The sequence below is a fragment of the Suillus paluster genome (assembly GCF_016628075.1).
Source record: "Suillus paluster strain FC165 chromosome Unknown EDB91scaffold_111, whole genome shotgun sequence".
In the NCBI taxonomy this organism is placed as follows: domain Eukaryota; kingdom Fungi; phylum Basidiomycota; class Agaricomycetes; order Boletales; family Suillaceae; genus Suillus; species Suillus paluster.
This window is the reverse complement of record NW_024537671.1, coordinates 1-132,185: the sequence shown is the minus strand read 5'-3', so window position 1 is coordinate 132,185 and position 132,185 is coordinate 1. Positions and strand designations below refer to the sequence as shown.

Here is a 132,185-nt window from a genome sequence, read left to right as displayed (position 1 = left end):
AAGGGTCTCGCAATGAGTGCGAATTGAGTGATATGAGAGTGAATACGCACACAGGGAGCAGAAACTCGAGCACTGGCACAGCAAATATCTGTGAGAGAACTAATACGGTGAGTGCTGTACTTGGCCGCGTGCGGCAAAACCCGCTACGTCCTTCTCACACGAGCCCACACCCGTTGTGCCTTCGGCACAGGAAGCAACTTCACAAACTTAATAATTAACAATTGATAATCATAGCAGAATTTTGAAAATTTTGAAATAAATTACATTTTTGAGCAGTATTCAGGATTTTGACAAAAGTAAAGGTACAATCTACTACACAACATAAAAGTACATAATATGTAAATCAATCAGCAATAGAATCAGTCAGTCCTCTAAGTACTTCTGTATACACAACATTGGTTGTCTTTGTGCCTTCTTCATGCTCTGGGAAAATAGCAAACACTCTCTCTGGATGAGTGCAGCGAGACAAAGCCACATAAAGCTGTCCATGACTGAAGACAGGAGTACGCAAATCAAGGCCAACCCACTTGACACTCTGACCTTGAGCCTTGTTGATTGTCATGGAAAATGCAAGACGAACGGGGAATTGAAGCCGCTTGAGAGGAATGGGGTTTTCTTCAGAACTCGCCTCCAGAGTCATCCGAGGAATCAGCACGGTGTTCTGATCTTGATGCCGAGCTTCATCATTTCCATCCCTAAGAATGTGACACCTGAGGACGCGCGTGGTCCAAGACAGGAGGATCATGCGAGTTCCATTATAGAGTCCCTGTGAGGGGTCCAAGTTGCGCAAGAGCATCAGAGGAACACCTGCTTTGACCTCTAATCTGTGCAAAGGAAAGCCTGATGGGGTGAGGGTATGAAGGAACTCTGCGGGGATGTAGTCATAGTCTTTCTCAGTGACTGAGTCTGCACTGGTGAAGACTGCCTTTTCTCCAGGGAATAATTGAAGAATTGTGGTATTGATTTCATCCACATCGGTGTTCTTTGCGGAGAGGATGGTGCGATCGAGGAAGTAGGAATCATTCAAGGGAGGATGGTTAGGGAGCAGAATTTCAGAGTACAGGGCATTGATGAGAGACTGCACATTATTGTTGCCACAGCGTGCAATGGGGAGGGTCACTGTGCCATCTCCATCTGTGCCCTTACCAGCTCCGATCTCAAGGAGCACCTGTGCAAATCGATCGGAATCAGGATCTTGACCCAGACGCATATTTCTCTTGAGGTGGAAGATATGAACCTTGGGCCAGAGGCGAGATCTGCAAAAGGTAGCACCCACTATCTGCTCCCTGGATCCATGAGGCACCACCGGCAGTGTCTGTCTGAAGTCTCCTCCAAAGAGCACGGTTATTCCTCCAAAGTCAGCATCGACGTTCAGAAGATCGCGCAATGTGCGATCAAGGCATTCCAGGTTGTGACGGTGTAGCATAGGAATTTCGTCGCAGATGATTAGACAGGTGGCCTTGAGAAGCTCATGGACAACATCTCCTTTATTGATGTTACATGAGCTATCCTCATGAATGGGAATGGGGATCTTGAATCGCGAATGAGCTGTACGTCCGCCTGGCAGGAGGAGAGAAGCGATTCCAGAGGAAGCCACACATAGGACGATCTTGCCTTCAGCACGGATTTTTGAAGCGATGAGTTTGCAGAGATATGTCTTGCCACATCCACCTGCACTATGGACGAAGTATGTATGTCCAGGTCTTTGGTCATTACTGATGCATTGCATCATCAACCACTGCATCAAAGACCGCCCTCTGCTCTTCATTGAGAGAAGGAACTCCTCTATCCACTATTGCCTGAAGATCCTCCGGGTCATACTGGAGTTGCTCAGCAATCAGCTGGTTGCCCTCAATGGCCCCCCATCTTGCTGCCATTTGAGGTACTGGCATGTGAGGAATGGCTTCCAAAGACTTTCCATTTTTGCGAAGCACATTATCGATGAGATAGAGACCGTAGTCATGAATGTCATGTTCGGTAGGGTTGGGCATGTTATATGGATTGCGAGTGAGACGGGGGCGCAGATCATCACAGAGATTGTCCTTGAAGCGGTTCCAAAGCTCTTGAGGGCTTGTAGGGTTGCAGTGGAGGAGGATGATGGCGAAGAGATTACGCAGACCATATCCAGTGCGCATATGAGAGGCATCCTGCAAGCACTGGATCCATTCATTATCATCATCAAGCAGACCCCTTCGCTGACATGCATCCTTGAAAGTCTGGCAGACAACACCATCAACAGTACGGAGGTGTTCATAGGAGGTAGCTCCTTTGAAAAACAAAACATGGTAAGTTTGATTGATAGAAGTTGTTCCAGACATCATACCTTTTATCACAGTTAAAAGCAACCTCAGATAGAAGCGCTCTCCAGAGCCAGGTGCAGCAGCATACATTCTTCCAATTGCTGTTCCACACTGGCGTGTCTTCCAGGCATTCTTGGTCCACACGAATTTTGAGGGAAAGTCTTGGTAGAGGTGGTCATGGGCTCCAGCTGCCACCAAGTCGGCATTGGCATTGGCTTTGAACCATCCAGTGAGGCAAGTATCCTTGGCTGCTGCACGCTCAAGAACATCCTGAGCATCTTCTGCAGGGTCATAGACCACCATTTGTTCATTTGGGAGATGAACTGGCAAGCGGTAGACGGAGGGCCATTCATAATGCATGGAAAATTCAAAGATGCGCCATGCAGCCTCGTTCGAGCTGATATATCTGGAGTCAAGATAGGATTTGACCTCATCCACCGCTCCTCTCATCTCCAAAGTGGCGCGGTCGTTTCCTTTGTAGATGTACTTGTGGATATATTTGACAGACTTGATAGAAGCGCAGACTTCCAGGTTGATGTGGCAGTTGAATTCCACCAGCAGTTGTGGGGGGTGAGGAACAACATCTTTGTTGGTGAAGACATTGTCGTTCTTCTGGATGGTGCGGCCATTATCAGGTCTTGCATACTCTGGGTAGCCATCTTCCTTCATGGATGTCTGGGGACAGAATGACTTTGGAAAATGTTTTTTGCACCGCCCATTCTCCAAGCAACGCTGTGGAGTGCAAGGGCCATGAAGCATGTATTTTTCAACAGCCTCGTAGAGTTGGGGGTGAATGTTTCTATCAGGAATCTGGGCAGAGATGAATGAATCAATCTGTTCCACTGTGCGTATCTTGTCGTTTGGATCCAGGAAGATGAGGAGATGCATGTGAGGCAGACCACGTTTCTGATATTCAATGGTGTACACCAATCCTGCAACCTTTCCATAGTAGCCTTTGCGAACCTTCTTCAAGAGGGCCTGTTGCTTTTGATAGAACACTCGAGCCACCAAGTCTGGACGGTCCACAGCACTTTGGCCTGTATAAGTGATTGTCAGCAATGAAGTTATAAATAATGCGTTGAATATGAATTCTTACCTGGCAGGAGATTCTCGGTGATCTCAGGCCAACTCCCATTTGCAGTCATCGTTAGGAAGAGATCAGGCTTTTTGCAGGCACGGCAAATGGCCAAAGAGTCTTGAAGTAGCTGATGCATGTACCGAGGGCTCCCAGCATGAGAGGAGGGAAGAATGATGGAGTGACCTGTCTGAGCCAAATCATCCACACCATCATTGAGCACATTGTCTGTCAAGCCCCGGTAACAGTCTGCCCGGAGCCGCTTTTGGTTGTTCCGAATCCAGTTCAAGTTACCCTGCTCAATGGACGCCCATGCATCAACCACATACTGCTGGAAAAGTCTTCCACCACGAAAGATGTTGTTGTGGTCCATGCGAATGGGGCGAGGATGAAGGCGATAGGCATAATACAGCAGCTGGGTGACTTTTTTTGAGCGCGTGGCACGTTCACCCTCTCTAACATTGAGAGGGATATCAATATGCCAGCCCTCCTCGCCAGAAGGAAAGAGAAGGACATAGTGAAGAGTTGAATATGCATGGCTAAGCTGGTTCATGCGCTGAAGTTGACCTCCTTGAAGTCGCAAGACGATATCGCGTTTGTCAGACACCTCCTCAGATCCATCGCCAGGAATGATCACAGCAATTTCATCAGCAGTGGGAAGATTATATCTTCGACCATCTGAGCCCTCCTGGAAGTGAATGCGTACACGAACATCTGTGTGCTGCTCTGGAGGCTTCTCTCGCATGACTTGATAGGCCTGTTTATAAAGAGGAGCATAGGGATGGCTTCGATACAGCATGTCATGGAGTGCTCTGAGAATGCGACGATCAAGACCTTCATTTCCAGGTCGGTTGGCACGGATGTCGGTGGCTTCATCAGGATCATAGATATAAAGCTGTGCATATGATGGCTGACGACCTTCTGGAGGCATAAGACTGCCCATGAGGTGATGGAGGGATCCATGGATACGAAAAGCATTTGGGCCAGAGCCTTGAAGAGCATTGTCCTCGATATTGACGCCCACCGATGTAAATGCAAGAGAGCTGTTGTACTGACGAATCTTGGAGACAAATGTTCGGTCTGTATACGCCTGCTGCAGCTCGGGTGGCCATGCTGGAAAGGGTGGAAGGCTGACTTTGCCCTGCAAGCAGCACATGCCAAAGTGTGGATTTCGTAAAGAGGAGTCAGGAGAGTCTTTCACATGCAAAGTGCCTTGCATGGCAGTTGGGACACTCTACATCAAGGGGACCAAGAGTATGACGGGCAATAGGCTCTGCATATGGTCGACCTCCACCATGGATAGGAAGATTCTGAGCAGGTGCCTGGTTGGCATGCTCCTCATCTTCTGCCTCAGATCGTTGGCGATCTTCCTGCTGCCGATTTCTCCTTCTTTCCTCATCATCATCATGCTGTTCTTGAGATGCTGGATCATTATATTCATGTAGTGCTGCTTCTAGATGCTCTTCTGCCTGTTGACGTGCTCGCAGAAGATCCTGCTGACGATCTCTTCGGAGCTGCTGCTGGCGAAAAAATTCCAGATTGCCAAGATATACTTGCTGAGCTCTCTGCTGTTGCAAGTGAAAGGCCTCTTGATCTTCCTGGGCTTGTCTACGAATACGCTCAGCTTCTTGCTGCCGTAATAATTGCTCTTGAATCTGTTCCCGATGCAATGCCTCCTGTGCTTGTCTATGAAGCAATTCATTTCTAATCCTCTCGTTTTCTATTTCCTCTGCCTGTAAATGGTGTTGAAACTGAATATTGAATGGTTGATAATCTGGTTGAGGCAGTGCGGGTAATGGTGGTGCAGGGTTAGGAGCGAAGTAGTGGAGAGGATTTTCAAAGTTGTGAGGACCAACTGCACCCTCATAATGAATAGGGCCGTACATGGGAGGGGCAGGAGGAATTACAGGTTCATTAGGGATGTGAGGTTGCTGTGGCGGCTGCATCCCAGCTGCCATGAGCTCTGCCTGTGCCTGCTGTCTTATCTCATCTCTTTCCTGTTGCCGACGAAGATTACGTTGACGGCGTCTATCATTATGAGCTGCATTCATTTGCTCATTCAAGCGTGCATTATAATCAACCCGAGGAAGACGATGAGCATGAGCATGCTCCACATGTGCAATCGCATTTCGTGGCAAGCCGGGATACTGCCCAACTGGTAGAGGTTGATATGGAAAGTCAGGGGGAGGTTGCCATGCAAAAGGTTGTGGAACAGGCCCTGCTTGTGGCAAATTAGCTGGCATGAAATTTGGCTGTGGTACAGGAGGTAGAGGCCTGTCCTGAACAGCATGCCGACGATTGCGTCTACTGGGAGATGTCATTTGAAGTCGATTAAGTCTATCATGTTCGCGTTGGGAGTGTCGATCACGTTCTGGTGTTGTCTGTTGCAAATTTCTAAATGGTGCAAAGTGACATGCAGACATTAGCATCATGCACCTTATATGCATAGTCAGTGACTCACGGGACAGGTAGATTCTGATCCATGTTCACTATTTTTTATTTAAACAGTTGTTTGGCAAGTTCAAAATGAGTTGCCTGAACTCATTAATCAAGTCAGAATTGTTGCATGTTTCTATCATTGTTGTTGAATAAAAATGAAACCCACAAAAGGTGTATTACACTTTATTACACTTGGCTGCAGGGGAAGGCAATTTCACTCGAGAATGCAATTCAAAAGCAGCAGCCGAGTTGTGTAATCAATTGTGTAACCAAGGTTCTATTATTGCTTTTGCTAATCTCGATGCCAATTCCCCCATGGTAGGAAAGCTGTGTTGTTTGTCCGTGTTGTGCGCGGAGCGCAGTAGGCGTGGAGATTACTGTCCACTATATCGCGTTTGGAAGGAATTTTGAACTCTGTAGAATTTAGCCTCTCGAAATCTCAATCTCACTTTTTTGAAGTTTTTTTCTCAACTCAACCGTTATTAGCAAGCTCAAGCGAGAAAACCACGCAAAATTTCTAAATCGAGGTTAAGCGAGCTAAGCACAAACCATGTGGCCTTTAGCGAGCTACGCGTCTCCCACACACAGCCACAAAACAGGTCTCCCATTCTTTTATGATTACCCAATTGGGAAACCACGTGAGTTCTCTGTTTTCTTTTCGGATCGCCCCAAAGCAGTAGTGGCTGAGTACTACCGCCCAAAACATTACTCGATTAGGTAGTCTCATAATATCAATGTTTCCCAGCCTCCCCAAGCCTCCCCCTGCTCCCTCCTGTGTAGTAGGCTCATATAAATCATGTATATTAGCCATTATATACCTAATAGAACACACTTGACCGCTTTTATTTGCTACCAGCTACCATTAGGCAATCAGTTCTATTAAAACAATATAATTCGCATTTTTAATGATTTTATGTATCATCATACACTGTACATGGGCCTATATACTTATATTTATGCTATACACACTCTAGATGACATTTTAACACAGTCTTGTAGCTCCAGGAGGCTGATAGTTTGATTTCATAGGGATAGGGGACATATGAGAAGATCAGTGTTCTGGAGGGTTAATCAAACATATATTCGAGATCTGAGAGTTAGAACACATGCAATGCACATATAGGCAACCAGTTATACACTCCTGAGCAATCAGACACTAAGCTAAGAGTTGTGGAAGGAATGTAGAGGTGGGACATGCATGGGAAAGTATACAAAACATATGAAAAAGACATAAAAACATATCATAGCGTGCTACACAATGCCCCCCATGATCTAAAATATGTGTAGTATGATAGGGGGATATCAGAAATACTATTTTCAATGTTCTTGAAGTGTTACAGGTTGATTCTACAAGTATATATGTTGATTTGAGCTTTCTTGTCATAGTGCACACTATTGTAAGGATTCAATATCCTTTATGCCCCGACCGCGCTTCAAAATGAAGACGATTGAATCGCCACGCGTTCGAACTCGTCCATGTGACACACTGATGCGAAGAGCGTCACTCTTCGCATCCGAGTCACGCAGATACATTCCTTTACATCTCCTTTTCACTTTCTTTCGTTATCTCACCTTGTGCTCATGCTCCACGATCTCCTTGCTTCACCGAAGTATTTTCACCTCTCCATATGCTTCGTATTCTCATTCAGGTCTAGCCAAGTACTCGAAAACGTATATAAACCGCCCATGTACACTCATACCTATAGCAGAATCCTAGACGCTGATTCCCTGCTCCAAGCTCGATCGAAAAACATCATAGAAAGTCCTCGACATATACGTTTACTCTACTCGTCTCGTTCGCCGTTGTGCTCATCACTTATCTACTTCGTCTTGTTACATTTCCCCTTCGAACTCACAACTAGCCTTACACCATTCCCTACAGAAGCCTATATCAAATCTCGAGTTTTTAGTATCTAGGCATACAAGTGACCTTGTGTCACAATTGAAACATCGAAAATAGTATTTCTGATATCCCCCTATCATACTACACATATTTTAGATCATGGGGGGCATTGTGTAGCATGCTATGATATGTTTTTATGTCTTTTTCATATGTTTTGTATACTTTCCCATGCATGTCCCACCTCTACATTCCTTCCACAACTCTTAGCTTAGTGTCTGATTGCTCAGGAGTGTATAACTGGTTGCCTATATGTGCATTGCATGTGTTCTAACTCTCAGATCTCGAATATATGTTTGATTAACCCTCCAGAACACTGATCTTCTCATATATCCCCTATCCCTATGAAATCAAACCATCGACCTTCTGGAGCTATGAGACTGTGTTAAAATGTCATCTATAGTGTTTATAGCATATATATGAGTATATAGTCCCATGTACAGTGCATGATGATGCATAAAATCATTAAAAATGTGAATCATATTGTTTTAATAGAACTGATTGCCTAATGGTAGCTGATAGCAAATAAAAGCGGTCAAGTATGTTATATGAGGTATATAATGGCTAATATACATTATATATATGAGCCTACTACACAGGAGGGAGCAGGGGGAGGCTTGGGGAGGCTGGGAAACATTGATATTATGAGACTACTGTAATGGGGCGTTCCAGTGGGACATGCAGTAGATCAGATCAAGAAGGAGCAGGAGAAGCGGGGAGAGCAGAGTCAAGAGCAAGCGAGAGGTGGCAGAAGCCCAGAGGTGCCAGGGGTCACGACAGCAGACATACGTATAATATACAGTGTAGCAACAACGCAGAGAACCAGGTAACAACAACAGGTCTTTCTCCTCTTTGAGACCGCAGTGCTGGCCGGTCCATCTGGTGATGAGAGTGGGGCAGCGACCCAGAACCCAAACATAGGCACAACAAGCTCAGGACAAATCAACGTGAACAACTGCACAAGACTTCGGGGACTCACTCATACGGGAGAAACTTGGAGCAGAAACTCAATTCCATCTCCTACTCAGCTCACCTTCTTCCCAATATTTTCAGAGAACCAGCCACCGGTTACCCCTCATCATCACATCGTCTCACTCCTGCCTTACTTAGAACGGCAAAGGTCGCCATCAGACTCAGAAGGAACCAGAAGCCCCACATACACATTCTACCCAGACCAACCTTCTCCAAGTCGAAACAAGGGACCAATCAAACAACTCACCTTTGCGCTGCGAGCAGCCCACTTCATGCCCAAACGAGACGAAAGCACACCATCTTCTCCTACCACAGCATCATCACTTACCACCACCAGACCAACCCCTACACCATACACCACCAACGTAGCACTACCAGTCATGTCTAGCCGTGAACAACCATGGGCAGTCACACTCTTCCGAGGAGATTATGGAGACAGAGAAGAACCAACGGAATGGTTCGTGCAGTTTGAATTGTCACTGCCAGAATCCTGGACAGATACGCAGAAAATAGACCACTTTATAATGCAGCTAGTGCCGGGACAGATGGCAGAAGAGTGGTATCAGAGCCTCAAATCCTTGCAAACCAACACATTCACAATTCTCAAGAGCACATTTAGGAAACGCTGGCCGCCCCCGAAGCAACCCAAATATTCTCACGCACAGCAGAAAGAATGAGTCATGGCAGAAGTACTAGATGAGAATGATATTGGGCTATGGACGGCAGGGAACTACAGGCATGTAGTTTGGGCAACCAAGGTATCACGCCTAGCACTGGGCATGGGAGACATGGAAGGTATCCCAAACCTGCTGAAAGACCACCTTAAGGGCAACTACGCTGATTGGGACGAGTTTGTGGAAGACATGCAGAGCATATCGAGTGTCAAACTCAAGAGAGGCTGAGAGGACTTGAATAAGGAATGGGCGCGGGATGAGGACATCGTGAGACTGAAAGCACAACCATCATTAGCTTCCCTACAGTACAAACTATCGCAAATGTCCACAAATAGTCAACACCCCAGCCCACCAGCATATCCAACCGCATCACACATACCAGCATTTTCCACTCAATCAACAACCCAACCGAGCATCATAGGTGGCATGTATCCCACTCCAAACTCAACTGCGCCAACACCGGCACCAAGCAGCCTAGTCATGCCCACAGGGCTGACATGAGGAGGATTTGGGATGAGAGGAACAACCTTCATGCACATGCAGCTTACAAGAGCGCAGATCATGGAGAAGTTAGCCATAATGCCCCAATGAGGCAATACTGAAACAGGGGTACACCAGTATGAAGCGGATGTCGAATTATGGCATCGCAACCATGGTACGGAAGGATTCCCGACACTTGACAGGCCATATCCACTGTGTCCAGGCACTGCGCTCATCAGTTCAGGGGAATGCTACAACTGTGGCGTGGTCACGGACCCACCACACGTTAGCGCGCAATGTATCGCCCAGGAACACTTAAAACCGCATGAGGCCCGTTGGTGACAGCAGGTCGCGGGCCTACTTAGATGCACAGCCTCACCAATGAACCGACCCATATACTCCGCAGCCCCAGTTCAATATGTAGCCCCTACATCACACCCGTACTATGGCTCGTACGGAACAATGTTGGCAGCCCCGGTTTATGCAGTAGCACCGCAAGAGGAACATAGCGGTTAGGATGGGCAAGACACCTGGGTCATGCAGGAGCCAGGTTACGACTGGGTGTCGGAAAATTATGTGGGACTACTGCCGCTGACAGACCAACAGTAGTTCCCATAGCCCCCAGTCTGTTGGTTGACGTACCTTCTACTCAACCATCTAACCTCCCTCCTCGTTTCGGACCACAACTCATGCTACGAGCACAAGATACTACACACAATAACACTAGCTTTGTCCACATGCCCATCTCACCTTCCCTTACCCATGAAACTGACATACAATCAGCTTCTGCAACCCCTCCAGCAGAAGACATAGAACTGTTGTCTCTTAACTCACCCTTGCTTACCGCCCCAGTTGTACCCTCTTCTATATCGAGTAATCCCATTATCGACGTTTATTTGGTGGATACATCTGGCAAACCCACACGATCACGAACGAGTAACCCATTCTTAACAGTGCCACATTTGCACAGACCACAAGGCAAGAAAGCACGGTTTCTTGCCATTGTCGACAATGGGGCGATGATAAATGCTATAGACACAGCAGCTTACCAGCGAATTGCACGGCGCTTATCACCACTAAGTCCATCCACCAGAACCCTCCGCATGGCTGACGGATCTCTAGTCCCATCCACTGGTGTTTGGACAGGAACGTGCTTGTGGGGACCAATACAAATTCACACGAACTTTGAGGTATTCCCTAGTGGTGGGTCGTGGTGTATGCTTATTGGCAAGCTGCTATTAGAACAAGTGCATGCAGTGCACAATTACAGTACTGATGCTATCCTTTTGCCCTATGGAACATCCCACCATCTTATAACTAATCTCTCTACTTATCGTCCACTTCCAACCCCGTGTTTACCTACCGCCGTTCAATTTCCATCATCCTCAACATTTAAATTAGCCCCAAACATAGTACCTAATGAACCAAAGCCTCAAGTACATAATACCCCGCTGCTCCTAGAACCCTGTACTATAGAACCATCAACAGAACCCAAACCAGAGGCAACCACACCAGAGATCCTTTATGTGGACGTCCCAGAAGATAATAAGGCAATACTAGGTGAAGTACTGGACCTGTCACACCCAGCACTACCTGACGACATCTTCACCAAGTTGACATCGCGCGGACCGTTCTATCCACTGAGAGTAAATGCCATCATCAGTGCAGTTAGGTATGGTCCACACCTCAACAAGGAGCAACTACAGAAATTGCGTGAATTGGTAGCAGAATTTGCTGACATGTTTGCACTGTCCATCCGAGAGGTAAAACCGGTAGACTTCATCAAATTCCACCTGCAGATACCTCAAAACGCAACCTTCTAAAAGAAGGTACACCAATGACCTTTAATGAAACCTCAGCGTGAATACCTATTCCCAGTCCTAGACGATATGAGATGCACAGGTATTACACGCTTCATTTCGTCGGATGAAGTGAAAGTGGTAGCTTCGACAGTCTTAGTACAAAAAGCTCACTCAGGGACAAGTCTGTCATTAGAGGACATCCGCCAAATTGTGGATCAACAGTGTATCGCGCTCGGTGAGCCCCCAAGTCATAATGATGGTATGAGCTCAGCACCCGTTGTCAGTCCAGAACCGGTAGATCCAACCAAGGTCAAATGGAGGATATGTCAAAATTTTAACGACGTTAATAAAGTATCGGATGTTGCAGCTACTCCTCAGGGGGACATCGCAGCAAAGCAGCAACGCCTAGCAGGACATAAGTTTATTTGCATACTGGACTTTGCAGCAGGCTTTTACACGATTCCTGTGGAAGAAGAAAGCCAACCATTTCTGTGCTTCTACACAGAAGGACGAGGTTATGAAGCTTACCGACACATGCCTATGGGAATACACGGTGCACCATCATGTTTCAATGACCTTGCAGTGCAAGCGCTGCATGACATAATGATGGAACTGCTCCTCGAGCTGTATGTGGATGATGGGGCCATGGCAGGCAATAGTTTCGAAGAATTATTGAAGCGCTTGCGCCTCTTTCTAGTATGGTGCCGAGAATGAGGCCTATCCATCTCACCAACCAAGACACAATGTTCATGGAAGAAGTTGTCTTCGGTGGATCGCGAGTTGGAAGGGAGGGTATACGCCCAGACATAGCAAAGATCGTGGCAGTAGCAGATTGGCCTGTACCAGCAAATCTGTTAGAACTGATGTGCTTTTTGGGTCTCACAGGATACTTTAGAGCCCTCATCAAGGACTATGCACGCCTAGTACTACTGCTGACAGACCTACTGTGGAACTTGGATCTCCCACCCCCTAGCGCGAAAGGAGGGAAACGCAAGTATAAACAATACTTACGTGAATGCAGTTTAGACACGTATTGGGAGCAGAAGCACACACAGACATTTCTCAAACTCAAACAGATCCTAGTGTCAGAACCGATCCTACGTGCACCTAAATTTGAAGGAACACCCTTCATTATTATCAGTGATGGCTGCAAGGATGGGTTTGGAGCTGTACTGGCACAACGGTTCACATCACAACGACCATCGGGCGATACCATCAATAGCATCCACCCGATCAGATTCGTGTCTAAACGCACGACACCGGTGGAAGAACGTTACCAGCCGTACCTACTGGAGTTCACAGCACTGAAATTTGCATTTGACCACTTTGGGTCCACAGTATGGGGCTTCCCAGTGGAAGTAGAAACAGATTGTACCACACTGCGAGATACGCTCCTCAGTGACAAACTCTCACTCATACACGCATGTTGGAGGGAAGGGATACTGGCATACCAAATAACCGCAGTGTGTCACCGTCCAGGAGCCACTAATACAGCAGCAGATGCCTTGAGTCGCCGCATGTCAGGACGCCCGTGAACGGATGGAGATGGGAGCGCATGGTCTGTCAGCGAAGATTGGGAAACAGCGCACAGCCTGGTAAACGACCTCCTCCTCATACAACCTACTGACACAATAATTTCAGAATTACAAGAGCGCTTCAAGCAAGAGCCCCTATTCCTGGAAGTCATTGAAGCATTGAACAACCTCGATGGCAGTAAGCCTGAACGCAAGCGCCACAGAGTGCGACATCGTGCCCTAGGATATATGATCGAAGAAGGGCATCTGTGGCGTATAGTGGACAGCAAATCCACACGAGCATGAGCGCAGTGTGGGGAACATCCCCACTGTAGGCCTGTATCCCGTATAATTCCCATGCCTTCCCACCATTTTCCCGTGCGTTCCGCTACCATCCCACTACCCATCCACATCTTCCCCGAGCCATCCGCTACATGGAACCAAGCGGAACCAAGTGGAACCCAGCGGAACAATCACGTACCACACACATCATATTCCTTTAGCCTTCGGAACATCCTCCTCCGTCCTGTCCATGTCCTTCCATCCTCACTGGTGAGTACTAGATACGTTGTGGGTACAACAAGTGCAGCGGAGAGAAGTCAATCTACTACACAGTTGGGTCTTTGCTGCCTGCTGCCTCACTTGGGAACAAGTGCGTTCGACCCTTAAGGGGATTGCTACTGGGGAAACACTAGTCTCTGTCTAAAGCGACCCTATAGGATGAAGGATCCGCAAAAGCGGATGAAACAGATAGGATGCGAAATGTACAGATTCGTCGGATGGAGCGGATGGCACTTGCGGATCGGACGGGATGCAAATCAAAGTCAAAGGGAGTTCATTAAAGGTTAGATGGATAGTGGGTATAGGTCAAAGCGATCTTCTGGTAGTGTGCAGGAAAAGTGGGAGGAAGTTACATGAAGTAAGTATTTTTCGAAAACCTCCATGCTTATAGGGTACAGTATTTTCAAGGAACATAGAGATATAGGTAGCGAGTCTAGACCATGCCATAAGCTATCCGAAAAATACTTGAGTGTGAGAGGATATGTCTGTGTTCAGTCAGTAACAAGAAAATGTGTGTGAGTACGTACCAATGAGGTAGAATGGACGTGGACAGGACGGATGGAGCGGATGCACGAGCTATAGGAGGAGATCCGAAGGTATCTGCATGTCATCCGAAAAGCGGATGAGTATTGGATGGAATGGATAGGATGCGGATGGACATTGGATGGACGGAAAAACAGTGGATACGAGCCTAGCGTAGGGATACTCCCTACAACGTTCCCCGTGTTACTAACATGTTCCTATCTCTTTTCCCATATGTTACAGTACTTATACAGATCCTTCCACTATTCGGGATTGATTCCTTATCTCACAGCCTCACCCGGTTGTAGCATAGCGCATTTCAGAACCCCTTCCTATATAGGTAGCAATAGATGGGATCTTAGTTTTTTACCTTCTGATAGACTCAACTCCACTTCCACTTACAGAGTACTTCCCAGTACTCCACTCACTGTCTAAAATATCTTCCTGAATCTATTCCTGATCTCATTGCAATGTTCCCGCCCCCGTGAGTTCCGCTCGAAACACCCGACATCAGATCCAACAACTTGGAGCAAGTACCAGACACAAGCCTGGTCCGACTTTGCCCAATCATCCTCCTGCAGGCTCGTAGTTTCTTTTCCCTCTGTTTGTTCCCCATTAGTTCTGTTTGTTCCCCGTTTGTTCTGTTTGTTCCGCATTAGTTCCATTAGTTCTGCTTGTTGCACATTAGTTCCGCTCGTTGCGTGCTGAGTTCCGCTTGTCGGGAACCCTCCGCATCTTTGTGTTCCCAGTCCTAGTAAGGACCAGAACCCTTCGGGTTGCTAGACAGAGTCTAGTCTTTGTTTCCTTGCACTTATTTGAGGACTCACTACCCAGTAGCAATCCCCTCGGGACGAGTATAAGCCTCGCACCCTTGTTAGACTTCTGATCCATACAGAGTCTATTTTCCTCACCCACAGCGGTTAGAATGTGTGTCACAAACGGAGGTGATGGAGATGGCACGACAAGTGCACACCACCAATGGACACTGGGGCAGAGATCTTACTAAACTCCAGTTGATGGACCATGTCACCAGCCCTAAACTGGACAAATCCATTGTAAACACACTATTGGAGTGCCTGCAATGCAAAAAATTCGGCTCCACACACCTACATTCGCTCCTGTATCCCATCACCCGATGTCACCCGTTCGAGCTCCTAGTAGCCGATTATCTAGCCCTTCCCAAAGGCAAAAACAGCTACCATAACATCCTGCTAATTCTCGACATGTACTCACAGTATGTTTGGGGTTTCAAGCTGAAGGTCCACGGCACAGCGAAGACAACAGTAGACGGACTCAACTCCATAGCGCACACCTTTCGCGCCCCCAACACGTTCATGACAGATGGCAGGTCGCATTTCGACAACAGAAATGTACGCGTGTGGTGTACAGTGCACGAGTCCAAGCATCACATAGTTGCCACATACACACCTTGGATCAACGGGTTAGTAGAAAACACCAATGGGAAGCTTCTAGGGCGCTTGAAGCGGTTATGTAGTCCTGGGTTAGGAGAAGATGAGTACGAGAACGTAGAAGCGGAAAGCTTAGCCAAGTCATGGCCAGACCACTTCAACAACGCCATATGACAACTGAACGAACGCATCATTCCTGCCTTCAAGTTCTCTCCCAAAGAACTCTTATTAGGTCTCGTCATCAACACCAACCCTACCCCAATTACGGACGCGTCAACAGAGCTAAGCACTGCAGAAGTCGACGTCCATATGGTGTACGTTGACCAGCAATGCCTAGACGGCGCAGATCATACAGCTGTACATTCCGCACAACGCAAAGCTGCGTTCTATCACAAAGTTCTCCGCTCACATACAGGTGAAGTTATGTTTGAGGCTGGACAACTTGTACAAGTCTATGCTAACGCACTAGATTTTACAATGGCATCAACACGCAAGTAACAGCCACAATGGTCAGCTCCGCAGCGAGTTGTTGATCGAATCGGCAATTTGTATATGCTAGCCACCCTTGAAGGGTTCCCACTTAATGGGTTATTCCATGCTAGACGCCTGTGAAGATTCATCCCATGCGACAGTATGGCACTCGCAGAACTACAGGCAGTACTGGGAAATATGAATGAAGACGACGAAGCAGAAGTCAACATGGAATGGGAAGACAATCAGCAGGAACTCGAAAGGGAGCTGGAAGACTCAGACGACTATGAAGAGAACGATGGATAGAGCCTTGTACACCCCCGGAGGGTCGCATTCCTGGGGGGGGCATATGTAATGGGGCGTTCTGGCGGGACATGCAGTAGATCAGATCAAGAAGGAGCAGGAGAAGCGGGGAGAGCAGAGTCAAGAGCAAGCGAGAGGTGGCAGAAGCCCAGAGGTGCCAGGGGTCACGACAGCAGACATACGTATAATATACAGTGTAGCAATGACACAGAGAACCAGGCAACAACAACAGGTCTTTCTCCTCTTCGAGACCACAGTGCTGGCTGGTCCACTACCTAATTGAGTCATGTTTTGGGCGGCAGTACTCAGCCACTACCGCTTTGGGGCGATCCGAAAAGAAAACAGAGAACTCACGTGGTTTCCCAATTGGGTAATCCTTGTAAAACATGGATGGTTCAGTCCTGGTCACACATGGTTCTTTCAGTCCTTGTATCCTGACCAAAGTTGGTCCCCATAAGTCCGTGAAAACATCAATTTTTTTGAGTGTGCATGGTGCCACCTATGTTTCCCACATTTAATAGTGGGACTCAAAGTAAAGTTCTAAACTCACTAAAGTGTTCGGTAAAAAATTGGCTAAGTGTTTTCAATGATGGAGTTGGCCGGCATTAGGTATCGGAGCTTGAATATCGATGCCTGTTCTTTGCCAACGTGTCTGCCATTCTGCAAGACTACAACATCAGTAAATTCGCACATTCCTTAACATCCTTTTTTGCTACTTGTCCTGAAAATTTTCAAAGTGCCGCTGCTTATTTGTGCTTATGCACTTGTCAAATTTTTGTACAAGCACCCACAGCGCCAAAAAGCAAAATAAGCGGTAAAAAGGAGGCAAGCCAAAGTAACTGTGTACAAGCAAATTAAGTGATGGAATTTTTACAACTAACAAGTGCCTATCCTACAACTACTGAGTCTGATGACAATGCCACAGGAGGTGTGACTGTCTCCTCACTGTTTATGACAACCACGGAGTTCCGCCAAACTCCACCGACACTAAGTCCTCCGGAACTCCCCGGACTTCCATCGGACTTCCCCTCTGTCCCCTGGAAATTAAAGGGCACGTACTCGGGTAAGGGGCGCAGCGCACGAGCTGAAGCTGAAGCCCTTTGAGTAACCTCTCCCTTGAGCACGACCTTAACAGCCAAGCACAACTTACTATTACTCTGATCAATGAGCCTTGCAGATATGGTATGTGACCCTGCACTTCATATATGTGGATGGATGCTGACGCGGTCGACAGCATTTGGTCTGGTTTGGAGATGATCAGCGACAAATAGTAGAGACTGGGATCTACTACACACGAGGAAGGCCCAACAAGGCGAGACGTGCGGAAACCGAGGTGCAAGGAGTTGCTGGAAGTGTGCAGTTTGGTTTTTGGAAGAGGTTGAGGGTGTTTTTTGGTTGCTTGGATGAAGAAACACTGGAGAGCATTCATGACATAGTGTGAAGTTGCCTGTGGACCGGTAGAGTAAAGGTGAGTTAATATGTTTGCGGTCAATGAACAGCTAATCCACCTACATTTGTGAGAAGGAACTTGCAGCTGGCATAACCCAGGATGGGTGTCGAATGTTCCCACGACTGTCTCAAAGCCAGCCTCCAAGGTGATTTTTTTTTGCCCCACCTTCCATCCATCCATGGTTCACTAGCTCCACTTTCTCTAAGGTCCTTGCAGGGGGAACTACTATCAGCAGCAATGTTCCACCTCCACCCATACCTATCAGTATTCCCAATGATGAAGGCTTGAAAGTGTCTGACGAGGACGATGAGCTGCTCACAAAGCCTCTTTCTCGTTTGACAAGCGAAAAGGCTTTAATGGTGAGTCTGATAATGTCTATATTTATGTTCAATGTTGGTCTACAGGGACGAGATTTGACACATGGTTGTAGCTGATGGGGCTGTTGTTGCCCTGGTATGTTTTTTTTTTCAACACAATTTAATTTTAATCATTTTCTTTTTATTAGACTCTTCAGCGGTTGTTGGAATGGTGCAATACCCTCAGCAATGTGGCCCTTGCCGTACTCGCAAACTTTATGACTTCGCAGGATGATCTCAAGACTGATCAGGACCGTAAAGATTTTGCATTGGCCTTGCTCGAAAAGCTCAGCTTCTTGTTTGGGAACATTACAGAGGATGGACAGATGTCCAACCCATTCCAGTCTGATCTCATTATTCAGGTCCTCGTTCAGCACAAGTGCGCCACGTCTGGTGCTGTCAGCCTGCTGGGAACGAGTCATACAGTGTCAGGGCATTCGAAGGGCACCCTTGCTCTTGCCACAGCCACGGCATGTGTTTTATACTCTCTCCTCATATTGCTAACTCATGTTCATGTGTTTCAGATGGAACGTGCCATCAGGCTTTTCGCCAATGAACATATACTCCTTAGCGACATCGATGCCACTGGCAATGGTCGAGGCAACAAGACCCCCCTTGATATCAATCTGTCCGCAGGCAAGCAGAGTAGTGTCCCCCTGGCATTTTCAGATGTCAATTGGGGTGCGCACACCAGGTCCTACACGACATCTATCAATCGCCTTCCAGACTTGGTCATTCTCCGAAACTCAGAGCTCGCACAGGCCCTAGCAGTGAAGAGGCATGGTACTCGGATGGATGTCAACGAAGAATCTGAGGATGAGCGAGCACTCATTTGTTAGATGGTATTATCTTTTGTTTTTGTAGTTTATCTTGCAACTGACTATGAACTTTACCGGCAGACTATACCACTGTTCATGTTTCCTTGTTGTTCACATGCCGTCTCGTCACTGCCCCTGCTATTACTGTCATCATACCGCATCTGCTTTCAATTATGTCTCGTTTTTAGCTCATTATGACCGTCTTTAATCTACTTGCCAGTACATGCTTCGCAACTGACTATGAACATTCATATTTCCTCATTGTTCACATGCCGTCTCGTCACCCCCCCCCCTGCTACTACTGTCATCATACCGCACCTGCCAGTGCTTTCAATCACGTCTTGTTTTCAGGTCCTTATGACTGCTTTTAATCTACTTAACCAGTACTTCTTTCTTACTTGCTCTCCTTTTTTTTTACTTTTTCATTCTACATGCTCCTTAACTGCCTTAAATGCAGTCATTTTTCCTTCTAACAAGCGTGAATAAGCTGAAAATAAGCGGTTTGTTGTTCTAACAAGTGTGGATTAAGTGCAAGAAAGCTAAAAATAAGGGGGAATTACCAACTGCAATGGAGTTCATTCTCAAACAAGTGTGAAAAAAGGTGTGAAACAAGTGCGAAAAGTGCGAAAAGGCCAAAAACAAGAGGAGGGGATCTGCTTTTTAACTTGTGGGAGCTTGTGACAAGGAGACGTTCTGGTTCTTGTACAAAGCTTTTCGCTCTTGTGTGAGAAAATAAGTGACAAAAAAGGAGATTAAGGAATGTGTGAATTTACTGATGAAGCAAACACTCAAGGTTGTCTAAAGGTGATGGAACTCCCCTCACATCCATCTGCATCCCGTGGAAGAGGGAAGGCTCGAGGATGTGGGTCCAATCCCCCTCATAACCAGGCCCCTAAGACCACTGCACCTAGGATAATTGTCCATTGGACCAGACCATCAGATCTCCGTGGCACAGACACACTAGTGCAGCATCTTGTCACTCACCCTTTGGATGCCCACATAATATTCTACAAGGGTAAAAAATCTGCAACTTCCAGCAACGAGGAGTGTCCTTCTGGAAAGGACAAGGGGGAAATCTATCAAGTCTTGGTGAAACTTATCTTCACAAACAACTCAGAATATTCAGGCGCATATGCTGAGCACTCAAAGAAATTCGACATTGTGGTGGGCAACCACATCATTTCATGAGTGATCTCTATCACTCATTAACTGCTAATTTAATTTGTAATAAAAGTCTCAAGAAGTCATTCAAGGAGCAGCTTGACAATTTTAACAAGACTGGTGCTGGTGTCACTCTGCTTGATGAAAATGCAGCTGTTAATCTACACAGTAAGTTTTTTGCCATTTTTTTATCATTATTTGATTTATTTGATTTTAAGAACAAGAATTGCTTGAGTTCCCATGGTATGACCAACTCTACCCCTTCCTGTTCTCTAATCCAACATGTAGCGCCAAAATCTTCACCTCCTAACCGGGAGTTGATCATGCTGGGGATTTCTACACGCTCATTTGTCCATGTGGGGGGATGGTCCCTCTACTGACCAAAACACTCCTGATGCTCGGCTCACTCCCCAAGACCCTCAGCTTGCTCCCCCAGACCCTCGGCTTGCTACCCCAGACCCTCAGCTTGCTCCCCCTCTCCCTCAGCTCACTCCCCCTCTCCCTCTCCCTCAGCTCATTCCCCCTCTCCCTCAGCTCGCTCTCCAAAGCCCACATGCTGCCAGTGCTCAGCCCGACCCTGCAAGCACTTTGTACCCCCCCCCCTCCTCATTACACCAGCGCTGGGGGCAGTCCGATCGCCAATCTGGACGGTGACCTTGGTGCTGACCCTCACGCCACAGTCAATAACAATGATGGGCCTTTCTTTGCCCCCCTTGGCAACGCGCTACTTATGTTAGATGGGGACTTTAACATGTACAACAACAACAACAACAACAGGCTGGAGTTTAACTCCTCCTGGTGTTGTGTTGTCAACCTCAACAGCCCCCCCAAAGTAGTGGGACATAAGCGGCAGTATGCAGCTTCTCTGTCCCCCCCCTCCCATTGACACAAACACCTTTGTTATGCTGCAGAAGCCACAGATGCCCGCATACCACAGCTGTGCAGCATTTGGTTCTGCCTCACCTGGCGGCCAAGCACCATGCAGACCCTCCTCATTCGCTTCATCATCGGGGATATTGCACAGCCACTCCACTCCCTCATCCACAGTGTCTTCATTGCCCTATTTGTTGTCTGACTATCACATTTTGCTGATGGAACCCCAGACATTATTCGAACCAACCCACGTTCATTTCAGCATTAGCATTTGGCTGCAGTTTTAGTCTCAGTTTTAGTCTCAGTCTTTGTCCTCAACCAGCCAACCAGCCAATCAGAGAACATGGAACCCTCGACTCAGAAATACCAACAACCCTATCACAAGCAAGAACAGCTTAATTACGTCGCATTATGCTGAAAAGGCCAAGCTAGATGGCAGGTGTTCTCAAAACACCTGTGTACATTAAAAAGGGGCTGTATTTCATCCCAACTATTTACGTGGATTTCCATTGGAAACTGAGGCCTAGCAGCCTAAGACCCAGAGCACCAACAGGATTTGTGATAACCAACATCTGCTCAAAAACCAACTGGTCAAATTGGTCAACAGAAACATCCACCACTTCCTCCCCACTCAACACACCAGAATTGTCTTCACATAACACACCACATCATTTGGATAGCTCACCCCTCAGCAATCTCAAAGATGAAGACCAGAATAACATCCCATTCCCTGAGTTAGACATCCCAGAATTGGACTTCCAGCTACCTCCACTCGATTTCCAACCACTACCATGCTATGTAAAAATCAAGCCACTCAAGCCTATACCTACAGCACCAGACTACGACTTAGCCATGTTCTTTGCAATTGCACAAACTAAGAGCAACATGCCTGCAGAGACACCACAGATCTTCCATGGCAATGGCCGTTGTGGGTGAGGAAAATTCACTCTGGGGTGATTCAGATGTCTAACAAGGGTGCAAGACTAATACTCGTCCCGAGGGGATTGCTACTGGGTAGCGGGTCCTCAAATAAGTGTGAGGAAAGCAAAGACTAGACTCTGTCTAGCGACCCGAAGGGTTCTGGTCCTTACTAGGACTGGGAACACAAAGATGCGGAGGGTTCCTGATGAGTGGAACTTAGCGCGTGACAAGCAGAACTAATGCACGATGAGCGGAACTACGCAGAACTAACGGAACTAACACAGAACAAATGGAACAAACGGGGAACAAACAGAACAAACAGGGAACAAACAGGGAACTAATGGAGGGAAAAGAAACTATGAGCCTGCAGGAGGATGATTGGGCAAAGTCGGACCAGGCTTGTGTCTGGTACTTGCTCCAAGTTGTTGGATCCGATGTCGGGTGTTTCGAGCGGAACTCACGGGGGCGGGAACATTGCAATGAGATCAGGAATAGATTCAGGAAGATGTTTTAGACAGTGAGTGGAGTACTGGGAAGTACTCTGTAAGTGGAAGTGGAGTCGAGTCTATCAGAAGGTAAAAAACTAAGATCCCATCTATTGCTACCTATATAGGAAGGGGTTCCGAAATGCGCTATGCTACAACCGGGTGAGGCTGTGAGATAAGGAGCCAGTCCCGAGTAGCGGAAGGATCCGTATAAGTACCGTAACACATATGAAATGAGATAGGAACATGTTAGTAACATGGGGAACTTAGCTAGTACTCACCAGCGAGGATGGGAGGACAAGGACAGGACAGAGGAGGATGTTCCGAAGGCTAAAGGAATATGATGTGTGTGGTATGTGATTGTTCCGCTGGGTTCCGCTTGGTTCCGTGTAGTGGACAGCTCGGGGAAGATGCGGATGGGTAGCAGGATGGTAGTGGAATGCATGGGAAAATGGTGGTAAGGCATGGGAATTATACGGGATATGGGCCTACAGTGGGGACGTTCCCTACACCATGCATCAGAGAACCCAGAGGAGCTCAATGCCCTCAGGATAGACCTAGCTCACATCCGACAATAAGCACCAGTACCCAACCCAGTAGATGCACTCCAAAACCAACTCACCAGAATGTCAATCAATACGCCAAACCCTCCAACAGCACCCCCAGGCAGCAGTGGATACATGAGAACACCCACAACCCAGAACCACCAGAATGCACAACCTACATACAACCACCAGCCAACTCCACAACAACCCATCGCAGTAACAGATGAAATGAGAACAAATTTTAGGCTCCTCATCACGTCCTTCCCCCACCACCAAGATACCACAGCAGGCCACGCAGCACACGCAGCCCAAATCATACAATGGAATGCGAAGTGGGGGGAGAACTCATGGGTCACGCATGAAATGGGCTACCCACTCAAACCAGGGACAGTGATGATATGCTCAGGAGAATGCTTCTCATGTGGAACACATAGACACAACAGCCATAACTGCGTACTTCCTCTGGGAGATACAGCACGTCTAGAAAGGAAAGAAGCTGCTTGGAGAGCAGTTTCGAGCAGGGTCTTGGGCACCTTTAATCGCTTCACAGCCACGCCAATCTCACTTGTATATGCATATGGAGACAAGCAGTTCGGAGAAGGAGAACAGAGCAAGGGGAAAGGGGATGGGTCGGTGTAGATAAGGGCACCACACCGACCCCACAAACAGCAGAGACCCATACTGGGACAGATGTCCTCGCATGCACGGAGGCACCATGTGAGGACCAGATGATTCAGACAAGCCCCCAGGTCCCACTCGCACCTTTAGTTACACCTGACGCACATGTATCCCTGACAACAAACAAGACCGACATTGTTGACTTGTACACAGCAGGACACGCATCACTCAATAAGGCACAAATAGGAACTGGCGAAGCAGTCCCGTTCATTCACCAAGTCAAACTAAAAGGACCAAATGGAGAACTGGTCAGGATCCAAGCACTCTTTGATGATGGTGCCATGGTACCCGCAATGTGCTCATCAATCTTCAACAAAGTCAAGCACCGGCTACAGAACTTCAGCCCATCAACGAAACGCCTGCGAATGGCAAACGGAACCATAGTCACCTCAGAAGCTCAATGGTCAGGAGTCATCGAACTCAATGGAGTACACACCAAAGGACAGTTCAAAGTCTTCAACAGTGGAGGTGGCTGGGCCTTCCTGTTCGGGAAGCCAATGCTACAAGCCTTCAGGGCCATACACAACTACTCAAACGATGCGATCAAGATAGCAAACGACTTGCAGTCGACAACGCTAACGAATCAAGTCGCACACCCACATGCAATGCACGGGATAAGCTTAACAATGGATATCAAACAACGAGCAATCTTAGCGGGGGGTAAGAATACACCCCCCTTGAGGCAAGTCGCCCCAGACTAATGTACACCATTGAGAAGCGAAACTAATGAAAATTTTTTGATGCACCAACTGATGGGTCAATGGAGACACACGCCTATGAGTGCAGAGGCAGATAACCCACAGGAAGAAGTATTCCGTGAATTGCCAGAGTTACCGACAAACGAAGACCGATCCATCTACACCAGACACATGTGGCCAGAAAACCCTGCACAAGTCGCAAAAATTTTGTCATTGATCACCTTTGGTGAGGACCTCTCACAAGAACAACACATGCAACTAGAAGACTTCGTATGGAAACGAGCAAAAAACTTCGTGTTATCCTTGAAAGAAATCACTCCAATCCTGGGAGCATATCTCAACCTCAACGTCCCCAAGAACACAACCTTCAACCTGCACACCCACCAATGACCACTTACCCCAGAACAGTTGAAATTTCTCAGTGCCAGAATAGATGAGATGCTAGAAGCCAACATGATCGAACGAGCCCCACTGGAACTCGTCAAGTGCGCAGCTACAACGGTCATTGCACAGAAAATTCATGAGGCAATGGGCCTATCATGTGACGAAATCAAATGCCAAGTCAACATGGAATGCACAGCCGAAGGACGAGAACCGGCCTTCAACCTCCCAGAGCAAGAAGTAGACCCTCCAGAACCAGAACCCAAGCAAAATGCTCCAAAAAAATGGTGACTCACACAAAACTTTGCACAGCTTAACAAAGTAACGGAGATAGCGCTGATGCCACAAGGGGACATACTGGCCAAACAACAAGAGAAGTGGAGACCATACCTAGCCTTCTATGTCGAAGGCCGGGGGTACTTCTGGTATAAGCGAATGCCAATGGGCATAACAGGAGCGTCGACCACATTTTGTGAAACCACAGCAAGGCATCTCCATGATCTCCTCCTCAGCTCGCTAATGGAATTATTCATGGACGATGGAGGATGTTCAGCAGATATGTTCGAGGAAATGATGACCAAACTCAACACCATCTTTGATTGCTTCGAACAATGTCACTTCTCCATAGCCCCCACGAAAACCAGCCTTTGCGTAACAGAGACAGAATTTGCAGGAAGTACAGTTGGACTGAACGGAGTACAACCAGATCTTTCAAAACTCATGGCCATCGTCGACTGGCAATGCCCGAAGGACACACTGAACCTTGTTTTGTTTCTAGGTCTAATGGGCCACTACCGCTCCCTCATCAAAGCATATGCGAAGCTAGAAAACCCACTTCACAACCTCATCGCCAAAGTCCAGCTCACAGCCCCATATAACAAAACATCATATCAAAAAGCCATGAGCAATTTCCAACTCAAACCTTACTGGAAACAAGAACACACTGACGCGTTTTTAGACCTCAAAATCACAATAACTTTGAGACTGGTTGTCCAAGGCCCCCAGTACGACGGGTCACCCTTTATAATCACTATGGATGGATGCCTAGAAGGGTTCACAGCCGTCCTATCACAGAAAATCTGAACCCAAACACCAACCGGGAAATGGGTAGAGAAGCTACATCCCATTAGATTCACCTCCAAATGCACGTCACTAGCCGAACAATGCTACAATTCATACCTATTAGAGTTCACGGCGCTCAAATTTGGTCTGGACAAGTTCTCGAACATCGTTTGGGGACAACCCATCAAAATAGAGACGGACTGCAATGCCCTCAAGGACATGCTACTCAAGGACACCCTAAATGTAGCCCATGCGCGATGGCACAAAGGTATCCTCTCATACAACATCACTGATGTATGACATGTCCCGGGGAAACTGAACATCATCGCAGATGGGTTGAGTCACAAGTGGGAAGGACAACCACGAGTTGAAGGAGATGGTAGCAAGTGGACAGTTAGCAAAGACTGGGAGGCATGAACAGGACTAACCAACAACATCCTAAATGTGTTAAGCACAGATCCAGAGATCAAAACACTGCAACTCCATTTCACTGACGAACCACTGTTTCTAGAAGTCATTAACGCAATACTGAACATCCAGAACAACTCCTCACTACAAGACTGCAAATGGGCCCACCATAGAGCACAATCGACAGAGGCAAGTTATGGAGAGTAAAGGGAGGCTCAACCACCTGCACAAGAGCCAGGGTTGAATGTGTACCCAGAACGGAGGCCATAGAGCTGGTCAGAAAGGAACACATAAACGGCGGCCATTGGGGAAGAGACACGATCAAGATTGCACTATTAGACCAAATATGAAGCCCGAAACTCAATGCGTCAATCTTAACTGTGGTGAGAGATTGCCCAAAATGTAAAAACTTCGGAACAGCACACATTCACTCCCTCCTAGAGCCAATCACTAGGAGACACCCATTCGAGCTCCTCATAGGCAATTACCTCACACTCCCTAAAGGGAAGGGAGGATATAGCAACCTCAGTGTATATCTCAACACCTTCTCACAACACGTCTGGATCTTCAAGTACAAATCAGTGGGAAGTGCAAAGACTACCATCGACAACCTATCGCGCATATTCGGCAGCTTCACACCACCGGAGACATTTATGTCAGATGGAGGCAAGCACTTCAACAACAACAATGTGAAAACATTTTGTACATTGCGGAACAGCAAACTGCACGTCGTCGCAGCATATTCGCCCTGGATTAATGGACTCGTAGAGGGGACCAACAAACTGCTGCTGCACATTCTAAAGTGCAGATGTGCACCAAACCTAGGTGAAGACGAGCTGCAGAATGCGTCATGGGACAAACTCCCGCAGTCATGGCCAGAACACCTTGATGAAGCAGTAAACACCCTCAACAACTGTCTACTACCAGCATTGAAGTTCTCCCCCAAAGAATTGTTACTCGGCCTCATCGTAAACACCCCCCCCCCCCCCCCCCCCCACTCCACTTGAAGAGAGTTCGTCAATGCTCCATCCAACGGATGCCCTATCACACATCACATACGTAGAACAACAATGACTTGACAGATACAACAAGATCGTATGTCATGCCATCAAACATAAAGCCATGTTCGATAAAAAACTTCTACAATGAGCCCCAGGAGAAGTCATTTTCAAGTGCGGACAACTCATACAGGTATACCGAAGCAACCTCGACTACACCTTCAAAACAGACTGCAAGATCCTTCCCAAGTGGTCAGTCCCAAGACGAGTTCGAAACAGAACTCTCAACTCGTATACCCTCGAAACACTGGAGGGCGGGCTTCTCCAAGGCAAATACAGCGCAAGAAGACTAAGGGTGTTCACCCCCCAAACAGGCACCAAGTTGGAACAGGATCAATTGAAGTATGAGGAGAGACTGACGAAGAACAGTAGTGGCGAAGAAACAGAAGATGAAGTGATGGGTCACAGATGGAGATGAAGATCAAGAAGAGGTGGAGGACGAACTAGAAGAGGAGGAAGAGGAGTCAGACAGAGAGGGAGATCAGGTGGCATCGAGGGTGGCGCCGGTTTTTTTTTTTTAGGGGGGTGCATGGAGTAGGGGTCCTAAGGGCGCAGCATAGGAGAGGAGAAGCCCAGTGGCTCATTCCAAGGCTTAAGTCAGCAGAGTAGCATAGGTTGTAGGTCTTGTCAGTAGCACAGAAGCAAGCACACCGAGCGAGGCATCTCTCTAGTCCTTAGCTCAAGTCCAACCACCCTGTCCAGTGTTGTGATGAAACATGAGAAGCTCTCGCTTCTTCCTCTAGATCATAGAAGCTGCGGCTTCTCCCAAACCCTATGCCCTACCCTTCCTTTTACCACTGTATCGGTTCCACCTTTGATGAGGATTCCCCATGCCCTTTACCCTTACCATTCAACTGGTACTACTTACCCCTTTCTAGTATGTGACTCATACATACCCTTGACCCTTACTGATGCTTCGGTACTATCTCTGCTTACCCTGTGCCCTTACCGTTCAACCAGTACAGATACTCACATATATATATCACTTGTCTTGTAGATAGATTCTCTGACTTGAATCTACTCGGTTCTCATCTAGTACTTGTCTTTGGGTCTGAACTTCTCTTGAGACGATACTCTTGAGTTGAAATCTGTTCTCTTGGATCATATCCTTGAGACTCTCCAATCAACTCTACACAAGTAAGGGCTTCAACCCTTACTCAGACTTAGCGCAGGCAAGCTCCTTGCTGGGCCAGTGTCGAAGGCCACACTTCAAACACCCCTTGCTGGGTTTAGCATTGCCGGATCCCATCCAAGAGTTTTCATGTAACACTATCCACCACTTCTCAAGTGGGTATGCACTGTCAGCCTAAACCCAGTGGTCGTCTGGGAGAAGAGCTTCATGCTGTCAATAGAGACAAGTTGATTGGAAAGCATAGGCATTGTGGACACTTCCAGGATGACCAAGAGCATAATCAACAATGAGAAGGTTGTAAGGCATAACAATTGCCTAAAAAATAATTTAATCATTGACTATGAAGGAGGGGGAAAAAATACCTGACAGCCAAGAGAATAGTTAGATTTCCTATCATAAAATGTCTCACCAAAATGAGCAGGTTTAGCATAAAGGTCAACTGTTGTGCCATCAACAGCTAGAATGCCATTGCACCACTCAGGACAAGTCTTGGACTCTGCATATTGCCAAGCAAGCTCAGCATCCTCTGAATTGGGATGTGGGAAACCAACAAATTTGCCATGCTGGTCAAGCAGTGCAATCATTACACAATTAGTGCAATCACTACACAATTAGTGCAATCATTACACAATTAGTGCAATTCACAACTGACCCAACACTGATACCTGCCCATTGGGCAACATCTTCAAGAGAAATTGCATTGCCATAGTGGCCAGCACGATTGAGGAAGATAGCAAGCTGGATGGAGACAGGAAGCTGGGGATTGTTGGATTGGTTGCCAAAGATATGATGATCAGATATCTGATCAAGGATATCATCAAAAATGATAGGGTCGACACGTAGTTTTCTGCTGAAATAAATGAGGGCGGTGTTTCTCATGATGAATGAGGATGTGCAGCTGGGGGGCTCGTGGGGGAGGCTCATCAAGCTTGTGAAGCACATGAGCCCTTGCAACCTCATCACAGAGAGCTGCAATTTGATCCCAAAGCTGATCATAATGTGAAGTGATATCATCAGAATCATCAGATTCATCAGATCCATCAGAAAATTCAACAGAGGTGTCAGAGGAAAGAGTTGGTGAAGAGGTGATGTCCATGCTTGAATCAGAGTTGGAATCAGAGTTGGAATCAGAGCTTGACTCCTGAGCTTCCAATGCAGCTTTATCAACTGCATGAAGGAGATCTTTGCAGCTGGATTTGCGATGCATGATGAGAGCTCAAGATTAAGGGATGTGTCCCCTTATCACCCCCTGACTGATGTGCAACTGATAATCTGAGTTTCAATTTTGACCACACTCATCATAGATGACAGTGAAACTTCACTGAAATATCTGAGCTACCTATCAGCAAGGGAGAGGTAGTCTTCCTTGGTGATCCACCCCCATCTCAAATATTCTTGCTCAACAAGCCCCCCAATCCAATCCTTAATAACACTGATCTCTGGTGAGGGATGTGTGGCTAATAAGCCAAGTTTTAATCGGAGTTTCAGATTTGACCATGGTCAGCGTGCTAAGTCTTGTTGTGGATGACAGTGAGCAACCATCCCATCCCATCCCATCCCACAAATGTCATCACATTCCACTCACCAAACTGCTCCTGGTGCTCCCCCTTCCTGTTCTCTAATCCAACATGCGATGCCAAAGTCTTCACCTCCCAACCGGGAGTTGCTGGAGATTTCTACTCACTCACTCATCCACATGGGGGGGGGCTGGTCCCTTTACTGACCAAAACACTCCTGACCCTCGGCTCCCTCCCCCAGACCCTCAGCTCCCTCTCCCAAGCCCACATACTACCAACGCTCAGCCCAATCCTGCAAGCACTTTATACCCCTCCCTTCACAGCACCCCCCCTCCTCATTACACTGGCACTGGGGGCAGTCCAATCAACAATCCAGACAGCTCCCTCCCCCAGACCCTCGGCTCCCTCCCCTGAACTCTCAGCTCCCTCTCCCAAGCCCACATGCTGCTAGCACTCAGCTTGATCTACCCCCCCCCCCCCCCCCTCATTACACCGGCAGTGGGGACAGTCCAATCTTGCAAGCACTTTGTACCCCCCCTCCTCATTACACCAGTGCTTGGGGCAGTCTGATTGCCAATGTGGGTTTCAGTTACTACTGCAATATTGGTGCAACTGTGGCCGATTCAAGTGTGTTCAACCCTATAGGGGAAGCAGTGCAATGCAAACCATGTACAACAAGTTGTATTGCCTGACCTGATAGCCAATGCCAATGTGGCTGAGTGAAGTCGAGTGAAGAGAGAGTGAAACTGAGCAAAGTGGAGCGGCCCTGAACAGACCCAAGTGATGAAATGAGTGGAATAGAGGAGGTGTGTGCATAGTACGATGAGCGAACATTTAAGAGAGTTGGCCGACAACTCAATGAGAAATCACACAAGAAATCGTTCCAAGTGAGAATTTGCTAGAGAAACTACTAAGAACATGGGTAGAATACATAGTAAATGTGTCATATCCCATACCTCCAGATCTGGAATTCCAGAACCCCACCACTACAGTCCAGTCCTCCATCCTGTTATTTCACCTGGCGCTCTGCTCTCATCTCTGGACTCACCCCTGTCTCCTTTGAGAATAGCTATTGCTCTGGTTATCGGTTATGTCCTTTTCCGCTATGCTTACTGATCTGTCCATTCTTACTTCATTTCCGACTTCACTGCTTTGATCTGTTATACTTACTAATATACTTTCCACATGCTTCGTACATAGCCCTTACCTTTGCTGACTGATTTACTTACATGATACCTAAAGTATATAAACCCCTGTAATACTCCGGAACTCCTCAGTTCAAATATCATCTTAGTTCTGCTCATTCCTGCAATCTCCAGACTTGAGTCTCATCTCTTGTCCACCTCTGAGTCTTAGGGGTTAAACCTTGGGACTAATTCTCCGGCTCTACCTTAGGGTAGTCTAACCTCTGTTCTATTTCTACTCCAGACTTCCATAGTAGCCTTACTCCATTCCCACATAGACTTCCAGAGTTCTGCCGAACTCCACCGACATTTGTCCTCCGGAACTCCCCGGACTTCCGTCGGACTTCCCCTCTGCCCACCAGAAATTAAGGGCACGTACTCGGGTAAGGGGTGCAGCGCACGAGCTGAAGCCGAAGCCCTTTGAGTAGTCTTTCCCTTGAGCACGACCTTAACAGCTTAGGAAGTACTTTGCATAGTGCCTATTAACTTAGTTACATAACAGCATGGTGTTGATTACTTATAAATAACCTTCTTACTTGAACATGCTTGAAACTCAGGAGGTACTTAAATATAGCATGACATGTTGGACACCATAGCCACTGAGTTGCCACTTATTTGTGCTTATATATTGCAGAAATAACCTTCCCACTTGAACATGCTTAAAACTCAACATGTACTTAATTGCAGGCTCCAATGTGTTCTCATTTTAAACTTATATAACTAACCTGCTTAAATATTATTATTATACTTAATTTTGGCCATGTGTCACTTAGTATTCTTAGTGAACAATTCTCCAAGCAGAAATTAAGTCAGAATGATTTGCTTTGACAACTTGGTGGACTTAATGTTGAATTAAGTCTGTTTAAGTAAGATAAGATGGCTAAGACTTTTTCCCATTTTCCTGATGTGGATGAACCTGACCATTGGTTAGGTTCGAACCATGGTTCAGAACCAGACCATGGCAGCACTAGGGTGAACAGTACATTATGTAAATGAATGTGTGCATAGTTCTTGTTCTCTGAGTGCTCTGTGAGCGTCTGTACATACATAGACAGTGAAAAAAATTGCAATTCAACAGGTATTTGGTGTTTACTGGATGGTCTGTGAGTATCTGTACAGATATCCACAAAGTAAGGAGCTACTGTGATGAACTAGTTAGTAGGGACCAAGCTGTACACTGTAGATAGTAGTTCCAATGAAAATCACTGGAAAATGCACTGGTGCTGAATGTTTCAGAGTAACTTCCACTGAAACTGCATGCAGTTAATTTCATTGGAGTGCTGATTCTGAATTTCAGCTTATCACCCTCAATTCAGCACCATCCTTTCAGTAGAAAATTTACTGAATCAGATTCAGCTCTGTATGGGTCGGGGCTTGTGTTCTAACCAGTACCCCATGCCTTCCTATAATGGTAATTTATTTGGCATTCAGTTGCAAAGCACCATTACAGCCATTTGCAGAACACTAGGCCAAAAAAATTTCACTACATACACAGGGGTATTTCAACTTCTATTCTCCAATCAAATATTGATACATCTTCTGAAGATATCGCAATGACCACTTACTAATCCCAGTGTAACAATGAATTGTTGGGTCTTTGACATTTAGTAAGCTCATTTGTAGAGCAACTTGTTTTTGTTCCTTGGACATGTATCATCCCATCCAAGTTGTAGATTGAGATTGTCCGTCAGAAGTTAAAATTTTGTTGTCCCGACTTATTGCTGAATATATGTAGTGAATATTTTTTGGCCTAGCATTCTGCAAATGGCTGTAACACTTCTTTGTAGTATGGTATGTACATGGCTTACAAGACTAATCACTTCTCAGTTGATCTGAAATAAAGTAGTTTATCATTAATGCAATTACAATTATATCAAGCTACTGTACTTGGAATTTATGTGGTAGTAAATAGAACAGTAGCTAGTGTTGTGGTGATAATTGAATGGACTGACTCAGTCACTTGGGTGGAATTTTCGCATTTTTGTCATGTGACATTGTTTTGGTATATATTGCTATTATTGGGGAGTGGCAACTCAGCCAAAGGAAGTGTGGCATTATGTAAGCAAGAAATGCGGTCAAACGACACAACCCTTGAATGTTATAACTTATATTGAACTACGACGCCCGTACAACACCAAAACACACAATATAGCTGTAGAATTATAGTAAGTCAAAGTAATTAGTAAGCTTATTCTACTCAATAAATTCAAGGCTCATCCTCATCTTCACTCTTGCCTGTCTCCAAAGGAACCTCCTGTGTGGTTTCTCAGTGTGTAACCTCCCCACTTGTGTAATGTGCGATAGCTTCCCTCAGGACCTTCAATTTATCCTCCTTTCACTTTGGCATGTCTTTGTTTCGTGGTACATGTAAGTCAAACTCACAATACCAATGAAGCTGTAGAACAATGTCAGCAACATGCATCTTGGCCAGGTCTGCATCCACAAGACAAGGCACAACAGCATCGAGCTTTGCAGTGGCAGCGTCCCTCCATTCCTTCCTCCACTGGTCAATCTTGTGGTTCTTTTCAATGAGCTTTCGGTCATACTCCACTTGTGCCCTCCTCCATTTTCTCTCAGCTCCATTCGAGTCCAATTCCCATGCCTTCCCATGAAGATACTTGCACTGACAGTGTCCGAGAAACATCTTGATGTAGGTACCAGTTCGATTTTTCTTATATTGAAGTCGTGCATTGAATTGTGACAGAGACATACAAGGGGCACGTCTGAGCATGATGCGGAGGGTGCCAAGTGCACCCTCGTTTGCATCGTTTGTGGTTTCCATGTGAGCGAGTTCCCATTGGGGAGCAGTGCTTTTTGTGATGATACTGCCGGGTGCAAACTCTGCACAAAAGCGAAGGAGAGTGTCAAGGGCACCTTCAAGGAATTTGATGAGTAGTTGTCGAAGGTGAGGATAGGTCTTTGTGTCTTGGGCCATTCTGTGGACGACATAAAAGGCCTCGGGTCGTTCAAATGGCTTTCTGTCAAGGGTTGCTGTCTGGTAAGTCGCATTCAGGACCGATAACCAAATCTATGTTAACAATCAACTTCTTCACGTGGATAATGAGATTGTCGTGCAGGGGACGGAGGTCTAGGATGTTTGAAAATTCACGCAGTGCTCCTTGGATCTGGCGCATATAAGGATGGCCAATACAATTACCCCATGTACTGAATGCAGTCATCTCTTCTGCCGTTTTTTGACAGAACAATGCCATATACACATTTCATTCCATGTTCATGTGAGTGCAGCTTTCTTTGCAGTGTAGCATGAGCTCCAGATAAGGGATAAATAAAGGTCGGTGGACTAGCCATTGACTCGCACCATCACAGTTACTTTGATAATGTGTGTTGCTCGTGTCAGGCCAGGCAGAGAAATAGCCAAGTTGATCTTCCATGTAGTATCAGAAGGCATCCTGCTGGCCTTTCTTGTTGTCCTTGTGTCGGAATACACCTCCAGTGAGGTTGAGTGCCTTCACAGCCCCATGACCTGACACTTGAACTGCACATGATGCTGTGGCAGTGTTCCCCCCTGATGCAGCTGTGGCTGCATTATCTTTATTCATCAGCAGAATTGGCCCCTCAATCCCATTTTTAACCCACCATGCTGTCATGCGTGCATTACCCCCTTTGACAGCATTTAACTCCTTGTGCATATAGCAGCTGGCCCAGACGAAAAAAGTCAACTGCCTCCTTTTCAGGCATCTGTCAGAGCTGCAAAGCATTGCTCCCCGACATGAACATGCAGCTGCTGGTGAGCTGCCTTTGTGCGTCTGTGCTGCTCAGTCAAGTGGCAATGCATCCCACCCATTGACCCCTCCTGGCGGCAGCAATGATGCATTCCATCATGTGATCAATGATACGAGTGATGTCATCCGGAGGTAGGGAGGCCAGTGCCCTCTCGCCACGAACTTCTCTCTCACACATTCCACTTCCATTCCGTGAACAGCCGCACCAGCTTTTTCTGATCCTCAGCATGATCTGTGAGCATGCCTTTGGATTTCACTGCGAATTCTTGGGGATCTTGAGAGTGGTCCATACACTCATTATAAGCAGCATACATTTCATTGGCTGTGTCCTTCCAACCCTGCAACTGTGTTTCACTTGTATGGTTCACTTCATGCAGGATGCCAGCAAATCGGGTCACACCTTCCCCATCAGGTGAGGAGTATGTGAGGTGGTGAGACTGATAATTAATATTTTTATGAGTTGTTCCATCACTGCTCAAGGTTATTCCTGTTGTGGCCACATTATCTGACTGATCTGACTACAATTATAAATAAATTCGTACCTTCAACCTGTGTGATCTCATCCACAAGTTGTACTTGTGCTGCCACTGAAGCCTCCTTCATGATCTGACCAATGCTCCATTCACTAATTGTGCCCTCCAGATCAACTCCTATGACAGAGGACATTGTGGCTATTGCTCCATTGACACTCAACACAGGAAAATTGTGGATAGCTACAAGGTCACAGACCATATCTTGAGCAGCATCTGTGATAACACCACCTTCCTTCAGCTTTAAGGTTGGCTCAGACATGGTGCGTGAAACAACAAGTTTGTTGACTGCATTCTTGCCCGCATGAACCTTCTGTCCCGGAACATGAGCAGCTCGCATGGACAAAGCCTTGGTTCTTTTGGTAAGTTCACCATTATGTTTTTCAAGAGTGCTGATGCACATAACACTAGCATCAGCTTGGGTGGTCTGCCGATGGCATTCTGCTTCAGCTTCTCATACACGCTTGTGCAAGGTTTCAGCCTTTGCCTTGGCATGCTTCTCACGCTGAGATGCGTTTACAGTGCATGACATGAGTGCCTGTATCTGCTGCATTAGAGCCTCCAGTTGTGAGTCAATGTTTTGCGAGGAAGCATGTGCTGGTGGAGGTTGGGACATGGTGGGGGTAGGGCTATGAGGACTTGGAGGGGTGTTTTCATTTCTGGCGCATTTTTTTGCATGAAGCTGAGCTAACTGATCATTCTGGGCAGTAGAATGTCTCTTGGTAGTTTTCCAACGGTCCCCTGGGTGGTATAGGGAGGGCATTGAGAGTTCTACAGTGGTCTCTGTGGATTTGCAATGCAATGCAACGCGTTTATGAGGCTTATGTAATGCAATATGAGTCTGCTACCTGTGACATCCCTGTTGTGACTGAACACGATATGCTGGGGGGTTGAGAGAAGCCATCAGAGGCCTTTTTTTCATGGTTTAGTTGTAATCTCCATGGAAAATTTTGAAAAAGTTGGTTGCATGAGCTTTTGCCTAACATTGTAGCCTTACAATTCACATGTTTTCCCTTTTTTGTATGGAGAATACAATCAGCTTTATATTTCGCAGCAAAGTCTCCATACAATGTAGTCTTCATAATGTTGTGCTTAATGTCCAGCAGTCGACGGTTTCATTAACCACCATTTCAGCCACACACCCCTTTGGCGAGAGCACGCGCGGAGTTTGAAATTGGCAGAGAGTTGCCTCTCCCCACTTCTATAGATGGACAGGTGCAGATCACCGCATGCCTTTGCTAGCGTAATACCACGCTAGCCGCGAGGTACGCCACGTCTCAGCGCTTGGCAGTCCCTCTCGTTCATACTTTCCACTGACACTACAGAATGCCAAGACGTCGCGGGAATACTCGAACCCCCAAACAACAAGCGAAAGCAGAGCTCACAGGAGAGGCTGAGGAGACAGATGCCTCTCCGCAGGCACATACGGATCAATATCAGCATTTTATTCCACGATTCATATTGCGAAGATTCCAAGTCGGACCTGTGAAGTGCGTTTTTAGAGCACTCTTCATGTAGACGAACAGTAATCATATTCTCTATGGCAGGTCCAAAGCAGAACGGCAAAAAGAGTTTCGGACTCACTGGTGTTGACCCTGAATACGTCCACTACTATGACATTGCTACAGGCAACCTTGACATTCGTCCTATTGGAAAGGTTTACGGCGTATCAAATTTCTACCAGGATGTCCGCAACACCGAAGATGTCAACGAATTAGAGAAGAAACTAGCTGACCTCGAACGTCAGGCAGCCTCCATCATCATGGACTTGCATAAAGCGCTTCCTCACGGCACTTTCACTCTGAAGCGCAGGTCTTTAGAGCTCTTCCGGAAGTTCCTGTTTATCATGCATTATCGCAATGCATCGTGCTCCAGTGCTTACTTTCAAGCGGATCACCCGGAAAACGCTGGGGCCCGTCAGTGGATTGAGTCCTTCATGAAGGCAAAAGGCACTCAATCCGCTGTTGAGACATGGCTATACGTCCTCAGATACTACCTCGACGCGTCTCATTCAGACATCATGCGGGATGCTGCGGAACTCATAGAGAAGTATGGTGAAGAAGGTCTTCAAAAAATGATCGCAGAATCGCATATCTCACCTGATTTCGAACGCTACCCAGTTGTTGCTTACCACGGTCAGGCGAACAACTACTTCTTCAGTATCTGGGAAGCCGCAGAAGGGGAAGAATTTATCCTCACCAACAATGGATTTGGTTTGTGGGAAGGTTTGGCAGGTGGCTGCCCTGGTCTGCACCGCATATTCGTGGTCAGCCCTCGCATTGCTATTGTCCTGCGCTGCGTGCTGCTGCGTCCAGAAACGAAAGCATACATACCAGCGGGTTCATTCAAGAGTTGCTTGCTCAATATCAATCCAGTACCACCATCTTACGCGAATGGGAAACATGGCATACTGAGCCTTGCAGATTTCAAATCCGCGAAGTCGCTTGCACGCTACAGGTCTTCTGATGAAGGGGGAAACGACAGTTTTGTGTTCAAAATCACAAAGCTGTCCCGACCTCAAACATTGGAGCTGAATTCCGTTGTATTAATCAACGTGAAGCAAACAGGCTCTTTGACTTTCCTGTCAAGGGAGAGTATGCTTCGCACCGCCCGTGCATACCGGAGTTTGCCAAGTAACCTCCCGGAGAGCGACCTGGTCATCCCGCTCATTGGGCGTTTGACCGCCAGTACGGGGGCAGAACTCCCAGCAGTTCGCCCACCATTGCAGTCACCAGCCGCTGTCACCGACAAAGATTTCGACGCACTTTCACTCGTTGATGTAGTACTTTATGTACTTCTTATGCAGATAAGCACGGGACGAAAGCAGTTCCCTTCTGCATACGACAGGGCACACCTGGTTCTGAAAATCATGGAAAAAGCAAAGCCCACCTCATTCGCAGACGAAATCAGCCGAGAAGTCGACAAGGCTTTCAATACCTGCAAGGGAGATTTGGAGTATATGATGTCTTTCGCTGAGGGCGTCAATCTCACCCCTTTACTCTCCTCGATTCCCAATGAGACGTCTTCTCAACTCTTCCAATTCATGATACCACACATGAGCACATTGGGCGCGGTGATGTCTGGAGGCAAAGGGATTTTGGAAGAGCTCCAAGATGAAGTCGCCGTAGTGAGCTTTCTTGCACGTGCGTCAAGTGACTCTGGAGTGTGGCATATGCTCTCATGTAGCAGGCCAGAGGCCCCCGAGATCTTGTCAAGACTATTCAAGAAAGACACCCACGCAGATGGATTTATCGCAAACATCACACAGATTGTGTACAAGCGGGCTTCACCATCAGGATTCTCTTCCAGTTTTCACATGGCATATTCACTACGAGGAATATGCGGGATGACTGGGACCGACCTACCAACCCCATCAGTCAGAGCTACTACGAGTTAACAGCCTCCATAATCCAATGTCTTGGTCGCACGATGTTGGGGTCACTGCCGGAACCGTACTCTTCGCAGCCGCGCGAGAGGCCCGAGGCCCGGCTCATTGTCAAGATGCCAGAGGCGCATTCGGACTTGCTTTTTTTGAATATGAAGGCAATCGTACGGACATCCCTCCGGGGATACGAGCCGGCGCCGGGAGGGGACACTCCAGGGATGACCATCAAAAAATGGATCGACGAGATGGCCATCGTCGGTGCTCTTGCGTGGTTGGGGAGGCACAGGAGGAATTTCTTGGATTTCGTTTTGGATGGGTTTCCGCCGGGCTTGAATTTCAAGCTGTTTGAAGATGAAGGTACTGGGACTGCCTGAATCAGTCACGCAAATGATTTTCTATAGCGTTCACGATCACTTACCGAGCTATCGCATCAATTGTAGATATTGTATCACCAAGACACTTCGCAATTCGACCGAGTTAAGTCCTAAGCTTTGATCAAGCTTAATGGGACGATATTGTGTATATGAGGAGGTATCGCAGAAGGTAGTACGACCCAAGTGACATCCAACTGCCGTGTTTTGGATAGGATTGGACAAGGATTGGATCCGGTAAGTCGTGTTCTGCGCTGTGCCGCGAACTCTTTGAATCATTTCTTGAATATGGATCACCGATAATTGCATCGATATCGCCGAACCACCGAGTTGTGGCTACTAATAATCCATCGTGCTTTATTGCAACTTTAATTGTTACAATTGCAGGCACTGTCCTCCTGAGGTACTGCCAGGATCAATCAATGGCAAACTCAGCGACAAGCTCTGGAGCTTTCCCTTCAAGTTGCAGCGATTGGCGTGGTAGAGCACTTGTCAAGCAGTGATCAAGCAGTGCTAGTAATCCTTGTGGATCCACACATACTACTACTTAAGTACATGTCACCGACCATCTAATTTTTCACACTGATAGCACAGTAAAATCCGAGGGCATTTTTCTGACCTCATGCGCCGCTTCCTCCTCAACGGTGTTTGCCCCAAATTTACCCAACACCGACCGAACTCACATCCATCTGTTCGTCCTGTACTATCAACATGGCTTTATACTACGATGACTCAAGAAGCCACGCAAGCAGACGACCTTCCCCATTTCATTTTTGCTGAGGAACCCCTTGGGATTCCGGCTGAGGAAGCTTGTGGGTGGTTTTAAGGTGGCCCGGGCTACTTCCTTGGGCCTGACTCGCGCTTCAAAGTTGAAGCAAAGCTAGGATTTGGCACTATATCGAGCTTGTGGCTTGCTCGTGATTTGCGGCACGTTGGATACTTGAGCGCTCACCGGAATGAGTAGTTACATCCGGCTTATTATGCTTAGAAAGGATCACTATGTCGCTCTCAAGATATTGAACGGATACGCCAACCAACTAAACAGGGAAAACAAGTTTCAGGAACTGAAAGTACTTCAGCCCCTTTCGTCTGACACGTCAGGTAGTTTTGCTCGACTACTGACCCATTTCTACCGTCAGGGCATCGAAGCAGATGGCGAACATTTGTGTCTCGTTATGGAGCTACTAGGCCCCGACATCCAGGGGATACGGGCCAGTATGCCGAACTATGGATATTTACCATTGTCCGTGGTGAAGCGCATACTGAGAGATATCCTGCTGAGCATCGCGCATACAGGCTCGTTATTTGGTCTGCTGTCTCACTCTCTGTTATGATATTTGAGTTTGTTAGATATCAAGCCAGACAATATTATGGTTGCCCTGAGTAACACATAGACCACGGAGGCTATCGCAGAGTGGCTGAAAGCCAACCCTCCGCTCACCCGTCCGCCTGAAAAAAAGCCTGACTAAAATGGTCATTCAGTCATTCCCTCATCCGACTCCTAGTCGCAGGCGGGAAGTTTGCGCTAGCTGATCGGGGTAGTGGTACATCTTCGCAGACTGTTCTTGGTGGTTGTGTAGCGCAATTTGACAATCGTCAGACCACAGACGACATTACGCCTCTCGGTTTAGGGCCCCCGGAAATTTTTCTTGCAGGTGAGTGGGATGAATCCGTGGACATCTGGACCTTTGGTTGTATCGTACGTTGTTTATGTCATTTAGAGCGAGGTCACAGTGGCTGACTCCTCTGTTTCCATCTCAAGGTATTGAACGCCCTCACTAGTCGACCGTTGTTCAAGCCCACGACATATGAAGAGAGGGACTTAAGTGAGGGGACATGCTATTGTATCAGATGATCATGTTTGGTGGGGAGTTCTTCAACGAAGATCTCCTTAAAAGGCGCTCTCGAAGCCACGACTACTTCGATAGAAACTGTGCGTCTTCGTCATCCTCTAATTATCCATGTAAACTGATCGAGAATACGATTGGGACAGGCTCGCTGAAAAAATTCGACCGCTTCGTGCGCAAGCCTTTCCAGGAGTGCATCCGCGGCTGTGAATTCCTCTTTTCTGACGAGGAGATCGAGTCTGACTGGGAAAAAATAACTGCCACAGGATCATATGTGAGCATGATAGGTACTGTAGCGAGTGGTTCGGCGTATGTCACAGATGTGTTTGTGAGGGGCTGTGAGGGCCGACAGTTTGAAATTATCTACTGTCACTGTCACTGCCAGCCTATCGGAGAGGCGGCGAGGAAGACAACTGTAACGTCGGCGCGTCAAGAAGAGGATCATGCAGAAAATATGCGTCGTGAGGAAGGCGATGTAGATGGTGAATTCTAGAGTTGCAATAGGTTGCAATGTACATACGAGCATCACATTAGTATCACGCCGTCACGTCATGTGATCCACCCCGCGCATGTCACATCGCGTTGTCACATCTAGTACGAACTTGAAGAAGTCCGTCTTCAGCTATTGTTTATCCGAAAACACTATGGCACGAGGAGGTCGCGGTACTTTTGGGCTAACATCTAGTGGTAGAGGTCGAGGGTACAGAGGCGGTACTCGAGGAAACACACACTTTCGTGGTCGGGGAAGAGGTCGCGGTCGTGGCGGGTCGAATACACCAGGTGATGGTCCAGCCCCGCAACGAGAAGATGATGGAACCCAACTGGAAGAACGCTTTGAACGGGTTCGGGAAAGCGACGAGATTGATGAGAAGCTGGGATTCACGAGAGTGCAAGAAGGTGCGAGGAGAGAGGGCTGGCTGATCAACATGCATCCCGTAAGTGCCGCATTTGGTGTTTGGGGACTCAGTTCGTTCATTCATCAACGTCTTCCAGACTCTCATAAAGGATGCGGACTACCCGGGCGGAAAGGCGGCAGTCGACTTTTACTTCATTCAGGATGACGGAGGTATGTTCAAGTGCACAATGCTGTATGAGCCCTACTTCTACATAGCGTGCAAGGTGAGTCTCCGCAGCTTCCTTGAGCAATGTCTATGATATCGACCACATCCTGCAGACTGGCTCAGAGTCTTCTGTCGAAGAGTGGCTGCAGAAGCGGTTCGAAGGCTTGATTGTGCGGATCGTGCGGGAGAAGAAAGAGGACTTGAAACTGCCGAATCACCTCATGGGTCATCATCGTTTGTACCTGCAACTGTGCTTTCGAAACGTGAGTGACCTCCTGGCCGTGCGACGGGACATAGCCCCTCTCGCCCTTGCAAACGGCGCGAAGCGGGACGCCATTGACGCGTATGCCGAAGTCGTAGCGGCAGCGAGCACGAATGTAGAGCTCGAAGGCGAGTGGGCGGAGATCGGCAGAAGCAGTACAGCAAACTACAGGGATCGAGATGCACCGTCGTGCATCGTGGATATCCGCGAGTTCGACGTGCCTTACTACTTGCGAGTGGCCATTGACAACGAGATGCGGGTGGCGCTGTGGTATGGAATCACTTTTACAGCCGGACAACCTTCGTTTGTGCAGTTGACAGAGAGGGTGAAGCGCGCAGACCCTGTAGTGATGGCCTTCGATATCGAGACGACGAAAGCGCCGCTGAAGTTCCCAGATGCGGCAGTAGACCAGGTGATGATGATTTCATACATGGTGGATGGTCAGGGGTTCTTGGTGACGAACCGGGAGATCGTAAGCGAGGATATCGATGATTTCGAATATACGCCGAAGGAGGGGTATGAGGGTCCGTTCATAATCTTTAACGAGAAGGACGAGGTGCCATCATCGTTTCTGTATATACCTCAATCTCACATCTCTCACAGGCAGCAACGATCATGCGCTTTTTCAGTCACATCCAGGATGTGAAACCGACAGTGATGGCAACATTCAACGGCGACTTCTTCGATTTTCCGTTCCTGGATGCACGCGCGAAGGCCAACGGGTTGGACATGTTTTTGTTGACGGGGTTCGCTAAGGACAACGAGGATGAGTACAAGTCCCGTGTATGCGTGCACATGGACTGCTTCAGATGGGTAAAGCGCGATTCGTATCTACCGCAGGGAAGCCAGGGCTTGAAAGCGGTTACGACTGCCAAGCTTGGGTATAATCCCATTGAACTTGATCCGGAGTTGATGACACCGTGAGTTTGTCTCTTCCATATGATGTGCTGTTTATATGCTATATCGTTTTCTCTAAATACTCTTCTTCGACTTCGCTCAACTGTGTTTTCTCACTTCATGACGTTTCAATCCTGACATTATTAACATGTTCCTTGCAGCTACGCGATGGAGCAGCCACAGGTCCTTGCGCAGTACTCCGTCTCCGATGCAGTAGCAACTTACTATTTGTACATGAAATACGTGCACCCCTTCATCTTTTCATTGTGTAACATCATTCCGTTGTGTCCGGACGAGGTGTTGCGAAAAGGAAGTGGCACGCTATGTGAGACACTCCTGATGGTATGTCCGCTGCCTTGGTTTCTTTCAGTCGTAGCTAATATGAACTAGGTTGAGGCGTACCGCGGGCACATCATCATGCCAAACCGCCACGAGGACGCGCACCTGAACATGTTCGATGGCCACCTACTTGCATCAGAAACCTACGTCGGAGGTCACGTAGAGGCACTCGAAGCCGGCGTATTCCGCAGCGACATCCTCACGGACTTCAAGATCGTACCCGCCGCCGTGCAACAAGTAAGCTTTTTGTCACAGTGCAACCCGCCTCAGACTTACCTCTAGCAGCTCATTGACGACCTTGATGCCGCACTCACCTTCTGCATCACCGAGGAGTCTAAATCCTCCCTGGAAGATGTGACCAACTATGATGAAGTCAAGTTGCAGATAACGTCGGCACTCGAGTCGTTACGCGATACCCCAAAGCGCACGGACAAACCGCTTATTTATCACTTGGACGTCGCAGCGATGTACCCGAATATCATGCTTTCGAATCGCTTGCAGCCAGATTCGATGGTCGATGAGTCTGTATGCGCAGTGTGCGACTTCAACCGTCCCGGAAAGACGTGCGATAGGCGGCTAGAGTGGGCATGGAGGGGAGAGTTCTTTCCTGCGAGAAGGGACGAGTACAACATGATCAGGCACGCGCTGAACCAGGAGACGTTTCCCCCGAAGAGGGCTGGAGGCCCACAGAGGCGGTTCCCAGACTTGACGGATGCGGAGCAGACTGCGTTACTACATAAACGCTTGGGTGACTACTCACGGAAGGTGTACAAGAAGATCAAGGACACGAAGGTTGAGACAAGAGAGTCGATCGTATGCCAACGGGAGAACCCCTTCTACGTCGACACGGTGCGACGTTTCCGTGACCGTCGGTATGAGTACAAGGGGCTGCACAAAACCTGGAAGAAGAATTTGGATACCGTGGTCAACGAGGGACGCTCGATCGCGGAGGTCGATGAGGCGAAGAAGATGATTGTACTTTACGACTCCCTGCAGCTTGCGCACAAATGTATCCTCAACTCGTTCTACGGGTACGTGATGCGCAAGGGTGCACGGTGGCACTCGATGGAGATGGCGGGAATTACTTGTCTCACTGGCGCAACTATCATCCAGATGGCGCGCGCTCTCGTCGAGCAGATCGGTCGCCCGCTAGAACTCGATACGGATGGAATTTGGTGCATGCTTCCTGGCGTCTTCCCGGAGAACTTCAAGTTCAAATTGAAGAACGGGAAAGCCATTGGGTTCTCATACCCATGCACGATGCTTAACCACCTTGTGTACGCCCGCTTTACCAACCACCAGTACCACGACTTGGACCATTCCACCGGGGAGTACGTCGTCCACAGCGAGAACTCCATTTTCTTCGAGCTAGATGGGCCGTATAAAGCCATGATTCTTCCATCATCGAAGGAGGAAGACAAACTGCTGAAGAAGCGATATGCCGTCTTCAATGATGATGGGTCGCTTGCGGAGTTGAAGGGTTTCGAGGTGAAGCGCCGGGGAGAGCTCCAGCTGATCAAGATCTTCCAGTCGCAGATCTTCGAGAAATTCCTCCTGGGAACGACGACGGAGGAATGCTATAGCGCGGTTGCGCAGGTTGCAGATCAGTGGCTTGATATCCTCTTCAGCAAGGCTGACACGCTGACCGACGAGGAGCTCGTTGAACTCATTGCTGAGAACCGCAGCATGTCCAAGACGCTGGCGGAGTACGGAGGACAGAAGTCGACCTCTATCAGCACCGCTAAGCGACTTGCTGAGTTCCTCGGTGACCAGATGGTCAAGGACAAAGGTCTTGCCTGCAAGTTTATCATTTCTGCAAAGCCCCACGGAGCGCCAGTCACGGAGCGGGCGGTCCCTGTCGCTATATTCTCAACAGAGGAGAGCGTCAAGCGCACTTACTTGCGTAAATGGCTCAAAGACAACAGTCTCTGCAACTTCGATCTAAGATCCATCCTTGACTGGGAGTACTACATAGAGCGTTTGGGCTCAGTCATTCAGAAGCTGATCACTATCCCTGCCGCAATGCAGAAAGTCTCTAATCCTGTTCCTCGTATCCGCCACCCTGACTGGCTGCATCGCCGTGTTGCAGGCGCTGTGGACAAGTTCAAGCAAAACAAAGTCACCGACTTCTTCACGCGTGCCACTGCGGAGTCCCAGGCTCTGACGCAGACTCGAATGATTGACGCAGAATTGGATATGGAGGATTTCGGGCAAGATAAGACCGCGGATCGTCCTCGCGTTGCTATCGTCAATCGGAAGTCCCGCAGAAGGACGCCTGAGCCTGACGAAGAAGTATCAGATGATGAAGCTCCACTTCCTGACCCTACGGTCAGCTACTCCGCCTGGATCAGGGCCGTCAGGCCACGCTGGAAGAAACAGCGAAACGCTCGCTGGGGAAACACTGGTGACGCTATCGTGCCTTCCATATTCAAAGGTGCCCGTGTTCGCACGACACAGCGATGGGACATCGTACAAATCCGTCCAAGCAAGATTCCCGGGCGATTCACACTATGGGTGTCTGTCGATGCTCAACTGGTGCCTGTGCCTTTGCGCATTCCTCGCGAGTTTTTCTTGCACCTGAAGACTCCGCCTCGCGATGGCTTGTTTCAACTAGAGTACTATGCCTTCGAGAAAGTCGTCCGTCACCTTCCTCGTGACCTTCCCTGCTCCAATCTCTATCGGATTTCTGTTAAGGAGGACGTTTATCAGGAAATTCAGGAGCACTTTATGGACCTTATGAATGATCCGAATGTTGATGGCGTTTTTGAGCGGCAGGTACATATCCTCCGCACTCTGAGCAGAAATGCATACTCACAGCGGTTTAGATTCCACTGGAGATGCGTGCCCTCCTCAAACTGGGCAAGACATGTACTGTGGACGAACTCGGCATGACTTTGAACCGTGCTCAAAGCAGTGGTGTCGATTTGTCTCAGCTCGACCGCTCCAGCGCCTCCCTTTCTCGCCGAATATACCTGGATGGCGGTCGCTCGGGGAAGTATATCTTCCTATACCATGCATGTTCTAGTACCTCGCATGTCCACGTGTTTGCGATGTTCATGCCCAATGGTTCCGTCAAACTTCACCTCGTTGATCCCGCTCCCCGTCGACAACAAATTCCTCGTCTCCAAGAGCTGTACAAAGACCTTTCGGCAAAGCGACAATCTAAGTATGGAAACAGTTCATTCGAGTATCCCAGTTCATGCGATTTCAACACCACGTATCACAACAAGGACACGACAGCCCTCAAATCCATTTCAAGAGAACTCGGACTCCTGGAAAATATGTCCTACGCTGTCGTGATCTCATCTATCAAGGATCAAATTTACTTTGACACTTGGGTTCCAAAACTTTCGAAATTCCCCGTTCTTTCAATGTCAAAGGCGAAAGCAGTACATACGCTCAATGTTTTCCCCTGGCAACCCGACGTCGCTCAAAAGATGCTGCAGCGGTACCTATTGCTGGGCACCTGGCTCGATCGCTCAATCGCCCTAGCAGATTATTATGATGTCCCTATCGGTCACATCGACGGCGATCAGCCACTGTTGTTGTCGGACATTAGCTTCGCCCGGCGACTGATCCAGCAGGACATTGTCCTTTGGTGGTCGCCCTCTGAACGTCCAGATCTTGGTGGCATAGAGGATGACAGCAGACCTACCGAGGACAGTACAGCACACAGAGTTCATATCGCCTGGATGCTATTCTAACGTGTGCCTTGAAGTCACTGTTCGCAACTTGGCAGTGAACTCCATCCTTCACTCTGTCGCTGTCAACGAGCTTGAAGGGAGTGGTGGAGCAACCGCATTTGATTCCGTATCCAGGACGTTAGACGAGTTCTCCGGAGGCGAGGCGCAGCGCGACCTCACCCTTGGAGAATCCAACATCTCAACTCTCACCTTCGGCATTCTCAAGTCAATGGTCAAGACATGGTTGCTTGACAAAATCCAGGGCAATTTCGAAAGCCCAGCTACGCTAGCAATTGATCACTTCTGGCGCTGGATCAGTACAAGTGCTTCCCACCTTCATGACCCAAATATTTATCGCTTCATTCATGGGCTCATGAGGAAAACGTTCATCCAGATGCTGGCTGAATTCAAGCGACTCGGATCTCACGTCATCCACGCGGACTTCAGCCGCATTTTGCTAGCGACATCGAAGCCTCCAGGCACCGCTCACGCATATGCCACCTACATAACCACGGCAGTAACATCCCACGAGCTCTTCGAACACATGTACCTCAAAACCGAGCGTTTTTACGACTTCTTACTCTTCATGGACTCAGCCAACATGGGAGGAATCGTATGTGAGGACCCGCTGGCTGTCGACCCTCCAGAAGAACTCACCATCGAGACGCGGTGGAATATCCAGACTTACCTGCCACCTGCAATCCAAGACGACTTTGGTACCGTCATCCAATTCTTCATCGTCGAGTTATTCAAGATTCGACAAAAGCATAACGAAGGTTCAAAGGCACCTTTCCGAGTGCTTCAGAATTTGGCTCCCGATGCCACTCAGCTCGACCAAAGCAAAATCAATGAAACTGATGCGACCCGAGAGTTTGTCGCCAGGAAACTCACACGCAAATTACTTCGGCTCGTTGGTACTATCCAAACCAAGCACAGAGATGCCACCATGGACGAAGAACTGCACGCTCAGTTTCAGTTCCCTGTCCTCCCCGGTTCACATCTTAACATGACGAATGCACTCCTTGAATTCGTCAAATTTATCTGCGCCGTGCTTGGGCTCGCCTCTGATTACCAGGTTGAGATCGGTTTGCTCAAGCGCAACCTCCTCGACCTGGCTGGCGTGCGCGAGTTTGCCAATGAAGCCGTTTTTCGCAATCCATGCGAGCCTCTCAAACTGTCTAATGTCCCTTGCCGGCATTGCGATACACTTCGCGACTTTGATTTCTGTCGCGATCCAGAACTCATGCCATATGGTTTTGATGGTGCTAGGCCACGCTGGATTTGCGGAGGTTGTGGGGGAGAATACGACCGCATCGCAATTGAGATGGAGCTGGTCAGACTTGTTGGGTCGCTCGAAAGGGCGTTCACGCAACAAGACATGCGCTGTGGCAAGTGCAAGCAAGTTCGCTCGGACAACGTGTCGCGATATTGTCATTGTTCCGGGCCATACCAGTTAGTCCTCAGCAAACCTGAATTCAGGAGAAGGTTACGCACAATTGTGAATGTAGCAATTGTCCACAATCTTTCCAGACTTAGAGTGAGTCGCTCGCACTATTCATCCTCAAAATGATTTTGACTTTGAGTTGTCTCAGGAATGTGCTCGAAGGACACTTGAGAATTGGTGATCTACATGTATTACTATGTTACTTTTCAATTGTAGCGTCAATCGGAATATGTAATACTATTGACTAACATGGGTCTTCGGCCCTGTGATCTTCGTCCAGGTTGTCGCAGGGAAAACTCCCCTAACTATCGCGGACTCAGATTCACGGCTTTCACACAGATTGAATAAGATACGGGAAGCTACCAGTAGTACCACGTATGATGAGTTGCGGTCTGAGAGAAACCCGAGACGTCACAGCCAACGGGACCGCCTTGTTTTCGAGAGAAGTAAACCTGCATGACGAAACCTGCAAGATTATGGATTTACTGACATATCAATAACGTATTTACGTCTGCGGATCCAAATATATATACCTCCAACTCACGAGGTCGACAAAAATGCTTGCAAGTCGCAACGGATGCCACTGAATGACCGGTATTAGATCCGTATAAAATTCATTCATAAAAAAAACGGACTCAAGGACGGTAAATGGTGGTAATGAGGCGACTGCGGGAATCTTGGTAGAAGTGTAAGTATATGGTTAGGATCATGAGCACTGCTCGGGTATATTGGGTTACACGGCTCAAAAAGTATTGATCACAAACGCTTGTATACTTGGACTGGTCAGCCACCCACAGCTTAAATCTCACCAGAGAGGGATTCACGATGCAAGGGCTCGCAACTTACCGAACGTGGTCATGGCAGCACTGGACATAAGTATTGACGACTCGGAGCAAAAGTGAAAGTAACTCTAATGACGTCCCATCTCCTCCCACACATCAACTGGACCTGCGAGCTAATTTAGCGCATCGGACACAAACGTCGTCACAGACCTCAGGCTTACAATGCAATCGTCAAGCAGTAGTCGAAAATCTGGATGCAGAAATCACAAGAGTATTAGAGACGATCTATAATTACATAGTTCAGACACCTACTGCCACTGCCGGATCGCTCCAACTTCTCCACCGGGCCGTCAGACTGTTACATTGTCACCTTCCCCGGGCTCCTCTCTAGTTCAGAAATTGATGGCGTAAACGGGATGCTTGGTCTTCGGGAAGTTCCCGCCGCCATTTTTGGTCGAAACATTAGCGCCTGCCAGCGGTGGAAAAAGTCCCTGCTTGATCTGGGCATCATATCCGTGATAGCACTGATCAAAGACCACTTCAAAGCTTCGTCGTCCCAGCTTGCAGTTAACTATAATTTCAATGAGTTTGCTACAAGTTGGCGTTATACCAATATCCCAATCGGAGGACTTGTCAGTGCGTAAGCGTTCAAGGTCCTTCCATGACTGAAGGAACGTTGAACTGTCAACTGATTCAAGCTAGAAAAACACGGCCCACTTCGTAAGGTCCGAGGAGTTTGCAAGATCCCTATCAAAGACACGCCAGCTTCTTCGAGTCGTTGCCACTTCAATTTAGCCGCCCCACAAACAACAACGACTCGGATTCAATATTCAAACACCGCGTGAGCGCTGGCCCACTGATTTACATATCGATTCAGTCGAAGACTCAGACTTTCTGAGGAACAATTACTTATCTCCGACTCAGCAAGAATCCATCTAAGTACACTGGTCTGTCTAGGGGAGACTAACGTTAGGGCCTCAGTAACTTGACTTTCAAAGAAAGGCACGATACTATGCTTCCGAAGCACACCCGTACTATTCATGCTGCGACAAGTCTTGGTCTTGGCTGCAGAACTGCCGATTGCAAGTCACTTACTAGTTCTTTACAGCGACGAGCATCAAGAAACGTTGAAAAGGAAAACGTCAGAAGTATGTTAATTGATAAAAATGTACGTGGCGTTGGATCTTGTACATAAGTTTAACACTAGTACTAATTCTCCACTTCTCCGCATCGCATCTCACGATGGCGGCTTCTCCTGCACAAATATCTAGACTGTTATGCCGGCTGCTGCGTATATAAACTCTCGTTGAATTATCTCCGGGTCGCATCTCGGTGCGACAGCCATGGCGTCTACGGGGAGTCTATTCCTCCGGCAATTTACAATATTGTGCTGGAAGAACTGGATCGTTCTCTGTAAACATTCGCTCGTGAGTAAAATGCACCGCGGAAAGTTCTACGCCTAATCACTTTGACTATGACATGCCACACAGTTGAACATTCTGCGTTGCTTGTTGTTGCCGATCGGCTACGGAAGTACGTCCAGTGCCCTCTTAAATTTATGAATACACAGCACATACTTACAAGGGTTATCAAGTTTTGATTGTTTTCGCACAGACATTCCTTGTAAAGCCAAACAACGTAGGGAGTGCTTTCGAGTTATCCAAGTCCACCGCCTAACATCCATGTACATAGTACGGTTTTGGCTCTCCGGTCTCGGTCTACAATTTCCAGAATCAGTTTGATGGCTCTCTACCACTAATCTGGACTGATGGAACCAATGGCACTGGAACACCTTCTGCGCAACAGGTCATGGCTCGCATCACTAGTTACTTTACGCCAAATCAACTCCAAGCGGTCAAGCAGGTTACGTCACCCGCAGACATTCCATCCCAATGTCCCCCAAACCTCATGTCATTCTCTGAGTGTTTTGCTGGGATCGCGTTCAACTCCCTTCCAATGAGTGCGACGGACACGACTCCGATTAACTACACCATAAGCGCCGATAGACGACTTACGCACATTAATGTGTACAGTCATACTAGTGATTTCGAGACCCGAATTCTACCGTTGCAATGGGCAATAGACCAGGTCTGACTTACGCTTGTTCTCTTTCTAAGTATTAATTGTTTGCTTCAGGCAATCATTGAGCTTAGAGCTGGACAAGGAGCACCCACCCCTATGGAATGGCCGTATACTCGGGAAACCAACCAACAACAGACCACGAATATGAGACTTAGTACGATAGTTTATATCTGTGATATGATCACATGCTGACATGTTGCTGTCTCAGGTTACATTAGAGCCATCCGGAGTATTCTTGTTATTGCACTGTGAATCTTACATGTGAACCAAAATCCTACAACTCTAATCCGGGATTCAGGTTTACTTGTTATATCGGGATTGCGTACCAACTTCCAGGGGCATTTGCTGGCGAGAGAGCCAACCTTCTGACCAGCCACATGAAGGCCATGGGTCTAATGGATGTTGCCAGAATAACGTACGTCACCGCTAAAAAGCACCTTCACTGATTACTTATGGCATTCAGATCGTGGCATATCAGTTTTTCTGTGGCGTATTTTCCTGCATGGGTTATCGTTTCTGTTATATGGCACTACCGAATTTTCAGCGGCACCAGTGTCGGCCTGGTGCTTATTGTTCACCTTCTATTGGGATTATCGCTTGCCAGTTGGTCCTTCTTCGTCGCGGCTCCTTTTGGCAAGAACCCTCAGCTTGCAGCTGCGGCATCTACGTTCCTTGGTATTATGTTTGCTATCCTCGCGCTAGTCTTCAACAGAGCCAACACGGGTGCGGCGACTATTTTTACACTAATCTTCCCACCCGGATACTACGTCTTCGCTATACGTGCCATATGTGGCTGGGAAAACCACCAGATTCCAACCGACATCCTTAAGCCAGATCCAGATAGCGATCTGATTTTGTTGCCCTTGATCATTGCCGCGATTGTAAGTGGAGAATATATCTCGAGCACAGCGTGTTAACCTGCCCCTAGATTGACGTGTTGCTATGGCCATGCTTGGGCGTTCTGCTTGAGAGGCAACTCTATGATGTTAAAGAGTCGTCCTCAGACTTTTGGTCATGCCAGTCGCAGGCAGAAAAGGGCTCACTTGCCACCACATCCCGATGGAGTAGCGATTTCTATTAGGAACTTGGGTAAGACATTTTCCCCTTCCATGTTCCACAGAGAGAAGCGACCAGTCGCGGCCATCGTAGACTTGTCCCTCGATATTCCTAAGTCCGGTATCTTTGTTCTGCTGGGATCAAACGGGTGGGTTCTACTTTACCCCTGGCGGATTGGAATAATGCTAACCGACCAGGGGGATGTATAGTGCCGGGAAGTCAACAGCATTATCAATTATTGGAAATCTCCTGGGGCGCAGCACTGGAAATATCACTTTTGAGGGGGGTGTCTCTCGTCCTCCTCGCGGAACTCTCGGCATTGTGCCTCAGCAAAATGTGATATTTCCCGAAACTGTCTTGCTACCAAACTCTCCGCGTATGGCGCTCAGTGAAGCATTCTGCTCAATCGATCGAAGATGAAGATTTCGAGCAGCTACTGCGCGACTGCGATCTCGGAGAAAAAAATACATTCCAATGCCAGCACGCTTTCGGGTGGTCAGAAGCGCAAGTTGCAGCTTGCTATTGGACTTATTGGAGGCTCCAAGATCGTCCTTGTGGATGAGTGTACATCTGGCGTCGATCAGTTATCCCGCCGGGCGTTGTGGAGGATTTTGACATCTATTCGCCATGACCGAACTATTGTGTTCACCACTCATTTCTTGGATGAAGCCGACCTCTTGGCCGATAACATAGCCATCTTGGCCGCGCCAGGCAAGCTGGTTGCTGAGGGCACCCCTGTCGCTCTCAAGTCCAACCTCGGGCAGGGATACAGCATTCAAGTCATGTTCAACTTTCCCTGAATTGACTGAGAAGGACTTTCCGAAAGCCCCGTCGGAGACTTTGGATCATATTCGCCAAGTGTGCCCCCGGTGCTCCATGTCACTCTCAGCGCAGAATCAAGCGTCATACCACTTGAAGTCGAAGGATTCCGTGGTTGTGGAGAAGGTCCTCCAGCTGTTGGATAAGGAGCGCAAAACTCTCTGCATCGTATCCTACGATGTGTTGGGGACGTCTATTGAGGATATCTTCCTAGACCTCATGGCCCGTCAAACTCGTAGTGCTTCTCCCGATGGCACTGAGCAATCCATTTCAAGTTCAGGTGGTATTTCTAAGCCTATCCTGGCCGACTTGACCGACGGCCCATCAGCTAAAGCTAAAGCTCTCGAACTTGCCTATGGGCGCCTTCGTTCTCCTCTCAGTCAGGCTTTGACGATTGTTCATAAGCGTGCATTGATCACCCGCAGAAGTTGGTTGACAACTTTGTTGGCCATGCTCATCACAATTTGCGGTTCATGTATCCCGCTAGTCTTTCTGTCTGGCGAGGGAGCAACATGTACCCTGAAGTTCAATAACGAGACCATCATTCCTTTGTACCTTCCAGACTCGCCTATCTATCTTCTGGCATCTGGACCCGGTACCCAAATATTAACGTCGCCCCCCAACATCACTGCGACTCTTGGAAAGACTGCCATGTTACTGCATACGGAGAACATCTCTAACAATGCAACCTTCGTCTCCATGATCCAACAGAACTACCTAAACTTATCTTTTGGCGGGATATCGATAGATATGCAGACGGGTGATTCGTTATTTGCGTGGGAGGCAACCCCGCCTGGTTTGACTGGTCTCACAATGATGAATCTGGCGACAAATATACTCTACAATCGGGCGTTGAACGCGTCTGGGAACGCTGCGAGCACACCAAGCCTCATTTTCGCAAACTATGCTAGTTTCCCACAACTTCCTGCAATGACTCTGGCTCGTCTCAAGTGGGTTGCGTTCTTCGGAGCCACTATGGTACGTATTGTGCAAGAATAACATATCAAACCACACGCCAATGACTTGTCTAGGCTGTCTTCCCTGCATTTTTCTCCCTCTATGTCTCCAGAGAGCGAAGATCAGGCGTGCAAGCCATGCAGCTGTCGAACGGTCTTTCAGATCCCATCGGGCTTTGGATTGGCCATCTCCTGTGGGACTCGATATTCTCAGTGACACTTGCTACGATCATCATCATCATCTTCGCAGTCACCACGAATCAATTCCACGGCCTCGGTTTCTTTGTATGCTCTCCTCTGTTATTCTGATTGTTATATTTCATTGACGTATCCCCATAGTGGGTCGTCCTTGTTTTGTATGGCATCGTTGGCGCTCTATTTGCATACTGCGTATCGTTGTTTATGTCGTCACCATTGTCCTCTTTTGCAGCAGTGGCAGGATACCAGATCGCCATGTATAGCGTAAGCTCTTGCAGTTTCCTCGGCGCGCTACTACTAACGCAGACTAGTTGTACCTGTGTGGATATCTCCTGCCGCTGACTTACGCCCCGGCGTCTCAGTCCAGTACCATCATCACGATTATCCGTAAGGCTTTTTTATCCATCTGTGACCTGACGTTTCAACGATCTTTCTAGACTTCACGCTTTCAGTATTATCACCGGTGGCTAGTGTTGTAAGTTACATCATCTCTTTCTTGCAAACTGACCTTACTGTGTCGCAGATGCGTTCGGCCTTCGTATCAGTGAACCTCTTCTCGTTGCTTTGCGACGGCACGACTCCCGTAACAACGGCATTGCTTAGTAGCATCATGGTATATGGAGGTCCCATCCTCTATCTCTTCGTTTATGGCTTTCTCTTGTTCGGTATTCTCGTATGGGTCGATTCTGGGTCAATCATCCCTCGTCGGTTCCTCGATACTAAGGGACGGCAAATACGAATGGGGGAACTGCAGGCGAGCTTTGAGACCAACAGACAAGATGTCGCTACTGAAGCGCATGTAGTGGCACACTCCAGTGACGCGCTCCGTCTTCTTCATCTCACCAAGACATTTGATGGCAAAAAGGTTGTCGATGACGTGTCTTACGGGGTGTCTCGGGACACCATTTTTGCCATGCTTGGGCCTAACGGGGCTGGCAAATCTACGACGTTCAATATGATTCGTACGTATATCTGATACGATGGTTAAGCTCCAAGTCTCATGTTCCGTGGCTCCCGCGACATCTAGGTGGCGACGTAGTTCCGGATATGGGAGATGTGTTAATCGAGGGGACATCAATGTTGACTTCTCCGAGAACTGCACGACTATCTTTGGGAGTCTGCCCACAGTTTACTGCAATTGACTCTCAGCTGACTGTCCGGGAACACCTTTTGATCTATGGATGTCTGAAAGGCCTCAACAGGGGCCATGAATTGGACACGAATGTCGAGGCACTCATGGCTGCTACAACATTGCATGTGTATGCTGACCGACTGGCAACTCAACTGTCTGGCGGGAATCAGCGCAAACTCTCCCTTGCCATCGCCCTCATCGGTAAGCTTTTGAACTCCAGGTGCGAGAGACGGCTGACATAGACACATACAGGCAATCCCTCCGTTGTCCTCGTCGATGAGTTCTCTACGGGAATTGATGCAAAGACGAAGAGGGACATGTGGGGCACTCTCAGAAACGTCGCTGTCGGTAAAGCAGTTGTTATCACAACACGTGCGTTTGCTTTGAAGTCATCCTTAACCCGCTTTCTAATCTCAGATGTGGGTATATAGATTCCATGGAAGAAGCTTCAGCTCTAGCAAACAAGGTTGGCATCATCTCTAAACAGCTGCTGGGTAAGCATGTCGTTCCCTATATGTGCAAATCTGATTGCCTTACAGCTGTCGGTACAATTGATAACCTGGCCTCACGTTACGCCACGTACCAAGTGCACTTCTCCTGTCCGACACGAGAAGACGTGACCAGAGCTCAGGTCCTCATGAGTCGTATTCCTGGCTCCCGTCTAGCCGACGATGTTGCTACGCGCTTCGAAGTTCCTATACAAGAAGGTAATGGGCTCACCCTAGCACAATTGTTCCATTTTCTCTCGTCTCAGGGCGATTTCCAAGAGTACAGCGTGGAAAAGGCGACACTAGAGAGCGTGTTCCTTAAGGTTGTTAGAGGAAACAATGTCTTGGAGGAAGATAATTCCTCTAGAACATGACGCAGATTTCGATTGTAGTAGGGTGTGAGTTGGCCGACTATTTAGCTGTAGAACGAACGACCTTTGACATAGATAATGTATACTTTTGGCGATGGTTGATATTATGACCATTGATACGGTCGAGTAGGTACCTGACAGGACTGTGGTGCCTATGGCGGATGGTCGTCGCCCTGATAGCCCCTGACAGCCCAAATCCCGGTTCGATGAATCCCCGAGTCGCTTATCGGGGCAAAGATAACATGCCACACCAGCAATTTCTTATTCTTATTCCAGAAGGCCAATGTGCAAAAAATAAGAAGGCCTGGAAGTAAAGATGATGTGTATAGGGGCACGAAAGCGCCATCAGGCCGACCGCCTTCTGCGGCGAGGATGCTTACCATATGTGAAGCTGATGGAACAGCAGTGGTAATAAGAAACGTACATTCGCCCCTACCATACAGACCAGCATTTCGCATAAGAGTCGACACTTTGTTTAGTCACCGATGACGCTGAGGACCTTGGTATTCCTTACTAATGATGTATGATAGATGCATCGATTTGAAAGTGGGTACTACGTGCCGCCGGAAGTTGTAGATCAGTGAATGGGGATGCATACCTACAAAATTTCGTGCTCTCAGACGGGATAGACATCAATGGTACCTGGCAGGTTATTTAGGACTTGCCGTGGATTCGAACGGTTGATCCAACGATCCATGACGATGCATCGACGATCCTGAATAGGACGAGATCGCCCAACAAACGCTCGCATCACGATGGTAGATCATTAAGGAACGACTGTCTTCCTGCGATTGGTCTGGCGGGGAGACTAGTAGATCATAGGGCTTCGAATGAGCGTCAACGTCAAAAATGAACCACAGATTGAAACCGTCGAGCTTGTGGCGCTGGACGCAAGTAGACGAAGACTCATTGGGAGTCGTCAAAGCGAGGAAAAAGAAAAACAGGAAGCCATACTCAGCCCTAATCCTCCGGCGAACGCCCATCCCGGAAACCACTTGCCCCCGCCAGTGATGACGTTCGGCTGGGGTTTGAAGTGGTCCTTGCGTGTACGACCCGTGGCATTCTTAGCTCCTCGCAATCTGATATTGCGAGCTCCCGCTTGCGGCTTGAGCCTGTATGTTCTTTGACTCATTGGCAAGGTTCGCAGTGAACAGTTATTAAGGTAGTCCTGCTTAATCTTCTCGTTAAACGTTTGCCGTTCAGCCGATTTCGGAGCTTGGAACGGAGGTTTAATCTCGCAAGTTTGCGAATAAGTGGTCGGGTAAAGTATTTCTTGCACCTTACATCCGTCGTCGTCTTCGTCGTCGTTCACCACAATGCTTACCGCCCGCGGCGTCACCCGCATCTCCCGGAGAGCGGCCAACAGCGCAAAGAACTCCAGCCGGTTCATCAACACCGCCGCTTATTCTTTGTCGCGTATCTCCGTTCCTTCCTCCTCCCAAAAACAAAACGCGGCCGTTCGTCCTTCGCGTGCCTCAGCACCACAAACCGGTTAGTTCTCAGTCTGGGTTTGTCGTTTCTGCCACTTACCGTGTTTTTCTGCTCTTTTCGCGTCATTCCATTCGAACCGGATGAACTCGGGTTATAGCGCGGACATATGCAACGGAAGCGAAGGGAGCCATTGGAACTGTGAAAACCGTCATTGGTGCCGTCGTCGACGTTCAATTCGAGACCGATGCTCTTCCACCCATTCTTAACGCCCTGGAGGTTCAGGACTTCCACGGTGGTCGTCTCGTCCTCGAGGTCGCATCACATCTTGGCGAGAACTCTGTCCGTACCATTGCTATGGACGGTACGGAGGGTCTCGTCCGTGGCCAAAGGGTTGTTGACACCGGTGCTCCCATCCAAATTCCTGTCGGTGCCGCAACTCTCGGTCGCATCATGAACGTTATTGGTGAGCCAATTGACGAGCGTGGTCCTATAAAGGGTGTCAAGCTCTCCCCAATTCACGCCGACCCTCCTCCATTCGTTGACCAGTCAACCACTGCTGAGGTTTTGGAGACCGGTATCAAGGTCGTTGACCTTCTTGCTCCCTACGCCCGTGGTGGCAAAATTGGTCTTTTCGGCGGTGCTGGTGTTGGAAAGACCGTGCTGATTCAAGAACTTATCAACAATGTTGCCAAAGCCCATGGTGGTTTCTCCATTTTCTGCGGTTAGTTTCAACTTGTTTTTTTTTGTTTTTGTTTGCGGTATCGTGACCTTATTTGCTTATTTGATAGGTGTTGGCGAACGTACTCGTGAGGGTAACGATTTGTACCATGAAATGATTGAGACCGGTGTCATCAACCTCGAGGGTGATTCCAAGGTCGCTCTTGTCTTCGGTCAAATGAACGAGCCACCCGGTGCACGTGCTCGTGTGGCTCTTACTGGCCTTACTATTGCCGAGTACTTCCGTGACGAGGAAGGCCAGGATGTGCTGCTCTTCATCGACAACATTTTCCGTTTCACCCAGGCTGGTTCTGAGGTGTCTGCTCTGCTGGGTCGTATCCCCTCCGCCGTCGGTTACCAACCCACTCTCTCCACTGATATGGGTGGCATGTATGTACATATCTGTGTTCGCCGTAATATTGATTTGACCTTCAGTATAGGCAAGAGCGTATCACCACCACGAAGAAGGGTTCAATCACTTCCGTGCAAGCAGTTTATGTGCCAGCTGACGATTTGACTGATCCTGCTCCTGCCACGACCTTCGCTCACTTGGATGCCACCACTGTGTTGTCGCGTGGTATTGCCGAGCTTGGTATCTACCCCGCTGTCGATCCCCTTGACTCCAAGTCACGTATGCTTGACCCCCGTATTGTTGGCCAAGAGCACTACGATGTTGCTACCGCTGTCCAGAAGATTCTTCAGGACTACAAGTCCCTCCAGGATATCATTGCTATTCTGGGTATGGACGAGTTGTCAGAAGAGGACAAATTGACAGTCAGTCATATCTAGACCGAAGTAAAGCTCGATGCTGATAGTAGTTTAGGTCGAACGTGCTCGTAAGATTCAGCGTTTCATGTCGCAACCCTTCCAGGTCGCACAGGTCTTCACCGGTTACGAAGGCAAGCTTGTGCCCTTGAAGGACACCATCCGCTCTTTCAGGGAGATCCTTTCTGGTACACACGATAACTTGCCCGAGTCCGCATTCTACATGGTATGCATGCATGTGTAGATTTGTTAAGGTATCTGCTGACGTTGCCAAACAGGCTGGTACGATCGAGGACGTCAAGTCCAAGGCTGAGCAGCTCGCCAAGGAGATGGGTGGCAACTAGACAGGACATATTGTACCTTGCTCTACTTGTCCATTACTGCTATCCGCGTAGAACAGAGCTGGTACATGGATCAAAGACACCATTATATCCTCATGATACTTCCCGCGAGGTCTGTTAGTGTGCGGCGCTCGAATGTTTGGGGACTTGTGTAAATGATAAGTAAGAGGAGTCGTGTGTGAAGTCTGTTGTGCGCTGAACTGAGCTCGGTGGTGAATAAATACTTGTATCAGCATGACTACATATTGGTATGACAAGTTATTATGTAGGATCAAGTGCTTTTGTTCCACCTTGTAGGTTTCACTACATAGATCCATCATCCACTACCCACGCGTTGCGGCGCGTAGTTGTGGACGCGTGAAATCAACGGCACGTGACCGGAGCACGCGGTTTGGTTCGAAATTGGTCGCCAACGCGAATTTTGGTGGATGCCACATCTCTCATCGCGTCAAATATGTCTTCCTCGTCGTCTCTGACATTGAGCACCCTACTGTCAACATTACACACACACCTTAACGCCCAAACCCAACTTTTGCCGACACTCCATGTTCAACTCGGCTTACCACAAACCGCCCTAGAAGATGAACTCCAAACATTACAGCATACCCTGACCAAAGCCGTCGAGTCTCAGATAGAAGTGCGGAGGAAACAAGTAGACGATTGGATAGGAAGATGCGAAGGAGTGGAGTCTGGTTGCGCTCGGTATTCGAGAGCGCTTGGTACACATGCTAAAGTTGCTGGATCGCTCAGCGATCTGAAAGCTGAGAAGGTCTTGCCGAGGAGATATGAAGGAGCTACCGTGTACCAGGAGAAACTAAGACAAGTGAGTCGGATCCTTTCTATGCGTGATCTGCTGAGACGATTGTTTGTTAGATCTACCATACAAAGCTCGAGCAGCTTACAACATTGACCAATCGCCTTAATGCCCTCGCACGGACTTTGGGCTCCCATTTCTTTCAACCTGATATTTTAACCCCAGCAGTCGCTGCTGCCGAGGAACTAGACGACTCTTCAGCACTGCGAAACGTTATGCCTGAACGTTTCTCCAAGCTCGAGAAGGAGCTTGTACGAGGAAAAGGCGAAGTGGTGAGTTAGTCTGGCCCTTGTTTAGCTCTATTCCACTAACAGCAGGTTTGTAGTCGAAACGACTAAATCAACTGGGTGAAGTCTTCACCCAGATCGACTGGCTTTACTCAGAACTAGGCATCGATTCTCCCGCACCCACTGTCACTCCAACGGTTGCTACTTCATCTTCAACGCTCGCTGTACCAAGATATTCCCTGCCACGATCTTCATCCGCCGGTAGCACCCGTCTTAATCCCAACGCAGATCCATTCGCATCGTCAACCATCGGACCATCAACTCCTACGCCCTCATCTCTTGGGACATCCGATAACCACTTGCTTTGTCCATCGTCCTCACCCCCACACCACTCCACGCCCCTTCCAGAAGTCCCCGAATTCCCCGACGAACGCGAATACCTCAGGTCCCTCGGACGTTTCATCGAATTACTCGACTCCTCACCACAAGACTCGTCACCTGGACCACTCCTAAATTCCTGCGGTGTCGAACCGACGCAGGGGATTCTAGCATGGGCTAATAGACTGCACGCGGAACTGGCTGAGCTCAAGAGGCGGCGAGAAGTGCACATCCAAGCTATGTACGATCAACTGGAGGCGCTTTGGCGACGTATGGGCGTGGGCGAGGAGGCTATGGACGGTTTTGTCGAGGCGAATCGCGGGACGACCCCTCCTGTGATTCAGGCGTATGAAGAGGAACTAGAACGCATGATTGATTTGAAACGCGAGAGAATGGGCGAATTTATCGCTAATGCTCGTACAGAAATCGAAAGCTTGTGGGAGGAGCTTATGGTAGGAGAAGATGAGCGGAATGATTTTGCGGCGTTTGCTGATGGTGAGTTTTTTCTTCTTCTGTTGCGCTCTTCGTGGACTTTTGACTGAGGGGATGGTGTAGATGAACATACGGAGGATTTGCTGAGCCAGCATGAGCACGAGATTGCCCGCCTGAAAGCGGAGGTGCGACTCAAGATGCCACTGCTGACGTCGATCAGGAAGTACATCGAGATTTGTGATGAAGAGAAGGAGCTCGGGCGGGTCGCGAGCGATCAGACGCGCCTTCTAGGAAGGGGCGGGGGACGAGATCCGGGCAGATTGCTTCGGGAAGAGAAAATGCGAAAGAGGGTTGGGAAAGAGAAACCCAAGGTCTGTCGATTCCTGTTCATACTTTCTTGGGCTGCCGTCTTATTTTCTTCCGAACAGCTTGAACAACAACTACTGTCGTCGTTGCCTACATGGGAGCAAACGCACGGACGAGCTTTCCTCGTACATGGCGAAAGCATGCTCCAGCTGTTGATGGAGAATGCATCGTCGAACGAACAGGAGAACCGCAAGAGAACGCCGACATCTCAGTACTCTATGCAAGCGCTCAACAAGGGGGCTTCGCAGGGCCTGAAGCCCGCCGCTACCAGCGGAGCAAACGGCGCTTCCAAAGGAGGTTATGTCCCTGGCAAATCCAACGCAGCTCACCACGGCGTAGTGACACCAGCCGTCCGGCCAGGATCCTCGATGTCTTCGAATACCCACGGAACCAATAAACGACAGAAACTCGCCGATGGCGGGCATCATACCGTAACACGTCCAACATCTCCCACAAGGAGCCGGACACGCAGCGGCAATTCAACTCTCCCCCGTCCAGCTACTCAAAACGCGCCTCCTATGCCTTCACACTCGAAGAACACGCAGGGGTACGCCGCACTAGGATGGGGCCGCAATCCTTCAACGATGCCACGCTCGACGTCGCAAACGAGCCTAACGAGCGGTCATCTGGGCTCGAGCGTGAGCTCACACTATCTTTCGAGCTCACGATCGTATAATTCTGGCCCGATGGCGTCCAGTTATTCCAAGGAGCCAGCAGCTAAAAAGACGATGGGTCGCATTCGCAAGGAAAGCTTCAAGCCGCGGGCGAGCATTGATGGCGGTAGTGGGGGTGCTGCGGGATGGAAGAGTGGGTTCCGGGGGATGAGTGTTGCGGAGGAGGATGGGTGCTGAGCATGACTTCCTGCATTCTTTTTTTCTTCTTTTTTTCTTGATGAGGTCCCGATGATCACTTTCATTTATGGTTCAAGCGCGGCGGCTTAAATTTATGTTATTTGTGTAGTTTTTAACGGCGACGCTCTTTTGAAAACTTAGGAACTATGTATGCCTCCTTGTTGTACTGTAGTACTTTTCTTCCCGAACCTTTCGTCCTCTTCATTATGAATCATGATGGACTGATGGACTGACGAGAACAAGACTCAAGGACAGAGAAGATATTAACGAGGTTTTAAGGTTGATTTGAAGGAGACAGACAGGGGTCACAAAAAAGATACGCAAAGGTTCGGTTTGAGAGCAGCAACATCAGGACTCCGGTCACAAACGGTTCTTCCGTAGTATTCATACATCTCGACCGTGGGCTAATCATACAAAGATTCTCCGACAGACAAGTTGAAGCAACAGCAACTACGTCTCCTTGGATTCGAATCTTCTTCGAGCTCACTGCTTCTCGAACTTCCAGTATTTCTTCTTGTAGTCCTCATCAGTCGGAGGAGGAGCTGGAGCAGTAGTGATCTGCAGTGACGTCAGTCGTAAAGCCAAAAAGGGTCACCAACGAAACATGAACCTGGGCATACGTATAATCCTTATTGAGGGCCTTGCCCAAGATCCACACATTGTCGACGTCCATCACATGAATGCTGCAAACAAGGGATAATAATGAGTTCTCGGTAACAGCAATCGATATTAGAAGCGAAGACCATTGCTACTCACAGATATTCGTCCCCGCTGCCGCTCTGCGTGGACAACTGAAGCACTTGGGGCTCGGTGCTGCCTTCGACCTCGTTTGTCTATCATTTCACGCTGTTAGCATTCTTGTATCTGTCGATACCAGATAGACCGACCTTATCATTGATCACAACATAACTGAGCTCGCCGATATATTTATCCTTGATGGTCACAAGACCCTTGAGGTGGTCCTTTACATCGACCTCGAACTATGGGCATCGATGAGTATAGGATGCACGTTAATGATGCACGCGTACTGTGTCGCCCTCCACAAACGCCATGAGCTTGTTAGTGGCACTTGCCATGTTGGCATACATGCCAGGGTGCAAGACATTCCGGATCTTGTAAATGCCAGAGGTTATCATCGTGTGAGTGCTAATACTAGATTCTGCTGAGTAGCTGAGTGAGAGGGGGTTGCTGATAGAGAATAATAGCAGGATGTGCTGCGACCTTTATACCTTCCTGGAGCTCCATTAGATCCCAGATGCCGAACTCAGCCCTGAGTCTTGGTCTTGGTTCACGACTCACATGGCTCCGGGCATATCATACGCCGGATTCCATTGCAGCCTTACTCATTAAAGTTTGGGCCTGCTGGTAGGAGTTTGTCATATGCTTCCATTACTGTAAGACTAAGTAAACATCGCACCTGCCTAACACATTAGGGGCATGTTCGTTATTGACCTAATCGTTTCTCGGGTCCATAGTTCTCGTACATTCCAAGATCTCGACACCCATGCTATAAGGTGGCTCGCACGTGACCGCTACATGACGTAGAGAACAATCCCTTCTTACCCCGCCACCCCCATTTAAAACAAGGGTGCAAGCCGGACAGTTCCAGAATAGTCTTGGATGACACCTTCCATGCAGGCTGTCAATCAACCAAAGACCCGATCACGCAACTTGAACAATTGTTCAAGATCGAAAGACTCTAGTCCGACTGCATCACCCCGTTCACGTGTTTTGTGCCATCAGACAAAGTCACAATCATATCCCCAGTCATCGCGCGAGGTGGGGTCGTGACTCGTGACTCGTGAGGGGGGCACATTTATGGACGGTCCTATTGAACAATCGTTCCGTTATGGGTCTTAGGTCAACGACAGCCTGCATGGAAGATGCCAGCAACTTACGTGACCGATCAACTGGCACTCTCATCAGAAATGGGAATGGTGGGGCAAGAAGGGGGTTTTCTGTACGTCCATTGGAAACGGTATGTACGTAGCATGTTGCTGGCATGTTCGATACAGCGTGGAGGTCCAAGTCTTGTAACAAACAAGATCGGTTGCGGTGACCGAGGTAATGAGGAATGTAGCATCAGGAGTACAACGAGTGGGGAGTCGCCACGAACTCCTGCTATTTAGTTTCTCTGATATGACCTGTCATAACATGTCAACATCCATTAAATATTTGCATCCGTGAACAAGCTGTGGACGACAGGATGTTTGTCATTAGTCGGAAGTGGTAGTTGTTTGGCAAAAGCCTTAGATCCAAACAACCGCCAGACCGCTGTCTAGTACTAGCCCTCTTCTGCAAGTCTAAGGCGTAGTCGTTGGACTTGATTGTTTGTCAAGGCGAGGAAGGGGGTGCTCGGAGGCCACCTGCGTACTATCTGGGGGAAGGTAAGTAGTAGGTGATCTCAGAGGATATGTAGCTCGCCTGCGCACCATGCCTTGAGGTCGAAGACGGCATTGGGGTAGTGAGAAGAACGAGGCGCGGCCTGAGGCTTGGCTGAGGTCAGCCGCCAGTGAACCTGGCAATCGGTATTCGTGTCGTCCAAATGGGATCTTGCTCGGCTCTATCCTTAGTTCGCTGCCATCTTGATTCTCTTCACGACGCGGCTGACAGCGTTGTATCACGCCCATAACAGAGCTCGGTCTACATGTAAGTACTCTTAGGTCAGTGGTTCTCTGCTGGATCATATGGGCTTAGTACGGTGGGCGCAAAGGATCGTCGCACCCCTTTATCGGACTTTGGAGTCTCAGCTGTTCCGAAGACACCCTCGAGTCTTATATAGCGCGCTCTTCCTTGCTTTCTCCCACCTCACAACTCTCGTTCCTACCATTCACAATGTCCACCCCGCGGAACGCACCAGCTGGTACGCGTCAGGCGTATCCCTTTCGCCCTCCCAAAGTAACAGAATCCTCGCAACCTGACACTTCCTTCATCCTCAAAGACCTTGCAGACGAGGTCACCAAGTTTAAACGGAGCAAAAGTTCCCTTAGCCCTGTCGACATCACAAACGTCAAGCCCATCGCTTCATACTCATGGATCGAGGCTGGGGAGCCAACCATCGCTGTCCCTGGTGAGTAAATCCTTCATATCATAGTAAGATCATGTTAATCAGTGTCCTGTTGATGTCGTATAGGCTCCCCTAGAGTTTGGTTCTCCGGGCCCCGTCGCGTCCCAGCTGACTCTGGAACAGTCTTTGTGGACCAAAATGCATTCTACATGCGCAAAGTGTCTCCCCTCATCCCCATATTCGCAGCCATCGACGATATGCATCCTAGCTTCGACTACAAGCAATTCGACTTCATCACCGACCGCAACAACCTTCGCAAGCTCCTCCGCTGGGCCAGTGGCTCATCGGATGAGAATGATTTCCGCATCGATGTCGATTTGGCCGGCTCGACGTGCTTGTTCACACGCCTTGAATCCAAGAACGCGGAGACTGTTCAAGGCTTCAGGGGGTTTGGACACGAGTACGAGAAAGCAGCCACGAGAGTCACTCGTGGCTGCGAGAGAGCTACTGGACATCATCGGATGATTTCTATCGTAAGACACTTGCATTCTCCGCCGAGTCACTCATCTCAAGATTTTTGATAGGATATGGGTGGGCTGAAGATTCTCCTTCGTTTCATGATCGAGGCCTGCACATCTGCCACCAACGACACGAACAACGAAGACGACCTCTTAGAAGCCTTCTCAGGCCTGGGCATCGGTGGAGCTCCTGCCTCCACCTCCACCGGCCTGGCCACTAAGAAGCCTCAAACGCCAACCGTCCGTGGCGTCTCCATCACCCACACGACGCCACGCACAATCGTCCCGCAAGCCTCTCTCATCGAGCTCAAGACGCGGGCGGCACACCGCGAGCTGGACTGGGAAGAAGTATATCCACAGCTCTATCTTTCTCAGACAGCATTCTTGTATATCGCGAAGCACGAACGCGGCAACTTAACACCCTAGAGAAGGTAGAGCTTGGCGCGGAGAGCATGAAACCTCATGCCCGCCGTGCTGAACAGGGGGTTGCGAATTTGAAACTCGTGCTTCAGGATATCTTGGATGCTGTGAAAAAGGAAGACGTGGGGGTGGGCTTGAGTTTGGTGGGGAAGGACGGCAAGCTGGCATTGTATAAGCGACAGGAAGGGACTGGGAAAGCGCCGGGGAAAGAGATCACTGACAAATTCAAGTGATATTGGTAAGTGATATCTAGTAAGACGACTCGTAGTGTAGGATATCGGTGGAGCGATATCTTGGTATTGCAATTGAATGACAAGACGTACTTTTTTCTGCACACAGGATTGATACGAGATCCATGCCTCATATCTATATGTCGCCAAAGTGCTTCCAGTTGGTCATTCATGACTTGGATCTGCATTTCACACCGCCCCCTCATGAGCTGGTTCAGTTCTGCATGAAGTCTTCTGGCCCAGGTATCCTGCTTTGGTTCGATACGCAAGAATCTAGGAGTTGTTCCAGGCACGAGCCTTGCAGTGAGTAGTCGAGTCGATTGTCCAAGCGACGCGAGGTATTCACATCGATTTGGGACCTCTGAAAGGTGAGTGCGGGAAATGACGACAGAAAAGTATATCGGTATCCACATTTTTGGAGAGATGAAGGAGTAGGAGTGGATGAACCAACGGTCGAGGACACGAATGGATCTATGCTCGAGTTGAGACAATTGTTACCGGCGAGTGTTGCAGGCGAAGGGCCAGCCGATAGCGTAACGTCGGGTACTTGTTCTGAGTGAAGCCAGTGTATCTGGGTGAAAAGTTCACCCAGTTAATCTAGTCTCTTCGACTATCAGCCTACCGTTAATGGCATAGATCTGAAGGCTGTCTCACCGCTCCGCCTTTTCCCCATACAGGCTCATCTTCAATCTTAGAGAAATATTTAGGCATGACATCTTGCAGGTCGACGTAGGGCGTCTACGCCCTCAGCAGCGGTAAGTTAAGATATTAGGCTGGAAGAAATGGAATCCCAGAGTCCAATGCTCTCGAATAAGTTCCACTCTTCGCATTTTCTTATCCGAGCTTCGGCTGATTTCCTTCGCAGCTCTACTGATTTGAGACTCGATCAAGGTATGCGGTATTGTTGAGAGTTCGTCCTCCAGGGACAAAACGAGTAGGGCACATATTGGTGGCATCGCATGATGTGATGACTGTAGCACGCCTCTACTTCATCAGATCCCGGTTTGCCTTGATGTAATTCTCAACCGGTTTAGCATGAATTGGCAGATGGCAGAATGTCGCTGGCAGAATTTGGCAAAATGTCAGATTGCGGGGAATCGCAGAGAAAGAATTCTGGATTGCTACTTCGAAGTTCGATACCAACATGAACCAGTGTTTTCTTTTCGGTAGCCACGTATCATCATCATGAGTGGACGCTCCATATCTGCAGGTATCAAATTCAATTTTGTATAACGAGACAAAGTATCTAATTGTAAGTCCAGGTGATATTTTTGGTCGTGTATACACTGCCTGATAATCCCCCTCAAATCCAAGGACGGGGCAATAATCTTAGTGCGAAAGTAAGCGCACGCGCTTCTGATGGAAAAGGCACATAATCAAGAAGAAACGACTGTCTTCCTTCTATATGGTCTGGCTAGGGGAGACTAATAGGAAAGCCGGTGGGAAAGTCGTGGCTGGTATTAATGCTGGCATCAGCACCTCTTCTGCCGCAGAAGGTGGTTTAGGACCGGCGGTCAAGGCCATCATTGATCAAACGCCAGAAGGACACATTTGACAGATTTGTGGATTACCTCCTAACGAAGGAACAGACTTCTCGTGCAAACAACAAGCTTCTGCGGTATGTTACCATTATTCTGAGCGATGAACATTGACATTGAAATCACTGGGCAGATTTCTTATTCAATTGTGATATCTTCGTCTATGTTATACTCGTAGCTCAAATTCAACACTCTGGAATTCCATCAGGTGGCAGAAGTGGCGATTCCGCCACAACCACCGGAATGAACCAAAAATGTCAAGTTCTGCCTCCAGCCGCACTAATGGTAGACGCTGCATTGCATTTGTGCTGCGCAGTTTCTCACCCTAGGGCGAATGACTTGCAGACTCTAGAGGCGTTTATTTAACCCACTCCCACCACCTTCCACTAATACACGAACCCAGGAGATGCGATCCAAAATACCAAAGGCAAGAAAGCAGATATATCTAAGTGTCACCGCCGTATCTTAATTTAACATAGAATGAACCAAATGCCAAGCAACACTCTTCTGAAACCAAGGAGTCGCAGGACGACGATGTGATTCAATTGCTAGGTGCCGCTATATCGGCCATCAACGCTACGAAAGACCTCGTACCCATCGACTTGGCGAAAGGTATCCTCGGAGCTGTTGCAAATATCCTGACTATTGCGCAGGTGCGTTGGCATAACCCTCGGATTTTTTTCGTGAAGGATCCTCAGGACCGTCTGTATAGTCCGTGATCAAGAACAAGTCCGATTTCCTGGCGATAGTCTACAAGTGCCAGACGATCAGGGAAATTCTTGAAAGAACAACCAAGGATGCTACTGACAACGATCTGCGAGGGTACTTGGGGCATGCCTTATCCCAGCTTAACAAGTGAGTTAAACGAATATAGCTGTTGCCTGGAAACTGATGGCACCATGCAGAACAGTAAATCGGATCAATAGCGAAGTAGCCTCAAAGAAGGAGGAAGGATTTTGGCAGAGGTTATTCTCCGTCACGATTGATCGCGACCAAATTGCTGGGATGGGAGAAAGATCTAGATCGCGTGCTCCTACTCTTCAATGTGCGTCTCTGGAACTCGTGCTTAATTGCTGCTGAATAACATCTAAAGACTGAAGCGATCGCTGGCATCGCGATTAGAATGCAGAAACTGTCTTTGGGACTCGAGAGAAACATTAATGTCCCAAATATCATGAAGTAAGTTATCATTTTTGTGGGCGATGTGTGTCCTCTAATTGCGATCAGGTATCTCCCACCTGTTCCCCCACCGCGTCCTTCCATGTTTTATGGCCGTCAGGATCTCGTAGCAGAGTTGACGAATCTCGTCGTCAACAATGAGCATATTGCGTTGTTCGGTCCAGGAGGCATGGGAAAAAGTTCTCTTGCCAAAGCTATCCTCAACGAGACACTTGTCATGGAGAAATTCATGGATAGGCGCTTCTTCGTGACCTACGATGGCCTGGATCCTTTGACCATTACATTTGAAGCTTTCACGACTCGTTTTGCGGGAGCCCTTGGCATAGAGCTTGGTGGCGCTGATCCTGTGCGCCAGATATCCTCCTTTCTTAGCTCCGCTAGCGCCCTCGTTGTTCTTGATAATGCTGAGACCTTCGAGGAGGCCAGTGCATTGTCAGCACTTGGAGAAATACCACCAGCCATTGCTAATATTGCAGCTGTCCCCGGTGTCATTCTTATCCTCACGTCACGTAGCAGAAGGAATGCACCCGATGTAGAATGGATCACAAAGGATATTCCGCCATTGGATTCGAGCTCGGCTCAGGAGGCGTTCTTTCGAATTTACCGCCCAGTCAACCGTAGCAATGCGGAGGGAGAAATCACAAACCTACTTGAGGAATTGGAATTTCACCCTCTTTCCATCCAGATACTCGCAAACGCTGCGCAGGAAAACGGCTGGTCTCCACCCATGCTGCTGAAGAGATGGAGCAATCTGCACAGCGTAGTACTTGATCACTGGCGAGGGAAAGTTGCAAAGCTTGTCATACACTATGCATCTCTCACTCAGCTCGCCATCAATCCAGAAACTTGGAGAGGATGCCCGTCGTGTTTTGGCTATCATCGCCTTCTTACCCCAGGGTCTCCACGACGACCTGGCTAGCGATTTGTTGCCGTCGCTCCCGCAAGCCGATACTATATGTGATGTCCTATGCAGGCAATCTCTCGTTTATCGTCAAGACAGCTTTATCAAGATGCTCGCGCCCATTCGATATTATGTGCAAGATTCGTTGCCACCACCTGATCCCATTTCTTTGCAAGAGATACGCGCCTTCTACTATCACACTATCGAGCAGTGTTCAAGACAACGCGATAACTATGCTGATATTGTTATCTCGGATCACCTCAACATTGAGCATGTGGTTTCTTTCGACCTCGCCCACATCTCAGATGGCACGGGAGACACTTATAATGCTTGCTCGCAGTTTTTGTGGTTCTTACAATTACATCTACCTCGCCCCACTACCCTTACCCCAGCTATTTTCAACATTGCAGAGAGCCCCTCCACGTGGACGCAGAAAGCATGCTGCTTGTGGTATCTCGGCACGCTTTACGGCCTGCTTTCTCAGCTCACAGAAATGATGAAGGCCTTCAAAGCTGCCGAGGCACTTTATCTCACTGCCGGCGAGCACGAAAACGCGGCACACTGTGTTACGAGCTGTGCAGACATATACAGAACTCAAGGCCGCTTCATTCAATCCCAGCAGGTCTTGGAGGACTTCCAACGCTCCGACTCGTGGGAGCATCTCAGCGAATCATCGAGAGCCGAAGCCTGGTATATCTTGGATAAAGCCCGGATGTACACATTCACAGCGTCTGCGGACGAATTATTTGTGAAGTCCCTGGAAGATCATAACTGCGGTTTGCAGTCCAAGGTTTGGCACTGGGCTGCTAAATTATATTATGGAGGAGACATTGTCCAGGCCAAGATGCACTTAGAAAATGTCCTTCTGCAATGCACACATCTCGAAGATTGCAAAGCCGCGCGTCATGTACTCGCAGAAGCTGCATTGTTCGAAGGCAGGCTGTCCGAAGCAATGGATAACCTTCAGAAGATCATACAAGAGTCCGACTTGGAAGGACGAGATCCAGAATCTGTCCTTTGGTATGGCACCTGGAAAGGTGTTGTTGCAAGCAAGCAGGGGAATTATGACCTTGCGAGAGATTTCATCCGCAAAGCCTCGGGACCATTCAAATTCTTCGAGCTGCACAATGCACTTACATTCCTCCGCATTTCTTATGACTCTGCACACATCGAGCTCACCGCAGGCGAGTATGACATCGCCGAGTCTAAATTCGCCGCCACGATCGAAGGTTGCGATATGCAAGACCACCTGCTTTATAAGGGGTTCAGCGTCCGTGGACTGGGGGAGATTGCTTTTGCGCGTGGCAATTTTGCTTTAGCTGCAGAACACTTCGCAAAAACACGGTCTTTGTGTGCCGAGATGGGATTACCTCCCAAAAAGTTTTACACTTGTTTCCCGTTTTCTGCTCTGCCGGAAAGATTTGAAGGGTGGGCATTGTTTTTGGAGGGGCAGTCACCATTTACGAACATTATGTAAATCATGTACAAAAAGCCTCTCGAGGTTGTATCTCGCACAATTACTTATGTTGTTTCATTAGGATTATATATTCGTGATAGAAGGCAGTGGAGTGGGCTAAACCTGACAGCGTGCCGGTGAAGAGCTACGCTACGAGAAGGTGGCCGACTACTAAGCTACGGTGCTATGCGGCTGCTACTCCGCCCCTCGCCTGGGGGTCCCCACTCGAGACATAGAAGAGAGAAATGAACGGAACTACTGATGTGTGGGCTGAATAGTGGGATAGCTAGGCATTGAGGCAGATCTCGTCCCCTGCTAGTCCGATCGCTCGAGTTTCTCTTCACAAGTCTTTTAGACGGGCGCACTCATGCTATCGTCCGTGACATATCCTCAGATTGAAAGTTCACGAAAAGGTAAAAGAAATCCACCATTAGCAATCGCAGAAAAGTGATTCAGCTCATGGTCTTCAAGAGAAGAATATGGCAATCCGATTTCCTGAGCGATGAAGGGTAGGAGTTAACGGTGCGATGGTTGAGGATGCGAAGGCATCTGCCTGAGTCAGGTGCTACCGGGGTGTTGAAGATTGTAGAAGGGGATACGTTGGGATGGCGAGCGGTGAAGACGACGTAGTAGCTGATGGTGTGTTATTGGGTGCGGGAGGGTCGATACCTAGTTCTAAACCAAACAAGTTGATCCAGGCGGGGACTCCATCAAGTTGATTTAGTCGCTTCGAGCCTATAAGCCTGCGGTTCGTGGTATGAATCTAGACCATCCAAGCTGTACAAGCTCCTTCTCGAGCTTGGATAAATATTCAGGTACGATATCTCGTAGTGCTATAGGATCGTTTAACTCCTCAGTAGCAGCAAGCGCCGGACTTATGTAAAATATTCAGTTGAAAGAAATGGGAGCCCAGAGTCCGGCGTGCGAGGGCATTCAGGTGATCGGTCAGCGTTGTGAACTGCTCGAGCGGCGTATTATAATCCGATCAAGTATCGTCTCTGTAAATTTGCGTATGATTGGCCTGTCTGAGTTGTTCCTGGTGAGCAGCAGCACTTTTATTACATATCGCACCTGCTTAATGCACTGGATTCCAGAAATAACCTCCAATAATCCGCCCCTTTCCCCCGCACCTCCATTTGACACTCGACGGCTCGATCCAGGTATGCTCTTTGTTGAGAGCTCGTCCTCAAAGGCGGTTCGTGACAAGCCGAGCTGGGCATGCTGTCGTCAGGACTCCGGACATGGTATCTACCAAAAGCATTCCGGTCACCCATTCTACGCAGGTAAGCAGAAGGGGGACTTAATGTTATGACTTTGGAGGAGCTGCAAGGAGATAGGTATCCTGAGCGAGAAAGCCTAGCTTTGTGCGACAGGCCAAATGTAGCCACGACCAATTCAGCAGCGCAAGCCAGGAGGGTGGCAAGGTTTTCTTTGGTGTACGGGCGACAGGAAGGGAGAGTGCTAGGGCGCCGGAATCAAGTACTGGCAGAGGCGGAGCTCTCAGGGAGCTGCTGGTGATGGCAATTATGTAAATGCATTGGGTGAAACTTATCGTTGAGAGCGCACAATGAATGCCTCTTTGAATCATACTTTTATTAATTCCCTGCATAAAGCTGAAGTGGTAAGTCGTGTTCGTACTCGATGAGGAGAAATTGACTTCTGGTCACGTGTCGACGAATTACGAGAAACGCGCCAGTCGGCACAACTCCGACGTTTTACCACAGTGATACATCGGAGACCTTTCGCTGCAACACTATAGACTCAGATGAAGGAAGGGAGACAAGACTTTATCAACGTTTAGATCGCTGAGTAATCCGTCTGATTCCAGTGAGCAACTTCATGTAGCATTTGCTCTCGGACAACTGGATTCTGACACTCCTTCACGTTTCCCTGTCCAATCTTCCGCTCCTTTCCTCGCACCTCTATTTGAGACTCGACAGCTCTATGCTGTATTATTGCGATTTCGTCCTCCAGGGCGATTCACGGCAAGCCGGCTCGTAGCTGAGCATGTTGTTGTCAGCCTTCAGGACATGACGTCCACTGAAAAGCTCTTTGGTGCTGCCTTGTGCCCAGGCGAGCAAGGGGGAGGACTTACTGTTATGACTTGGAGAGATGCAAGGGGAAAGGTGTCCCGAGGGAGAAAGCCTAGCCTTTGTACGAGTGTGCCACAACCAATATTTTCAGCAGCACGAGCCGAGGGTTTTCAAATTTGGTGTAGGAGTGACGGTAGGAGAAGAGTGAATCACGGTGCTTGATCACCCAGTATATAATAAGCCTGACTTATTGGGCAACCCTGTTGACCACTTCATGAACGACTTAACACTCCCAAATCTGCGTCGAGCTCCTTGAAAATTAAAAGCGTCAACTTTCTGAATATGATAGATGCTGGCATGTTATACATGCATTTTCTCACCCTCCATGCGAGTAAAGGCGGAGGTGCTCATTTAATGACTGAAACTCACTGGAGGGGCGAGGAGAAGAATCGCTAGTCATAATGTGGATATGCCTCCAAGCTCCTGGAACTAGTGTCGCCGACCTCAAGCCAGGGGGTTGCAGGTTCGATTCCTGTAACGACCACCAGGGAGTTTTAGTGGGCATTACAGTCGGACGGGGTACCCGCCTAAACGGGTCTGTGTAAATGCATTCCTTCCTGGTGAGTTGGCGCTCTATAAGTTTGTGGCTTAGGGATCCGCGCCATGCCGTCAGCTTGGGGCCAGACTCGGTGCCTTCTCTCTCAGAAAAAAACCCCCCACCCCGCTGGAATCTAAATCCACCACCCAGGTGATGCTATTCAAAAAGCCAAAGGCAAGCAGGCACATATTGAGTTGCCACGTCGTATATTCAATCTAACATAGAACGGCCCGATTACTAAACAACCCTCTTCCGAAACCAAGGAGTTGTAGGACAACAGTGTGGGTCAACTGCTGGGCGCTACTATAACGGTCATCAACATGACGAGAGACCTCGTATCTATCGACCTGGCGAAAGGCATCCTTGGAACGGTTGCAAACAACCTGATTATTACGCAGGTGCGTTGACCTAACCCTTGGAAGTTTTCCGCGAAGAATCCTCAGGTCCGTATAGTCAGTAATCAAGAACCAGTCCAATTTACAGGCAACGGTCGACCAGTGCAATAATATTACGCAAATCCTTGAAAGAGCAACAAAGGATGCTACTGACGACGATCTGTGAGGCTCCTTGGGGCATGCTTTAACGTATCTTAACAAGTGAACCGAACTAATTCCACCATCACTGAAAACTGACGACATCCTACAGATCAGTAAACCGTATCTATAGTGAAGTAGCCTCAAAGAAGGAGCAAGGATTTTGGCAAAGGCTCTTATCCGTCACGAGTGATCACGACTGGATTACTAGATGGGAGAAGGATTTAGATCGCGTTATCCCATTGTTCAATGTATGTTTCTAGAACTCTTTCAGAAATTCCGCTGCTGAATGCCGTCATAAGGCTGAAATGCTCGTTGGCATGAGGATTGAAATGAACACACGGACCTCAGAAATTTCAATAGGAATGTCCAAAGGTAAGTTGTCATTTCGGCGGGCGATGCGTGTCCTCTAAATTCAGTTAGGTATCTCCCAGCTGTGCCCCCACCGCGTCCTTCCGTGCTTTATGGTTGTGTTCGGCTAGCGCCCTCGTCATCCTTGATAATGCTGAGACCTTCGAAGAGGCCGATGCGCCCTCGGCGCTGAGGGAAATACCACCAGCTATTTCTGAAATTGCAGACATCCCCAGCGTCATTCTGATTCTCACGTCGCGTAGTGGAAGGAATGCACCCAATATACAGTGGATAACCAAGGATATTCCACCATTGGATTTGAACTCTGCTCTAAAGGCATTCTTTCGGATTTACCGCCCCGCCAGTCGTAGCAATGCGGAGGGAGAAATCTCAAACCTGCTTGAGGAGTTGGGATTTCACCCTATTTCCATCAATCTACTCGCCAACGCTGCGCAGAAAAATGGCTCGTCTCCAGCCATGCTCCTGGAGAGATGGAAGGGTCGACATAGCGCGGTACTAGACCACGGCGAGGGAAAGCTGCAAAATTTGACATACACTATGCAGCTGTCGCTCAACTCGCCGTCGGACCCCGGTCCAGAAACTCGGAGAGGATGTTCGTCACGCTTTGGGTGTCATCGCTTTCTTGCCCAGGGTCTCGACGAGTCCCTGGCTAGCAATTTGTTGCTATCGCTCCCGCAAGTTGACGCTATATGCAACGTTCTATGCATGCAATCTCTCATTTATCGTCAACACAACTTCATAAAGATGCTCGCGCCCATTCAACATTTTGTGCGAGATTCTTTAGAGTCACCTGATTCCAGTTGTTTGCAAGAGATACGCGCCATCTACTATCACACAGTTCGGCAGTGTTCAAAAGCACGAGATAATCATGCTGATATCGTCATCTCGGATCACCTAAACATTGAGCATGTAGTTGCTTTCAACCATGCACGCGTCCCATGTGGCACGGAGGAGACATACCGCATTTTCTGGCAGTTTTCGAGGTGCTTGAAGTTGTATCTACCTCGCGCAATTACCCTTGCTCCAGCTATTTTCAACATCGCAGATATACCCCTCCACCTGGGCGCTAAAAGCAAACTGCTTGCAGCAGCTAGGCTGGCTCTATTTCACTCTTTCTCAGCTCACAGAAGGAATGAAGGCTTTCAAAGCTGCCGAGCCACTCTATCTTACCGCCGGTGACCACGGCAACGCGGCACACTGTGTTATCGACTTTGCAGACATATACAGATGTCAAGGTCGCTTCATTTAATCACGGCAGGTCTTGGAGGCCTTGCAACGGTCTGATTCTTGGAAGTATCTCAGCAAATCAACGAAAGCCGACATCTGGTATTACTTGGATAATGCCCGGACATATACAGTCAAATGATCTGCAGACAAATTATTTGTGAAGTCCATGGAAGACCACTTCCGGGGTTTGCAGTCCAAGATTTGACACTGGCGGGCCAAATTTTACTATGGGGGGGACATTGTTCAGGTGAACCCGCACTTGTTCCTGCAATGTGTAGGTACTGGACGTCTCCGCCCGCAAGGAGGTACTTCAGGTCCTCGCAGAAATTGCATTTTTCGATGGCAGGTTTCCTGAAGCAATAGATATCTTACAGGAAATCATAGCGATGGAAGGACAACCTTCTTCAATGGTGCTCTGGTGCACCGTCTGGAAGGTTGTTGTTGCGAGCAATCAGGGGACTTACGACCTTGCGAGAGAGTTCATCCTACAATCCTTTGGACCCCACGATGCCTTTGCGCTGCGCAGTGCACGCACATTTCTCCATGCATCTTATGTCTCTGTCATCGTCGAGCTCACCGCAAGCGAGTATGACAGGGCCGAGTTTCATTTCACTGCCACGATCGAAGGTTGTGATATACAAGACGAGCTACTCTTTAAGGCATTCAGCGTCCGTAGACTGGGGGAGGTTGCCTTCGCGCATGACGAATTTCTCTCAGCCGCATAGCGTTTTACAGAAACACGGTCTCTTTGTGCACGGAGATGGGAGTGCCTGCCCGACATTTGTACACTTGTGTACCTTTCGATGTTCTGCCGGACAGATTCCAAGGATGGGCATTATTTTTGGAGGGGCGGTTGCCATTTGCGAACGTCGATATTTAGATGATATCCTTTAAGCTCGGGTGGTACATACTAGTATCGCTCGCGTACGGTTACTTGACTCATGATCGATAGATGCCCATACCATGCCGGGACTCCCAGATACTCTTTGTACAACATATGTGCAGCCTTGGGTACAACTCTACTTCTTATTTAGCTCCTCTGTCCTTCTATGTAATTCCTCACGACTCTATAGGTAGCTATGAGCAAAGGATATGACGTTTAAAATGTATCTCAACGAACCAATGGGGCTTCGAGGCTATTGATAATTTCTCCCCTAGGCACATATGGATCGCGAGCGTGGTAGGCCTGAAACTCGGGCTTGCTATTTAAACCCGCATCCCTCCGAGGTCCCCCAGCCAAGTTTGATGGATCGTTAGATTTCTACGCCAGAAATTCAGTAGATAATTCACCTCAGAAAGCGGAAGCTGACTACGTACAGCATGGGTGAGGAAGTAATGTTGAATTGGTGCTCCTGCTGTCCCTGTTGGTGACTGGGTGAAGTGCTGGTGTTTTTCGTTTGTTGAGACATTGGTTACAGGTGCTAGTTTGTGATGCTAGTGGTCGTAGCAGAACAAGAGAAGTGTAGGCAAAGCTGGTCAAGTGCTCCCCTATATACGCACCTGCGGAGCTAATGATCACATAGATGACATCATTCCACACGTGACGATCCACTGTACAAGATAAGAGCGATCCTACATTAACAATTGAACATGTAACTCTTTCTGCGGACCGAGTCCAAAGACAAGAGTAAGAGAATGTTGAAGTAAAGTTCATCGTACAGTACACATTCCACTTTATTTCGACAGCATCATCTTCCGGAAGAAGGGTCAAATTTATGAAATTGGGATCGTATGGATGAAAGCTAACCTTCACAAATTCTGGATCGACGCGACATAATTTTATCAGTGGGTGTACAAACTAGAGAGGTGCGGAAACAAACCATCGTAATTGATCTGGCCGTCGCCATCGACGTCTGCTTCACGAATCATTTCATCGACCTCACCATCAGTCAACTTCTCGCCTAGAAATGGCGTTAATTCATCACTGATATCAGAACATCACCACTGACCCAAGTTTGTCATGACATGTCTCAGCTCAGCAGCATTGATATAGCCATTGCCGTCCTTATCGAACACTTTAAATGCCTCTTTGATCTCATCCTCGCTGTCGGTGTCGCGCATTTTGCGCGCCATCATAGTAAGGAACTCCGGGAAATCGATGGTACCGTTCCCATCAGCGTCGACCTCGTTGATCATATCCTGTAGCTCTGCTTCCGTCGGATTCTGACCTAGTGAGCGCATCACAGTTCCGAGCTCCTTGGTAGTGATCGTGCCATCGCCATCTACATCGCTTCGAATCAGATGAGGTAATCGATAAGATCACGCCCGTCATACCTTTGTCAAACAAAGAGAAAGCTTCCTTGAATTCTGTGGCGGGTAAATGAGTGCTGAAATCATCAGCGACAACACTAGCGATAATTTCTCACCAGATATCTGTTCTAAAAAATCGGACACGCGGAGCAAAGCAGATCAATACCAATAACATCCTTGGCCTCCCACCAAAAAAGTATTCACACCTTCAGACTGTGCCGATCCCAATCAATACCCATCGGATGCCCACACGTGACAGCGCGACTCACCATTTGATCCGCCATATTCTAGAAAGTCTCGAAAGAAAATCTCGTTGGCTATAAGATGATGCAGCGATTTGGCAAAGGGAATGACGATGAAGGTGTTGATTGTCGTTGAGAGCAAAGCACGGCTTTGGGGCTGGGCCAAGATCACACATTCATCGGCAATCGCCAGTGCCAAATCAGGCTAACTGTCCCCAGATGTTAAGTACAGCTTTGACAGTCACTGACTGCTGGCACTTTCGCACAGGTTACAAGTACTAGCTGTAGCAAGACTAAGCAGCCTATCACAAGGGCGAACCGAATCCAACCTTTCCGGTTAACAGTCATATCTGATTAGGGGTCAGGAACTCGAGACTCCTTTCCACTGATCTGCGGAGCTTCGTTTACCTACAGTGCTTCTCCTAGCCGTGTTTCATAAAGGTTAATCCTAAATTATGAATGATGTGTAAGAATGAGAACGAAAATAAGTAGTGATATTAGTCCCAGTCATCGTCCTCTTCCTCTTCGTCACTATCACCTAGCCTCTTGTTCCTTTCCAGTAAAGCAGCAGCCAATGCGGCAGTCAGATTTCCACCTGCTCCACCTCCACCAGATTCTTCTGCAGCAGGCGCGGTGGGGGGAGGCGGCGTTGACTGAGGACCACCCGTCTTCCGTAAATTTGTCACATTCTGTCCACGAATGGATGCAAGAAGATCCGCGCGACCAGGCTGCGGGGAAGTGGGTAATACTGATGTACCTCCTTCCCCATTTGAGGGTGGCGGGGGCGGGGGTGGGGGCGGCGCCACTCCTGGTGGTGGTGGTGGTGGTGGTGGTGGCGGTGGCGGAGGAGGAGGAGGATCCCCATATGAAGGTGGAGGCGGTGGTGGGGGCGGAGGCGGCGGAGGATCTCCAGATGAAGGTGGTGGGAGTGGTGGAGTTCTGACTAGAGGTCGTGGTGGTGGTGGTGGTGGTAGAACACACCCTCGAAGTTGTACAGGAGCACTGCCTAGTGGTCGCACAGGAGGCGGAGGTGGACGGACAGCAGTCGCGGGACGAACAGGCGGTTGGGGTGGTCCTGGTCTTACTGAGTGGGCCGCGGGTGTATGAGCAGCAGTTGGAGGGCCTCGTTGTGGTGGTTGTGGTGGTGGCGGTGGAGCAACCCAGGTGGGACCCGATGACGGGGACGCTGCAGCAGGGGGTAGATGCGGCGCAACAGAGACTGGACGCGACGGAGATAGAGGAGCACGGGAAGTAGGTGCAGAATCGCCATTAACTGATGATGCAACACTACCCTGCTGCGTGTGCCCCCTATTTCTAGGCGCAGGTAGGGGCGGCGGCGGTTTCTTGGCAGCAGGCGGGGGTGCACTTTGCGCATCACGGACAAAGCCTTTAATGTAATCCATATTCGACTCGATGACCTCGCGACTAACGCCTGAACCCTCCAGCTCGCTCAGAAAGGCGGTCCATGATGGGTCAACGTTGGTGGACGTAAAACCCTTGTCAGCGTCATAGCCCATGTGTGCAACATGCACGAACGAACCAGCGGTTGGACCTGAAATGATGGATTTGTCTATTCTACCGCCCTTGGCAGATTTCTTCTTCTCTGAGGAGGAAGTTTTGACTGAAGCATGGAGGTCAGAGGCGGTCAACCAGAGCTTCTGTACCGCCATACCTTTATCAGCTTTGCGGTTCGTTACTTTCTTGAAGAAGACTTTCGCATCTTTCTCATCAGCAAAGACAAAGCCAATCATGCATTTCTTGGGTAGAAGTCAGTAACTTCCTTTGAAATACAAATGCAAACTTACATCGCCCGCGAATGAATGAAAGAACGACCTGTCCTGGTGATACTCGAACGCTTCATATAGTTCGTGTTCCCATATAACGCCTCTTGTCCCCGTTAAATCAACCAGCCTCAGTATGAAGGCTCCTTTGGAATCATCTCGTATGAAGGCGAGTGCGCCTTGCAAACCGCCATAAGACCAGCGGTTTGGCTGCGGATGTGCGAAGTAGATACGCGCAGCGGTAGCGGTGAGTATCTTCTGCGAGGAATTTTCTAAAGTAGATTTTACTTTAGACTTCTCGTCTGCTGAAAGTGCTGATTGAGAAGGCATCAAAGACAGCAAGGAAATAGCAGGACTTGGCTAAGACCTGACCGTCGTCACAATACAAGCTGCGTTTGCTTCAGCGTGGGAAGCTATCCTCAACGCTGTGAAACCCAGTACTAGTAACTGCGGCAGGCTGTACTATGATCGCAGCATAGCTGCTCACCGTAATGGCGTCTGTCTGCCTAAGAAAGACTAATTGTCGATCTGCCTGGGGGCCGACGACCATCCTTCTAGTACGATCAACCGCTTGCTTCATACACCGAATCTTACGAAGCTCAATGTCAACTAGGACCGCCTTTGGATGAAACGCACACTGATCTAGAATTTGGACTTGGCACCCACCGATGCCAAACTGGCGGCCACATGCTACTGCGCTCAGATAGCGATATGTGTATGTGCAAGATGTTCCGATATCTTGACGCGCAAGCCTCGTTCATCGGAGCCATTTGTGGTGGCTGAGTGTGCTCCGACTGTTAGACCATCCAGATCTCTGAACTCTGATATGACTGCTCGGCCCCCACCATCCAGTATGTTACTTCTAGGTTGACTTTGCGAGTGGTGGCTGAGCATGTCTTGTCAGACTATTCAGGTCTCTAAACTTGTTTAGCATAGGCCAATGAATGGGTCATTTTTCAATTGGCGAGTTTGTTCTCTGATATGACTGCTCGGCTCCTGTCATCCAGTATGTTACTTCTAGGTTGACTTTGCGAGTGGTGGCTGAGCATGTCTTGTCAGACTATTCAGGTCTCTAAACTTGTTTAGCATAGACCAATGAATGGGTTATTTTTTACTTGGCGAGTTCGTTCTCTGACATGACTGCTCGGCTCCTGTCATTCAGCTTGTCACGCCTACATCGACCTTGCTTTGTCGACGTATGGCGAAACTTTACCGAGACTTATTCGGTAAGAACATGCTCGGTAAATTTTATCGTGCACGATCCCCTTATGTCTTTACAGGTTTAAGCTTGTATTCATCGCCTAGTGAACTTCATCACCGAAAACAGACTTTAGACAGACTTGTCCGTAGGGAGGAGATGAGTTTCCCGATGAACCGCCGTAGCGCGAACCCTACTCTACTCCGATCACGGAAGCCCACACGATCTTCCAAAAACCAGGAATGGTTGTCGTAGGCGACACCCGAACCTAACTCAGTCGTCATTGTGCATTGGCGGGGCTTCGTTACGTCGGGAAACGTGTTCTAGCTCTACGGGTGATGCTGTGCGTCGATCGCCAAATCTAACCTTGAACTATCTTTGTTTATTTGCAGACTTTAGAGTTCCACCGGGGAAGATGAATACGAAATGTACGTCAGCGTCGGAGCCGCAAGTGCAAATAAAGATCTTCGTACTTGTGTATCGGCTGCGTGGACCGACTTTCTTGCCACTGCATCGGTGGCTACGAACGTGCTAGGTGTTTTCAGTTAGACTGACGCGTCAAAAGGAAGTGCGGGATTACGTGCAGGTTCCCATTTATTTGTATAGGACGACTGGACCCAGCCAACCCGAAGTGCTTCGCACGAGACCTGGGGTTCATAGTCGTTAATTCAACAACTCGAAGATGGATCGGGGATTCGCTTAACGATTCATGACTGCGCGGGTTCAACCACTCAGTTTTATGTCGCTAACAATTGCATGGAGTACACGAACATGTCTACAACTGCCTTGATGCAATACAAAATCATGGTTTTTACAATATCCCCTACCGATGATAACCCTTAATAACCCTCGTTTTCCTCCGATCATATCCGAACACCACAGCCGGATGACCGCATGAACGCGTTTAGGGAATGGCGCCATTTGGTCTTCGGTCCATCAATGCTTGACCTATGACAGTTTATGATGCCGTCCACACCCCCGCGCCCTGAACGCAAACCCCTTGATTCAGGGACGCGGTTCTCCGCGGAGGCTCTGACGTGGGGGGGATAAATGTTTTGGGGTCTAGAGCCGGCGGGACGCTCAAAATGATGTTATGTCCCTGCATGATAAGATACTGATCGTCTGTTATCTGCTTCGCCACCTCCGTATCGCGATCACGCATCAGGTGTGTCATACGTATATCCCCAGTGAGCATGTTGTGGCGCAGCGCAGCGTAGCGTTCGCAGGCCGGGCACACAAGTGACAACTTATGTACAGAGTTGTCGGCATACTGTGTATTATGTAGTCCATGTCACTGATAACACGCGGAGGTACGGTGGTAGCGACGACGATGGTCCAGTCCAGTAGGCGGGTACGGTATTACTGAGTTCGTGAAAATTACTAGAAGGCGCGTATCAACAAGTATCAACGTATCAAAACTGTACATGAAGATGAAGGGACGAGATGTAATGGCGAATAATCAAATTTGTTAACGCTGCCTACAACGTCCCTCTATCACCCTCCTGAGCGCGTATGATTACGGCTCTTGTGAAAAAAGTATGGGCAAAAAGTCGGGGAGGTCGTAATTTTCGTTGCCACTGCGGTTCTGGCAGCGCGTATGATACAGGCAGTCGTCTGGTCGTCAAAGTCAATTAAATTGTGTTTAGTGAACTCCTGGTATATCGCAGGAATCGTTTTCATAGCCTGTTGGTATTCTTGCGCTTGGACAAAAAGTGTCGAGAGGCGATAAGACAGGCGGCACCTGCCAGTACGACGACCTTAAGGAGACGATGGACTTTCAGCGGCTTGACCACGGGACTCAGATGACAGAGGCTTACAGAGGCAAAAACAAGTGGTCTATACCAGACGTAACGGCCGCTGACATCCACCAATGCACCAGCGATGGGACTACCTGTGAGCAGTGCGAAGGAAATGATGAACGAAGTCACTCCTATCCGAGTGCTATATAATGCGAGTTCATCAGGGCCAAGTTCTCAGAAAAGCAGCACAAATACTTGCCCAATTTCATTAACGTCTCTCGAAAACGATGCAGCAGCGGGAGTGATAAGGGATATGACTGAGGAGACAAAGTCATTTCACGTCCAAGAGCATCATCAAGTGAAAGTGACGCACAGCCACCAGAGAAGAAACCGTACAAAATGCCAAAGGCAATGGTACCGCTGAGGTTTGTGGCCGCGAACATGAGGAACAGTAACCCTCCAGACATGATAGTGCATGGGATCATTACTACATGCCGCCGGTCGTTAGTGTCTATAGCGATGTGGCGCAGTTAGATGACATTACACACCATTAAATGGCCCGATGATATCGCCCAAAAAGTTCGGGATCGTCCTTCCGAACAATGAAGAGGCGTTCATAATCGGGATCTAAACAGGGCTCAGTACTTCATTCATTCTCATCGTTAGACGTAGCCTACTGCGTAAAAACCGATGGTCTTAGAGAGTCCATGAGTCTCTGAAAAGACTTGGAGGTAGAAGACTACAATAGCACAGTGAGCCATGCATCAAAAGACACTTCCTATGACTTACATGGCACAAACAGGCCCCAGAATGCCAAGGTGGCACTGATCGAAGACATCAGCTGCTGGTTTGAGAAATCTTGAACAATACACACCCAATGATACACAACCAATAACCAAAGTCAGACAAGATTGCTTTAAGATCAACTGGTTTCGCATTCGGACGCTCCCTCCGGCTGGGTAAACGAGTTTTCATGATCAAATTTGCGGTTCCAAGGAGTCCAACATCGATGAAACCAGCCGCCCTATAATAATAAGTTAGCCTTGAATTTGCAGGGATGTTGCAATGCACACCTCACGCCCCATGCAAACCCAGCACTGCCATTAAACAGGTTGTTGAGCATGATGGCGTAGATAACTGCACCGAGTGACGAGCCTGCAAGGAGGTCAGCGCGATGTAAGTGAAATAAGTCAAAGACTTGCCAGCCAACACTACTCCCATTGCAGCAGCACGCCGCCGCCGGAAGTAGTGAGAAGTGACTGAGATTGCCGGAAGGAAGAGAAGACCCATTCCAATACCCATTCCAAGGCCTTGTGCCAAGAATATTTGATAGTATTGGTGTGGTTTTGCAAGTGAGAGCATGAATATCCTTAAATTACATTTACATGAGCGTCTAGAGGGCGGTGCAACAGAACTTACGAGAACAAGTAGATGAGCGACCCTGCTCCTATGCAGTGGTGGAAGTACCTGCCAGAGGGAATGGTTAGGTGTCAAATGATAACTGAGGAACAAATATTCTAACCCTTCATCGAAGAGCTTTCCGGCAGGTAAACCTCCAGCGAATAGTAGGAAGGTCTGCACAGAACCAATCCAGCTGATGTCACTTGAGACATACTCTGGAAGGTAATGCGACTAAGGTATGTGAGCTGTGAATTTCTGCGCGTAGGCTGGGGGAAATACTTACTGTGTAGTATGCCTGGTATACACCAAATGACTGCACCGCGCCGAAGGTGCAAAAAAGTATCATAGAGCTGAGTAAACACACGCGACATGTGAAAAGCTGGCCTGAGGATGAGATAGAACTTGGCACATACCCGCCAAGAACTGTTAACCACGCTTGCAAACCACCTTCGGGAAATGAAGGTGGAGTCGCTGTTTGGGGCGACTTTTCTGCGGAAGCAGGTTGTTCAGGATCACCATTAGAGCTCTCGCTCTTTGTGAGCGCCAGATTGGACTTGCTGTCGCTCAAGGTCCTTCCGCCTTCAGGAGTTACAGTCATGACTAGTACTGGATGCGGGAGGGGATGAAAGAACTAAGGTGGGAGGTCATGAGGACTCGAGGAGTTCTTTAGGATGTCGGTTCACATCGTATAATGCTTCTCTTCGGGCATGCTTGATGGACACGAGGCAATATCAAAAGAATCGCTAGATTTCATTGGGTATAGATTGTCAAGAAGGAAATTTATTGAAATCTTCAGATTCACAAGGATCAACGAGAGGCGGTAGCCCGATATATTAAGAACCACGTTATCTTTGTTTTGCTTCGTTCCCAACTCCACGTCTTGTCGCCGCATGAGATCGGCTCGAGATCACCCACCAATTGACTAGTAAGTACGTATACGCTAACTTAGTTATATATTCGAGGAAGGTCCACACTTCGCTATTCCTTCTACGGCAAGATATTTCGTTATTATTCACCAATCATTTCGTCATCGTCATCCAGTCCGCGACCAACTCTCGGCGGCAAATATATCCTCAGGCAAGGAAACCACCGGACACAACACATCTACTCTCAACGTCGCATGCGGCTATGGCTCAACTCCGTGGTTACAAAAGATAAATATTTAAATACTTAAGCAGGACCTTGGCGTCTGGCCGGTGGCACCGACGTCGAATAATTCAATTCACCGGACAGCGCGAGAGAGCGCGAGAGTGTGTAATCTCGGAGAGCGCACCGTGCACGTGTGAGCTGCACTTAACCTAACAAGGTCGCTCAGTGTCAGCCCGGAATAGTTGACAGTCGCAAGTAGGAGAGCCGATAGGCTCAATCTGCCGCACCATGTGTGCCCGAAACACTCGAAGTTGGAGCCTACAACTGGGAAGACAGCGTATAAGCGATGTGACCCGTAGGCTAGTAGCCAATTTCAGATTAGCACAAAACTTGCAATTTGAGCGAGAAGACTGAGTTGTATGCACCAAGTACCTTGGCAAATCTATAGCGGTGTGATCACTATAGCCATAACCTTTCAGTGCACCGGGAAAACTAAGCGAGGTTCCATAGTCGGCGGTGAAGGTTGTAGAAGAGAACATCATGCTCACTTGGGATAGAAGACGAGGATATGTCACTCCTCGTTGTATACCCCTTGGAGTGGATGGTTTTCTCCCGCTTCGTGTGGATTTATTGCCTGTCAAACAGTTGGTAAAATCAATGTCCACTCGGTGCTACTACGTGTCGTTGTCGGCGGTCTCAGTTTATTCCCATAGGGTGCGTGAGTACTCTTCTCACTTGAACCTCGCCGCAACTCACTCTTTTCATAGGCTATAGCTTGGCGTCTACCCTCGAATAATTGTATTACTGAGGACTTACGCCATATTTCCAAACATCGTCCAAATTGCTTCCTATCGGAAGATTCTACACTCATGGACTAAATCTGTGTGTATCCCTGGTACCTGACACTTAGGCTTTCTTTCATCCTCATGTCATACACAAGTTAATTTCCTACGATGTTATCCTCTGATTCTCAATCCGGTAGTTCGGCTGTGACGATATTGATATCATTTGACAGAATGGTTTACTTGGGTCCACGTTTTCAGTGTCCATAGGTCGCGCTTCGAATTGGTTAGTACTCACCCAACTTGTCCTCATGAATGATCGACAAACGCTATAAAAAGCCTCGAAGATAGTCCGAAGTTTCCTGACACTGTGTCCTCCCCGTCCGAGTCCGTCACCTCGTCAAACATGGCACTCCATCTCCCTCATCATCCACTCTTCACTACTCGCGTTGAGTTTCTCTCCACTGATGACCGTGTCTCTCTATCCTACCAGCGGGCTAGACTCCTGATGCAAACATACAGTACGTTGTCCTCTTGATTCTCAAATACACGTCACAGATGCATATTCTTCGAACCCTAGATCTTTCGGCTTCTGATGTCCAATTCTGTTCTTCAAAATATTGGGCTATGATGACGGACCCTATCATGTCATTGGATACTGCCATGTTTACTATACTGGCTGCACACGTCGGTCTCACCATCGGAACACTTTCCCAACATCTTCACAAACGGCCAGACCTCCGTCCTCTCGTCAACCGTTTATTACGCTTCGACACCGTTGGCATCTATCTCCTCACAGAGAGGGGTCACGGTTTAGATGCATTCAACATCGAGACAACAGCTACGAAGACCCCTGAGGGTTTCATTATTAATACACCCCGCGAAGAGGCATGCAAGTACGTACCTCTTCCTAAGCGTCAGCGGCCCTGTAACGATTTGTGTATAGGTTCATGCCTGCTTCCACTCCATCCTTCGGTATTCCGAAGGTTGCCTTGGTTATGGCCAGACTCATAATCGATGGCGAAGACCGTGGCCCACGATTCTTCATCGTGCCCGTCTGCAACGAGCACGAAATGTTCGAAGGTGTCGAGTCCATCAGACTTGGTCCTCGTCCTGGAACTTCCCCTCTCGATTTCTCTATAACGCGTTTCAATCATGTCCATGTTCCATTCAGTGCACTCGTTTCCTCAGATATCTATGACCATTCCCTGCCAAATTCGCCTCTCGAGGCGTGGTGGAATGAGGTATGGCGCATACCTCTTGGAACTCTAGCTGTCACAGCGCCATGGATATCTTCCATCAAGGCAGCTGCGTTCATCGCTGGTCGCTATTCTATGCATCGATCCCTCGTTGGGAAAGGGACTGATCCCGTGCCCATCATCACATTCAGGACTCAGCAGTGGCCTATTGCCCACGCGACCGCTGTGGGCCTTGTTATGAGCAATTGGTTCCCAATTAGTAGCCAAGCAGAGCGCTGATAAATCTGTCGATCACCGTGTTAGACACGGTTTGGCGGTCACCGTTCAAGACTACCGCGTGTCGCCACTTCCAGCGCTGCGTGCCCGAAGTCGCTGAAAGATGCGGTGCGCAAGGGACATTTGAGCATAATTATATGGCTCGCATTGAGGTTCGTACGCATTCCGTTCAATGACGCTCAATTGACTTATCAAATTCATTCAGAACGATGGGAAAGGCGTGATCATCGCTGAGGGCGATGTTCTCACTCTGTGCATACGCTTATTCTCCGAGCTCCTCCTCCAGCGTTACAAACTGCCTCTCCCAGACGCAAGCGAGTCGCTTCTTGCTCAGCACGCAGCTTCTATCTTGGAGGAGAACATAAACCTTCTTGGTAGTTTGCGTGGGGGACACCGTAGCGAGTCATTCAACTCTCTCATTCTCCCTCAGGCGGAGCTTGCGGTTGAGGCCATGGGTCACGCCCTCGCTTATTCTGCCGGTTTGAAGTCTGGTCTTCCGAAGCCGATTCTTGATGTGTACGAATGTGCCGTGATCCGCCGCGATCCAGCATGGTATTCGGAGAATGCTGGCTTAACCCGGATTTTACAACGTATCCGTGAAGATGAGGCTGTTACATCAACGCTTCCTGATCTCGACACTTACCTCAACGATTTGGCTATTGAGAACTATGTCTCTGCACCCATCGTCTCTGACGAGGCGTGGAAAGAGTACTACGAAGCGATGCCCGTTTTCACTGGCAACGCCATTCCTGTTATTGATCAGGTACAGGCCATGTTATAGGCTGCTTTATCGTGAGTGTTAATCATTCTCACTCTAAACTCCGCAGCTTACATCGTTCCCTTCTCTTGCAGTTGAGATCGCTCTTCTTTTACAAGCGTTCTTAGAAAACCTTTGAGGCCCTTCTGGAAGTTGTCCATACGCTATTTTTGCAATTCGCGGAGGTTCATCTCAGCTCACACTCCCTCGGATATCGGTGATGGCCGTGCATAGTGTAGTATCATCTAGTTTTTTATTTTCTTTATGTTGTTGTAATTGATGTACTCTGATATACCACGAACATTTAAGGACCGTATGTTCTTAACGACTTACACACGTTGCTCTGACTTTGCATTAGTTTTATCTACACGTTGTTTACTTGGCATCTGTTTTATTCCAGAGAAGCAACTATCTTCCAATGTCAGCCCTGTATCAGACCCCGCACATCACGCATTCATCCCGCGAGTCTGCATGAAGATACTATGGCCCGTTCATGTGTACCCCACGTGGTCCATATCTACTTGCGCCTGAGGTCTGATGATAATCATCAGACTTATTTGAGCACCGGATGTGCCCTGATCAATACCAGAAACGCTTTGAAGATCACCACCCTCATGATTAGCGAGATCCGACAGGCACGAGCCTTGGTTTCGGTCAAACATGCACGCACCCTCGAAAGTACCCGGAAGTACCTTATGTTTTATCTATATTTACATAGATGTCGTTCGCAAGGTTATGGTGTTACGTATAGATGCCTGCCCCACTCGGTGTGACCCTGGGTATGATGAATTGCGGGCGCAATCGGCCCCAGCATATATCCATGCAGTTCACTCCACACATTTGTGTGTGCCTGGACCGAGTGTCTCACCTTGGCCAATGGAGTGAATGAGTTTACTCGCACACGAGGGACGAGTATGGTTCAGTTCAATACGCATCACGTATCACGATCTCTTCTGGCTTGGTAATCGAGATGTGCTGACACAATATTAATGTTCTTAATAGTATGTTCTGACTTCCGTTTTCCTTGTCGTACGAGAAAAAAAACAAGAAATGGAAGGTATGATAGGCGCTAGAAGAACACAACACTTACTGTTAAATTGCCTCGAATCACTCTAGGTATAGACAAAGGTGTATCTGCTCGGGTCCGGCGGTTAATGATTTTAAGAGAAGCCAGGTCGGCGGGGGTGCGATGAGGTCGGATATAGTGGCAGGTAAGTCTTTGATTAAGTTACACATGTACGTTCTAACAAGTCCATCGAAAGCGGAGTGATTGTGAAGGTTATCGTATATGGACCGAGCGAATCGTTCAACAAAGGTAATATAGAAGCCTGTCAGACAGAACCCGTATTGGATTTGAACAGAGTCGAAGGGTTGACGATACTGAGGGTGCCGTACTCGTTCCAATTCAGTTGGGGACGCAAGATTCGGTCAACTCAAGCGCAGTACAAAACTGTGACAACTGAGTCTCGATATCACGTGAAGAACAGAGACAAACGTGATGCAAATCGAATGCTACAGCAAAATGCGATCAAGAACTGTGCTTGTTTTCACGCAATGCTTCAAAGAACTCCTTGACGTCAGCTTCGCCAACTATCCTGCCTTCTTGAGCGAACGGCCGGAGATAGGCGAGTAAGTCGTCCCTGTTAAAAATCGCAATGAAAGGTCCGTTAAAGGCGTCAGATGAAGATACCAACCGCATATCATTGAAAGCTCTGATGCCATCAATCGCCCTGTCACGAGGGAGGCGCTGCAATGCGCGCATACCGAGTTCCTCCAAGGAAAGAGCTAACATCAAACATTGATGTTAGCACACAATTGCTTCGGATAACATAAAATTAGGCACCAGAATCAGGATCTTCCGGGGGCTCGTAAGTTTCTTCTTCCTCAAGGAGATATGGACGATCGGCGAGTGATGGAAAACACTGGAATTCGCCGATGAACGGACACGTAAGAAGACTTGCGTATGAGAAGCTCACACGACTGCAACGACACCACCGTTCGCGCCAACCTTCAGTTAAGAAAACGTCACCCGCACCAAGAGATGCTTTTGTGTCCGACGGCCGCTGCAACCCCTGAGATATTGTTTGGGCAATCGGATTTGGCGCTGGGGCGAGACAAGGTGAGGATGGCTCTGGTGAAATGTGTTGTTTTTTCCGGTCTGGTTCCTCCAAGTGAAGGGATTGCGTCCGACTCCGTTTTTGGCCAGGGGCTGCCAGAGAATCATCTACATCTAATAGCTCATCTTCCGTGGTTGTCGGCGCATCCGCGCCCAAAGGGATCCCGCCCAGCTTCTTCCATGGGCTATCTTCTGCGTCGCGAACTACCATTATGACACCTTGCGTGCCAGCATACCGGCGAAGAATGTCGATCGAATGTACGCAAGAAGAACAGACAAAAGCATCGTAATCCTCAGCAGATATGAGCGGCGGAGGCAGCCCCGAAGAAGAGGCTTCAGATTGGTTGTCACCGGCATCATTATGGTGATCTGTGACTTCATTTTCAAGAACAGGAGACGCTTCCCGCGAGGATGGTCGTACCCGTAGGTGTAGACACGACTCGTGGAACCAGTCCTTTGGAGATAAAGCGGGTTAACGACAACCGACTTCATTGCATACGCACGCACCTCACATGTGAGACACTGGATCATTGTTTCCCTCTCGGATGTTGGATCGTATGGTCGGCTACATCGGCAAAAAATGCTCCTGAAATTCTGGTTATATGAATTTTCCCTGTTTTCCTCCTCTAGACCGCGATGCAAAGTGCACCCGTGTGGGACAGCGGTCGTTGGGCAATCACATCGGAAATTGCGCTTGGGGAATAATTCTATTTGCTCGTGATCCGTGTGGCACGCGATGGAACACGAAGAACAGAGGCCGCGTGGCAACTCGCAAGTGAGACAGAGATATACAGCTTGCCTGATTGGACCTAGGGAATATGTGCAACGAGAGAATTCGTGAGGAAGGGTTAAAGCTGCTTCTCGAACAAGTTCATCCTGAGAAGCAACAAATTCCGTCAGAGAACCCAAAGAAGTCATTTTTGTTCATAAAGTTGGTCGATAGGGCACTTGTAGGATCTGGTAAGTAGAAGATGACAAGTCGTAGCAAGGTCGTGGAGTTCAGACAACACATTTTGCAAGGCGAAGTCACGTGGTACGCGTGCTCACTCAATTCATTGAGCCTCCACTCAGCACTGGGCGGACCCAATTGGAAGGGCTGCTTCAGATTATCCGGTGCTCATATGTACACGCTTGTTGGTGAACAAACTCTAGCCTATCTGTGATTTTCTTGGACCGCCTTACCTTTGACCTAGAGTAATACGGTAACCGTTCGCACCGTGACCGCCTTCAATTTCTGGATCCGAGCTCAGTACTTACCTTCTCATTTGACAATAACTTGATTCTTCTAGGCTGCCCAGGACCTTGTTTACATGAGGAACCATGAGCACGTCGTGCTCGATTCAATGTCCAATGTGCCGGTGAGCTCGAAATCAAACTCATTCGGACGATATTAAGTCATGTGCCCTCATGATGGGTGGGGTCGAGCTTGCGATGCCTTATCAGATACCGATATCATTATGCGCTGAATACATCATAGAACTGCGGAATTATAAGGACCTTGCACTAGTCATCCTCTCATCCTCCCTGACAGTAACAGATGGCTGTTCTCGACATCAACCAAGTCCGTGCTTGCTTCCCGTCCCTGAAATCAGGCTACATCTACGCCGAGAATGCAGGAGGATCGCAGACTGCCCAGGCAGTGATCGACCGGATCGTGGATTATCTAACCAACACCAACGTACAGCTAGGAGCTGGCTATTCCGTTGGATTACTGAGCTCCCAGCGCGTGGCTGACGGTTCCATTGCCGCTGCAGAGTTGTTCAATGCTGCATCTCTCGATGAGGTTGGGTTTGGACCGAGCTCGACGATGATCTTTGAGAACATCGCTAGAGCGCTCGACAATGATATCCAACCTGGAGATGAATTCATCATCACCTATGAACATGAAGGTTTTTACCATTATCCTCCTGTGTCTTTTTATAACTCAATACTCATCTCAGCTAACAATGGTCCTTGGAAGTATCTGGCTGCGCGGCGCAATGTCGTGGTCAAATACTGGAAACCTACGCCAGTATCTGCGGACAATCCTTACTCGGTCGCATACAAGGTCGAAGAACTTTTGCCGCTGGTGTCTTCACGCACCAGGCTGGCTGCGATCAGCGCATGCTCCAACATTTTAGGATCCTTGATTCCTGTGGAAGAAGCAGTGAAGGCTCTTCGCCAACGGGCACGAGAGCAGGGAGCAAAAAAAGTCGAAGTGTCTGTGGACTGCGTTTCATACTGCACCACATAGACAAATGGACGTACAAAAGTGGGATATTGATTATTGCGCGTTCTCTTTATACAAGGTTTCAATATCTGCGACTTTTGTTCAATTTGACATCTGACACTCTGTTTTGTAGATGTACGGGACTCATAATGCTGCTTTCTACGTGCGGTCGGCGGCTATGCAGACATCTCTGACGTCCATCGCACATCATTTCCTGACGGGGGATGACAAGCCCCACAAGTTGCAACCAGGCGGTCCAGGCTACGAGTTGGTGTATGGTGCAACGGGAGTCGTGCCGTATCTAAAGTCGTTGACGCCAGAAGATGATCTTGCAGCATCCTTCAACGCGAATCGCAAACCATGAGCAGGAACTTTTGGCGCCCTTGCTCCTCTTTTTGACGGACGCAAAACAATTTGACAGGGGTGTTCGCATTGTTGGGACAAGCGAGATTGATCTCTCAAGAGTTCCTACTATCAGCTTTGTTCGTCGTCGGACAAAACGCGATCAAGAGCAAGGATGTCGCAGGAGCATTTGACAAAAAGGGAGGGGTAAGTTCCGACTCTCAGTGATCTCACCGTATTTGATTATGCATGTTGCACAGATCGGAATTCGACATGGTCACTGTTACGCGTATTCTCTCATTGATAATCTACACCCCAAACTGGACGTGAATGACGGGGTCGTCCGCATCTCACTTGTTCATTATAATACCGTTGAGGAAGTGGAGAAGATCGTGGACGTCCTGCGAGAAGTTCTGGCTTGAGGAAATGATGTAAATTCGTGTGAAGATGTATGTGGCATCCGAAATGTATTTTCCTAACACTATGCATAAGTATTACTCTCGAGATTTATTTTACCTTCGGCTGGCGGGCCTACTGAGTATGCCGAGCCGCTATAACACTGATTGGTCGTGTCAAGTCTTTGACAAGTCGACGAGAAGTAATAAACTCCGTCTCAGACTCGGAGAACCCAAAGAAGTCGATTTCAGTCGTGTTCATACAATTGGTTGGTAGGGCACTTGTACGTAGGACCTGGTCGCAGAGTCCAGACGAATCGGGAGAGCACCGCGAAAGTCACGTGGTACGCAGCGCCGTCACTGTCCGAGTTAACTTGTAAGTTGTAATTGTGGAGGTAAGGGTCTTCAAAAATTCATCCAATGCTCATCTGTACACAGGACTTCACGAACCGCAGCGGCGGCAATCGTCGTTGACTTGAATTCGACCATTATCTCCCTAGAGTATTGCCCGGATAGTCCAATTTCCATCCAAACTTACCTTCTCGTTTGAAAATGGCTTGATTATTTCAGGCCGCCCGGGACCTCACTGTTCATTATTGAATTACACGAGGAAGTTGAAGGAACCACGGAGCACATGATGCTCGATTCGATGTCTAATGTGCAGGTGAGCTTGAAATCAAACTTATTCGTATTAATAGCATGAGCCCTCATGATCAGGTTGAGCCTCCCTCGTCCTGCGGCGCTTTATCGGACGGGTGTGTCGATATAATTATGCACTGAATATATAATGGAATGGCTGCTGAAATATAAGGACCTTCTACCAGTCATCCTCTTATCCTGAACTTCCCTCCTTGATAGTAGTAACAGATGGCTGCCCTCGATATCAACAAAGTTCGCGCTTGCTTCCCAGCCCTGAAATCAGGCTACATCTACGCCGATAATGCAGGAGGATCACAGACTGCTCAGGCAGTGATTGATCACATCGTGGATTATCTATCCAACACCAACGTACAGCTGGGAGCTGACTATTCTGTTAGCTTGCTGAGCACCCAGTGCGTAGATGACGGCTCCGTCAGCGCTGCAGAGTTGTTCAACGCAGGCATCCCTCGATGAGATTGCGTTTGGACCGAGTTCGACGATGATTGTTGAGAACATCGCTAGAGCGCTCGACAATGATATCCAACCTGGAGATGAATTCATTGTCACCTATGAACATGAAGGTTTTTGCTGTGATCTTCTTGTGTCTTTTTTCTGTTAACTCAATGTTCATCTTAGCCAATAACGGTCCTTGGAAGCGTTTGGCTTCGCGGCGCAGGTGCCGTGGTCAAATACTGGAAACCTACGCCAGTATCTGCGAACAATCCTTACTCAGTCACATACAAAATCGAAGAACTTTTGCCGCTGGTGTCTTCACGCACCAGGCTGGCCGCGATCAGCGCGTGCTCTAATGTTTTGGGATCCTTGATTCCTGTGGAAGAAGCAGTGAAGGCCCTTCGCCAGCGTGCGCAAGAGCTGGGAGCAAGAAAGGTCGAAGTATCTTTGGATTGTGTTGCATACGCACCACATAGACAAATGGACGTACAAAAGTGGGATATTGATTACTGCGTGTTTTCTTTGTACAAGGTTTCAACATCCGTGACTTTGTTTGATTTTACATCTGACAATGACACTCCTCTGTTTTATAGGTGTACGGGGCTCACAATGCTGTTGCTTATGTGCGGTCGACGGCTCTGCGGACATCTCTCACGTCGATTGCACATCATTTCCTGGAGGTGGACAATGAGCCCTATAAGTTTCAACCAGGCGGTCCAGGCTACGAGCTGGTGTATGGCGCGAGAGCAGTCGTACCATATCTGAAATCATTGACGCCAGAAGATGATCTTGCAGCATCTTTCAATGCAATCGCAAACCATGAGCAGGAACTTGTGGCGCCCTTGCTCCTCTTTTTGACGGACGCAAAACAATTTGACAGGGGTGTTCGCATTGTTGGGACAAGCGAGATTGATCTCTCAAGAGTTCCTACTGTCAGTTTTGTTGTCATCGGACAGAACGCGATCAAGAGCAAGGATATCGTAGGAGCATTCGACAAAAAGGGAGGGGTAAGTCCGACTTCCAGTGATCTCATTGTATTCGCTTATGCAGTGTTCTACATTACAGATCGGAATTCGATATGGCCACTTTTACGCGTATTCTCTTATTAATGATCTACGCCCGGAGCTGGACGTGAATGACGGGGTCGTCCGCATCTCCCTTGTCCACTATAACACCGTCGAGGAAGTGGAGAAGATTGTAGATGTTCTGCGAGAAGTTCTGGCTTGAGCGATGATGTAAATCCGTGTGAACATAGATGTAACATCCGAGAATTTATATTCCTCAGAACGCTGCAGTCCAACTGTAGTCTGCATGGTCTCGAGAATTATTACCTTCAGCCAAAATGCCTATTGAGTATGCCTAGCAGCCAGAAAAACTTGATCGTGTCAAGTCTTCATCAAGTCGTCGAATGTAAAGACTCAAATTGTCCAAATTGCTTATCTCAGCACGGAGGTCCTTTCAGACTGTCTTGTGATCTGGTGGACCTCGGCACATGATTCAGTCCTGATAGCGCTGCATGAAGCAGCCTGATATCAAGTCTTCAAGCTTCAAGCTCCAGAGTCTCGCATCATTCACCAGAGTCAATCATGGCTATCGCTAAACCATCTGGCGGTCCTGACCCCATTCTGCTTACGCTCTTCGCGAATCGTTTCATGAGCGTCGCAGAAGCAATGGGCAGATCTTTGCAACAAACGTCGATTAGTACCAACATAAAGAACGCTTGGACTTCTCTTGTGCACTCTTCGCCCCTGACGGTGATTTGGTCGCAAATGCGCCGTTCATCCCGATTCACCTTGGATCTATGAGCTTGTGAGCCTAAGCCGTTGATGTGTCTTAGGTGCATGGCCTAACCTGGTGTCAGCGCCGTGAAGTACCAAATGAAACTTCATGGAAAGGAGTTGAAAGATGGTGATGTGCTGATGACCAACTCTCCTCATGCTGGGGGATCGTAAGTGCGACTTTTCTTCACAGTGCACATGTTCATCAAGAGACAGCCACCTGCCGGACATCACTATAATTACTCCAGTTTTTGACAAAGGAACTAACGAGATCATATTCTTTACCGCCTCCCGTGGACATCATGCTGATATCGGCGGTATACTGCCTGGGTCTATGCCACCCACATCTGTGAATATATTCGAAGAGGGAGCGGAAATCGTGAGCCTGAAGATTGTAGATGGCGGCGTGTTCGACAAGAAGAGGTTGTACGAGTACATGGTCGAAAAACCAGCCCAGTATCCGGGGAGTTCGGGCTGCAGAAACATCAAGGACGTTGAGAGTGACCTCAAGGCGGTAAGTCCCTCAAGGTACACCTATAGATTTCGTTGTTAATATTCATATTTCAAAGCAAATTGCAGCCAACCACAAGGGAGTCCAGCTAATCAGAGCAAGTTTGTGTCATGTTCATCATTGACCTGCCCCATGCATTGACGATCACATCTTGTTGCAGTCGTTGATGACTATAGTCTAGAAACTGTTCAAGAATACATGTATCATATCAGGACCAATGCCGAGAACTCGGTCCGAAACCTACTGCGTGACGTCGCGAAACGGTCGGGAACCAATGTTCTCAAGGCCGTGGATTACCTGGACGATGGAACTCCGGTGAGTTCCGATTGCCGTTTACCGAAAATCATGTTTCTGAGAATCATGTCATGTCTGAAAGATTCAGCTAAAGGTGGAGATCAATGAGGAAAAAGGATCTGCCGTCCTGGATTTCGAGGGTACAGGGTGCGAAGTTAGGGGAAACCTGAATTCCCCGATTTCAGTGGTGCACTCTGCCGTGATTTATTGCATGCGTGCAATGCTGAATGTCGACATTCCACTCAACGCTGGCTGTCTCGTTCCTGTTGAGAGTACGTCCCTTGGTCCAAACCAGAAGTCCAACAATCATATTGACATGAACTGCTACAGTCAAGATTCCCAAGAAATCCCTTCTTTCTCCATCCAGGACCGCTGCCGTGTGTGGCGGAAATGTATTGACCTCTCAGCGTATTGTGGATGTGGTTCTCAAGGCTTTTCATGCGTGTGCTGCTAGTCAAGGATGCACTAAGTTGGTTGTTCCTTTTCGAATGGTGCTGTTCTGATTTTTCTCACAGCAACTTGACCTTTGGTACAGGCGGCAAAGATAAGAATGGCGTAGCCATCGCTGGATGGGGTTATTATGAGGTCTGGTATTCCACTATCATTGACATTGACATTGACGTTTGGTGTTTAGACCATCGCGGGTGGATCAGGAGCCGGCTCAGGTTGGCATGGCACATCAGGTGTACACACTCACATCACCAACACTCGCATTGGCGATGTCGAAATTCTTGAACGCCGTTATCCTGTCCTTATACATCGCTTCGGTCTTAGACCAGACTCTGCAGGGAAGGGTAAATGGAATGGCGGCGATGGTGTGATCAGGGAGTTCGAGGTTATGCAAGGGATGCAAGTGTCTATCCTAAGCGAAGTATGTTATTTCGGGTCTTTTCTTCCTCTGGTGACCTTACATGTGCTGCGTGCGATAGAGACGTACACGTGCACCATACGGCATGGCAGGCGGCGAGCCCGCCATGATGGGACGCAACACTTGGATCAAGCAACGCCGCACGGAGGATGGTGACATACCGGAGGAAACTTCCAACGAAGATCTGGGACCACGCCACATAAACATTGGAGGGAAGGCGACGGTGTTCATGGGCAAAGGAGATCGCCTCCTGATCGAGACGCCCGGCGGCGGAGGTTGGGGCAGGCCTGACGAAGATCAGTTGGAGATTAATGAGGAACACAAGCACGCCTGGGAAGCAAGGGGAAGTTTCGCGGAGAGGGCTGCTGCGCAAGCTGGGTTCTAGTCACTCTGTGACAAGTCTCAAGCTATCCTAGAACAGTTGAAGTTCAACTTGCACGACTTCCCGTCAGACTTCACAGGCGCGTAGGTAATAATTCGAAAATGCAGCACCTTCCCAGTGTAGTGTTGCACTAGTGCATTAAGTTCAGCTAGCACCTAGGCATCTCAGTTCTTCCACTACAGCAAATCATGGTGGCCAATTATCCAAACCACTGTTCCACGCTGCAGGCCAGTCGTCAACGTCGACTCGTTATGGCGTTTGAAATTATCCTTGACAAATTATTATCGTAAGTATGAAGTCAGACCTTATTTTGTGCCTTGTTCGGGACCAACTTGCCTGTAATATAGTTAAGTAATAGAACCGCCCTTGGAGAGTAATTAGACAGCCGTTGCCTTCCTCGGCCCTAAGCTGATTTGGGGTATGTGTTCCCAGCAAGGAGGAACAGCGTCTGTTGGCATATAGATCCCGATTTTCCGGAATTCTGCTAGCAACCGGGTGGGCAGTCTTAGAATCGGGTGGGCAGCCGCTCTATCAAAAACTTAAAAGTCCAAACGCGAGGCAAGATGACACGAGGCCTCCCCTACGTCTCCCCTTGTATCAGACTCATGCGCTAGTTATGACCTTTACGATTGCACGATTTGTCTCTCTGGGTCTCTCTGCTGGAGCGAGCAAGGCTTCCTCGCGGTTCTTCACCCCCGCAAGCCCAAGATGTATCAATAGTATTCATTCTCTGTTGCGACCAATCAGGACCTCTCCCCGTCGATCATACACTACTACCGTTACGGCCAAGTCCTTTGGATCTGCATTTGCATTTGCTGTAGTCACCGGTGGAGCTTCACTTGTCTTCGGTGCCCTGGCACTTTCTCGAGATACTGCCTCTCCGATCCCGACAGCGGAAGCTATCATCGACGTTGTTCCCATTACTCAGACTGGTTCTGAGCCGACATGCAATCTGGTCAAGGCCCTCGAAGACTTGCAAACAGAATTTTCGGATTCCTCAGTTGTTTCTACCGATCCCAATGAACTGTATGCTTACGCACAGTCCTCGTACTCCCAATTTGTTGGTCAGTTTGCTTGTTTTTCTTCCTCTAGCTCTAGGTCATAAGGTTCTTTCACAGGAACACCACATACCATTGTTGTACACGTCCGAAGCACAGAAGATGTTGTAAAGGTAGTAAAAATATCCAAAAGGCATCTAGTTCCAATTGTACCATACTCGGGAGGGACTAGTTTGGAAGGGAACTTGTCTGCTGTACGGAAATTCCCATTATCATCATAACCCTTTCCGACTGTTGATCTTGCTTCTGATAGCCGCCATCTGGATCCATATGCGTAGATCTCTCTGGTCTTGACAAGATCCTGAAAATCAATGGTGAGCAGCGATACTTTTGAACCTCTTTCGATGCTAAGTTATCTTTAATCACTCAGAGTCGGATGCAGATGTTGTTTGCCAAGCTGGAGTCACCTGGAATCATTTGAATGAAACGCTGAAGGAAAAGGGTGTGTCGCTATGTAACAGACATCCCAATACCGACTGATATATTCCTAGGAATTCCATTGTTTTTTCCGGTATGTACCAAGTAAAATCAGATCACTTCCGCAGTCATAGGGATCTGCTAGCTTGATCCCGGCCGCGATGCCACAATAGGTGGCATGATCTCAACTGGGTGCTCTGGAAGTGAGTAAGAACCTCGCGAATCCCAAGGGAATCTGACGAACTCTCTGAAGCCAATGCGGTTAAGTATGGAACAGCAAGAGGCGAATGGATTCTTAACGCCGTAAGTGAACTTTCAGCCATGCTAAAAATATTATCTGGCTTACGAAGGAGTTTGTAAGACGGTGGTGCTTCCGTCGGGCGAAGTGATCAAGACTCGACAGCGCGCTCGCAAGTCATCGGCGGGGTTTGATGTCACTAAACTGTTCATAGGTGCAGAAGGCACTCTCGGAATTGTCACGGAAGGTGGGTGGAGTGTATCAGTTTGTATATCGTCACACGCTTACCTGTGCCCCTCGTGCTCTTCGGCGTTATGATCTCCGTTATTCTGTAATAGCTACACTGCGTCTAGCGCCACTTTTACCGACAAGTGTTGCCGTCGCACAATTCCCTGATATTCGGCACGCAACCAATGCAGTGTGCGACATCCTGAATCATGGTGCAGCGCTGCGTAAGTCACAACCCCAAAAGATGCCGAATACTGATTCGAGCATGCTTCTCCCCACAGAATGTGTCGAGATCGTCGATGAACTTACGATCAAGGTACTAAACCAGTTTGGGACGTCTGCTAGAAATTGGCCAGAGAAAGCTACTCTCTTCTTCAAGTTCCAAGGCTCGGACGATTCGATTCAGGAAACGTCACGCTATGTGGAGAGTGCAATTGCGAAGCATGGTGCAACCGACTACCGACTTGCTTCAAACGAGCAAGAAAGCGAGGATATCTGGCAGGACCGGAGAAATGCGCTCTTCGCGTGCCTCGCATATCGTCCGGGGTGTAAAGGATGGATTACTGACGTGTGGTAAGTGATGTCATTGTTGGGATCGTCGCTTCGACGGCGGCCTATGATGAAGCGATCATGCGTTATTCGCTCACCCATGGATTCTTCTTATATTTACCCTGTTTTTCTAGTGTTCCAGTGTCACGCCTACCCGATCTTATCGCTGCCGCGAAGCAAGACTTTGAGGAGCTCGGTCTAGTTGCGCCGATCGCTGGTCATGTTGGCGATGGTACGTTCCTTAGCGCACATATAACGTATTTACTTATGTTGTGTCACGAAGGTAACTTCCATGCCCTCGTTCTCTATGCGGATGATGCAGAGCTTGCCCTTGTGCAGGAAGCAGTTAGCAGAATTAACCGCAAAGCCATCGAACTTGAAGGGACATGTGAGTGTTGTCTTTAGGTTGAGTGTTAGTCCTTATGATCTCATTAGGTACTGGGGAACATGGCGTTGGTACGGGTAAACGCGATTACCTCTTGACTGAACTTGGGGAAGGCACAGTGGCGCTCATGAGAACGATCAAACAGACGCTAGATCCACACAACTTGTTTAATCCAGGCAAGGTAAGTAGTTCCTCTGCGACCCAGAGATCTGCTATAATTCAGATTTTACAGCTGTATCCTGATGTTTTGCCGCCGTCCGACACCGATGCGTTGACAGAAGGTCACGCTATCTCGGACTCGACGCCGACCAACGAATCTTAACTCTCAGAGCCAGGTGCTTGAGTTTTTTTTCACCTTTAAAAGGTTGTACAGTCCGACGTATCCCTTGATGACATCATGTTCCTTATGAGAAGAACAACTGAGTGTTGTCCAATCAATAATTTTATCATTCAAAGGCCCCGTTTCAGATTTGCGCACATGTAGCCGCATTATACCGTGGCCTGTGGACCTCTCAGGTGATTTCAGACTCGCGTAATTGCCTGAGCAGAGCAGTATGCGATTCTAACGGATACTTGGCGAAGCGGTGCTCGTTAATGCAAGGGTATGCCAGCACCTATCTGCAAGGCTCTGTTCTGCCTTTACGTTCACGCGTGGGGCTTTCCCCAGCGCTGACGGCAATTTTCACATCGATAGACCGGAACTCAGTTGATTCCGCTCAGCATCTGGCGAGCTGAACGAACACAATGTTCCCGCTCTTACGAGTCCAATGCCGGTGTGTGCTTCAGCATCGAAGCCATCCCAAGGCCAAAGCCGTCAAGCCGTCATTGGTGGAAGGGAACTCGGCAGTCACCGCAAAACGATACATGTGAGAGTCTTGATCCGCTTGTCGCTATTTTTATCTGCTGTGCCAGACCTGCTGTACTAGAACACAAAACCTTCTAGAATCAATGACTCGCGGCGATCCACGGAACACAAAGAACAAGTAAAACAGGGTCCAGCGATGCCCGCATGATCTCCACCAAATCCTTGGCATTAAATTACACTCGTGTTACCCCAGACAGATCGGTTCGGAAGGACAATCGTTCAAATATTCTTTACTGTCAACTAAATTTCTGTGATTGTTATGTTCTGCCAAGTCATTAAATGTTTAGATCCGTGCGAGTGTGCACATGGATTGTTTAAATCCCTTCTTCGTATAAGAGTCACGGCCTCGTCGTGGCCCGTGGGATGACCGGTTTTGACTAGACCTGCGCGTGTGATGATGAGAAACTGATAACGAATGCACGGATTTGTATCAGCCAGACCAAGGATCCGGGAGATCTTCTATTGTGGTACCATGTAGCGAATCGTATATTAATGGGCTTCACTTCTCTTCTTCTGAGACCGTCTTTTTTTACTTGTCGACTTATCCCCAAGGACGAAGCCCGCAGAAGAGTCCACTAGCGCCTACCACTCAACCGGTTACCGCGGGACAACTCGCTGCTTTCGACTTTTGTTCGGTTCTCTTGTCCTACATAACCAATTACTACCTTCGGGGCTTCGAGTCATTCAAGCACCCCTCGTCATTGTAGAACTCATCATTCGCTATGCCAGGAGGACCAATGAACACACCTAGAAGAACTTCGCAGATGTTGCGCTTCATAGTCGTTGGAGGGAGTATCGCGGGCGTCGCTTGCGCATATGCGCTACAAGAAGCGGGACACCAAGTAGTGGTTCTCGAGCAGGGCGATGGGAGGCATGAGGTATGTAATTGTCGAATACCCTTCAATCGAGTTGAGGGCAGTGAACGTTTATCAAACTCAGAGTCACGGCGGATTACGATCTCCTCCAAATATGACGCGTCTGCTGAATCATTGGGGACTCGGACCTGCTATTGCCCGGGTCTCAATAAAAGCCAATAGGTTCACTTTCATGGATGGTAAATGATTTGCCATCGCTATCCATCGGTATTCAAATATTTTCCTTGCAGGGAAATCCGGGGAAGAACTCGGACCGTTGGTGTTGCATGACAAGCTTATGAAGGCGTTGGCGGCGGATTTTCTATATATACAGGTTCGTTACTTTCGTGATATAGGACAGTTTCAGGTCTTTGATGAAAATTTGCAATTGTGATAATAGCATGGAGCGCTGCACGCCATGTTCGTCGAGTTTGCCAAGAATGCTGGGGTCGAATTCCGATATAACACAGAAGGTCGTATCGGTTGATCCCTGGAAGGGCATGGTGATTACGCGCAATGGTGTTAGATTGACTGCCGACGTGATCGTGGGTGCGGATGGGTACGGAAGCGTCGTGCGTCCTGTGGTGGTTGGTCCTGAAGGAATGAAGGGCGTTTTGGATAAGCGGGTCTCCGTGAAGTAAGTGCTTTGGCTAATTGGTTTATCATTACGGCTGACGCGGATCCGCGCTCATAGCATCACAGTCCCCACAGACCTGATGCGGCGTCACGAAGATCTTGTTCCATTAACGGTTTCACCGGAGGTATGATAATAATTTTCACACCCTTTTCCGCTATTGACGCCCTTGCTTAGTGGTCACTATGGTTGGGCCATGATTGCGCGACGCATGGGTTGCTCACCGTGCGTATCCTAGCACATACTTGAAAGAACAATATCTAACTTTTCGAAAGGTTAATCCTGACACATCTGAGAGAGAATATGCTGTAGTCATGCACGTTCCTACGGACGGCAAACCGGCACAAGAATCATGGGCACGGTCACAGCCGTTGGATGAGAAGTTCTTGAAGCTGGACCGATTTGAACCTAGGTGCGTTTACGGGGGTTCTTATACGACATTGCTTGACGCTGGTGGACAGAGTGCAAAAACTAGTAAGACTTGCGCGGACTATGACTCCGACCGGGTATACTATCTACGAGCCCTTTGACAACTGGGTGCACGAGAGCGGAAGGGTAGTGCTAATCGGTGAAGCCGCTCACCCATTAATGGTGTGTTTTACTTCCTAATCATAACCGTCGCCCATTGATCGTTGGTATCTGCAGCCCAACGGGTCGCATAATTCCGCAATGTCAATAGAGGATGCCATGACACTATCAACTCTCTTTTCTCTCCCAGCAACTAAATCGCATACGCCTCTTCTCCTCTCTGCTTATGAGGAACTACGGCAGCCGCGTTGCGCTGCAACACAAGCTTCTGAACTACGGAAACGAGATTTCGTATGCATGCCCCTGGGCCCTGAACAACAAGCTCGCGATGACGGATTACGAAATACAAGGATACGTGCGTTGCTCGACTGGGACGAAGCAGAAGAAGAATATTTACGTGAAACATGGGAGGAATATATCGACCTATTTGCATTCGATGCTCGAGAGGCGGTGGAAGACTGGTGGACGAAATGGGGGCCAGCTATATTGCGCCCGCAGATGCTAGATTCACGAATAGAAAGCACATTGGGGAAGTTCGAGTCGCTACGTCTGGAGGTGGATGTTTCGCGGGAGGCGGTAGCATGAATGTTTCTGCAGGAGGGGTGAATGATACTGATGCTTATACCATGGACGCTATTTACCACACGGCGACTCAGACAGGTCGCAAGGACAATCGGTTTAGATGTTCGGGTCTTGACAATCTCATTGTTTTCGCATCGATATCATGTATTTCCACGTATGTAGTATCAGGTCGTCCGTCATATGTTTCTTACTGCTATCATACTGCAACCTGTTGTCCGTTTATCGTTTATCAATGATCACCCCTTTGCGTGAATGACAGGAGAGCAAGTACACGTGCAGGTCCAACTATAATTTTGGTATAATCTATTGTAGAATGATGTATTATCAAACTACCCCATGCATCATAGTGCTAGCAAACCGGGTATCACTGATATCATATGTCTATGTGCAAGGACACATCAACAGATACAGGTGTCCCATTCCTCACCGGAAGGATTACATCAAGCACTTACTAACTCTAGACGAAAACCTAGAAAGCATATGGCGCAACTCGCCTAATGCACTTGGGGTGGGGCTTCCTCCATTCATCATCCTGCGAACCCGCCGGCTGTATAAGAAATCCGTGCTCGAAAGATACTCTGTCTGGGAATGACGCGTTGATGATATCGCTGCTCTCATATGCTTCATGTTTATATGGAAGACGACCTAGCCGACCACCTGGCGAATTTACGGGCCAAGTAGGAAGGTAGCACATTTCCTAAGGGAAACACTGGTAAGAAGTAGGCAACACATGATGTCAGGACAGTTACCTCGGGCCCGCAAGCTGGACGACACCTAACCCACACGCTCCAATCTAGCCATGCCATCAAAGCACTTAATTCGTGCCTCCACGTATCTATCAGGCGAACAATTTGCGCAGTGTCTGGAGTTGAATCACGGGGGAAATATGAATCAAGACCTGCAAGGACGCCAGTGGCCCACATCTTCGTAACGATGCGACATATCTCGCGCGTAGTGTCTTGCACTGCATGCAGCAGAAGACGTTCAGAAGGGTTCAAGCCGGACTTATGTGATGCGATAGATGAGGTGTGCGCGGTCCCGCATGCTTTGAATACTGGCGTTACCCAGGAGTCATAGGATGCGCTGGGGGGCATACTATTATGGGGGATGTATGGTGCGAGCATCACGCGCAGTTGGAGATGCACCTTGCTTGCTTGGTCCAGAAGCGTGTCATTTTCCGAGGTGTGGTTGAGAAGGTGGTCCATCAAGTCAAGGCGCCCTGAGTAACGGTCCACGATAACTCTGAAAAGAGTTTTCCAGTCGATGCCACTGAGGTCGCTCTGATGCCGCTCTAACGTGCGAGAGACGCTACGCCTGACCACTTCGATGTCTGCGGAAGATATACCTTGTACACGGTGGTCACATCGCTCCTGGCCGGCGCGTGAAGCAACGAGTGACGGTGCGAGCGTGGTGTCGTATAGTGAGACTATTCCAGCTAGATCAAGGTCAACTCGTGTGTCCCCAGGGTATCTATTACGCCATGACCCGGCATGCATCACTTCGAACATGCTAAGGTCTAGAGATATACATCAGGAAAACACAAGGAAAATGAAAATACAGAGACTTGCTTGCAACTGTAACGGGGCTGGCAAGGTCAGACCAGGAGACGACTTCCAGGCCAGCCGTGAAATCACAGAGCATGACTTCACTGAGGCAAATCAATTCAGTTGAAGAGCACAATGCGAAAATTAAGGGCATACAAGTCCATTTCCATGCTGTAAACAAAGTTGGATACCATAACGAGACGATGCTAGGCAGATTTCAAACTCACCGAACATAACCATCAACAGCGTAGGGCGCTCCCCATTTGCACAAATCTGTGATGCGCTGTTCGTCGTTCCACCACCAGTCGGATCTCAACTCTCCCCATGCAATGATATCCTGAGTGTCCATAGTGCCATTATTGGTATTACCCCCGCTATTTCCATCAAAATAAAGAACTTTGAGGGGACGAGTTGCTGCAAGCGTCAAATGCCGACATCCTGTATCGAGCGAGCCTCGGCAGAAGTACATGGAGTGTTCCGGATCCATGGCCGTCCACTCAGGGACCACAGGGATTTTGTCGCTGTAAGCTGCATGATACAACAAGGTGCCTTTGGGAATGACACCTGGAACAATTGCATGGCCTGGTAGTCACAGTAATAACAGTGTCAGACAGCGACAAGGTCAGCCTGAGGATAAGCCTGACCATTCCGATAACGTGTGTTTGGCCAATGCTGGAGTAACGAATTCACAGTTTCAAAGACAAAGTGCCCTGTCGCATTAGCAGGAGGTGGCTCATCAAGCCGCCAAGGTAAAAGGTCGAGGCTATCCGAATCCAGAGAGCTAGCGATAGACGCAGATCCGCATTCCAGTGACTGCTTGTCATCAGGCTGACAAACACAGGGGGACTTGCGCGGCTAGTGACTGTAAGATAAAGCATCCAATGACAAGCGTCGAAAATGGCATTCCCGACGTCGACTATGAAGTAGCTGAATCGCGACGGTCGTGATGCCGCTGTTCGACCTTGAATGACTTTTAATTCTCCGACAGTTCGATCAATCGAAGTTCGGTTTGACACTAGTAATAATCCCATTCAATTACATTTAATCTCGCCCATTTTATTTCGTGCAGGCAATATACTATCGCTTCCGGTGCAATCGGCATCCCACAGAAGTCGGCAGTCACGCTTTTTCGCAGCCAGTGGGAACGGAACAAAAATACAAGAAGTCGTAAGTATTTTATTCTGTATTATAAAGCGTGGATGTGCCGACATGGCACGTATTGCAAAGGCATGAATCCCCACTGGAAACACATACTAACCAACTTCTATGCCACACCAACTTTTACACTGATTCGGCCTCTGGTATTCGCCGGGCTTCTCGAGAAACGTGTCCCGTGCATCCGAGACATTGTAGATGTGCCATGACGTATGCACAATCTTGCAGTTGAGATTTTGAGTATGTCGTTGTTGTGTCGTCGCACTTGCATTGTTGAGAGTCTGCAACATGAATTTAATGATTTATTCAGCAGGTTCCAATACATTGGATGACTTTCCATAGGCTCGAAAAATGTTGATTATAATATCATATCATAAATCTGACTACATTAGAGTCAGTTCAGCAACTCGATGTTGGGGCGTATTTGCCAACATGTGCATCTGAGGCAATGTGAGTTGCATTGGCATGCTTCTTCAGCCAGTCAGAGCTCAAACCTTCCTCACCAACTAACTAGCACCACAATGGACTGGATCAATCCTCACCTCTGCAAGCTGATCTATTCATCAGTTGTCACTGCTGTATCCATCTGTGGCCAATTTACTACTGTTTTCATGGCTACTGAACCATTTACTACTACTGCTAGTGCTACTCCAGGTGAACCAAAGGTGCAGTGGAATGTACCAGAGACCAATGCCCTTCTTGCCCACCTGCTCACGAACATCTCGGAGGCTGGGGATGTGTCATATCCCATACCTCTGGATCTGGAATTCCGGATCTCCCCCACTAAAGTCTGGTTCTCTGTCCTGCTATTTCGCCTGGTGCTCTGCTCTCATCTCCGGACTCACCCCTATCTCCTTTTAGAATAGCTATTGCTCTGGCTACTGGTTATGTCCTTTCTGCTATGCTTACTGATCTGTCTGTTCATACTTCATTTCCGACTTCACTGCTTTGATCCGTTATACACTTACTAATAGACTTTCCACATGCTTCATACATAGCCCTTACTTTGCTGACTGATCTACTTACATACATGGTACCTACAGTATATAAACTCCTGTAGTACTCCGGTACTCCTTAGTTTGAATATCATCTTAGTTCTGCTCATTCCTAGTGATGTTCAAGGCCTGGCTTCAGGCCGTGAGCCAGGCCTAGCTGGGCCCACTTAGGCCAAGCCCAGCCGGGCTTTGTAGATGGCCTATGAAGGCTTAGGGCCTGGCTCAAGTTGTGTCCAGGCCAGAGCTGGGCTTTCAGGCCACGGCTTTCAGGTACATTTTCATTCAGTCGGCAATGACCGTGAAACTGCAATAGTTTCAAAGCCTCAGCTGTCTAGGATAAACTAATTTGAGTTTTTGAATTTTCAACAGGTCATCTGCATATGGTGCTGTGTGTCTATTCCGACGGTGAGGAACCACCTACTAGTATGGCATGCCCTAAATGTGTTGCTGTGCCATCAGCGAAGGTAATTTGTGCGGATAATGCTGCTGATCAAGAATTAGCTTCACACAGGCAGGCTCACAATGATGCAAGTCGTGCTGCCAATGCTCCTTCTGTCATTTCTGTGGCAACACCTCTGAATCCCCCAAGTACCACATCTCCTACAAGTTCTTGTAGCCACAAAGTCACCGTCGTTGAGGTTGACGATAACGACAATGATATCGAGCTGATGGGCAGCACACACAAAAAACGACTGATGAAAGGTGTGTTTATACTATTTTGTTGGATAAGTACTGACTAATACCTACATCATTACAGGCAAAAAACGAGCTTATAGCCCTGATCCTCCCGAATGCACAAACGAGACTGAACACGATGCAAGTCCATCAACTGGTGAGTTTTCCTACTGAACGAAACAAATACATAATACTGACATTTATTTGACATATGTAGTCAACGCACCGCATGCAACTAGTTCAGCAAACCACTCTGATGAAGTTGATGCTGATGGCTTCCTCAAGGATGTTCAAGTCATGAGCATTGACGAGGCCTCTGAAAACCCATGTCAAGAGCAGTGAAGTCGCAACATCACCAAGTTTTTTTCCGAGCCTTATGCTGACAAAGGCAAGAAGCACCGGAATTGTCGACTGTGCAGGTAAATTTACATTTCTGTCTCATGCACATTGTACTGACTATGTGATAGCAAGAAAATGAAAAAACCCGTTGCTTTTGTCAATGAGGTGATGACTATGTGACGCCATATGGATGCTTCACACAGGGTAAGTATTGCCAACCCGAGAAAACATGCCACTAACTGTTCATTCATAGAATGAATATCTTACATGGGCCAAAGCCGAGAAATTTGTCTCGATGTTACCAAAAGACACCAAGCGCCGCAAGCTAGATGCTGCTGCTGACTCTCAAGCACGACTCGATGCCCACCTCTGTGAGCCGCAACCAAAGGAACGGATCATCCCATACTCAGATGCAATCTTCCACGAGGCCACCATTGAATGGCTGATTGAAACTGGCCAGGTATGTTTTTTCATTTAATTCTGGCAATTGGACACTTATCAGTTCACAGCCTATTGACACACTCAACCACAAGTCCTTCAAATATATGATTGATGTAGCAGCACGAGCTACCAACGGTGTCAAGCTATCTAGTCGACCAAAGACGTGCTGAGCCATTATCGACCTCTTCAAGTGTAATCTCACCAACCTTCGCTGACGGTTACTTGTAAGTCATTTGTTGATTTTTTTTGTCGTTATTTCTAACGCGAACCACAACAAGAGCGATGCTGTCAAAGGACGGATCAATCTGACATGCAACGCCTGGCAAGCGTCGAATGTCGATGGCTATTTTGCCCTCACTGGTCACTGGATCAAAGAAACAACAGTCGGCGTTTGGACAGTTCAAAGTGCCCTTCTTGGCTTTACTCGACTGAACAACGCTCACAATGGCGTCCATCTTGGTCAAGCGCTGTTCAAATTAGTTAAACGTGTTGGGATTGCACATAAAGTAAGTAAAATTCTAGCTTCATAACAGTGTGGTGCTAATGGAGTTTCAGATTGGCTATATTACGTGCGACAACGCAGCCAACAATGATACCATGATGGAACATTTCGCAGTCCACATCGAGGCACACACCAAGAAGACATTTGATCATAAAAAACGGCGCCTTCGGTAAGAGTTTCTTTGTCTTGTTTATTACTACCAATTCTCACTTATATATTCAGGTGCTTGGCCCACATTATCAACCTCACAACTCAGGTGCTGTTGTCCACACACAGCAAGTCAAGACACTATGACGCCACCCAACCTAACGATAATTTGCTAGCCCCCACAACTCACTCTGCACTTGAACGAGACGAGGTTGGATTAGTCCGATCAATCTGTGTCAAGGTTTGCCGTCCATCAAATACACATATATTGTGTTGACATCCTTCATTGTAGGAGCGCTCCTCAGCTCAACTAAAGGAGCTTTTTCAGAGTGTCCAGCGTCGAGATGAAGATGGCCACATGCCAATCAAACATCCATGACAATTGCTTCTTGACATGAAAGTAAGGTGGTCCTCAACATACACTATGCTTCAACGTGCATTTGAGCTGCGAGATGTAAGTTCAATTTAGGATGTCAATGTTGTGCCCGCTGATGTTTATTAGGAAGTTGACTATTTTGTGGGCCGGCTCAGTTTGCAAGAGAAGGACTCAGCTAAATGGAAAAAGATTACGGACCTTGAGCTATCATCCGAAGAGTGGACCCGTGTTCAATGTCTGCTCTCAATCCTTGGTGTATGTATTTTTATCTTACAACTTGAATTGTGGCTCACATTGAAACTACAGTATGCCGAGTTGTTGCAGCAGTCCTTCTCGTCTGAACAAGGACCAATGCTTCACTTAGCATTGCCTGCATTAGAGTCATTGCATAGCGCATGGTCGTCACGTTCTGGACGCATCAAGTATCTCAATTTTGCAGAGGGCCTCGATGCTGGTATTGAGAAGATTGCAAAGTATTACGAGAAGTTGAGTAGTTCTGACGCCCATATTATGGTGATGTGTGCATCGTTCTTTCATGTACATATTACTCCCACTGACTTTCCAACAACAGTTCTTGATCCGTCACAAAAGGAGACCCATATTCACAAGTATTGGGGCGAGGAATTGCTTGTCAAAGCACGCAGACATGCAGAGGAGATGGTAAGTACAATTCCAAAGCTGTTGTCACAACACACTCACTAATGTTACATCTAGTACAAAGAACAGTATCTTGAAATGTACAGCAACAATCCCGACTCTAGGAATGGTGTCGAAGTCAAGGTCAGGAAGACAGGGAATCGCAAACTCGATGCTCTGCTGCAAGAGCTCTCTGACGGCGAGGATGACAGTGACTCGATGCTGCAGCCCACCCTAATCTCTCACACGAGTTCCACAAGTTCTGTTACTCCCTCTGAAGCTGCGAATGAGCCGTGGCAGCACGACTTTCACGCTTACCTCAACTCCAAGGACCACCTTGGAGATATGACTATTGTGCAGTGGTGGGGCATCAACGCACCTCGATACCCAGTCTGGGCGTCACTCGTGTGTGACTTCCTTTCCATTATGGCCACATCCGTGTCCAGTGAACGTGCATTCTCATCTGCTGGTATTACTATCTCCAAGTGCTGAAATTGTCTCAAACACGACATTGTCGAAGCACTGCAGTGCTTGAAATACATGATCAAACATGATCTCCTGTTTCGCAAGGACCCATCTGTTGCAACCGAGTCCGTAGATGATGAATTGTCCGAAGATAAGACTCCTGCTGCTCTCAACAAAGATGATGGGTGGGATGATGTTGCCAAGGATTTAGGTGAGAATGAGGAGCTGTTAGAATCAGATGACGAAGATGTTTTTATTCAAATGTTAGATGAAATTTGATTTACTTGCTACATTTTTGTATCACAAGGCCCTAGGCCCAAGCCGAGCCGAGCCCCAGCCGATCCTGAGCCCTACCATAGGGCCTGGCCTTGGTTTGAAGCAAGCCCCAGCCCTCCAAGGCCAAGCCATGGCCCCGGCTTTTGAGCCGAGCCGGGCCTTGAACATCACTACTCATTCCTGCTTCTCCAGACTTGAGTCTCATCTCTTGTCTACCTCCGAGTCTTAGGGTTAAAACCTTAGGACTAAATCTCTGGCTCTACCTTAGGGTAGTCTAAACTCTGTTCTGCTTCTACTCTGGACTTGTCCATAGTAGCCTTACTCTGTTCTCTCATAGTCTTCCAGAGTTCTGCCGAACTCTCCCGATGTCTGACCTCCAGACTTCCCTGGACTTCCGTCGGACTTCCCCTCTGCCCCTCGGAAATTAAGGGCACATACTCGGGCAAGGGGTGCAGCGCACAAGCTGAAGCCGAAGCCCTTTGAGTAGTCTTTCCCTTGAGCACGATCTTAACAGGATGGCAGGAGTTTCAAGGCCTCTACATGGACTTCAGCAGTGGCTGCCCTTGTGACGGCTAACTTGCTAACTGCAGGCCCTCTGAAGACAAGTAAACAATGTAGAAATAAATGGAACTCCATGAGTGCATTGAGATTCTCTAAGTCCCATTCCCCTAATAATTACCCCTGTACTAGCTCAAAGTGACATACTGAGAGATCCAAAACTATTGCAATGTCTCAGGAGCTCATTGGGACAATATCAAAGGCGCTGCAATTGAAGGAGAGGCTGCATGGCAGGTATTCAATAGCTACGTCAGATCAAGTGTACGTCCTGCTGTCTAAAATCATCTGCTGTATTCTAATCCTTCAGGCAGACATTCCGCCATACATTGCAGCAATTTTCCAACAGCAGGTGGATATTCTATGACAAAATCACTGTCATATCCCATACCTCCGGATCCGGAATTCCGGATCTCCCCCTCTAAATTCCGGTTCTCTGTCCTGCTATTTTGCCCGGCGCTCCACTCTCATCTCTGGACTCACCCCTATCTCCTTTTAGAATAGCTATTGCTCTGGCTACCGGTTATGTCCTTTCTGCTATGCTTACTGATCCGTCCATTTGTACTTCATCTCCAACTTCACTGCTTTGATCTGTTATACACTTACTAATAGACTTTCCACATGCTTCATACATAGCCCTTACTTTGCTGACTGATTTACTTACATGATACCTACAGTATATAAACTCCTGTAATACTCTCGAACTCCTCAGTTTGAATATCATCTTAGTTCTGCTCATTTCTGCTTCTCTGGACTTGAGTCTTAGGGTTAAACCTTAGGACTAAATCTCCGGCTCTACCTTAGGGTAGTCTAAACTCTGTTCTGTTTCTACTCTGGACTTGTCCATAGTAGCCTTACTCCATTCTCTCATAATCTTCTGGAGTTCCGCCAAACTCCCCCGACATCTGACCTCTGGACTTCCCTGGACTTCCGTCGGACTTCCTCTCTGCCCCTCGGAAATTAAGGGCATGTACTCGGGTAAGGGGCGCAGTGCACGAGCTGAAGCCGAAGCCCTTTGAGTTGTCTTTCCCTTGAGCACAACCTTAACAATCACAGAGATTTTACCAAATGGCACTGGCACTCTGTCATATACCTGATCCGACCGCTCCACTTTCCGACCACCTCCACTCCATCCTCCACTCCGTCCAATCATTGTCCACATCCGCCCCTACGCTTCCGCTCGACTGCCCAACCGGTCCCCTTCCATAATGTCTCCATTCAACTGGAACCTCTTTCCCCTTTTAGATATATACTTTCCCTTTCGGTACATAGACCCTTACTCCCGGATCACCGGTAATTCCTCTTACCGCTCGATCACTGATCCAACGCGTACATATTGATATCTGCTCCAACTTATGTCTTCACCTGTGTAAGTACTTACAAATTATATCCTTGGTACATAGCTTTACAACATAGTTATCCTGATCACTGCCTCATACCTAGAAGTATATAACATATCCTGTACTTAGATATTTTTCCCCAGTCTTAATATTACTTGTCTTCTTGCAGTTTCTACTTGTGAGAATTCTCAGTAGGACCTTGCCTCCTCCGGACACAAGTTTCACCTTGTTGTCACCTCCGACCCTCCGCTCCGACTTAGAGCCGTGCTCTAAGTCTTCTCCTTACTTCTCCACTCCTATCAAGTATTCCCCCTGCTCCTTCCACCCTCCGCATTATCCTCCGCCTTCTCCACTCCGCTCCTAGTCGGTCCGCCACTAGTAGCTCTTACCTCCTGACCCTCAAAGCGGACCTAAGTGGTCCACTCGTCCTATTGTTGGACAATGTTGGACCCACTCCAAATTTGGGGCATGTACTCGGCTAAGGGCGCAGCGCAAGAGCTGAAGCCAAGCCCCAACCCCTCTGCTTCCTGAGTCGGCACAGTACCTAACACACTCAGGGAAACCATGCCTTCTATCCAGCTGCAGCTGCTCCGGTACTGGTTGATGATGATGTTGGGTCTGGAGCTAAGCATATCATTTCTGCTGCTGCCACAACCCTCATTGCATCAGCCACCAGCTCTAGTGCTGATCCTCTTGCCACTTCCATAGAATCTCTTGGCAATATCAACTTCACTGCCTCCCACTTTCCCACTGTGCCTCCTTCCACTCTTGGGTCTAGTATCAGCACTGGAAAATGCACACATGACGACACATTATTCAACATGGAGTCATCATCCTATACATCTACTCCTCCATCATTTTCAGCCCCCCAGCATTAGTAACAGCACCCCCTGCAAAAAGATTGTGATCTGGATGCCATGGTGATGTGTTGATGAGTAGTGCAGCACAAGGGTCAAAGCTTACACCCACCACTGCAGTTGTTGGGATGCAAGGTTCCATCAACCGCATCAGCAACATTCTTGAAAAAGCTGTCACCACGCCTGCACCTCCCCCTCCCCCCTTGGCCACAACAGCCCTTGATCATGCTATGCATCTTATGCAGACTGAAGATGCTGATGTGCCTGCAGAGGAGCTAGGCCAGTTGTTACTGATCTTCTTGAGCAATGAGTGGGCGATGGAAATTTATGTGCAGAGCCCACTTGCAACACACTGCTCTTATGTCAAGGCGCTTCTTGATGCTCACACGTTGAAGTAGGTGTAACACTAATCTCTTGTCCCTTGTTCATTTGAGTTGTACAATGTATCTTAGGCTGTATTGCGCTGTGCTCTTGTGATTGTTGTGCTGTTTTAACCTCATTGTTGTCTGTTGTCCTACAAGTCATGTAGCATTGGATTGTAATATGCGTATGATTTATGCATCAATATCATTGTCTGCACCTTCATCCTCATCTGAATTCTCATCATCAAAGTCAAGTAAGAAGTCCTCTTCATCTATATTATCACCATTTGCTAGCGCTTGTTCATGCAAAATCTGCCCATATTGAGCCCACATACCCTCAGCAATGTGGTTGTGCAAGTGGCTCATTTCATTTTCCAGTGTTTCTTCCTTGTGCACTACTGCATCAAGTGGCTCAGCCCCATCCTCCACTGGATCCCCATCTGAGTTGGTATCTGGGAGAGGACCCTCCTGTGGGTCATGCAGGCATATAAAGTTATGGATTGCACATAAAGTGGCTGGAATCTGCACCTGAATCTCTAAGTTATACCTCAGTGCGAGAATGAGGATGCGAAAGTGATGTTTTAAGACACTGAAAATATGTTCAATGATGTTCCTTGCCATGGCATGGCAAAGATTGAATAGTTCCTCTTTATTGCATGGCCTGTCATCAATGTTAGTATCTCAGAGATGGCATTCAGAAGAATATGATCTCACCAGACACTTGCTTGCCCCCACTCAGCAAGATGATAGTGGACACTGTGGTATGGGATCAGAAGTCCACAGCATAGAGGATAACCAGTGTCAGCAAGAAAATATTTGTCTTCAGAGATATGAAGGTCTTTAGTACATGCATCCTCGAAAACATGTGTGTCTGTGGCGGATCCCTCCCAACCAGTGAGAGCATAGGTAAAGTTCATGTCGAAGTCGCATGCAAACAGGCAGTTTTGAGAGATGAGACCCATGTGATCCCAGTAGGCAGCACATTTGAGTGCAGGAGGCGTAGCATGGATATGACTCCCATCAAGTGCCCCAATGGCATCCTTAAAAAAGGGCCAGAATTTAGGATTCTGGCAAATTCTCCAGGAAGCTACTTTGTCTGATGGCAGGTGCATGTAGTTTGAATAGAACGGTGGGGTTGAGAAAATTATGACCATCCCTTGAAAGTATCTAGAGATAGTGAGATTAGGGAATAGCATGGGTATCCACAACCCATGTGGGTTGTGGGTGCGGGTACCCCTGGGGTATGAGTGAGGGTCTGTACTTTGCGTACCCATACCCCCACCCACACCCTTGCAGTGGGTTTGTAAGCAAACATGTCTCATTTCAAAACTCTGAATAAGCTAGTATTACACATTGGATATGAACCTTAAACTCTAAACCTAAACACAGCACTCTTCTGATCATCACAGCATGCATCCCACATTTTTCTCAGGTGCTGTCAAGTGTATTACAAAACTAACAGACAAAGTTAAAGCTGTGCTAGATGAGAAGCAGGAAAGCTTGTCAAACAAATGAAAGAATAATGAAAGTGCTATTAGTAGCACACAGTCAAAAAAGGCCAAGTCAAACCAAGCACATGGTAATGATGTTGAAGAAGCACCTCCTAAAGACCGGGGAGACACAAGAAGGCAGGCAGTAGTTCATACTGAGGAAGAATAATATGCATTACATTGTGGTGCTATTGTCATCAGCAATGACGAGGGAGGAGTGGGTATGAATACTGACAATAACAAGGATGAAGTGAGCACAGATGAGGAAGAGAGTGCGAAGGATGAACTCAGTAAGGCCAATTTTACTAGTCTTAGTAATACAAGCTAACATTAGTTAAAGAATGGTTAATGAAGGAATGGATCTCACCAATCTACACATTTTTTGACCCTACACCTGCTATAGAGTCCATTGACAGTCGTCGTGCACATTCCTTCAAGTGCATGGCTAAGGGATGCAAGGTTGGAATTTGCCACTTCCTCAACAAAAAAGATGTGCGATCCATGGGAAATATGCAAAAACACGACAAGTCCTGCTTGGGTGATGATGTATTGCAAGCTGCTAATGAAGCCAGGAATGCAGACAAAGTTCAGACCAAGATCGTCACTGGCTTTCTGAAAGATAGATCAATTACAACCACATTCAAACAAAAAGGCAAGGGAAGGTCACTTACTCGCATCGCCAGCATACCTGGACTGAGACAAGGTAGGATAACATTGAGACAGAGGATTCTTGGAGCTGATATAGTTGCATTCAGAGCTGAACTTGTTCATTGGGTTGCAGAAAGCCTACAACCATTCGACATTGTCAATGACAGGGGATTTCAGTCACTCATGAAGACAGGGAGACCGGAATACTACATACCATCTCCATCAACTGTCTTGTGCAATGTCAGATTGGTCTTTGTGAAGACAAGACAGTGAATTGCTAAAATGATAAATGTATGTAGATTAGTTGGATGCAAGAGGAAGACTAACCAATCTTACCAGGAATACAAGGGCAAACTCAATTTTATGACAGATGGATGGTCATCTCCAAACCACTGTGCCCTTGTAGCATTCTCGGTGCATCTTGAACAGAAAGGCATACCTCTAAGTTTACCATTAGACATTATTGAGGTGCTGAGAGTAAGTACTCAACTCACTGAGTTAGAGAGGGACATGGTGCTAAGACATTACCAGTCCCACACAGGCAAGGAGCTTGCAGCAGCCTTTGAACAAGTGCTGAAAGATTATGGAGTAACAAGAAAGGTCAGTACACAATCACTATGGATATTCACAGGACTCACCAAATGATAGATCCTCATCATCACATGCGATAATGCAGCCAACAATACTGTGATGCTTGAAGAGATGGCAATCACACTCCCTGATTTTGGTGGTACAGGAGCCCACATGAGGTGCTTCTTGCATACCATAAATCTTGTAGCAAAATCTGTCCTTTGACAGTTTGATGCACCAAAGAGCCATGACTGTGAGAAGAGCCACAATGATGAGCCAAACATTGACAGCCACAGTGAGGACAAAGATGGTGATGTCAAGGGTGGTGAAGTACTGCCTGCTGATGACATTGATGGGTTTGTTGATGAAACTGAATTCTTGACACATGATGCATGCAAGAGCCTGCAACAGAACATTCATCCAGTTAAGCTGGTACTTGTTAAGGTCTGCACAGTAGAACAAATCGAAAACATACCTTAACAAATGTATCACACAGCTTCAGAAGCTCATGTTCAAGGTCATTCACTCCACGACAAAATTCCTGCCTGCATGGCACAACATCCTTCAAGAACAGCAAAGGCCAGTAACCAACATCCCATAAGATGTGGCAACATGCTGGAATTCCACGTTTGACATGCTTGCATATGTCTCGAAACACCAAAAAGCAGTCAATGTGATTACACAGCAAAGAGACTTGGGTTTGAGAGATCTTGAGCTGTCGGATCATGAGTGGTTAATTGTAGACCAGCTGCAAGACATTCTGAAAGTGTGTGGCGTGTAGTTGTAGCTCATTGTTTACTAATGAACCAAAATGGAACCCTAACCAGATTCTCAAAGATGCAACAATGTTTTTCTTGTGGTGTAGGGAGTATCCCTACACTAGGCTCATATCCACTGCTTTTCCGATCCATCCAATGTCCATCTGACATCCATCCATTCCATCCAATACCCATCCACTTTGCGGATGACAAGCGGATACCTTCAGATCTCCCCCTATAGCTTGCGCATCCGTCCTGTCCACGTCCATTCTACCTCATTGGTACATACTCACATGCATTTCCTTGTTACTGACTGAACACAGACATATCATCTCACACTCCACTATTTTCCGGATAGCTTATGGCACAGTCTAGACTCGCTACCTATACCATGTGTTCCTTGAAAATACTATACCCTATAAGCACAGAAGTTTTCAAAAAATACTTACTGGATGTAACTTCCTCCCACTTTTCCTGCACCTTACCAGGATATCACTTTGACTTATACCTACTATCCATCCAACCTTTAATGAACTTCCTTCGACTTTGATTCGCATCCCGTCCAATCCGCAAGTATCATCTGCTCCATCCAACAAATCCGTACATTTCGCATCCTATCCGTTTCATCCGCTTTTGCGGATCCTTCATCCTATAGGGTCGCTTTAGACAGAGACTAGTGTTTCCCCAGTAGCAATCCCCTTAAGGGTTGAATGTGCTTGTTTCCAAGCGAGGCAGCGGGCAGAAAAGACCCAACTGTGTAGTAGATTGGACTCTCGCTGCTGCACTTGTTGTACCCACAGCGGTCAACACCCAATCTCCCTACCATCATTCCAGCAATGGATTTAATGGACAAAAAGCTCACAATGTATTCTAAGAATGTTAACTATCAGCCCTCAATTCATGCTGCCATTGGACTTACTAAAAAAACATTGGATCACTACTATTAACTCACAGACCATTCTGAAGTGTACTGCATTGCTATGGGTAAGTCCTCTATTTGGAGTTCAAGTAGTCTCACTCACTATCATTCAGTGCTTCACCCACATCATAAACTTGCATATTTCAAGAAGGTGGGGTGGGAGGACAACTGGATTCAGACTGCCAAGACACTTGTGAGGGATGAGTTTAGATGCTCGTACTTAGTCACACCAGATGCCGACTCTGACACTCACAAGGGGAACTTGATTGAATCTTCTCAACAATGCACCATGGTGAGTTGTATAACTTAACTTGTAAGCTAACTATAATGACAGGACAATATCTTTGACAACATACCTGCACTTGCACCTCCAAAACCGACTGACCTTGGTGATGAACTCGACCGCTATCTCAACACCAATGTGGAACATGTTGATGATCCCCTCATATGGTAGTGCGAGCGCCACACGGCCTTTCCTCGACTCTCCTGCATGGCATTAGATTATCTGACTATTCCTGGTATGCCCAGACCTGTTTTTTTAGTAAAACTGATGTCTAATTTTTAAAAGCTACCTCAATCAATATTGAGCAGCTTTTCAGCCGTGGACGGCTCATTCTCTCACATGTCCATTCTCGCTTGAATGTGCAATCAACTCACGCACTCTTATGCCTTGGCTTTTGGAGCCGCTTGAACCTCATCAAGACTGAGGACGTAATGTCTGTAAGCATGCTTGCTGATCTGGAGGGTGATGAGGAGCAGGAACTGGAGGATGGGTGGGATTGAATTATTATCAAGTAGCTGCTACATTTGTTCATGTCTCATAGTATTATAGTATTTGACAGTAACCCATAGGTATACCCTCAGTGGGTGATACCCTGGGTGGGTTTGCCCTGATACCCACCAAAAACCCGAACCCACCTCACAGGTGTGGGTATATTGCAGGGTGTTAAGGTCGTGCTCAAGAGGGAGGTTACTCAAAGGGCTTTGGCTTCAGCTCATGTGCTGCGCCCCTTACCCGAGTACGTGCCCTTAATTTCCGAGGGGCAGAAGGGAAGTCTGAATGGAAGTCCAGGAAGTCTGGAGGTCAGACGTCAGGGGAGTTTGGCGGAACTCCGGAAGACTATGAGGGAACGGAGTGAGGCTACTACAGACAAGTCCAGAGTAGAAGCAGAACAGAGTTTAGACTACCCTAAGGTAGAGCCCAAGGTTTAGTCCTAAGGTTTAACCCCTAAGACTCAGAGGTAGACAAGAGATGAGACTCAAGTCCAGAGAAGCAGGAATGAGCAGAACTAAGATGATATTCAAACTGAGGAGTTCCGGAGTATTACAGGAGTTTATATACTGTAGGTATCATGTAAGTAAATCAGTCAGCAAAGTAAGGGCTATGTATGAAGCATGTGGAAAGTCTATTAGTAAGTACATAACGGATCAAAGCAGTGAGGTCGGAAATGAAGTACAAACGGACAGATCAGTAAGCATAGCGGAAAGGACATAACCATTAGCCGGAGCAATAGCTATTTTAAAAGGAGCTAGGGGTGAGTACAGAGATGAAGGTGGAGCACCGGGTGGAATAAAAGGACAGAGAACCAGACTTTAGTGAAGGGAATCCGGAATTCCGGATCCAGAGGTATGGGATATGACACAGGGTATGGGTGGGGGTAGCACCACTCATACCCTGGGGTTTACCTGTGCTATTCCCTAAGTGAGATAGATAAGTCCAGTCCATGAAAATATGATGCTCACTGAGAAATTGTCTCATTGGAACACTGAAACCTTTCTCTGATGTGCCTGATTGACAGGCCAGTGACTGCAGCATATAAGAAAATAGCAAGTCGCTCCTCAAGAAAGATGAACTTGGAATTGGAATACCCAAGGGTATGGAGTTCTGATATAAGCTTTGCAAAGACATGGGCATGCATGCCGAGCTTGCAACAAATGTGTTCAAGATGACAAGTGAGTAATTCAACTACCCATGCTTCACCAGAAAGCACTGATGTATGGTTGGGTTCTGGGTCCCTTGGGTACATAGATGCTACAAGACTACCAGATGCATGGATGAGAATGCTGAGTAGAAGTACTGTGTACTGTATGATCTTATGATGAAGCTGTGGCTGGTGTTGAAAACAAAGCTCCAGAAGGACTTTGGGTAGGAACTCCATAGTACTAGTGAGGATTCACGAGCTTGGGGACGAAGTCTATACTGTCAAACTCCAAGCTAGGATCATATTGGAGCTCCGACTTGCTGAAGGAGCATGCTGATGCAACTCACATTGCTTCAGATGCACATGTTGGCAAATACACCCCAACATCAAGTTGCTGAACTGACTCTTAGGAAGATGTGCTGTGATGCTGCTGTTCATTTGAGCTGAATTTGCAAATGCATTTTCTTTGCCCCCCTCTTTTAAACCTTAATCTATTTTAATCTATTGCCCCCCCCTGCAGACTTGAATATCTGACTTCCTTCCATTTTAGGCCACTAATGCCAGTGATATTCACTGATGTAATGAGCCTTGCTCAACGTGCATGGCACCTTTTGCAGTCATACAAAGGTGCATCACCAATGTTTGTTGACACCTCTATCTCCCTCTTCTTTTTAGACAATAATACCAAGTCCTCTATATGAAATTACCACCTGACAATGCTGCCTCTGCCGGTGCCTCCAATCTCACCCTATCTGTCCCAGTGCCTACCTCCCACCAATCCTCACCCTCCATCAATGAAAATTTCCTTACCATCCCTGTATTTAGGGTTGGCTTGCTCATGATCACTGCATGCTGGGCCAGCGCACTTGTGTTGTACTGTTACTAGTGCAGGGTCCTTGCATTTTGCTTTTTTTCTATGAAAATACCCACCCCTTCCTTTGGACGACTCAACAAACTCATGGAATATATGCATTCAGCACATTTTCAGTCACAAGGTAAGTATTCACACAGTCAGTCCCTCCAATATGTCTGATATCCCTCCTTCCCAATCTATGTTCATCCCTGACAGGAGCCCATTGAATCCCAAGTTGCATTATGATGGTGCAGGGAATGTGTATGTGTATGATCATGTGGGAAATTGGCTGTTCCATCTTGGGATCACCCAGGCTGTGACTTGAGTACAGTGGCCTGAAGATCACATGTCCCAGGCTTATAGAGTAAGTCAATTCATTGTTCTCCGAGCTTCACAATATGGACTTATCACCTCACAGCAATGTGCAGCTATGCCCTTCACATATGGACTCACCACTCCTGCCAACTTCTCCCAATCTTGTGAGGCATCTGAACCACCATCCTTACTGTTTGGGTCCCATCTCATACTGGGTTTAACCTAGAACCCTGCTGAGATCCCACTCCCCAACTCGCCAGATAGAGACCTTTGTGACCCTATGGCGATCACTGAGGCTCGTGGATACCCCCCCACCATCAAAACTGCTGGTGCACACCACAAGACTGTTACTAAAGCTAACAAAGGCAAGGGAAAAGAGTAAGAGAATGACCGCACTCCAAAGTGTGCATGTGCTATTGAGGATGATAACAATGATTTAAGGGCTGGAGTCAAACATGGCTAGCCCTGTGGGTCTAACAATTACAGCCCAGCTGACATCCAAGTCCTCCTGGACTTTATCAAAGACAAGCGCCCTCTGGGCCAGAAAGGGTGGCAAGCAATCCACTTGAAGTACAGCAAGTGGGCAAGTAGCCATGGCCATCCTTCTTGTAAAGTGATGTTCCTTGAAACAAAGTTCAAACAAGTAAGTCTTACTTCTACTTGCATGTCCTATCATCTCACATAACAACCTCAGTTGGTGAAAATCACAAAGCCTACAGGTGTTGGTGTTTGTCTGCCTGATGTAACTCATGCCCATCAGATTGACACACTCATCAATGAGCATGCTGGTACACATGATCTCAACGACTCGGATTTCAATGCTGATGATAGTCATGATGATGTGTGAAATGTGACTCCCCCCATTGAGCACACTGCAGTCACTCATGCCACTCAGCACAGATGCTCCTGTGCCATGTCACCAAGGTGTGGCTGCCTCAGAGTTGCTCACTCACATCAGCAGGGCCTTTGACCCTTCTGTCCAGCAAGCTTGGGATGAGCAGCATGCCAACCGATCCCTTGCAAACATGCAGCTGCTTACCTAAGCACAGCAGCTATGAGATGTGAATGCAGTCACAGAGCAGTTATGTACTCAACTGTATGACTTATGCACCAGACTCTACAAAGTCAAACATGAATGCGACCTTGGTGCAGATTTGTGTGGAGATGATGCAGATGCACAGGTCTGCTCCAAACCAAGCTCCTCGCAACACCCATCACCAGTCCAAACTCAAACAGCTGAGGTCCAAACCCAAACAGTTGAGTTATACCTATTACCCTGATGGAGGCCAAAGTGTCATTTGGCACAGTGATCCAGAGACCCTCACCAACATGTCTAATCATCCTCTGACTTCTCCTCAATTTACTGATGTGACCCCTCTTGATTTTGGTACTACTCCATCTCCTCGTATCTGACGTGCAGATCTGTCTCACAGACCAGAGCCATTCTGCTGGGCAAGTAGATCATGTTCCCGCAGTGGACATCCACACAATACTGTGGTTTGTTGCAGTCATTCACAAGGCACTCAAGAGTCTACAGACCCCAAAAGTGAGGAGAATGACCATGAGCCACTGAGCACAGAAGTGTGATCACTTACTGCCCTCACAAGGCACTTGTGTAGCTTAGATCTTGCTTAAGCAGTACCTACTAGTTTGTTAATGCATGTCTCAAACCATTTACTGGTTACCATTTCTTATAGATATGATTATACAGCACAACTGGCAGAGCTCACCATTAACTCCAGACCTATCATTCAGACCTTATTGATTCAGACCTTCATCAATGATTGCTCAAGAGTATTCAAAATGGGATGTGTTATAATGAAGAAGCTGAGTTCACAAGTACTCTAGTGTGACATGGAAATGCAAAACATGATCTTTCTGCCTTTGCTTGGCAAACAACATGTTCTCGAAATCTTGCCAGATGGTGGCATCATCAGCTGTCTCCTGCCAATACTTAAGGTACACTGGTGTGGATTTGGTTGATGCCAACATGGATTGCATGCAGATTGTGCAATCAAACACAGATCTCAATGAGATCACCCCACAAATTTTGTTAGCGATTTTGAGCGGCACACATAATTGTCCAAAAGCACCTTGAAGATCACACATCCTCCATTCAGCAGTCTGCCAGTAGGAAAGGAGTTCATGATTGAATGTTATGTGTTTGTTAATTTTAGTGACTGATTTTGAACATGTTGAGCTTGTGAACTCTAGACTGCGTCTTTCAGCCTGAATGGATATGCAAGGTGTGACCAGCATGACAGTACCCATGACCTTTAAGGGTAGGGGTAGTGTTTGGAAGTATGCCCATCAATGATTTAGTAGCAGCCAACTAGAGATAGTGAGGGCTGCACTAAAGACAGTGCCTTCTGTCACACCATGGATGGTAGCCTTGGTGTGGTCGTAAATTTCTTCCTGGGTAACAATCTTCGTTATTGTAGCTGTTGCCTTTCAGCAAGACAATATGTTTGATGGGTGGCCTGGCTCCCAAGTACTTATATAGTGATCATTTTTGATGCTCAAGAGAGGACTGGTGGATGAAATGGGGGCTGGTTATATTGTGCCCACAGATGCTAGATTCATGAATAGAAAGCACATTGGGGAAGTTCTAGTTGCTACATCTGGAGGTGGGTGTTTCATGGGAGGCAGTAGTATGAGCATTTCTGCAGGAGGGCGAATGATACTGATACTTATACCATGGACACTATTTACCACATGGCAACTCAGCCAGGTCACAAGGACAATCAGTTTAGATGTTTGGGTCTTGATAATATCAGGAAAACATTAGAATCCTTAAATCACCCTTAAAGTGGCTTATATGCCTTATTTTCGAATATAAGGAACTTTAAGATGAGAATTTCATTATCAGAATTAAGATTAAGGAGGTCCATCTCCCTATTTTAAGGACACTCGTGATTTACAGTGGCTCAAATAACTGTCCATATGTTTTCACATTTTTCACTATCTATGATATTGTGTGAGAATATACAAACACCTTAAGGACATGCTGGTACCATATTGTAGTACTACTTCAGGGCTTTCAATTGAGCACTATGGCATGGGAATCAGGCAAGATATGGTGGAGATATGAGGCTTACAAAATGATGACTCATGTGGACAGTTTTTTGATTTAAGTATTTTATAGTGATAATCAGGTATTCTAGTACTTTGTGTGACCTCCCCTGGCTTTAATTACTGTCTATATCCTTCTAGGAATACTCTCAATCAATTTCTGGCAATATTCTGCTGTAATCTTTCCCCATTCCACTGCTATTCTCTCCCATAGCTCCCATACTCCTTTAGAGGGGGCTTTATAGGCTTAAAGCTTCTTCTTAAGTGTTCCCCAGAGATGTTCAATGACATTAACATTAGGGGACTGTGCTGGCCAGTCAAGAACATTGATATCATGTTCTTAAAACCATTGCCTGGCTCTCCTAGATGTGTGCTTGGGATCATTATCCTGTTGGAAAATGATGTCTTCTTCATCAATTCCTGATTCAGCTATGCTAGGCAGCAAGTGGCTATTTAGAATGTCCACATAATGCTCAGTGTCCATCTTCCCCTCAACTTCAGCAAGCATACCCACACCATTCCATCCCATACACCCCCATACCATTAGAGAACCTCCTCCAAATTTGACAGTCCAACTAATTTCTCTGTTGGTTAAAGAATCCCCCTTCTTTTTCCATACATATACCTTCCCATCTGACCCAATCCTATTTATTTTGATCTCATCTAACCATATAACATGCTTCCAGTTCTCTACAGTCCAGTTGTGATGGGCCAAGCCAAAGGCTAGTCTTCTCTGCCTATGTTTGATAGAGAGAAGAGGCATTTCTTCTTTGTTACTGCCTTGAGATGAGCCACCTTGAGAACATTCTTCACAGTTTGTGAAGATACAGTGGTGGTGATTGTGGAATTTATATAATGGGTGGCTTGGACAGCATTATAAGCCTTTCCTATAGTGATATGTTGGATGATAGCCCTCTTATTAGTAGAGGTGGAGCCCCTTCAGTGACAAATCCCATACTATACGGGTCACCCGACCTACATAATATCCCGTGTAATACGGGCCAGTGGATTATGGGCCGATGTTATGTATATTCCCGATGTTGACGGGTGGGGCCCATCTATGCTGATGTTATATATATCATCGACGATGGCGGATGGGCCGGGAGAAATATTATTATGGAGATGGGTGGGCCCATATGGGTAATATGTAGAGTAGGATTGACATATATTATAGACCTGAGGAGAGATGTATAGCAAATATTATTATATAGACGGATGGGCCGAGGGAGCGGTGGAATATTTATTACATAGACGGGTGGGGCCGACGTAGGGAAATATTAGATAGATGGGTGGGCCAACGTGGGGTATTTTACTTAGACGGGTGGGCCGACATGGGGTATTATTAGGTAGATGAGTGGGCCGAGGGTGAGGTGAATTATTTATTACATAGACAGGTGGGCCGACGTAGGGGTATATTAGATAGACGGGTGGGCCGAGGGTGAGGTGAAATATTTATTATATAGATGGGTGGGCCGACGTGGGTTAATATTAGATAGACAGGTGGGCCGAGGGTGAGGTGAAATATTTATAACATAGACGGGTGGGCCAACATAGGGAAATATTAGATAGACGGGTGGGCCGAAGTGGGGAATTTTACCTAGACGGGTGGGCCGACGTCGGGTAATATTAGACAGATGGGTGGGCCCAGATACGTATCATATAGGAGTTTCAAGTTTCGAGTCGAGTACCGACACCCGACACCCGAGTACCGAGTACCGAGTCATGCTCGCTTAAGGCACTCACATGGCTTCGACTCTTAGAGTCTCGATACATCATCCCATTCAACTCCCCTGCTTCATCTGTAATCGACTCTACTATGCGAGTCTTGTTGCTGGCTGACATGAGTCTCATCTGCAACTCTTAGCTAAGGGTTTACCCCGAATCTGTTCCGTTGTCCTACTCTCATTCACCCTTGTATTCCTCTTTTCACCTGTGTTCTCCATCTCAAATCTTACTGCCATTTCATTCCCTTCTTCCAAATCCCCCCAAATCACCTGTGTTTTCTCTTCCCTTTCCATGCTCACGCACAGCCGTATATATTTTTGGAAGATAGCTCTATGTCATATAGCAGTTTTTTGTCAGTCGTTGTTTGTATACTTACTGACGATGTACGGACATAATATCGTGAAAACTCAGATTTATACAAGTTTCGAGATTCAAGATTCAAGATTCGAGTTTCGAGTTTTGAATCGAGTACCGACACCCAACACCCGACACCCGACACCCAACACCCGAGTACCGAATCTCAGGTGTCGGTACTCGGTACTCAGGTGTTGGGTGTTGGGTGTCGGTACTTGATTCGAAACTCAAAACTCAAAACTTGAAACTCAAAACTCGCATAAATCTGAGTTTCGAATCCCGAGACTCGAATCACTGAGTACCGAGTACCGAGTACCGAATCTCGGGTGTCGGGTGTCGGGTGTCGGTACTCGGTACTCGGGTGTCAGGTGTTGGGTGTCGGTACTCAGATTTATGCAAGTTTTGAGTTTCTTGATTTGAGTTTCTTGATTTGAGTTTCGAATTGAGTACCGACACCCAACACCCAACACCCAACACCTGACACCCGACACCCCGAGTACCGAGTACTGACACCCGAGATTCAGTACTCGGTACTCGGTACTTGGTGATTCGTGTGTTCGAGTTTCGAGTTTCAAGTCGAGTACCAACACCCGACACCCGAGTACCGACATCCGACACCCAAGATTTGGTACTCGGTACTCGGTGATTTGTGTGTATCATCGGTACTTGGGTGTCGGGTGTCGGTACTCAATTCAAAACTCGAAACTCAAATCTCGAATCAAGAAACTCAAATCAAGAAACTCAAAACTCGCATAAATCTGAGTACCAACACCCAACACCCGACACCCGAGTACCGAGTACCGAGTACCAAATCTCGGGTGTCAGTACTCAAGTGTCGGGTGTCGGTACTCGACTCAAAACTCAAAAGTCGCAACTCGAATCTTGAAACTTGAAACTTGCATAAATCTGAGGTTTGAATCCCGAGACTCAAATCACCGAGTGTCAAGTACCAAGTACCGAATCTCGGGTGTCGGTACTCGGTACTCGGTAGTCAGCACTTCGTTTCAGGTTTCAAATTTCAAATGTCCACACGAATCAACCGAATCTTGGGTGTCGGTACTCGGTACTCGGGTGTCGGGTGTCGGGTGTCGGTACTCAACTCGAAACTCGACACTCGAACACACGAATCACCAAGTACCGAGTACCGAATCTCGGGTGTCGGGTCTCGGTACTGGGAACTCAGTCACTCGATCAATGGACTGGCAGAGGTTACATTCATTGAAAACTTGTATATACATCTATCACTATGCAATTATGTAGCCATGTCAACCTCCTCAGAAGACTCTTCAACCTTCACCTCAACCTCAACATCCATGTCATCGGAGGAGTTATATTCTGGGACAAGGTTGCTTGGATCACCTGGGTCCACAATTTCGCTGGACGCATCTGGATCCTCTGGATGAGCAACTTGGTTGTAATCAAACAGGAGGCCATCAATGGCAGAGGCATCCGGGACTGTTGCGGTTGCGGTTGTGGGAGCAATGCCTTCCATTGTGAGATCAATGAGAGGTGGGAGTGCAGATTCGGCGGGTGACATGGTGGGGGGGGCCGGATTGATCAAGCAACAAGGATGATGCATTGGCAGGAGGATCAGGCAGTGGGAATGAGGGGTGCTGGAGCATGATTTTGCGCCTAATGCCTTCATGAAGGTGTTGCAAGGGTTATCAATCTTACCATCCTGCTCTGCCACACGATCCTCCAGAAGAGCGATTCAAGTTGTGCCTTGATGAATTGCAATGGCCATGGAATGGAGATCTGTCATGGGCATGTCAAGTGCTGCAGCAGGGGACTGCCGGGCCACGTGCTGCAGCCGGACTGCCGAACTCGAGGCCGGAAGAGCTAGAATGCAAACCTAAGGTCAGATGATGATAAAAATAACCCTCGGGTGACTTACGAGCTGGTTCAGGTGCAGGTGCCTTGACAGCAGTGATGGTGTTCTTTGCTGTGACCACACGTCTGGGTCTTGGGGGTTGTCACCGCAGTGACAACCGGGAGTTCTGGCCATGCCACGAGACTGGACTTTGAGTTCGGGCTTGGATTGGGAGGCAGGGGGAGCTTGGGAGGGGGCGGGGGTTTGGGACACGGGAGGGAGCCTTGGAGGGAGCCTTGGAGGGAGCCCTGGAGGGAGCCCTGGATGGCGTCCTGGACCTCGTCTTCCGGGTGGTAGAGGAGGCACCACTGCGAGGAGGCGGGGATCCCATAGACAGGGGTGCACTTGATCTTCTTTGTCGTGCAGTAGATGCACGACATACACGGAGCCCGGTCCTCTTGTCCATCCGAGTTGCGCAAGGCCATTGTAGCTTGTTGCAAGCGTAGCATGGGTTTTTCTGTGAGTTGTATTAGTGTATGGATACACTTGAGATATATAAAGTACTCACCGGTCCGGGAATGAGAATGTCAACTGCAGGGATGACCGGGGGTGCCTGCACGGGGTTCGGGAGTTGGCCAGGAGGGCTCGACTGGGCGACGCCGGCAATCACCTGGTAAACGGTAAGCATACACCCGAGTCCGGACGCGTAAGCGTGACTTACCGTGGCAGGGCCAAAGGGTTTCTTCGTGGAACCCTGGGTGATTGAGGCGAATTGGGGTCCTTGCGATAACTGTGGAGAGCAGGGGAACGACGACCTCCGGCGCTCCACCCGAAAATGGCTGCAAGAAAATGTGAGACAAGTAAAAGAAGAACGAGACGACATACCTTGACAATCGTGTCTTCCTCATCTTCCGACTCCACCATGGGCTTGGACTTCACCACGCGAGCGACCTCAGATGCTTGTGACTCTTCATCACGGATTTCGGGGGTTGGGAGGGTGGTCCCGAAATCAAGGGGGACTTCCTCTTATTACTGCCTTCTGCCTCAGGCTCCAGGTCAGCGAAGACGGCCTTACCTTTCCCTTGTCCCGGAACTGGTGGTGGGGTTGGTGGAAGG

The 132,185-nt window shown here is 48.0% G+C and overlaps 34 protein-coding genes across 34 annotated transcripts; 27 read left to right on the top strand and 7 right to left on the bottom strand.

Moving 5' to 3' along the window:
- Positions 1-8,166: 8,166 nt before the first annotated feature.
- EDB91DRAFT_1086968 (uncharacterized protein) lies at positions 8,167-9,363 on the top strand (the record flags this gene model as incomplete). Its single annotated transcript, XM_041316153.1, has 4 exons — positions 8,167-8,187; positions 8,230-8,257; positions 8,387-8,503; positions 8,579-9,363. The coding sequence occupies 4 exons, from the start codon at positions 8,167-8,169 to the stop codon at positions 9,361-9,363; spliced, it is 951 nt and encodes a 316-aa protein (XP_041171133.1).
- A 1,412-nt stretch (positions 9,364-10,775) lies between these two features.
- EDB91DRAFT_1009915 (uncharacterized protein) lies at positions 10,776-11,123 on the top strand (the record flags this gene model as incomplete). The annotated part of the gene is made up of 1 exon (XM_041312397.1): positions 10,776-11,123. A coding segment is annotated over one exon (348 nt), but the record flags the coding sequence as incomplete, so codon positions are not given.
- Positions 11,124-11,477: 354 nt separating this feature from the next.
- EDB91DRAFT_1006753 (uncharacterized protein) lies at positions 11,478-11,657 on the top strand (the record flags this gene model as incomplete). Its single annotated transcript, XM_041312329.1, has 1 exon — positions 11,478-11,657. A coding segment is annotated over one exon (180 nt), but the record flags the coding sequence as incomplete, so codon positions are not given.
- Positions 11,658-18,752: 7,095 nt separating this feature from the next.
- EDB91DRAFT_1061920 (uncharacterized protein) lies at positions 18,753-19,067 on the top strand (the record flags this gene model as incomplete). The annotated part of the gene is made up of 1 exon (XM_041314490.1): positions 18,753-19,067. One exon carries the CDS (start codon positions 18,753-18,755, stop codon positions 19,065-19,067), a length of 315 nt encoding a protein of 104 aa, XP_041171130.1.
- Positions 19,068-19,853: 786 nt separating this feature from the next.
- EDB91DRAFT_1254581 (uncharacterized protein) lies at positions 19,854-20,861 on the top strand (the record flags this gene model as incomplete). The annotated part of the gene is made up of 3 exons (XM_041323841.1): positions 19,854-20,210; positions 20,288-20,375; positions 20,623-20,861. 3 exons carry the CDS (start codon positions 19,854-19,856, stop codon positions 20,859-20,861), a joined length of 684 nt encoding a protein of 227 aa, XP_041171129.1.
- Positions 20,862-21,512: 651 nt separating this feature from the next.
- Positions 21,513-24,797, top strand: EDB91DRAFT_1254580 (uncharacterized protein; the record flags this gene model as incomplete). The annotated part of the gene is made up of 4 exons (XM_041323840.1): positions 21,513-22,012; positions 23,582-24,137; positions 24,173-24,369; positions 24,428-24,797. 4 exons carry the CDS (start codon positions 21,513-21,515, stop codon positions 24,795-24,797), a joined length of 1,623 nt encoding a protein of 540 aa, XP_041171128.1.
- Positions 24,798-36,850: 12,053 nt separating this feature from the next.
- EDB91DRAFT_1022191 (uncharacterized protein) lies at positions 36,851-38,042 on the top strand (the record flags this gene model as incomplete). Its single annotated transcript, XM_041312585.1, has 2 exons — positions 36,851-36,907; positions 36,981-38,042. Coding segments are annotated over 2 exons (1,119 nt in total), but the record flags the coding sequence as incomplete, so codon positions are not given.
- Positions 38,043-39,682: 1,640 nt separating this feature from the next.
- Positions 39,683-41,518, top strand: EDB91DRAFT_1350621 (uncharacterized protein). Its single transcript, XM_041326079.1, has 9 exons — positions 39,683-39,990; positions 40,048-40,109; positions 40,171-40,421; positions 40,475-40,523; positions 40,573-40,621; positions 40,684-40,877; positions 40,941-41,111; positions 41,172-41,353; positions 41,411-41,518. The coding sequence occupies exons 1-7, from the start codon at positions 39,801-39,803 to the stop codon at positions 41,031-41,033; spliced, it is 888 nt and encodes a 295-aa protein (XP_041171126.1). The 5' UTR covers positions 39,683-39,800; the 3' UTR covers positions 41,034-41,111; positions 41,172-41,353; positions 41,411-41,518.
- A 129-nt stretch (positions 41,519-41,647) lies between these two features.
- Positions 41,648-48,990, top strand: EDB91DRAFT_1167134 (uncharacterized protein). The gene is made up of 10 exons (XM_041320040.1): positions 41,648-41,960; positions 42,019-42,144; positions 42,200-42,904; positions 42,952-43,268; positions 43,407-43,587; positions 43,636-43,821; positions 43,870-46,359; positions 46,410-47,211; positions 47,249-48,804; positions 48,860-48,990. Exons 1-10 carry the CDS (start codon positions 41,670-41,672, stop codon positions 48,890-48,892), a joined length of 6,687 nt encoding a protein of 2,228 aa, XP_041171125.1. The 5' UTR covers positions 41,648-41,669; the 3' UTR covers positions 48,893-48,990.
- A 1,846-nt stretch (positions 48,991-50,836) lies between these two features.
- EDB91DRAFT_1086964 (uncharacterized protein) lies at positions 50,837-56,598 on the top strand (the record flags this gene model as incomplete). Its single annotated transcript, XM_041316152.1, has 21 exons — positions 50,837-50,920; positions 50,984-51,026; positions 51,064-51,131; positions 51,186-51,581; positions 51,630-51,729; positions 51,784-51,823; positions 51,874-51,990; positions 52,039-52,456; positions 52,568-52,779; positions 52,829-52,967; positions 53,048-53,410; positions 53,445-54,428; positions 54,482-54,691; positions 54,746-54,868; positions 54,967-54,991; positions 55,042-55,079; positions 55,128-55,566; positions 55,632-55,937; positions 55,989-56,108; positions 56,168-56,230; positions 56,276-56,598. The coding sequence occupies 21 exons, from the start codon at positions 50,837-50,839 to the stop codon at positions 56,596-56,598; spliced, it is 4,611 nt and encodes a 1,536-aa protein (XP_041171124.1).
- A 450-nt stretch (positions 56,599-57,048) lies between these two features.
- Positions 57,049-57,757, bottom strand: EDB91DRAFT_1167126 (uncharacterized protein). Its single transcript, XM_041320039.1, has one exon. The coding sequence runs from the start codon at positions 57,576-57,578 to the stop codon at positions 57,246-57,248; it is 333 nt and encodes a 110-aa protein (XP_041171123.1). The 5' UTR covers positions 57,579-57,757; the 3' UTR covers positions 57,049-57,245.
- Positions 57,758-57,877: 120 nt separating this feature from the next.
- On the top strand, positions 57,878-60,167 carry EDB91DRAFT_1339742 (ATP2, beta subunit of the F1 sector of mitochondrial F1F0 ATP synthase). The gene is made up of 6 exons (XM_041325687.1): positions 57,878-58,086; positions 58,184-58,747; positions 58,815-59,133; positions 59,184-59,517; positions 59,567-59,734; positions 59,787-60,167. Exons 1-6 carry the CDS (start codon positions 57,912-57,914, stop codon positions 59,850-59,852), a joined length of 1,626 nt encoding a protein of 541 aa, XP_041171122.1. The 5' UTR covers positions 57,878-57,911; the 3' UTR covers positions 59,853-60,167.
- Positions 60,168-60,279: 112 nt separating this feature from the next.
- Positions 60,280-62,917, top strand: EDB91DRAFT_1061932 (microtubule associated protein-domain-containing protein; the record flags this gene model as incomplete). Its single annotated transcript, XM_041314491.1, has 5 exons — positions 60,280-60,672; positions 60,723-60,935; positions 60,989-61,763; positions 61,824-62,071; positions 62,129-62,917. Coding segments are annotated over 5 exons (2,418 nt in total), but the record flags the coding sequence as incomplete, so codon positions are not given.
- A 483-nt stretch (positions 62,918-63,400) lies between these two features.
- EDB91DRAFT_1086961 (uncharacterized protein) lies at positions 63,401-64,053 on the bottom strand (the record flags this gene model as incomplete). The annotated part of the gene is made up of 5 exons (XM_041316151.1): positions 63,401-63,475; positions 63,528-63,600; positions 63,674-63,750; positions 63,805-63,897; positions 63,946-64,053. The coding sequence occupies 5 exons, from the start codon at positions 64,051-64,053 to the stop codon at positions 63,401-63,403; spliced, it is 426 nt and encodes a 141-aa protein (XP_041171120.1).
- A 1,322-nt stretch (positions 64,054-65,375) lies between these two features.
- On the top strand, positions 65,376-66,992 carry EDB91DRAFT_80558 (uncharacterized protein). The gene is made up of 4 exons (XM_041328456.1): positions 65,376-65,566; positions 65,615-65,987; positions 66,051-66,457; positions 66,509-66,992. The coding sequence occupies exons 2-4, from the start codon at positions 65,753-65,755 to the stop codon at positions 66,866-66,868; spliced, it is 1,002 nt and encodes a 333-aa protein (XP_041171119.1). The 5' UTR covers positions 65,376-65,566; positions 65,615-65,752; the 3' UTR covers positions 66,869-66,992.
- A 1,740-nt stretch (positions 66,993-68,732) lies between these two features.
- Positions 68,733-69,919, top strand: EDB91DRAFT_80485 (uncharacterized protein). The gene is made up of 6 exons (XM_041328451.1): positions 68,733-69,057; positions 69,110-69,283; positions 69,343-69,485; positions 69,536-69,675; positions 69,724-69,809; positions 69,858-69,919. Exons 1-5 carry the CDS (start codon positions 69,037-69,039, stop codon positions 69,726-69,728), a joined length of 483 nt encoding a protein of 160 aa, XP_041171118.1. The 5' UTR covers positions 68,733-69,036; the 3' UTR covers positions 69,729-69,809; positions 69,858-69,919.
- A 367-nt stretch (positions 69,920-70,286) lies between these two features.
- Positions 70,287-72,399, top strand: EDB91DRAFT_80539 (uncharacterized protein). The gene has a single exon (XM_041328453.1). The coding sequence runs from the start codon at positions 70,619-70,621 to the stop codon at positions 72,185-72,187; it is 1,569 nt and encodes a 522-aa protein (XP_041171117.1). The 5' UTR covers positions 70,287-70,618; the 3' UTR covers positions 72,188-72,399.
- A 576-nt stretch (positions 72,400-72,975) lies between these two features.
- EDB91DRAFT_1339738 (uncharacterized protein) lies at positions 72,976-74,421 on the top strand (the record flags this gene model as incomplete). Its single annotated transcript, XM_041325686.1, has 4 exons — positions 72,976-73,205; positions 73,327-73,449; positions 73,540-73,694; positions 73,995-74,421. Exons 1-4 carry the CDS (start codon positions 73,068-73,070, stop codon positions 74,419-74,421), a joined length of 843 nt encoding a protein of 280 aa, XP_041171116.1. The 5' UTR covers positions 72,976-73,067.
- A 696-nt stretch (positions 74,422-75,117) lies between these two features.
- On the top strand, positions 75,118-77,654 carry EDB91DRAFT_1254566 (uncharacterized protein; the record flags this gene model as incomplete). The annotated part of the gene is made up of 7 exons (XM_041323839.1): positions 75,118-75,195; positions 75,251-75,354; positions 75,443-75,581; positions 75,633-75,644; positions 75,694-75,705; positions 75,754-76,470; positions 77,208-77,654. 7 exons carry the CDS (start codon positions 75,118-75,120, stop codon positions 77,652-77,654), a joined length of 1,509 nt encoding a protein of 502 aa, XP_041171115.1.
- A 294-nt stretch (positions 77,655-77,948) lies between these two features.
- On the bottom strand, positions 77,949-79,769 carry EDB91DRAFT_1086957 (uncharacterized protein; the record flags this gene model as incomplete). Its single annotated transcript, XM_041316150.1, has 10 exons — positions 77,949-77,996; positions 78,050-78,190; positions 78,247-78,350; positions 78,430-78,480; positions 78,589-78,687; positions 78,750-78,830; positions 78,879-79,151; positions 79,204-79,236; positions 79,449-79,626; positions 79,671-79,769. The coding sequence occupies 10 exons, from the start codon at positions 79,767-79,769 to the stop codon at positions 77,949-77,951; spliced, it is 1,107 nt and encodes a 368-aa protein (XP_041171114.1).
- Positions 79,770-79,918: 149 nt separating this feature from the next.
- On the bottom strand, positions 79,919-81,532 carry EDB91DRAFT_1086956 (uncharacterized protein; the record flags this gene model as incomplete). The annotated part of the gene is made up of 2 exons (XM_041316149.1): positions 79,919-81,178; positions 81,227-81,532. 2 exons carry the CDS (start codon positions 81,530-81,532, stop codon positions 79,919-79,921), a joined length of 1,566 nt encoding a protein of 521 aa, XP_041171113.1.
- Positions 81,533-83,744: 2,212 nt separating this feature from the next.
- On the bottom strand, positions 83,745-86,138 carry EDB91DRAFT_1265182 (MFS general substrate transporter; the record flags this gene model as incomplete). Its single annotated transcript, XM_041324489.1, has 14 exons — positions 83,745-84,157; positions 84,218-84,341; positions 84,399-84,456; positions 84,513-84,626; positions 84,688-84,766; positions 84,817-84,878; positions 84,929-84,963; positions 85,014-85,163; positions 85,213-85,294; positions 85,342-85,508; positions 85,559-85,606; positions 85,662-85,771; positions 85,824-85,890; positions 85,954-86,138. 14 exons carry the CDS (start codon positions 86,136-86,138, stop codon positions 84,077-84,079), a joined length of 1,362 nt encoding a protein of 453 aa, XP_041171112.1. The 3' UTR covers positions 83,745-84,076.
- A 1,611-nt stretch (positions 86,139-87,749) lies between these two features.
- EDB91DRAFT_1167059 (acyl-CoA oxidase) lies at positions 87,750-90,087 on the top strand. The gene is made up of 6 exons (XM_041320038.1): positions 87,750-88,307; positions 88,358-88,844; positions 88,879-88,908; positions 88,940-89,038; positions 89,092-89,678; positions 89,739-90,087. Exons 1-5 carry the CDS (start codon positions 87,970-87,972, stop codon positions 89,665-89,667), a joined length of 1,530 nt encoding a protein of 509 aa, XP_041171111.1. The 5' UTR covers positions 87,750-87,969; the 3' UTR covers positions 89,668-89,678; positions 89,739-90,087.
- A 639-nt stretch (positions 90,088-90,726) lies between these two features.
- EDB91DRAFT_1167056 (uncharacterized protein) lies at positions 90,727-92,735 on the bottom strand. Its single transcript, XM_041320037.1, has 6 exons — positions 92,267-92,735; positions 91,620-92,213; positions 91,487-91,565; positions 91,338-91,428; positions 91,139-91,283; positions 90,727-91,093 (listed from the first exon to the last, which is right to left on the bottom strand). Exons 1-5 carry the CDS (start codon positions 92,675-92,677, stop codon positions 91,172-91,174), a joined length of 1,287 nt encoding a protein of 428 aa, XP_041171110.1. The 5' UTR covers positions 92,678-92,735; the 3' UTR covers positions 90,727-91,093; positions 91,139-91,171.
- Positions 92,736-92,805: 70 nt separating this feature from the next.
- Positions 92,806-94,937, top strand: EDB91DRAFT_1167052 (pyridoxal phosphate-dependent transferase). The gene is made up of 7 exons (XM_041320036.1): positions 92,806-93,648; positions 93,700-93,958; positions 93,993-94,047; positions 94,102-94,260; positions 94,304-94,450; positions 94,479-94,517; positions 94,571-94,937. Exons 1-7 carry the CDS (start codon positions 93,297-93,299, stop codon positions 94,730-94,732), a joined length of 1,173 nt encoding a protein of 390 aa, XP_041171109.1. The 5' UTR covers positions 92,806-93,296; the 3' UTR covers positions 94,733-94,937.
- A 635-nt stretch (positions 94,938-95,572) lies between these two features.
- Positions 95,573-97,170, top strand: EDB91DRAFT_1350606 (pyridoxal phosphate-dependent transferase; the record flags this gene model as incomplete). Its single annotated transcript, XM_041326078.1, has 5 exons — positions 95,573-95,713; positions 95,766-95,945; positions 95,981-96,328; positions 96,391-96,804; positions 96,863-97,170. 5 exons carry the CDS (start codon positions 95,573-95,575, stop codon positions 97,022-97,024), a joined length of 1,245 nt encoding a protein of 414 aa, XP_041171108.1. The 3' UTR covers positions 97,025-97,170.
- A 71-nt stretch (positions 97,171-97,241) lies between these two features.
- EDB91DRAFT_1167036 (Hydantoinase B/oxoprolinase) lies at positions 97,242-100,002 on the top strand. Its single transcript, XM_041320035.1, has 11 exons — positions 97,242-97,455; positions 97,500-97,606; positions 97,659-97,745; positions 97,792-98,089; positions 98,145-98,187; positions 98,247-98,401; positions 98,463-98,652; positions 98,711-98,849; positions 98,896-98,965; positions 99,015-99,251; positions 99,310-100,002. The coding sequence occupies exons 1-11, from the start codon at positions 97,384-97,386 to the stop codon at positions 99,631-99,633; spliced, it is 1,722 nt and encodes a 573-aa protein (XP_041171107.1). The 5' UTR covers positions 97,242-97,383; the 3' UTR covers positions 99,634-100,002.
- On the top strand, positions 99,996-103,058 carry EDB91DRAFT_1167026 (FAD-linked oxidase-like protein). Its single transcript, XM_041320034.1, has 14 exons — positions 99,996-100,694; positions 100,749-100,882; positions 100,942-101,002; positions 101,059-101,130; positions 101,180-101,199; positions 101,251-101,308; positions 101,359-101,408; positions 101,467-101,590; positions 101,682-101,795; positions 101,853-102,144; positions 102,255-102,352; positions 102,404-102,508; positions 102,556-102,686; positions 102,738-103,058. Exons 1-14 carry the CDS (start codon positions 100,247-100,249, stop codon positions 102,825-102,827), a joined length of 1,797 nt encoding a protein of 598 aa, XP_041171106.1. The 5' UTR covers positions 99,996-100,246; the 3' UTR covers positions 102,828-103,058.
- Positions 103,059-104,107: 1,049 nt separating this feature from the next.
- Positions 104,108-105,971, top strand: EDB91DRAFT_1239715 (uncharacterized protein; the record flags this gene model as incomplete). Its single annotated transcript, XM_041321898.1, has 10 exons — positions 104,108-104,248; positions 104,310-104,424; positions 104,476-104,558; positions 104,625-104,672; positions 104,695-104,861; positions 104,919-104,985; positions 105,036-105,083; positions 105,134-105,270; positions 105,320-105,449; positions 105,504-105,971. The coding sequence occupies 10 exons, from the start codon at positions 104,108-104,110 to the stop codon at positions 105,969-105,971; spliced, it is 1,404 nt and encodes a 467-aa protein (XP_041171105.1).
- Positions 105,972-106,437: 466 nt separating this feature from the next.
- Positions 106,438-108,957, bottom strand: EDB91DRAFT_1330987 (uncharacterized protein; the record flags this gene model as incomplete). Its single annotated transcript, XM_041325375.1, has 8 exons — positions 106,438-106,665; positions 106,718-107,289; positions 107,314-107,484; positions 107,510-107,616; positions 107,669-107,683; positions 107,740-108,094; positions 108,157-108,275; positions 108,767-108,957. 8 exons carry the CDS (start codon positions 108,955-108,957, stop codon positions 106,438-106,440), a joined length of 1,758 nt encoding a protein of 585 aa, XP_041171104.1.
- A 1,130-nt stretch (positions 108,958-110,087) lies between these two features.
- On the top strand, positions 110,088-110,679 carry EDB91DRAFT_1086949 (uncharacterized protein; the record flags this gene model as incomplete). The annotated part of the gene is made up of 3 exons (XM_041316148.1): positions 110,088-110,364; positions 110,420-110,494; positions 110,555-110,679. The coding sequence occupies 3 exons, from the start codon at positions 110,088-110,090 to the stop codon at positions 110,677-110,679; spliced, it is 477 nt and encodes a 158-aa protein (XP_041171103.1).
- Positions 110,680-118,471: 7,792 nt separating this feature from the next.
- On the top strand, positions 118,472-120,649 carry EDB91DRAFT_1239713 (uncharacterized protein; the record flags this gene model as incomplete). The annotated part of the gene is made up of 4 exons (XM_041321897.1): positions 118,472-118,785; positions 118,879-119,026; positions 119,111-119,252; positions 120,588-120,649. The coding sequence occupies 4 exons, from the start codon at positions 118,472-118,474 to the stop codon at positions 120,647-120,649; spliced, it is 666 nt and encodes a 221-aa protein (XP_041171102.1).
- Positions 120,650-123,965: 3,316 nt separating this feature from the next.
- EDB91DRAFT_1254550 (uncharacterized protein) lies at positions 123,966-125,151 on the top strand (the record flags this gene model as incomplete). The annotated part of the gene is made up of 7 exons (XM_041323838.1): positions 123,966-124,054; positions 124,149-124,157; positions 124,212-124,272; positions 124,335-124,486; positions 124,595-124,751; positions 124,803-124,951; positions 125,004-125,151. 7 exons carry the CDS (start codon positions 123,966-123,968, stop codon positions 125,149-125,151), a joined length of 765 nt encoding a protein of 254 aa, XP_041171101.1.
- Positions 125,152-130,281: 5,130 nt separating this feature from the next.
- Positions 130,282-131,125, top strand: EDB91DRAFT_1086946 (uncharacterized protein; the record flags this gene model as incomplete). The annotated part of the gene is made up of 3 exons (XM_041316147.1): positions 130,282-130,487; positions 130,520-130,768; positions 130,909-131,125. The coding sequence occupies 3 exons, from the start codon at positions 130,282-130,284 to the stop codon at positions 131,123-131,125; spliced, it is 672 nt and encodes a 223-aa protein (XP_041171100.1).
- Positions 131,126-132,185: the final 1,060 nt, after the last annotated feature.

Coding starts and splice junctions, on each gene's coding strand:
- EDB91DRAFT_1350621 (XM_041326079.1), top strand. CDS start 39,801: ATGCGCCGCTTCCTCCTCAACGGTGTTTGCCCCAAATTTACCCAACAC. Junction 40,422..40,474: donor AACTATGGATATTTACCATT/GTCCGTGGTGAA, acceptor TCGCGCATACAG/GCTCGTTATTTGGTCTGCTG. Junction 40,622..40,683: donor AGCCAACCCTCCGCTCACCC/GTCCGCCTGAAA, acceptor TCCGACTCCTAG/TCGCAGGCGGGAAGTTTGCG.
- EDB91DRAFT_1167134 (XM_041320040.1), top strand. CDS start 41,670: ATGGCACGAGGAGGTCGCGGTACTTTTGGGCTAACATCTAGTGGTAGA. Junction 42,145..42,199: donor ACTTCTACATAGCGTGCAAG/GTGAGTCTCCGC, acceptor CACATCCTGCAG/ACTGGCTCAGAGTCTTCTGT. Junction 47,212..47,248: donor CTCTGAACGTCCAGATCTTG/GTGGCATAGAGG, acceptor TACCGAGGACAG/TACAGCACACAGAGTTCATA.
- EDB91DRAFT_1167126 (XM_041320039.1), bottom strand. CDS start 57,578: ATGGGCGTTCGCCGGAGGATTAGGGCTGAGTATGGCTTCCTGTTTTTC.
- EDB91DRAFT_1339742 (XM_041325687.1), top strand. CDS start 57,912: ATGCTTACCGCCCGCGGCGTCACCCGCATCTCCCGGAGAGCGGCCAAC. Junction 59,134..59,183: donor TCCACTGATATGGGTGGCAT/GTATGTACATAT, acceptor CCTTCAGTATAG/GCAAGAGCGTATCACCACCA. Junction 59,518..59,566: donor CAGAAGAGGACAAATTGACA/GTCAGTCATATC, acceptor ATAGTAGTTTAG/GTCGAACGTGCTCGTAAGAT.
- EDB91DRAFT_80558 (XM_041328456.1), top strand. CDS start 65,753: ATGTCCACCCCGCGGAACGCACCAGCTGGTACGCGTCAGGCGTATCCC. Junction 65,988..66,050: donor GCCAACCATCGCTGTCCCTG/GTGAGTAAATCC, acceptor GATGTCGTATAG/GCTCCCCTAGAGTTTGGTTC. Junction 66,458..66,508: donor ATCATCGGATGATTTCTATC/GTAAGACACTTG, acceptor GATTTTTGATAG/GATATGGGTGGGCTGAAGAT.
- EDB91DRAFT_80485 (XM_041328451.1), top strand. CDS start 69,037: ATGCGATCCAAAATACCAAAG. Junction 69,058..69,109: donor TGCGATCCAAAATACCAAAG/GCAAGAAAGCAG, acceptor AATTTAACATAG/AATGAACCAAATGCCAAGCA. Junction 69,284..69,342: donor ATATCCTGACTATTGCGCAG/GTGCGTTGGCAT, acceptor CCGTCTGTATAG/TCCGTGATCAAGAACAAGTC.
- EDB91DRAFT_80539 (XM_041328453.1), top strand. CDS start 70,619: ATGCATCTCTCACTCAGCTCGCCATCAATCCAGAAACTTGGAGAGGAT.
- EDB91DRAFT_1167059 (XM_041320038.1), top strand. CDS start 87,970: ATGCATATTCTTCGAACCCTAGATCTTTCGGCTTCTGATGTCCAATTC. Junction 88,308..88,357: donor CCCCGCGAAGAGGCATGCAA/GTACGTACCTCT, acceptor ATTTGTGTATAG/GTTCATGCCTGCTTCCACTC. Junction 88,845..88,878: donor ACGCGACCGCTGTGGGCCTT/GTTATGAGCAAT, acceptor TTAGTAGCCAAG/CAGAGCGCTGATAAATCTGT.
- EDB91DRAFT_1167056 (XM_041320037.1), bottom strand. CDS start 92,677: ATGACTTCTTTGGGTTCTCTGACGGAATTTGTTGCTTCTCAGGATGAA. Junction 91,566..91,619: donor GGTGGTGTCGTTGCAGTCGT/GTGAGCTTCTCA, acceptor GGCGAATTCCAG/TGTTTTCCATCACTCGCCGA. Junction 91,429..91,486: donor CCCGGAAGATCCTGATTCTG/GTGCCTAATTTT, acceptor GTTTGATGTTAG/CTCTTTCCTTGGAGGAACTC.
- EDB91DRAFT_1167052 (XM_041320036.1), top strand. CDS start 93,297: ATGGCTGTTCTCGACATCAACCAAGTCCGTGCTTGCTTCCCGTCCCTG. Junction 93,649..93,699: donor CATCACCTATGAACATGAAG/GTTTTTACCATT, acceptor TACTCATCTCAG/CTAACAATGGTCCTTGGAAG. Junction 93,959..93,992: donor GGAGCAAAAAAAGTCGAAGT/GTCTGTGGACTG, acceptor TGCACCACATAG/ACAAATGGACGTACAAAAGT.
- EDB91DRAFT_1167036 (XM_041320035.1), top strand. CDS start 97,384: ATGGCTATCGCTAAACCATCTGGCGGTCCTGACCCCATTCTGCTTACG. Junction 97,456..97,499: donor TCGCGAATCGTTTCATGAGC/GTCGCAGAAGCA, acceptor AACGTCGATTAG/TACCAACATAAAGAACGCTT. Junction 98,402..98,462: donor ACCTGGACGATGGAACTCCG/GTGAGTTCCGAT, acceptor CATGTCTGAAAG/ATTCAGCTAAAGGTGGAGAT.
- EDB91DRAFT_1167026 (XM_041320034.1), top strand. CDS start 100,247: ATGACCTTTACGATTGCACGATTTGTCTCTCTGGGTCTCTCTGCTGGA. Junction 101,796..101,852: donor GAATCATGGTGCAGCGCTGC/GTAAGTCACAAC, acceptor TTCTCCCCACAG/AATGTGTCGAGATCGTCGAT. Junction 102,687..102,737: donor ACTTGTTTAATCCAGGCAAG/GTAAGTAGTTCC, acceptor CAGATTTTACAG/CTGTATCCTGATGTTTTGCC.